Source organism: Epinephelus lanceolatus, chromosome 17 (genome assembly GCF_041903045.1).
Source record: "Epinephelus lanceolatus isolate andai-2023 chromosome 17, ASM4190304v1, whole genome shotgun sequence".
Taxonomy (NCBI): Eukaryota; Metazoa; Chordata; class Actinopteri; order Perciformes; family Serranidae; genus Epinephelus; species Epinephelus lanceolatus.
In genome coordinates, this window is record NC_135750.1 from 31,052,467 (window position 1) to 31,196,645 (window position 144,179).

At 40.8% G+C, this 144,179-nt stretch overlaps 4 protein-coding genes and 1 long non-coding RNA gene across 9 annotated transcripts; 4 read left to right on the plus strand and 1 right to left on the minus strand.

Annotated features, from left to right (window-relative positions):
• Positions 1-23,683: 23,683 nt before the first annotated feature.
• Positions 23,684-31,810, plus strand: cyp1b1 (cytochrome P450, family 1, subfamily B, polypeptide 1). Of its 4 annotated transcripts, none has more exons than XM_078160631.1 (3): positions 23,684-23,859; positions 26,819-27,823; positions 28,651-31,810. In XM_078160631.1, exons 2-3 carry the CDS (start codon positions 26,829-26,831, stop codon positions 29,255-29,257), a joined length of 1,602 nt encoding a protein of 533 aa, XP_078016757.1. In that variant the 5' UTR covers positions 23,684-23,859; positions 26,819-26,828; the 3' UTR covers positions 29,258-31,810. The 4 variants fall into 4 exon arrangements, with proteins under 4 accessions (XP_078016757.1, XP_033469791.2, XP_033469792.1 ...); XM_033613900.2 differs by having other exon boundaries at positions 23,685-23,859; positions 26,816-27,823; XM_033613901.2 differs by lacking the exon at positions 23,684-23,859 and adding an exon at positions 26,265-26,673 and having other exon boundaries at positions 26,816-27,823.
• Positions 31,811-37,092: 5,282 nt separating this feature from the next.
• rmdn2 (regulator of microtubule dynamics 2) lies at positions 37,093-92,399 on the minus strand. 2 transcript variants are annotated; one of them, XM_078176197.1, is made up of 11 exons: positions 92,351-92,399; positions 88,987-89,441; positions 73,940-74,117; positions 73,728-73,830; positions 72,667-72,727; positions 46,579-46,654; positions 45,880-45,957; positions 44,201-44,299; positions 40,170-40,223; positions 39,955-40,035; positions 37,093-39,821 (listed from the first exon to the last, which is right to left on the minus strand). In XM_078176197.1, the coding sequence occupies exons 2-11, from the start codon at positions 89,430-89,432 to the stop codon at positions 39,768-39,770; spliced, it is 1,230 nt and encodes a 409-aa protein (XP_078032323.1). In that variant the 5' UTR covers positions 89,433-89,441; positions 92,351-92,399; the 3' UTR covers positions 37,093-39,767. The 2 variants fall into 2 exon arrangements, with proteins under 2 accessions (XP_078032323.1, XP_033469561.1); XM_033613670.2 differs by lacking the exon at positions 92,351-92,399 and adding an exon at positions 91,055-91,128.
• Positions 65,684-67,267, plus strand: LOC144467487 (uncharacterized). The gene is made up of 4 exons (XR_013493686.1): positions 65,684-65,932; positions 66,011-66,073; positions 66,318-67,028; positions 67,136-67,267. It is a non-coding gene; the product is annotated as an uncharacterized LOC144467487 (long non-coding RNA).
• Positions 67,505-69,050, plus strand: LOC144458416 (uncharacterized). The gene is made up of 4 exons (XM_078160879.1): positions 67,505-67,614; positions 67,853-68,081; positions 68,393-68,545; positions 68,782-69,050. The coding sequence occupies exons 2-4, from the start codon at positions 68,027-68,029 to the stop codon at positions 69,048-69,050; spliced, it is 477 nt and encodes a 158-aa protein (XP_078017005.1). The 5' UTR covers positions 67,505-67,614; positions 67,853-68,026.
• Positions 92,400-119,974: 27,575 nt separating the features above from the next.
• Positions 119,975-126,630, plus strand: cdc42ep3 (CDC42 effector protein (Rho GTPase binding) 3). Its single transcript, XM_033612547.2, has 2 exons — positions 119,975-120,597; positions 124,796-126,630. The coding sequence occupies exon 2, from the start codon at positions 125,029-125,031 to the stop codon at positions 126,106-126,108; it is 1,080 nt and encodes a 359-aa protein (XP_033468438.1). The 5' UTR covers positions 119,975-120,597; positions 124,796-125,028; the 3' UTR covers positions 126,109-126,630.
• Positions 126,631-144,179: the final 17,549 nt, after the last annotated feature.

Consider the following 144,179-nt stretch of genomic DNA (forward strand, 5'->3'; position numbering starts at 1 on the left):
CAGCGACTATATGGCTTATGTCATTACATAATTGGATCAAGTGGATTTTGTTTCCAGGGCAATGAAAGCAAGCATGCTCCAAACTATAATAACCAGTTCCCATAAACACACCACCACAAATACTGCATAGTATACACTGAGCATATACAGTATGAATGACATCAAATGTAGGTCTACAGCGCATAAGGGGAAGACAAATAAACATTTCACTGCAATTTTAAGGATACTCTTACATCTAATGACTCAGTGGAAATAACCAGAGGTCTGGGTGTGCTGGTGAATTACATTCCACACTGAACATCCTGGAGGTCTTTTTACAGGCCTCCCTCTCATGAAGGAGGATCCCAGATGCTGATAAGGACTGGTGACAGACGGCCCCCAGAGAGACTGATAACTGGACCCTTCATTTATCTCACCTGGCTGAGAAAAACAGGACCTCTGACCTGGCCCGCTGAGGCTCAAGGGAAGCTTTGTTGTCAGCAGTGGCCGACAAAAAGGCCTTCTCTGTCCAGCAACAGCTTTGTCTTCTCATCAGTAACCTGTGCTCTGAGGACAGGTACACCTGTGTCTCTGCAGTCTGTCCAATGATGAGGGTAGAGTCTTGATCTGCTGTTACATGGCTGAGGTAGATCAAATGACCAGCCCTACTATGGCTCACTGAGTTTGCACATCACAGTATGGTTATAATAATAAACGAGTACAGCAGCTTGTTCTCACAGCAGAGTGTGCAACAAGTTTTATAAGAAGGCATAAAGAAGCAAGGGAAGATAAAAAAAGAAAATGATAGAAACAAGATAAAAATCAGACATGACAAGGTGGCAAAAAAAACATCCTAACATTAATGGATCAAATAACAATGCATAATGTTAAAGGTGATGACCCCACAGAGCATTATCACAGGACTTTGCACTACTCTTCTTTAATGTCTTTCATCTTCATTGTTTTGGTTTCACAGCCCACAACTTTACTGTTTCCCTCTCATCACTAAAGCTTCCAGCCGCAGCAGACAGCTGTTTTCAGCAAAAGAGCTCTCATAAACCCACTGTTTCATTGGCAGACAGACAAACATTACACCTGCTAGACGTGTCAATAGGCAACTATTAACACATTCGCCACAACCACTTTACGGAGAGCCAAAGTATGAAAGCAGAAGTATGAAAGCCTCCTTTACAGGGACCAAAAATCAAAAATACATATTTTTTGCCAAACAATTACATTTGAAAAACTCAACAGCAATGTCTCTTTCTAAAAATCATCACCCCATTACTTAAGATAATCCACAGACCTTGTTGTGACCAGTTTCATGTAGGAACTGTTTTCTTTCTACCAAACTATATCCACTAACTGAATCATCACTCCGAAGGAAGTGTGCATCTACTGCTAGCTCACCATAACATACAACATTACAACTAACAGCAACATCTAACGTTCCAGCTCGACTGAGGAGGATGCCATTAATGTTTATATCTCACATTGTCATGAGCATGAGCCTCTCGTCCATGAGTAGATGTACGCTTCCTTCTGCACAGTGATATAGCACCACAAGCAGTCCCACCAACCGAATCATCACGCCGAAGGAAGTGTGCATCTACTGCTAGCTCACCACAACATACAACATTACAACTAACAGCAAGATCTAATGTTCCAGCTCGACTAAGGAGGACACCATTAATGTTTATATCTCACATTGTCACGAGCACGAGCCTCTCGTCCATGAGTAGATGTACGCTTCCTTCTGCACAGTGATATAGCACCACAAGCCAAGTGCAACCTAGTTCCATTATATTGCTGAGAAGGCAGACATCTCTATGGCAGATATCTTCAACACTCTGCATAAATAGCACTACAGGTAAGAGGAAAATACATATTTTGATTTTGGGGTGAACTGTCCTTAGAAGTTTAGTGCTGGACATTTTCTTATATGCAGTTTAGTTAAATATCATCATGAAAGAGATGTATAACAACATGAATCAACCTGTGGAATAAACACTGCCCTCCAGCCAACATCCACCTAAGCAATGACTGTAATATCTGAGAATGTCTCCCTGTGTTGTGGTGAATAGTGTTACCTGAGGGTGCATAAAGTAAGTGTTGAAAATGATTTTAGGACTAAGATCATTTTCCATGACTGAGGAATGGTGAGTAAGCTGCTAATGATGTGTTGGGACTTGGGTTTGTGAGGGCTGGTATGGTGTGCTAATGATGACCCACACCATGGTTACATTCCTGGAATGATGTTGGTGACTCAAACTGGCTCGCAGCAGGAACAGTGTGTTTGTAGAAAAGATAATTGTTGGGTCTTATTGCCTAATCCTGCCATGGGATTATCTTTCTCATGACACATATCTCTGTTATACAGTAAATATGTATGTTGTATCAAGCTGAGTCACTGTGGCTTTCTTGCACTATTACACCTGCAGTCTTAGGAATGAAAAGACACACAAACAAAGACATTGCAGGGTAATGCTACCTTATTAATACTCTGTGGATGAATCTTATCCACAACAGGCCAGCGGTGAACTCTTTTTGCAACCCAGTTGTCAGAAAAGATGTTGGCATTGTATATTTCTGCAAACCACAGATACATTACATTTGTGCATTATTTTGTGGTGGATATGATGAAACTTTAAGTTTCTCAACAATGCTGAAGGTGTGGTTAGATTAAGACACAAAAACCTTTTGGTTATCATTAAGAAAAGATCATGTTTTGACTTAAAACACCCACATTTGGTGGCACAAAAGCCTCTGGAAAAGCAGCAATGACTTTTTTAGCGGCTAAAATAACAACTTTATTTCTTCTTTGTTGGTCTCAAACTTTCCCCTCCACCTTCAGATGACAAAATCAGCTCATATACTCACTTTAGAAAAACTGATATAATATGTATAAATATACACAACGGATGCTAAAAAACACCTGGGTTCGGTGGCTCAAATATTGCCGGGAGATGCCATGATATGTCGGTAAGAAACACCCATGTTCGAACAGGCTGCTTCTTCCTTTGATCAAAATGACCTCGGTTGACCTAGGCGGGTTTCTTCTTCTCTTATCTTGAAATTCCTGAGATTAGGTTGATTAGGTCTCCCTCTGTACATCACACCCTTCTTTCTGATAATTTCCAGTCCTTTGCTAATGCCACAGCGTTGATATAGCCATGGATACGGATGCGTACGCACGCAGGCATGCACGTGCGCATGCACGTGCGCGTGCACACACACACACACACACACACACACACACACACACACACACACACTCCCTTTGTGCATTTAAAAGTCAGTTAGAAGGTAGGGTAGAGGATTTTCCCCATCCCCCATAAATCCTAAACCAGGAAGCTGCGAATGGTTTGATAAAAAGAGACAGACAAAATGGCACCACAGTGTTGTTTACTGTACCTGGCCTGACGGTTACTTTCCAACCAAACATCAAAGAGACAAAACCGAGCCAACTGTGCAAACACAATGGCAGTGAATGCATCAGCGATAAAAATAGAAATGGTGGCAATATCACGTACTGTGCAGGTAGACAATCACTTTTTAGGAAATATGTCAACTGGTGCATGAGGGTGGGCGGAATACTCAGACCGTGACACACATTGGGTTTTATTGTATCACCATTACCCTGGAGGTTTCTTCTCCCTCATTCACACCAGGTTCCAGTTGAGGTGCATTGCTTTATTTCCCAGGGTGGGACAGAGATTGCTTTAACACACCTAAATGCTTGTAAAAACATCCATGGTGATGACATTGTTGTATAAAGATAGAGTCACATCCTACTTAGGTGAGCTCTATTTGATTAACAAGATAACTGAGCTTTGCAATGAAATAATTTACATCTACAACACGTACTAATAACTTTATTGTAAATTCTGATGATTAATTTTGCATTTATTAACTTTGACTGAATGTATTCTTTGTTTCTGTGTTGTAATTAGCCTGCGGTGGGGGAAGGGCAGTAGCTGTTGACATCAATTAGCAACGAGTAAACATATGAAAACAAAAGTCTGTCACTAAGATCTGTGGAAAGTGTTAAATTTGGCACGCACATGTCAACACCGAGAAGGACTGGCAAGGCTTACACAACACAATAGGAAGCTGTCAGTGCCACCATCAGCAGTCCGGTAATTACTGCACACTTATTTCAGGTGTACTGTAGGAGGAGGCCGGGCTCGAGTATCGTTGAAAAGGCCTTGATCAAAGAGATTAAACTTAAGTGGCGGCTTTCAATGAAGCAGCACAAATCTTAGCATTTGGAAACAAAATGAGTGTGGATTATGGTTGACAGTGACGTAAACCCAGCGGAGAAATAACAGAAGTCAACAAATGTGTTTCCCATGAAAGCTAGTAACGGCAGATACCATCTCCCAGGGGCATCGTCGTTGGAAGTCAAACTGCCAGACATTGCCAAATTAAGCAAAAGGAGCTACATCAACCAACATATTGGTTGATTCTGCACCTTACAATGGTGGATGGGTGTGTATCTTTCATTGAAAAAAAAGTTTGCAACCTGTCACAGACCTACAATTAACATTTGTATTAGCTGTGTTTGGCTGCTGTTGTGCATGTGTAGTGTGTGATCTTTCCACGTGGTAGAGAGGAAGTTCTTCTGCACTTTATTTACCTCATACTGCAGGGACGTGCACAGACAATTTGAGATGCTCTAACCTTAAAAAAAAGGGCACCCAACACCCAAAACATTATGTTATCCTGTGTTTACACTACAAGGGACACAGCAACAGGCTACAAGTCATCTGCAGTGAAAGCTGGTGACATGAAGCTACAAAGTGACGCCAGATACTTGTCGCTGATGACAGGCTGGCCTCAACTTTTTTTGGTGCTCGGTGAAGCATCAACCTATGACATGTTTTTGTTTCTAGCTGTGGTACTGTGTTATTATAATGTGAGACATTGATCAAAAGATTAGATTTTCTTTTGACCAAATACAAACTTTAGATGATGTTCAGTGGAGGTGCTCTGTAGCAGACACACACAAGCCCATGGTGGCATAACTACGTTAACAAGCGCTGGAGCAAAACTTCAATGGCAACTCTGCGATAATGTAGCTGGTGACGCTGTTGCATTTGGATTGTAGTGTGAATACAGCATTAAAGATGAAACTCATTAACAATACTATGGACAATCCATTTTGGTTCGGTATTAGTATTTCCAACTTTAAAAAAATGCTCCTGAGAAAATAGACATACTTCCCATTAAATCAACGTAGGACATGGGTGCCTGACATATCCATTCATCTGCTGGTAATCTGACTCCAGCTCTGTGAAGTTGAGCTCCCCTTTGCTGCCTCTTTTAGCTCTTTGTCTCTCTGATATCTCTCTTGTATGCATCCTGCTGCCTACATGCTAGCAAGCTAGCTAGCCAGCCTAGATTACTTAATGTGATAGCTTAATATAAGGAAATATTGTGCGATGCTAAGAAAATGTGACAGGCTGCACATTGTTCGGAAGAACATGATGAGGTTTTTATTCATAGGGCATCCCATTGGTTAAACCATGTGTTGTTAATCATGTATTTAAATAATTAAAAAAGACTATATATGTATATATATATATATGTTAATATATATTAAAATATGATCTAACTTAAATAATTATGGGCTACTCGTATTTCTCTTTCACAGCCAAAGAGGACAAATGGGCTGGGGCTCAGACAACTTTAGCAAGTACCTATGCATGTCCCTGTCATATTGTCATCTAGTTTCTTCTAATTGTACTACAAGTATCATTTTGTTCTATCTACATGACACAGATATTCCTCCTCTGTTGCTCTTCTTTTTTTCAGGGTAGTCCATATCCAAGGTCCTCATCCAAATCGAAGGTCTAAGGATAGAGGGTGTTGTATGGACTAAATTAGGGCTGAGCGATACAGAGAAAATCAAATATCATGATATTTTTAACCAAATATATTGATATCAATATAGCAACAATATTGTAGGATTGCCTATTGGTGCTTTTACAGAATTTTACACAATGAGATTTTTGATAAATAATCATCAGTAATGTGGATATAATGACTAAGTGGGTAAAGTCAAATAATAGCACGGCTAGAACAGTCTGTAAGTTCATAAAAGTATATCCCTTTTGTGAAATGCAGCCTTTAAAACCAGTAAAACACCTATCATGTTACAGTATGCAAAATCTAAGACAATATCTAGTCTTAAATCACAACATTGATATAATACTGTATCAATATAATGCCCAGCCCCTGAATACATAACATTAATTTGGCTTTTCACTGACTGTACGCACAATCTTTCCCAAACCTTGACCAGGTGTTTTAGTTGCCGAACCATAGTTAATATGACATAAAGATGATTCCCTAACCTTAACCTTAGATGCCAGGTGCTGATTTTGGATTTGCACAATCTGCAAATACTGATGCTATTGTCTGTTAATAGAGTTGTGTCTTTTGGATTGTGCTGTAAGTTCTTTAAGATAGGCCATCAAACTCGTCTGCACAAATGCAGATTTAAAAAAATTGCTTGTTTTGTTGTCTCCTTCAAAAACTTTTCTACCTTAAGTGTTTCACTTTAATACCTAAAATGTAAATAAAAGAGACAGACTGCTCATTCTGCTTTGTGTTGTAGCTCCCACCACACAGACAGAAGATAGACTGTGTATTTAGCAGCCTGTGTTTCAAGGTGTGATTTTAACTGGTTCAGCCAGCCTCCTCAGACACACAGTGTTTCAGTGCCTAGAGGGCCCTCACAAACAGCTGTTGATAATTTAGTTAAGTTTAAAACTGTTGGATTCAACATTCACACTGAGCACATAGACAAGTAACTAGAGGTGTGTCTAGACTTTTAAGTACTCAGTCAGCAAAAACAATCTTTATAACTGACTCAAAATGATCTGTTGGCTTGTTAAACCTGTGAGAGACACAACAGCCTAAATCTAGACCTAAGTGTTCTGCGAGTCTTCTAAAATAAATCCTGCAACAATCAAATGTACCCCTCAGCAGAGTGTTGTATTACAAACACAGTTTAATTCATTCACTGTACATTCACTTTGATATGCGATGCTGCTTTGACTCAGTGAAACATGTAAGCATTCGTCTCATTTTCTGTTGTATTGTCAACCTCCTCCTGAGTGTGCCAGGAACAGCCCTCCAGCTCTGCCCCACTGAGCTGAGCTCGTCCAGGGCTTTCAGCAAAATCTTGGTATCCACGCAAGCTCCCCATTTATCTGATGCAGCAGACTCTAATAGCTACTTCTGAGAGATTCTTCATTAGATATTGCACTGCGCTGTGAATCCTCCCCTCCCTCACTTGAACTTCTCGTGAGAAGACGGTGCAACAGAGAGTTGTCAGGGCAGAGCCACCACACGTGATGGTTGCGCTGTAACAATAACTCGTCGACAGCTCATCTTACCTCTGAACACCCTCATCTGCTCCTGTCTGCTGAGCAGCCAAGGCCAAGTCCTGCAATTCATAAATCATAGTCTGTGAACGACTGGAAAACAGGCAGCTCATGGTGTTTTCAACATAAATGCATTTTAATGATTGATGTCTGAAAAAACTCAACCCAAAATCTACAACATCTACAGGCATCTGAATGTGTTTGAGGCTGCAGAGAAAACCTCCCAGCAGGCGTGTTAGCGTGCGTTTGCGTGCCTGCAAGAGTCTAAAGGTTACAGAGCATCGCGTGCTTCTGCTGCTACAACCTTGTCCATCCAGTTTGGTGTGTTCCTCTCAGCCTGACACACACACACAGACACACACAGACACACAGACACACAGACACACAGACACACACACACACACACACACACACTTCCATTACCTGGTTACAAACAGGAATGTAAACTACAAAGAATGTCGATGCAAAAAAAAAAAGACACTCAGACACACAGGGCAGAACACAGAGACTTTTATGAATGGAAAAAGTCTTTCTCACATACCATTCATAAATCCAGCTGAATGTACATGCATTGTGTGTGCCTGAGCAAACTGCCTGCTGACAGAACAATAACACCAACTGCAATGTCAGTTACAAAGATTTAATGTTGATCTTTTAGCCACTTACATCTCTAAAGCTAAAACATGCACACGGCTCACGCAGACAATGAGATAAAGTCACAGTAGATATTTTTTCCTCCTGGGAAAGTTGCAACGCTCATGCACTGCAAATGCACTTGCCAGCTGAATAAGTGTCCCGTCCAAGGGAGCCAATCCAAACAGAGAGAGGAAGCATATGTTCCTCCAGCCTGTAAAAGTTATCTAAGGCTGTCAGTGCACATCAAAGCCCCGCTGAGACAGAAGTAATCCAGAGTGACAGGTCAGCCTCTCACCTCTCTGCCAGAGTACCAAAGCCATGACAGCACTTCTTTTTTTTCAATCTTAAGTCAGAGAAACAAAACAGTCCCACACGATCCTGGCAGTGCTTTGTACACCTTGTTAGCGCCTTGGCAACCGTGGCGCCTGGCATTAACACTGGGAGTGGATACATAGTGTGGTATCATGGGAAAGCTGCAGATATCTAAAAAAAGATGGAGTGTGTGTTTGAAGGCCTCAGTGAATGGACCATCAGAGCCGTGAGGGTTAGAGGTCCTTTTGTCAGTCCAGTCTCACCCAGAGGGTGGGACTCAGTCCAACCAAATGGAGACCAACCAACGCTAGGATCCAATTAGAGTTCAGTCTGAGTTATTAGAGCATGTCTGTCTTTGTGCCGCTGACCGTTAGACACACCCAAACAGTGGCTGAGAACGGGCACCTACATACGTTTGACCTCAATTAGACTTGTCAACATTTGTATTGTAGATTCATCTACACAATAATGACCATCAGCCACACACATTTTATTTAAATTAGCCCAAAATTTGAACCTAATTTTTGAGAGGACATTGTACTTTTTGGAGTTTGTTCTGAAACAGTAACAATTACATAAATCAAAATACAATTGGAAAACTATATTTGTACAGTTTATTTTAAAACAACATTTGGTTCAACGTATCCTTACACAATGGTAGTATGTTATCCTACAAAAACTATTGTTTGTATGATATCCAACGAATAAGTGCCCCACGCTAGGTGTGTATGCTTAGCTTTAGGAAAAGAAACATGGTGAGCACATACCTTAAAATGAGTCAAAGTTCACTCAGAGTTCACACACTTTCCAACACTGGTCTCCTGGGTAAAGTCCCAGTCCTTGTTCTGTGACCTATCCATCACCACAACCTGCCTCCTTACTGGACCGCTCCATGCTGCTTCCTTCTTTACTTCCGTCAGCACATTGGTGACGTGATCGCAGCCTTCAAAAAATGTGAATTATGTACAAATTCTGGTGCATTACTTACTTTACTACAGTAAAATGTACAAACAGTGCGTGAGAATAGCCCTCTGTGGGGCAGCAGGAAAAACACAAAATTGATAACCATCGTGCAATTTAGATTTGTTTTTGCTAACACCCACTTAGCTTACTCATTTAGCATTTACACATCCAGCTACTCAAAGCAATGTTAGCATATATCTGGAGTCATGTTTCTGGCCACTGGATGAAAATGTAAGCCCAGGATTCACAGTCTTGTGAAGCATTGTATGACATATATGTAAACTAGCAGTTTAAAGTTTTGTAGTAGCTTACTGGTAATTCAACTATATTTGTATTTGTTTAGTGATTCAAGTAGTTAAATCACTTTATCACATTTTTTTGTGTAGTTATCTACTGAAACTATAAACAAGTTTGAGCCATTAAAGGAATAATTTCATTAATATTTATTTTATTATTGCTACTAATCCTGTTTAGTACAGCTAACACTTCTTGCACTTTCCCATAAATATTAGGGCACTTTATTTTTTGGTTTATGTTACTATATTATTATTACATTCTGATATATTTTTGTATCATGCACATTGTAAATTTGGTCATTTTTATCTTATGTGTTTGGCTTGATTTGTTTGTTTGTTTGTTTGTTAGTCTGTTTTTCAGCAGGATTACATAATAAACTATAGGCTTGATTTTTATGAAACTTGATGGAAGGGTGTAGCATTAGCCAAAGAAAAAGCCATTAAAGTTCAGACAGATTTTTTTTCACTTTCATCAGTGTTACTAAACAGGGGGTATTGGCCTTAGCTCTTCTTTGAGCTACTTTTACTAAGTAGCTTTAGCTAACCAAACTAGATTTACCCCTGCAGCAGGTTTGCAGTGTGAAGTAACTGGTAGCTTGATAAGCTTTTAAAGTAGCTTCTCTAACACCAAACATTAATTTCCGTGTGTTGTTTTTGTTTTCCACCACCTGCATATTCAGGTTATTATTCTCTCTTTTGACATTACATTTAATTGTTTGATCAATTGTTAATAAAATTTAATATTTGAATTTTTGAAATGAAAGTAACCTGATAGTGTAGAAAGACTTCATAAGGCGACCGTTGTTGCAGCGCACCGCTGACAGAATGGTTCACTGCTCGCTTTCCCATGCCCTCAAAATCCTTTGCTGCTTTTCAGAGTGACTGTCCAAGTGTGCCCGCACCCCCGGTGTCACCTTTATTTGCAACATGTTGAAGAGCTGTGACATTCTGACAATGTTGTGGCAACATGATGAGAACGTCATGCTTGAGAGATCTGTCGCCACTGTCTCACAGTCAGTTTGGAGTCTTTTTGTAAGTGTGTGTTTGTGTGTGTGTGTGTGTGTGAGAGAGAGCGTTTCCTCCCAACACAGCAGGGGACCGTCACGCTTTATGGGTTATTTATTTAGTGGGGGTCCTTTTGTCGTATAGGGGCCAAATCACCACAATTCTGTTATCACATTAACTCCTGCGGCAATCTGGGGCCTGGAGACTGAGCTCGACTTTACAAACACAGACGCCTCACTCTGGTTCTGTGAACAAACACACATCACACACCATCTCTAACCTAGGTTAATACTAACAGTTTTTAAACTTGAATGTAAAGATAGTGAGATTGCACTAATAAATATGGATTGAATAATTAAATTTCAGCATGCACTGTCTGTTTAATAATGCCTCCAGCAGATGAATTATTTTTGGTCAAATAAAGCAAATTAAAAACAGAACGTGTACGTGTATGTTTGTTTTTTTCTGCTCAGATGATAAGGTATATTTTGCTGTGTTGCTCTGTCTGTATCCCTCCACCCTTCCTTCTTTCAATACAATCAGATCCACTGGGACTCTATTTTATTTCTGTACTGGGTTTTCAGTCTTTAGGGGGGAAGGGGGATGTGGGTGGAGAGGAAGTAGTTTGTTTCCACTGTAGGTTAAAGCAACATATTACACACTGGTATTTATTTCTCTTCATGTTTTTTTTTTCCCAGTGCAACGGACCACCCATGTCTTTCCGTCACTCTTCTCAATTAGTTATCATTTGTACAATAACTTAGATTTTTTTGATCCACAGTCTATACTGTATAAAGGTTAAGATGTAATTTAAGATGTAATTTAAAACTGAATGATATGTTATGATATTATGGCTTAATTTCTGGTGTTAAAAATTATATTAAAAAAAAGCAACTTAAAAAAAGTCTTTTTGTTTGAGCATGTGAAATTGCTCATTGGTATCTGACTCATCTTTACAAAACAGTGTCTATGTTACCAGTGGGAGTCATTCCTTTCTATCGGCACAGTAATAACATATACCTGCAGGGTGTGTAATTTGCTGTTTGCCTTTTTCCAATGGTATGTTGTTGTTTTCTTAAATTGGTAAATATAAGGACATTCACATATGATGCAAATGATGTGGCCAATATTTATTTATCTATTCACAGAGACTCTGTAATAACTGTATGATGCCCAGATAAGAAGTTCACATATTTAAAATAAAATAAAAAATAAGAAAGTCCTCATGCTGTACAAGGTGGTTAAGGAGGGGCCTGAGTTTAACCTCCCCTTTACCTCTTTTATTGTGTAATAAGGTGATGACGTATAAAGTCAAGTGCAGGGACATATAAGCAGGTAAAAGATTATACAAAGTAAGACAGAGACATACAGTAAAAATGAAGACAGTAAATTATTGAGGAAGAAATCTACTTTATGTAAGGGTTTTTTTTGTAATTACTCTTAATTAAGATTAGTGAAAACATAGACAAAGGCATTGCTATTTCTCAGTTGTGCACATCATGCAATAATAATATAGTGACAAATATAATCATAATCATCTCCAGACTTGAAACATTTTTATTCAGCTCATTATGCTTTTGCACTGGAGTACGATTTGTAAGTCATGATTTCTCTAGTTTCTCTCAGCCCACAGTCCATCCAGTCATTCTGAGCCATTTCTAATAATAATACTGATAATAATAATAATAATAATAATAATAATAGTAATAAAAGAGCAGAGAAAAGAGGAGAAATTAAATCAAAAATGACAAACCGAGTGTTTACCTGGTGCCGGTAAAAGAAAAAAAACCTTAAGTGACCTCATCAGCCTCCATATGACACTATCTGATGGACTGTGAATGCAGCTTCAGCAACAACCACAGGCCCAGAGGAAATACCAATCCTCCTGTGAAACAATAAGCTAAGGACATACAGTTCAGAGCCTGAATAGACTCTCTATGGGACTATAAGGGAGGGATCTCTTCCTCCTGCAAGACTCATTGCCATATAATGTCCTCAATGAACTGCACACAACCTCATTTTGTGTGAGCTGATTTAAGAAACAATCACAGAATCATCTTTGAAAAAATCTGATTGTTCAAGGACCAAAACCAACATCTCTCCATTTTGCATTTGTGTTTTGGATTTTTGGATGTACTTTATCAGCTATTCAAGTGATCCATTGGTTTCTATTCAATTCTATACGATGTGATTATCTCTTAGTGTAAAACTTGCCTGAGCTATCTGAAAGTCTGAAATCAGTTTCTAAATCTTACACTATCTGAACTAGGTAATAATGCTGTTTAATTGCAGAGGATTTTTTAAAGGTCTGCACCGCTTTGTTAATGATACAACTTTGACAAAAATACTGCAGACTTGATATTCACTGACTGATTAGACAACTCACTGTCTCAAGAGTCTACCATTAGAATTGTCTATGGCATACGGAAATCAATGGAAACTACTAGCTGACTGGAGCAGTATTAAAAAATTAAATCTGTAAACTCAAGTTAGAGAATCAGATCAGGATCTGGTTTATTACTAAGTTTTTACATACAAGGAATTTGCTTCAATGTTTTGGTACAGAGACAAAGAATAGAAAAATATATATCAGAAATATTAAAAAACCTAGAATCTGTCGGGGTCCCGTCCTTGTTGATGAGGCCAGCCGCAGATGGGAAAACATTTTTTTGTGGCATGAGTTTTTGGTCCTGATGGGCTGCAGCCTCCTGCCAGAGAGGAGTGTTTCAAACTGTTTGTGTCCAGAGTCGGCATACACACATATAGCATGTATTTGAAATATATCCGTAAGAGTTATTATTTGTAGGTAAGGAGCTTAAATGTAAAATGTACAAATAAGCAAGTAAAGACTAGTGGATCCTATCAGCAGCAACAGTGTCTTTAAATAGACTACAGTAAGTACAGTATTTGTCTATTACCCACTAACCCTATGAATGGTACTTCTCAGGGCCCTTTGCTTAACCTAGTTAAAGTTTAGTGCATGGTTTACTATAATTTTCTTACTGGAAAGGGCTGAATCTTTTACTGTCTGTCTTCATATGTAAGAAGTCTGAAAGTAGAAGGAATGTGACCCAAAGAAAAAGATGGTGAGGAACAAACGTTTATTACAAATAACTAAAAATATTGTGAAAAGTCTGGTACAGTAATTAAACAAGAAAGAAAGACAAAAGTTGCACTGTTTAAATACATTTTTTAATAAGAAAAGGGCAATATTTCTAGTAACAAGTGAAATATAGGGCTGTCAAATGATTATTTTTTCAATATTGCGATTGATTGCATTTTTGATAACATTTAAAATTCCAGTTTTGCATTTCAAAACAGTTTTGATGTCTATATTAACAAAGTAAAGCAACTGTGACTAGAGTGTCTTGATTGGGAATCAAATGAATGCAAAGAAATTTACACTGATTTGGATTTTTAGATTTACTTCCTTCATATCAGTGTTGCACTGCAACAACAGCAGTGGAGGTTGATGAACCTACAATTTGTAATGTGACTACTTACTCTTTCAGATGCAAAAGACTTTAATTGTCCTCTAATCCAAACTCACTACCAGCATTGAGGTGGTTGTTTTCGGGTGCGCTCCCCTTCTCCTATACTCCAGTAGTGCTCCTGGAGGTAGGTTGTTACACATGTTGATAAACTAAATCCATTAATCAAAAATAAAAATTATAAAATATTAAATTTCAGAAATGTGAAACATACCCATATAAAATGTCCACACAAATCTAATAAGAATTGTACATCAAAACATGTAGCCTAGTTTGTGTCCCACCAGAACACCATCTAGTGAGCAATGGAGGTACTTCAACTAGTTGAATAACTATTATTATTTTTTGGTAGTTTACAAAGCTAGTTATACTCATATTAAAATGTACTCAAGACTTTATATAAATAAAACGTCAAATTCAAATGAATATTTTCAGTGACCAGTTACGTTTGAATATCATGGCACCAATCACGACACATCATCAAGTAGAGACAAACATGTTTTGCCCATAACCATATACCGAACGCCATCATGGTGGCTATTCATTCCAGTGGAGTTGCTTGCCTAGTGCATACGCCAAAAAAGTTTTCTAGCTTCTGGGTTTACTTCCGCGGTATGCAGCCCACTAAATATGTGCAGTACTGTTTCTCCCACTGGTCCCGCCTGCAGGTTTCTGCTTTGCTCAAGACTTCACATTGTGATGATGTCACAGATTTTTAAATTTCTTCATCATTTCATTAAATCTGGACCCATACTGGCTCAGTGATGCAGAGCTGAAAGCACAGTGTGTTGCATGTTGTAAAATCCTGTCAAATGAGGCGCTAAAACCACCGAAGCTGAAAGAGAAACACAAAGCACCTGGGATGTGTTGAGAGGCCAAAAAAATATTTCCTATAGAAAAAGGACAACAGAAATTCATCACACAACCCAGTCAGCAGCTACTTTGAAAGCTAGCTATGTGGCTGCTGCTTGTGTAGCTTGTAGCAAGAAACCTTGTATGATCACAAAGGAGCTTATCTCTAGCACTCTGGATATGTGCTGAAAGTTACTGGGGGAGGCAGCTGCATGCAAAATTCAGTCAATACCACTCTCAACAGTGAGACATTTTTCCCAGAAGCAAGCTGAAGTGTCTCACTGAGGGTAAGCAGAATATTTATGCAATTATTACAGCTGAAAGTGACATAAGATATACTTACACAGTTGTTTCTCCTTTCTTTGTCGTGTTTTATGAAGGTGGGACATTTTTTAACTATCAGAGGCAGGTTTTGAGTCTCAGAAGGTTGAGAACTCCTGTGCTGTAATCATTTGTAGTTGACACAGTAAATTCCAAACTGGTCGAAACATCCACCATGCAGGCACATAAGGACAGACATATGGCTATTGTACGTCCTCACTGGTAAAGATACTTATCCCAGTTTTTTTTCCTGTGCTCTTCATTAATTTTGTTTAACTTATCATATCTGTTGCAACAGCAAAACTTTATTTTATTGTATTTTTAACCACAGAATTTGTGCTTATTTGGTAGTAGACAGTAAACTACTTACTTAGCCTGCCTGAACTGTCCATTTTCACCATCTCTGAGCTTATTGTTTTGTCAGTATTTGTTTGCAAAATGGCAAACTGTGTCAGTGTTTATTAAATTTGATTTTTATTTAATTATTGTCAGGTGTTCGTAAAAAATATCTTTTCAAGTGGGCCCTGAACAACTGTTTATATCATTTAGTGAGTAGTGCCGGCTCTAAAAGGTCCTTCAAGAAAAGCAAAAACATACTTCTTTGATCACCTTCATCATCCAAAAAACATGCTCATGCAACATCTCTCCAAGGATGAATACAATCTACTTTATGATGACGGCAAGCAGCTCATTTAATAATTAAAACACAAAGCTTAAACAAATACAATCAAGTAAACAGTACCAAACATAGTCTCTGTCAATGCTGGTCTTACTTCCAACAGATGTTTGTCCAGTGTCCCAGTGTGATCGATGGTTTATTTATTCCCAGGTGTTTCAATAGAACGACATGGACTGTCATAGTTTCCTGTATCTTCATCATAACTCTGTGGAGGTGTGTTAAACCAAAACAATTCACTCTGCCTTTTTTCCCCCTGGTGTTGCTATTCAGGATGTTGTTCCAGTGTTGTTATCCAGGATGTCTGGCAGAAGAACCATCGGAAAGCAAAGTCGGGTAAGTGTCAGCATACAGTCAGAAAAACAGCTGACGGGTATCTCTGAAGAAAGGCGTGGAGCCGATACTGGTGTCCGGAGAAAACAGCTCAGAATACAGAAGAATACCTGTGAGCTGACCCTCTTATTACACTAATGATGATCATCCTATAAAAAAACACTGAGAAGCATCATAAAAAAGGAACCGCAGTCTGTCCAATGTTAACAACCACTCTGCCTGCAACATCCATTTTCTTGAGCACTGGAATCAGATCACCCCTCAGTTGTGGCTGGGCATTTTATACACCCTGTGTTTTCACATGACTGGCAAAATAAGTCACAGTTTAATGCTTCAGAGGACTGATGCTGGATTTGTTTGGGCTTTTCCAGCCATGAAGACACAAACATAAGACAACAGTTTGTAATGTGATGCAAAGACTGAGCTTTTGCATAACAGAGACATCTTTTGTCTTTGTACTGCTTCGTTCAAAGAGACACTACTAAAACTATTGCTTTTTATCCCTGTTAACCTGGCTTGTACAAACAGGGTGGTACAGAGTTTATTCAAAAGTGGGATATTTACTGACTTCATGTTAAAAATCTCTTAAGCTTGTGTGAACCACAGACCTTATCTCAGGCATCTAACCAAAAACCCATTAAAAAAACCCACTGACTCTGAGACCAGGGAACTGGGGGTGCTTAAATGCTAACTCATTTCCAGGTTTTAGGTATCGTTCCTGCACCACTATAATGCAAAGATGCTACTGAGTTGCATTATGGGAAATGTAAGATCCAGTGTTTTGGGAGCTTGACACATATTAGGGACTAAACGTTTAGATATTTCAGCCTGTGCTGCTTTGATTTTGACCATTTAAAAAAAATGTCTCTGGTGAGCCTCCTGATATTAAGGATGTTCAAAACTAAATCACTGAAATAAAACTTTAAAGCATTTTATTTTAGAATCTCTTAATAAGTTGGTGTTTTTGACTGAGAACAAGGCTTTGTTTTTGCTGCATGTTCCAAGACAGACAGTTTGTATAATGTGAGGAGTTCTCCGTCCTGAGATCATGGTGCCCCTGAGCTCTCTGCTGGGCTAATTACTTCATCACATCACGCCTCCCTACTCTCTATTTCTTCAAACTGCTTGGGTTCATATGGTAGATAGGAACTCTGCCTGGGACAAGACGCAGCACCTCGCGTGACTTCCACCTCTGCAGGCCACAGCCCATCGTGCATGACTGTCCGTCATCATTACTTTCTTGTAAAAACACCAAAGACAGGCCCGGGGAGGGGGTCGCTGAGGAGAGGCCTAGCCTCCCTTTGAGCGCTGCTTCACCTTTGACCTCTCACAGGGGGAAAGAGATAAACACAAGGGGGGAGACAACTAAGCTTCAGTGACTTTTAATGACAGACCTGGTTTGGGTTAGAATAGCAGCACTGTCATCATGCAGAGACTAGATAAGATTAGGGCTCATCAGGCAAGGGAAGGAGAAGTGACAGCTTCTGGTGCTCTGTTTTCTGCTGCATTCATCTGTGTGTGTGAGCACAGATGTGTGTGTTTTGCGTGCAAGGTGGAATTTGCGTTTATATATGAACAGTATGCACTAACATCAGATGTGATTTGTGCCTCTGAGGTTACTCGGTTCATAGTTTCCTGCAGGAAACGAACACTTGTAAGCACACCGCTGTTTGGAGCAGCACTCGCTGGATGCCACTTGGGACAAAACTCACAAAGAGAAAAAAAAAAAGAATCTTCACCAAATTTTTAAATGTGAGGTCATGATCAAACTTGTCATCAACATTCATTTTCACATAATCCTCATATCATTCCTGTAACACAGTAATCCGCAAACACAAAACACCTCCGCCTTTATTAAAAGCTATTCACTGGTTATTTTCCATGGGCTTCTTGTCAGTCTCTTCAATTAGGCCAATAAAAACAAAGACTGATGATGATGACAACAGTTACAAGGACGGAAGCGGGCAAGGCTTTTCTCAGTTGGCGTGGATTTGAAAAACGCAGTCATGCGGCTGAACACGTAAGCTTCCCATTCTTTCCAGTGAAGTGCAAACAGTTCAACTGGACTCCACAGACCCCTGAAAAAGTTTCCCTCTAGTAAGACAAAAAAATCTGATGTGCATGCTGTTTCAGAATTCAGGGGGAAAATGCCCTTTTAGTGTGAGAATGGAGGGGAGACGCCTTCACGGGCTGCTGACTACGCTTTGGCAAGGGCCTCCGAAGCACTTGGCCGGACAAAAAAAAGCCCATACAGATAGAGGTACCTCAATGAGCACTCAGTTAATCTGCAAGGTCATTAGGATACTTGAAACACTCATTAGCATCATTCTCATGAACTTAGATGGAGGGCTGGTGGAGGGTTTTTTTTGAGTCGGTAAAGAAAAAAAAAATACAGGATTTGTGGACTTCTGGGAAATATTGGGGTGAGAGTCGGGGGGAGAGTTGTTGTGGGACAGTTTGACATTTGGAGTCACTGGGGTCATTCAGTCGTAATGAGGCGCTCGCGGTCGGACCAAAGTAAAAGGGTTTGCCCCAGCGCTCAACTCTCCCTGATTCATCGCCAAGCCAGATGACAGTTCGGTTTGGTGGTAGTCAGACCAATCACACAGCGGCAGGTCGATTCATCTCTAATGGAAAGTAATTAACAAGACGGAACCATACAGACAGTCCTGATGTGTGTGTCTGTGTGTGTGTGTGTGTGTGTCTTTCTGTATTTCTGCATGTGTGTGTATGCATGTCTATTTGTAGATATATTTTCCTGTCTGTTAAATGCTACGCATGGTGAAACTAGAAAAGCAGTACACAAAAGGACTTTACCCTTGAAGCATAGACCGCTCATAGTGTTCCCTTTGAGTTAAATGCCAAGCAGCAGCATTTGTCAACTCATATATATTTAGGGTACATACAGTACAGGTAGGGTTCTTGAAATGTCTTTGATGGTTAATTTCAACTTTAATTGATCTGTTTTAGGCTTTTTTTGTCTTTTTTGGCTGCTTGGGGGCAGCAGAACAAAGGAGTGCTTGCACTGTTTGCTGTCTAGGATGATGGAATTTCCCTGTTAGCAAAGTATGCTAAGATTTGTTAGTTCAGAGAACCTTTATGTACTTTAAAGCAGCATTATTGACTTTTTCGGCCACTTGGGGGCAGCAGTACAGGGACTGCCTATTGTGCTGATGACCCAAATTTCCGAAGCCCCATTCATTCATAAAATGTCCCACTGGACCAAAAGTCCATTTCTCAGACAGCCCATTATCCTAAGAACAAACACTAAATTCTCTGCAATCCCGTTTCTCTGAAAATGCACATTACCTGCAGTCAGACAACCCAATCACAAGAGAAAATGTTGGCATTGTATGTTTCTGTAAGCCATTATACAGTTGTAGATTACTTTGTGGCAGATACATTGAGATGTCTTCTTAACAATGCTGTGGTGAATGTGTGGTCAGGTTTAAGCACAAAAACCACTTGGTTAAGGTTAGGAAAATATGTTTTTGAATTAAAACATCCACGTTTGGTGGCACAAAAGCCAATGAAAAGACAGAGACAGGTCAGCTAAAAACACACAGGTCAAATGCCGCTGGGAAATGTAGTGAAGGGTTGATAAAAACACCTTGGTGGCTCAAATGCCGCTAGGAAACTGAATCGGCGGTCAGTGTATTATTGGTAAAACGGGCTAAGCAATGGGCAAGTGTTTTTGGGATACCAGGTTGATGGAGAAATAGGCTTTTGGTCCAATGGGATATTCATCTGTTACATGTCAGTCCAGTGCTCACTCTCCTTTTAGCTCTAATTTGGTCTTCACCATCTCTTTAGAATAAACATCAGGCTTAGTAGCAGCTAAATGCTCCACTATGTTCACCATTTACTCACTAACATTATCTGTCTGCTGTTTGGTGCCACACAGGTAGCATAGGGGAGACTGGGGCCAATTGTAACACTTTTTAGTTTTGATTTCATGACTCAAAAACCTCTTGAAGTATTGAGATACATTTTTGTATCTTGTGTCTGTGTTTACTTGTCAACAGTGATCAAACATTTTAATAAGCAATGTTAGAGTCACAATATTGATTAAAACATTAGATGTAGATTACATGTACAGGGGCGACTGTAACAACACATGTAATACCTTCATATAAATACCAAGGACCACAATAAAATTTCAGAATATAGATATAGTTAAAACAATTTAATATCCATCAAAAAATAAATTCCAGTTTAATTCAAACAGTGTAATTAATCATATAATTATACAAATATATAAACATCAGTTTGTCTTTTAGCAGGCAGAGAGGGATCATCACAGTTCACTTGCAAAATGGGTTTCATGGTTCTGTCTTGTTTCTGATTGGTGCGATTTGACATGTTACAATTGCCCAGAGCCTCCCCAGTTTATCAGAGCTTTTTTTGCTTTAAAGAGCTTTAAAGTAGCATGCTGTATAACCAAACAAATGATCTGACAGATGACAGAACACTTTGCAGAGCCAGCTGACAGTGCTCTGTGGGGTTGTCATGACAAGTTACTCCTCTCACATTTTGCATATTTTGAAATAAAATTATTGATAAGTGCTTCTTTAAATTATTTTACAATGGTCTGGCAAAGTCTGGGCCCTGACAGTCGTCTTATTCCTCGAAAAACTCTCCTAGCCTCTGTGCGTGATTAAATTACTGTAGAGGTTAAATCCTTTTCCAAGAGGTGCTGTGTTGTATTTGTGTGTTTATTTTCTTCTCAAGTCTCTAACATATTTAAAGCTGTTGATAAAATACATATTACCTCCATTTGCCTCACCTAAGGCAATGTAATATAAATAATGGATCATAGCTGTTACATAATCAGAAAAGTGTGTGTATAATTATGCACACCCTGTATTCATGTTCTTCTTGCGTGCACTGGAGTGCATAAATGTAAATTTCTATAATCTGAAATCTCCACATATTGAGCTATGAGGCTCGCTTTTAGTGTTTTTTAAAGGGTAAAGTTAAATTAACACTAAATATTGTATTTTTCATTTTTTGTCTTCCACGTGCATGTGGTCAATGAGTTTTATCAGTTATATTTGTCAAATTACAAACCTCTAACACCTCGCCTCTGGCTTATAAATGTGACAATGGTGTTTAAATGCACACACGTTTGAAAGAAGCTCAGGGGCGCGTCAGCATCTGCCTACAAAGCTTAACCAAATCTAGGTGGGTTAGCAGCTCTATTCTGTGCCTAACCCTAACAAGCGCACAGTGGTAGACCTGTGTGTAGTGAAGTTGTCAGCGGCTTTCCATTCAATTGTCACCCCTATGATGAAGCACATGTGCGTGACTGCTCAGCACCTTTAGAATAGCCTTGGGCAGTCCCCTGTGTTCCTCTGTTTTCCCCAGAAGTTCACAGCATTGATTTGGAGAGAAAGATAAGCCCCGTAAGTGCTGTAAAAGGTGCGCAGCTCTGCCGAGGTCCTGTGCATGCTTCCCCTAATTACAGACATAAATCAAAATAATGGCCCGTTTCATTCATCATTCCTGTTTGCACATGACGTAACTTCCTGATATGCCTCACTCTGATTTCCTGTGTATGAAACTATTCTCTGAATGTGAGAAATGTTGTTGGAATCAGACATGATCGCTACCCTGCCAGGCTGGAACTTTACAATGTAACTGTACCTTTAGTGTCTGAGCAAATCATCACCTGTACACACCTTTCTGAGCTCCTCCCTGACCTCCATGCTCACTCACACGCGATGAGCAATTGAGCTGTCAGTCAAGCGGGAAGGGAAACTGGTGTTGAAACTGAACTTGCTCGCAATAAGAAGCTCTGGGGGCCCAAGGCAGAGGCCACTGTGTGGGCTCGTCTTCCCTACAGGTTATTCTGCAGATAAAGTCACCTTACTGCACCTTTGAGGGGATTACTTTCGAGGCTCGGCATCCAAACACAAACAAATGTGGGTTTATGGGCTATATTTAGGAGTCTTACACAGAAACAGAGCTTAGTGGTGATTGAGTCAATGCATGAAGCTGCACTGATATCTATAAACATTTATGTTACAAACAAATAACAAAAAAAAATATGTCTAATTAGATCCTATACAGCTATACGGCTGACAAATAGTGCAACAGATATCTTTAAAAAATGAGACAGATCTCTGGGTGATAAAGGTTATAAACAATAAACAGGGCGTTTCAAACAGAGTGTGGGATGGGCATATGTAACAAAGTTAAACACGAAAATTCTGACAGATTGAGGTAATAGTACACAAAGGTATGTAGGTCATATACATGTGGGTATGTGGGTGAATATAGATGTGTTAAACCTTGATATGTGGAAGCGTATACACAGATATACTCCTGGAAGTGACAGTGGAGGACTGAAAGTTTTCCTGACACAAGTACTGCAGCTTTTAAATACCACTATCTGTATACATGAATATTAAAAATTAAAAGGGTTTAATGTTAAAATATTGAAAAAGTTTTGTACACTTTGTGATTTTATCTTTTCCAAATAAAAATGAAATTAAAAAAGGGAAGACATTTAAAGCATCTCTGACCCACTTCTGCACATACAGTCACCTTTGTTCAGATTTCTGTAGATCACCAGCTCAAAGTACACGATGGCATCTTTCTCTCAAATAAGGCAAGAAAAAAAAAACATTCATATACTTATCTTTGACTGTTATCTCTGTACATTGCACACATTTATTTTATACTTCATACTGTGAACTTTTGCACATTCTTTGAACACTATTTTGCACATTTTTGCACATAAAAAACACTTCTAAAAAATGCACAACTCTTTCATTTATTCATACATACATTGTATAAATGTGTATAGTATTTTTTTTCTTTTTTAAATTTTCCTCTTTTCTATATCTCTTGATTTTTTGAGGGGGATTCTTTTGGTATGTGAAAACCTACTTCACTAAACCGAATTTAGATTCTATACAGACGGGACTGTAATGAAGACTACAGATGGAGGATGTTGTCTATTTTTATGCTGATCTGGGAATTAAAAAGGTTTTGCCCCACTGTAATGCTACGCTCTACATCTTATCTTTCATAAGGTAATAAGAAATACGAAATTAAAGGTTGTGGTGAAATTAATTCACCGGCAGAATGAATTAAAAAAAGAGATTTTCAGCTGTTATGGATTATACTGAGGAGTTAATATAAGTCATCATGAGTTTTCTAACAAAACCAAAGTCAAACCAAAGACTTACTGAGTAACAAAGGTCTCATGACCATGGGATGTTCAGGATCACTAGTCTGACCGACTTACCACACACACACACACACACACACACACACACACACACACACACACAAGAGAGAGAGATAAATATAAACATTTCATACACAATTTTCTGTCAGTAATAGAGTGTCAGTAATTCTAGGTTTATGAAAATGTAAGTATTTTGACACATGAGTGGATCTGAACTCATCCAGCATTTTTTGGGGGGACCTGTTGGGGTTGGTCTAATAACTGGATCCTGCCAGTAAACTGGGAGGCTGGGACCAGTTGTTCATTCACTAGCTTTCCTCCACCCTCAGGAGTTCATTCATTACTGGAATAAAGGAAGATCACAGGTTCTTCAGGCGGAGGACAACTGGAGGGTCCTGACTCAGTAAGTGTCTGCACACTTTACATTCACTTCACCTAAATATATTTACTTTTTTTTTTAATTATTATTATTTTTTTTTTTTTTAGACTTTTCAACAGGGAAGAAATGTATAATCCTGTCATTTAGCTATCATAATAATATGGTTACATTTGTTTCTTAATTTGAATGCAGTATAAAAACTCTTCTACTAGCAATGTGATAACACACTGATTTTACCGTGTATTTCGTAATTACATAACTTTGAAATACTCTAGCCCAAAATATGGCAAAGAAAGGCGACACATAAAGCATAACAGATTAATGATAGAACCCCAAATATTACATTAAGTTAAGGTCATTATATTCGGAGTAAATTATAGGATACTATTTCTGGTACTCAGTGTCTTACCAGAGTGAGGTAATTTTTCATACAATTACATTTTTACTTTTTGAGTTTTCACTTTGACTATTTATTTATTTCTTTTACGAAAACACATAATCGGTGGCATCATATGTGGTGGTATTTGTAAACAAACTAAAAGAGGCTGGAGCTCCGAGGAGAAGCTGAGGGTCAGAGGACATCAGCGGGTTGATCTGAGCCGCTGTCCGCGGTGCTGAAGCTGGATCCCCGAATCACATCCCAACCACCAGACCTGGGCACGGAGGCCAGAGCAGAGGACAGACACCCGCACACTAAAGGAAAAACTCATCCAAACAAACGGGCAGGAAAGCTAGTACACATTCATTCGTGTCCTCTAAAATGATGAAGCAGGTCTGCACCCCGATAAATAGTTAGGAGGAAAGAGACGGGCTCAATCCTTATTATCATCCAACCTTGACCAGGGGCTTCTTTATTATTTTTTATTAGCCTATTATTATTATTATTATTATTATTATTATTATTATTATTATTATTATTATCCATCTGTCTTGATTAAGATTTAGTGGGACATTTCCAAACTGCCTCCTACATTAGCAGTGCCTACAGTATGAAGAATGAACTGAGACGTACAGGCTGCAGTGTTGTGCAGGAGCAGGTCTGATGTTCATGTTCAGCATGCTTGTTAATTAGGGGCATTTAATGAGTGAGAACGCGGGGTTCGCCTCCTCCTGGTGGCTTGATGGGAAAGCGCACCCTCAATTATGATTTCATTAAAGCAGCTTGAGGCTGTGGCAGCAGAGCAAACACAGCCAAGTGCGGAGAGAGTCTTTGTTTTCAGTCCAGATACCACATACCGTGCGGCTCTGAAGGGAAGACTTGTAGAATCTTTTTTTTTTTTTGGTGGAATCTATCTAAATCTCTTCTATCTTCTAAATTGCGCTGTGTATACATCGAAATTGTGTCGTCACACCGACGTCAAAGCTGCAGATATATATTGATGTTTACATTGGTTTTGAGCTGTATAATTTATTTTAAATGGTTTGAACTCCGCTGACTTGTCGGGTGTTACCTTCCCTCGGGCTGCGACGCACGTTGTTACAAGCGCTTTGACTTCAAGCCTCGTTGTTTCAGAAATCTGCATGTTGATATGGTGTACAAATTACATTAACAATGATAAAAATAAATTATTAAAATGTATAATAATAATAATAATAATAATAATAATAATAATAATAAAATAAAAATAATGATGATAATAATAATAATAAACTTAATAAAATACTTAATAAAATAATAAATAATAATTATTGTTATTATGAAATACATGTTTAACATGTGTTAACAATTTTAAATTAAGTTTGTTTGTACTGATACAATTAGGCTATGTAACCACCACCACCACCACCACCACTACCCCCAATAATAATAATAATAATAATAATAATAATAATAATAATTATAATAACTATAATAAAATATTAATAATAAAAATAATAAACGTGAATTTGTCGTTTGTTGGTTTGTTGTTGTTGGGATTTTTTTTTAACAATTTTGAAACAAGTTGGTTTGTACTGATACTAATAGGCGATATCACCAATAACAATTCACTACAATAAATAATGATGATATTAATAATAATAATAATAATAATAATAGCCTACTAATAATGATAATAATAACAATAATTATAGTAATAGTAATACTAATAATAATTTCTAGTGATAAAACATTCTAAATAGTTTAAATGTTTAAAGGCGCTTGCATAGTCCTACTTTATTGCTCTCTTTAAACGATTACCCAATAACCTCAGTTATTGTCACCTAGTTTATCTCCTTTAAACGCTCCAGGTTACAGGTCGGACAATAAAGCACGGTGCCTGTTGAGAAAGTAAACTGAGAGAGGGAGAGAGAGACAGTGAGAGAGAGAGAGAGAGAGAGACAGAGAGAGAGAGAGGTGGGTGGAGGAGGTGGTGATGGTGGGAGGGTGGGGTGACATCCTTTGCAACAAACCTGCCCACTGTAACAAAGCCAGGGCACGCACGCACACACACACACACACACACACACACACACACACACACACACACACACACACACACACACACACAGAGGCTGACGGGCCGTGATGCTGCGCTGTTTGGGGATAAATGACTTCAGCTGGTGCGGTGGGGCTTCAAAGCATGGGCAGGCTGCGGACAGAGAGCAGGGAGCTCCCTCTCACACACACACACACACACACTCTGTGCATGCACAACAGGCTGAACACTTGACTCTTTACATCAGACTGCTTTTCTACAGACTGGAAGACTGAAAAGCTAATAGGTTTAAAGATTTTTTTAAAAAAATTAGTCTTTCCATTCAGTTTGGATGAACACACTTGAAGTGGGATCTCAGAAACAGCATTAAATATTTTGGATAAAGGCTGCTATCTTTTTGATGAACCAAGGACATGGGCAGGTATTTAACCATCTCCTGCTTGTTTTTTTTAAATTCATTTTTTATTTTACATTTAATCTCACAAGCCTACCCACCTTACCACGTGGTTTAAATCTTAAATATTAGGCCTATATGCATTTAAAAATGATATCCTATTTCCCAGCAGGCTCCCCATCATGGATTTTACATTGGAGGGGATTAACCCGGCGACTCCAAGAGCTGTGTTACTGGCATGTGTGACTCTGTTGTTCTCCCTCCACCTGTGGCGCTGGCTCCGGCAGCGGTCGCTCCCCTGCCTGCCCGGTCCGCTCGCCTGGCCGGTCGTCGGGAACGCTCCGCAACTTGGCAACGCCCCGCACCTGTATTTTACGCGCATGGCCAAAAAGTACGGCAACGTCTTCCAGGTAAAACTGGGCTCTCGGACCGTGGTGGTGCTGAATGGTGACTCCATCAAACAGGCGCTGGTCAAGCAGGGCCCCGACTTTGCCGGCAGACCGGACTTCACCTCCTTCCAGTACATCTCCGAAGGCGCGAGCCTCGCGTTTGGCACCATGACGGAGCTGTGGAAGATGCACCGCAGAGTGGCTCAGTCCACTGTCCGGATGTTTTCAACCGGGAACCCGCACACCAAAAAGACATTCGAGCACCACATTATCTGCGAGGTCAGAGAGCTGCTGAAGCTGTTTGTGGAGAAAACCAAGGAGCAGCAATACTTTCAGCCCATGGCATATCTCGTGGTATCCACTGCCAACATAATGAGCGCGGTGTGCTTTGGGAACAGGTACTCCCATGAGGACGAGGAGTTTCGGCAGGTGGTGGGCAGGAATGATCAGTTCACCCAGACAGTGGGAGCAGGGAGCATAGTGGATGTGATGCCTTGGCTTCAGTACTTCCCCAACCCTGTCAAAACCATTTTTGAAAACTTCAAGAGGCTCAACGTGGAGTTTAGCACGTTTGTTCAAGACAAAGTTATCCAACACAGAAAAACAATCCAGTCAAACACCATCAGAGACATGACAGATGCTTTTATAGTGGCGATGGACAAACTAAGAGTTAAATCAGCGCTCTCAGCAGAGAAGGACTATGTGCCTCCCACTATGGTGGACATCTTTGGAGCCAGTCAAGACACTCTGTCAACTGCCCTGCAGTGGATCATCCTCATACTTGTCAAGTAAGAATCTGTATCGTGTAATAATTAATCTGAATGCTCTGACACTATACATTATAATAGCAAACAACACCAGATAATAAATCAGAGTTGCTCCTCATCCTGCCACCAAAGCTGTACAGACTTGACCCAGCCCAGTGGGGGAGCTGAGACACAGGCAGGTACTGGCAGCATGAAACATAAAGAGCTGAAACTACACACCAACACCAGTGAGAGAGATCAGATTTTACACAAGTTCATTTTCTAATCTAGCTTGATTGTTTAATCCCATCAGCGCCTAATGCCTTGATCAGTAGGCTGGTGTAATATAACGCCCTGAGCCACTGTTTGTTTTTCTTTTATTGTAATTGTACCTCTGTAATAGTTATCTATAACAGTGTGTAAAGTGCTCAATAAATGTCTCCATGCATCATTTCTTTGGTTACTAAATGTCAGGTTGAGTTTTTTTAACAGATGGTGGCTCACATGCAAGATTTTGTTTCAACGTGTATGACATGAGAGTTTTGGTTGACCTGTTCCAGTAAATTTTGAGCATCAAACACTAAATTAACAGCATTCTGGTGTATTTTTATGCACCCATTTCTGCCTTTTCTGCTTCAACTTATGCTGTTAATGTCTTTAGTTTCATCAGAGTAAAAACTGCTGCTACTTAAATGTTTTTACTGTGAAAGACAAATGCAGTAAATATTGAGGGGACCTGTCCTGTGGACCTCCATGGAAATCTACACCTATGCTCAGTTACTATATCATTAAATAAAATGAAAACAAACGGGTGTAATCTCCATCATTGAAGCTGTCACCTAAAATGTAGATCTCACCTGTGAACATAGGTATCCTGAGATGCAGATACGTCTCCAGCAGGAGGTGGACAGAGTGGTAGACCGTGGCCGACTGCCTTCTATTGAGGACCAGCTGCAGCTGCCTTACATCATGGCCTTCATCTACGAGGTGATGCGCTACACCAGCTTTGTCCCGCTCACCATCCCCCACTCCACCACCACAGACACCTCCCTCAGTGGCTACCCCATACCAAAGGACACGGTCGTCTTCATCAACCAGTGGTCCATCAACCATGACCCGGTTCTGTGGTCCCACCCGGAGGTCTTTGACCCCCAGCGTTTCCTGGATCAGAACGGAGCGTTGAACAAGGACCTGACGAGCACCGTGCTTATCTTCTCCATGGGCAAGCGGCGGTGCATCGGCGAGGAGCTGTCAAAGCTGCAGCTGTTCCTCTTCATGGCCTTGATCGCACACCAGTGCAACATCACTGTGGACCCATCCAGGCCAGTCAAGCTGGACTTCAACTATGGTTTGACTCTGAAACCGCATGCTTATTCCATAGCAGTGACTCTGCGGGATGATATGAAGCTGCTGGATGCAGCTGCCAGGCAGGCCGTCCCTGAGGAGGTCAAGGAAGAGCCCTCGTTGGACACATAAACAGAGACCTAAATCAAAACAGTAACAATCAAAAAGCAAAATGAAGGCTGAAACACAAAAGACTTATGAACTATAGCTCATGTTTGTGTTCTGAAAACTATATTTATAAGCTGAAATCTCAGGCTAAAATCTAAACACTGATCACTCGCTCATTTTTAAGTATTATAGTGCAGGGAGGGAACAGATGTGGCATTTGTTTCACAGGAGACACGGCGCAGTGCATACATGCCATGTCTGACTTGACCAGCAGTTCACCTGGGATCAATCTGGTCTACTACAACATCAAACACAATCTGACATATCACTTAGCAATTAGCTTCTTTTGATTCATCAAGGTGGAGGACTGCAGTTGGCTGCACATCACTAGAGATCAACCAGACAGGAGTTACAGAAGCCTGAAAAGCTGCTGTAACCCACCCTTGTGATTTTAGTGTGAATGCTGTTGCTGCAAGAACTGGTTAAAAGGTAGAAACCATCAAGCTTACATCGACATCAGTGTTGTCATGTTTTCTATAATATTTTTGTTGTCAGATTTTAAAACAAATATCTCCAGAAATGTCAGCTTTTCAGAAATCCTTTTAATTTGGCTCCAATTTAAATGTTTTTCTTGTAAATAAGGGTTTCAAACTCTTTTTAATGAGATATGAAACGTCTCACAACATACAAAATGTGCGATATTTTGAGGTAAACAATCAAAAGTGGAGATTTTTATGTGACAAAGGTAATGTGCCACCTAAGGTCAGACTTGTGACCAATGCAGTGATTCTGCGTGAACAGGCGAATAAGCTCATGGAGTGCAATGGCCCTTTAGCCTTATGTCTACCAAAATAAAATGTTCAGTACCAATGTACTTATTCATGGACAGTGTAAATGCTTTGTTACTCAATAATAAGGCCTATTAAAGGTGTCAAATACTGTTGAAACGAAAAGTCATCTAATATATTCCACAAGCTACTGTAGATACTGTTTGAAGAGGATAAGGCAAAGGAGGGGAAGGGTACACCAAACAGACCTGCTGCAAGTGCTGCTTGTGTCTGTGAACTGCTGTCCAGTGCAAGTATGAAAAGACTAATATTAGATCAGTGTTATTTAGTCATTTATTTCTCTTGTTTTTGTTACTCACAAAGGTTTTTGGTTGAATGTCGTAGAATGCTGCTCTATGGAAAACCTTTTACCCCCCGTCATTTTAAATTCCACGCTCAAGATGCCAGTAACCAAATCGTTTTTTCTTCATGTTGTTTTATGTGCAGGGATATCCATGCTGTCAAAATGAGGGCTGGGACACTGGGGGACATGATTTTATTTCTTTTTGTACACTCATCTTATTGCTGCCTCAGCGTGAGAGACTAATGCACTTACTGTAAAGTCTTGGATTTCAGCATTTGTTGGCCAACTGATGAAGCATTTTGCAGCTGAGTAACTCTGATTTATTTTTGAAATAGTAAGTAAATTTAGGCAAGTGTTAACAGACCTGGTTAGTTATTTGAATGTCTTAGTAAATCACAACATATCCATTGATGGAGCCCTGTGAAACGCCAAACCTGACGTGCAGCTTTCCAAGACAAACTAAAGTATGATGCTCCAGGATGATCCTCCAGAAGTAAAAGCATAATCTGTGTGAAACTGCACCACTGATGGCACATCTGTTGGTAAGATCAGAAAAGCCTTGTATGAACCATGCTTCCTCAGTAAACCAAATTCTAACATGTTGATGGTGCAGTGTGCAGGATTTTGGGGGGACATCTTCACAGAGATGGAATATTATATAATAAGAAGAACTGTTGCCTTTTCGCTACATTAGAATTAGCCATTATTATCTCTATCTCTAGCTCTAGATAGGGTCACTGGTGTTTTCACGTCAGCCACCTTAGTTAGCAACCCCTCCGTGACAAGCAGCATTGGAGTAACACTGATTTGTAATGTGTAACTGCTTTATTTTGTGTTTTTATGAGTTTAAATCACCAGGTCCATTTCTGTCGGAGAGGAAGAGACATCTGCGAATAATTCAGCTTCCAGTTAAAACTCCCTGAATAATAAACACTGAGGGAATCCTAAACGGGAGAAGTATCCTACACACTGTCCCTTTAACTTCTACATACTGGTTTTGTCAAAGTTAAACATAAGAATTGGAGTGCTGCCACAAGCTCATCATGTCATAAAAAATTGTAAATCATGTATTATGTGCAGTTCTGTGGTGTACAGTGCAGCAGAAGAAAACTCAGTTCAAAATAGCTTTTGTCACCACATGATAAATTAAAACTTCCATTGCTTAAAGTTAACTTGTTCCTGACAGGGCTGAGAAATACCTGAAATCCAAAAATTTACCATGTCTTTACCTCATATGCTTCTTATGTAGAACTATACAAATTGGATGAGCGCAATAAAAGCCATTCATTACTGCTCATTGCAGCAACACAGTACTTTAAGCTTTCAGCTACACTTACCGTAACTGCGGCTGTGGTGTTGCTCTTCTGAGTATTTCTTCAAACGGTTCTCCTGCAAGTTGTTTTAAAAATATTGTACAGCTTCATAATAAACCAACACTTTAACTATTCTTTTGTTGTTCCTTGGTGTACTTTGTTTTTTTTTTTCATTTACAATGGCAAAAAAAGCTTGTGTTCAAAAGATCTACAACCCTGTATGTTACTAAACTGCTTTCATAAGTATGTTGTTGTGGCAACGTGATCACTGCCTGGATTATGTTCAGAGATGATGTTTCTTTCAGGTAACAAAAAACTACATTCATTTAGTATGTAGGCTTTGGAAGGAGATGGCTGGGGTGGATGTTGGGTGTACGACGTGCAGGACCTTGACACCAGAACCTTGGGTTTGCGTCCAGACTCCTGTCTTAGGTTGAGGCAAAAAAGGGGCTTTTGTTAAAGTTAGAGAAAGACTATGAATTCAGTTAAATGTTAACAAAAAACACAATTGGATAGTGTGTTGCAAGATTACCTATCCGAAGCATTCAGTATCAACATTTTTTGTGACTTGCCAGATTCGTTAATCAGCAACATTTCCTCATTTTGTTAATAGAAAATGTATTTTACTCTGCATTACGTTGTCCCTCAAAACATGTTTTCTGTTTCAGATTAGCTGTATATAAACAGAATGTCTGGGAGACAGGTCTGAGATTTGACACCAGCGTGACTCCATACTTAATGCTGATTAACATAACATTTCATACAATCTCACTGTGAACTTGGTCTTGGCATGTTGCCAAGTCAGGTGGGAACAAAAGGGAAGTGTTTGGGAGATCCCTTTCCTTGCACAGCGTTTTATCTCACCCTGCCAGAACATCCTGTACTTTATCAGCGAGAGCCTTGCAGCCAGCCGGCCAGACAACTTTTCGGAGTGCGTGACAAATTCAGATAAAACTACAGTTGATGATTACTGATACGGCTCGCCCCATGCTCCATTTCTCAGTTTTTACAAGTACAAAATTGAATCTGTAGACGAAGTAGCGCCAGTGAAGTCATGCATGGCAACGCTCCAAGCATAATCTTTAGGAATCGGAAGGAAAATGCTAAGTTTGCTTTTGCACCTCTGTGCTGAAATAAGGAGTCAAACTGAGCTGACAGGTCATCAGACACAAATGAGCTACAGAGACGCTGACAGTGTCACGGGTAATATGCCGGAATCTCTGAGATAATGACTTGAGCTATAATAGCAGACAATATCAGCCTTCAGGTGTTATTGCTTTTGTTGTGTTGCCCTCCTTGCATTACAGGAAGCAGCAGAAGGAAGCAAATATTCCTCATATAGAGCACAGCCACACAACTGTGATGCTCTGCAAATTATTGGAAGGAAACACAAAGAAAACACAAAAATCTGAGGTATGTGCTGATTATAAAGATGACAGGAGAAATGCCATGTCTTGCACACTAAAGCAGGTGCCTTGTGTGAGTAGGAAGGGCTGTGGTGGAATAAGCCTGCTGAGAAAGATGAAATGTCACATGAAGTAGTGGTAAGACACATCCTATGTCATTACAGCTTACACCTGTCAAGACTGCATTAACAAGATTAACGTGAATCGCTCTATTTAAGCTTGTATCCAGCATGTACGCAGCACAACAAGCTCCTTCTGCTGTTGACTGTGAGTTGTGTAACTTAGACATAGCTGAGCTTAGATTCTGAATGGAGGGATATAAGGAGATCTGAATGAACGTGAGACTTTGCAGATGTGGCATTCAGAGAGAAGGTCACTGGCTGTTGAGGCCGACTGATAGGAGCTAAAGAATGAAGGAACAATAGCACTGAAACATCAGCGCAGGGTTGCAGTCAACATATCTTAGATAAACCCCGAGCAGGTCAGCTGGAGTCAAGACAGCCCTGCTTACAGGAAGGTGAATTTAGGTAACAAGAGCAGACTGAGTCATGAAGACAGAGATCTGTGTGGTCAATGTATCGACAAGTTAGAGAACTTTCAGCAAAGCAGAGCCTCAGGGTGCCTGAAGGCGTCAGGTACACTGTGTGGCAATTAGTTTACGGTAATTTGATGAATTGCCTTTTTTGTGTAATCTTACATGTATGCACCACTTAAGCACTATACAAACTGAGATGGAGCTAAAGATGACACCTGCATTATTACATAACCTCGAGGCCTCTTCTGTTTGAGGATCTCAGAGTTAAAAGCTCATTTGAAGGTCTTTATCATTTCTGTTTATTACATGATGCATACACCTAGATCAATTTGTGCTTTGTGCTGGTCAGAGGTGGAAATACTTATTTTGCAGGAACATTTAAGCATCCTAATTTACCAAATTAAATATTTTTTCATGTTTCTTGCATTATATAAGACTAGTAACATGTTAAACTGTCAGGCCAACATATTGGTTTTTCCTGTAGGCTGATGTGGAAGTAACAATTGCCCTGGTTCCCTTGTTAAAAAACCAATGAGATTCTTCCAGTGAATTTTGGATCACTGCAGAAGTAAGTTAAACAAATGTTATAATAGTTACTGACATTTTGTTAAGTAAGATAATCTTCACACATTCACCACTTGTATGATTTTTGAAGCCCAAATGCAATTGTCAGAGGTAAAAAAGTTAATGTTAGGCTATAAACAAACTACACTGCAGTCACATGACTTATGGATGGATAGAAACCTGAAACTAGAGAGGTTAATTTTGTCAGTTTTTCACCATCTAGTATTTTGGAATATACGCTTGGAACATTACCAGGACAAAAACAGGACCTGCCAGGGACATGGCATGTTTTGTTAAATATTTAATTGAAAAGACGTGAACGGCTGAACAAGTCATAATTACAATCTGACTGTATATAATGTAGAACTATATTTTAACAGAATAACATTACTTGGATTCACAATGTGTTAAAACTAGATAAACAAGTTCTTTTTAATCAAACAAACTCACTTGACAATCAATATAGGCAACTGAATTGAAGGAAATAGCCTGTTAGCCAGTTAGCAGCCATTAGCTAAGCTAGCACACTGTCATATGGTCTCTCTGAAGTCCACCGCAAAAGGTCAATATTTTCAACGTACTCGTGGCAAATTTTGGGCCGATATTTTAAGGAGGGGAAGAGTTAGATCTTATAGGAATGAATAGACTTCCAGTTGCCTCATCTTCGTGCACATATGTAAGTGGAAACAAAGCGCTACCTTGCCACCACAACACGGCTGTAAAGTCATGTTCGAAGTGATGATGTCCTGTAGTCTCATTTAGCCACTTCTGGGCAACTGCTTTTCTTTAAGACACATAAACGCTTCAAAATAAACGAGCGTGATATTTACTGATGTATTTTATGTCGTAGAACAAAACGTGGAAGTCTCTTGAGCTTGTGTTAACCACAGACCTTATTTCACACATCCATTAAAAAAATTGAACCAGGAATGCTGAAAATGCTGACTCATTACCGGGTTTTAGGACTCATTCTTGGGGCACTCTATAATAAGGCTGCAGCCAAAATTTGGTTAGCTTATCTGAGCATAAGGGCTGGAAACAGCTAGCTTAGCTTGGTTGAAGTTCAAATTTACTGAGTAACACCTCTAAAACTCACTAATTGATAGGCATACATCATATCTTGTTTGTTTAATTAGTCCTACAGTAACTTTAGAGTAAAAATTAATTACAGAATTCCCAGCCCAGCACTAGTCCGAAATACAACACCAACAAATCCACAACATGTAGGTTTTACACTTTTCATGGTTCCTGCACAAATTGAACAAAATATGTTTTAAATAGTGAGCTTTAGAGGTGCTGGTTAACAGATTTATTTATTTTTATTAACATTTGGAAAGAGGCATGCTTGCCGCTTCCCCCCAATTCTAGTCTTTGTGCTATGCTAAGCTAAGCTAACTGGCTGCTGTAGCCTTATATTTAAAAGACAAATATGAGTGGTATGCATCTTCTTGTCTAACCCTTCTTCAGAAAGTGAATAGGGGGATTTTCCAAATGTCTGAAGTGCTAAAAACCAAAAACACATATTCCACGACTGCTTGAGACAAACTGGAATTCAAGTAATACTTCACCCGCAAAATGGCCATTTGTACATCAGTTACTCGTCTTGTTTTACTTTGAATTCATAAAGAAAACTATTTCTCTGGCATTCCTCCATGATGAATGGAGGTTTCAAAATGGGCGAACATTCTCCATGAACTGAGGTCAAGGGGGACCCCGTTTGACAACAGCAAATCTATCAAAACATCCATTTACAAACCCCCACACAACTCGTGCAGTATCATCCAAGACTGAAGACTCATATATCCAGATGTATGCTCAGTACTTCCCAAACACATGCATTCTTGCTAAAACATTGCCATTTCAAACACATCAGCAAACAGTGTCACGCACAACCCAGTGGTGTTTGCTACTTGTAGGCACAAGTGTTTATATTGTAACATTTTAGTGAAAATGCATGTGGATAAATGAATCTTGGATGATACTGCACAAGTTGAGTGAGTTTGTAAATGGATGTTTTGATATAGTTCTGCTGTTGTTAAACATGGTCCCCCATGACTTCAATTCATGAAGAACGTTCACCTTTTTTTGGATTCTATGTTTAACATGGAGGTATGCGAGAAAAACAAAATAATCTTCACAAATTCAAGGTAACACAATGAGTAATTGATATACAAAAGGTCATTTTACAGGTTAAGTATTCTTTTAATATAGACTGAAGTCCGGCAAAACTTCAGGGAAAAAAAACAACAACTTCTATTTGTCTTCATGAGAAAAAAATCCCAAAGCTGTGGCCTCTGAAATCTTATGTAACATGGTTTTTAGGACAACATGTACAGACATCAAGATTAGATGCAATCACAAATAGAGACATACAATATGTGAACAAATACCAAACATTTAAAGTTTCCATCATATGGAAGAAAAAACAGCTGTAAGTGAATTCTGCAGCTGTTTCGGCTGAGGCTTTAAAATGAAGTGCACAGGAGGCTAATAAAATCAGTCAAGGAAAGGTGAAGTTTTCATGACTGTATAAACAAACACCTGTGCTCATTTAGAGTGGTTCTGCTGTGGAAAAAAAGGCTCAGACATGACTAGACTGGTGGCCTGAATCTGATCCAGTAACAAATTCCCAATTGCCCTGGCACAAAATGTACAGTCTGGGGAAAAGGGAAGGGATGCCTTAAAACTCCACAATCACTGATAGTCATGCAGGTGCCTGCTTGTTACCATTTTACTTGTTTTTGGATGAAGATCAATGTATTTTATGACAAAAAAAAATATCAGTACATTTTAATTATAAGTTAGAGATTACGTTGTGAGAGGGTATTCCTCATAAACTGCAATAAAACTAACAAGCACACAAACGAGCTCTTTAACAAGTAAGACAAGTGACAAACTCACACCCCGTAACAGGATTGCACAGATTTAATTACAGACTCCAGTACCATTAATCATTCAGTGCACACTGTTTGTGACAATGAACAGTATTACCTCCATGTAGAGTTTAGGGTTTGAGGAATACTGTACTTTGGCATATAAAGATACATTCATAGTGCTGGTAGAAAAATCTGTAAAGTGACAAATAAAAGCAATTCTTTTCGTAATGTTAACAAATCACTTAACCCTAACAACATAAAACACATTAAAACAAATCAGACTCTAAATCCATAGACTTTCCCAAAACAAATCTCAAGAGCAAACAAAACAAAATTCTTATGATTTCACAATTTCAATATGCATGTCTAAAATGCATCACGCCTAACAAGACTGAATAGAAACATGATCAGGTGAGACATTAGACAGTAATAAAATACAGTAAGACAGTATTACAGGTAGACAGTAATAAAAATTTAGTGGCATTATCTAACCTGGAATGCAATCGTAAAATAAGCACCATCACTTCATGCCAAAGTAATGGGTCTGCATCCTCTGCTATTTTCATTATAGTTTTACTATAGAGCCATTGGTCCAACATTTTTGTTGCAGAGAGAAACATGGATGACAAAAAATTTACATGCACACCAGTAGTTCATCTAAATATGTTCTTTGTTCATCAGTGCACCGATGAGGCCTGACGACCAATGGTGACCAACATGGACTTTACTATTCTTTTTTTTTTCCTCCATTAATTTCAACTTGAGTAAAACCTTACTTGAACCTTAAATAGGATAATTAAGTGTTGTATATGCGCAGAGTAAGAGGAGCCCTCTATAAACATTTTTTCCTTGGCATACCAAGTTGGAGTGGTGGCACTTTGGATGCCTCTCCACTTTCTCTGGCATTGGAAAAGTTAATAAGAAAACAGATGTCTCAATAAAAATGATGTTAGATCACACAGCTTTAAAAACAATATGAGACCAGTAAAATGTAAGGCAGTCAGAGATCCATGTAAATGTTCAAAGAGGAATATGTGGAAAATCAAAGGATTCGTGAGGCCCCCCAGAATGAAAAACCTTCCTTAAAAGTTCCAAAAGCAACTATGAATTAAAAAACAAACAAACAAACAAAAAAAAAAACCACCTATATGTATGCTTCATATAACCGTTTAATATGAGTTACAAACAAGTTTCTGTGATGAGACTTCCCAGCTGGTCACCACCATCATTAGACATTGATATTTGCTTGAATTTAGCTTGGACATTAGCTGACCGAAATTCAATGTCACGACGTCTAAAGCCAAAGGCAATGTGACGTAGAATACGGACGACAGATCACGTTGATATTTTGTTTGTTGTAAGTTGCGTTGTTAAGTAACCAAAATCCAACATCTTTCAAACACCTCATGCTAACATCATCTTGATGTAGAATAACGATACTTAGTCATTAGACATTTAAAATGTTGTCACCCAGACCAAAATTTTATGTCTGTACGTCAGTCCAACGTATTTCTCGTCTGTCTTTCATATTGATGTGCGGTGTTTACAGAGGGAAACATAATTTATGGGCTCTTTGCTCAACCCCTGTGAGGACATCTGGTGTATGGTGCTAAATTATGAAAACCAAATATCCAGGGTTAACTGATAACCCACGACTAAATAAGAGGTTAGGAAACTGACTTTAAAGGATTCACTCTTTGTGAGTAGTCGCACAACAGTTCGACGTAAAATGATAGTGAGGGTTGTTGACAGATGTGTATCAAAGGGGTTCAGGAAACACATTAAAACCTACAGCACCCAGGGCTTTCTCAAAGAGCACCATCTCTGCATGTTGACATTACTGTCACAGGGACAGGAGGTAAGTGATTTATCAATGTCTTCAGTGGACACATGCCAAAGTCAACAACCACACTTCATCAGATCTCATGAAAGACATCCTAAAGAACATATTCATCTATCTGTGTGATAAGTGTACAAAGTCTGCATGTGGATGTAGCTAGTGAGCACTAACACTGGTCTGAGTCAAGAGGGCAGGAGGTCGTCTAGTGGTCACAGCATTCCAAGATCTTTGTTTGGGTGCGCCATTGTCTGATGTGCTTTTGTTATTGCCACTTGAATGTGTGGTGAGAGACACAACAACAACCATTAAAAAAAAAAAACAAAAAAACAAAACAAAACGGGACGGAGCAGGAAGGAACAGCGAGTCCTGTGGGTCACTTTCCAAAAAAGCGACAAGTCATTGTTGTCAAGGAAACTCAGTATCCTTGAGACACACTGGACTGACTTTTGCTATCAGAGCAATCAGACTGTAACTTATGACTAATCAAATTGCTATAAAAATTAAAATGTCCACTTTAGAGACTTTATTACCTAAAAGGGAAAACAAATTGTCTTACCGATTTTGTACAACCAGGCTTGAATAATTTGCTCTCCATAAAAAAAAAAAAAAAAAAAAAAAAAAGCCAAACCAATCAGACTACGAATCTGATTTAAAACTGCATCGGACGGCTCTGACTGTGTTATTGCTCCCATTGATTATATAATGCCACAGCGCACCTCCCTCCACTCACAGAGTGAATTAACATGATGTCCTCTCAATACACACTATATCCACACATACACACACACACACACACACACACACACACACACAGCTCGTAGCACATGGAAAATGTATTTCCAAAAGAATGTGCTATGTGCAAGCTGTTGTCACACTCCGAGCGCTGGGTAGAGTGAGTCCAGCTCCTTCTGTGCCTCTTCATCCTGAGGACAAAAAAACATTATTCAAAATACAATAAAATACAATTCTATTAAACAGTGTATCATCTTGCAGATGGAATAACCCTGCGAGACGGATATAAATACAGTCTTGCAATAGTAGAGTGATGAGGTCTACCTCTTTGGACATGCCATTCATTGAAGAAGCAGCTTCGCACATCTTCCTCGCCTTCTCCCTTTGCCCCAGGTCTTTGTAGCACTGCCAAAGAAAAGAAGCAAAAGCCATCAATGCATTGTTTAGTCTTAGTCATCAGATCTCACAGAACAGTGCACAGTGTGGTCATAAAACAAACAATGGTAATGAGAGTTCAACTTAAAGCTTCTGGTACTGACCTTAGCTAGAAACACATAGTTGAGTTTGGAATATCCTGGCTGGAGCTCCTCAACCTGAATAAAAATAATACATATATACAGTACAGGCCAAAAGTTTGGACACACCTTCTCATTCAATGCGTTTTCTTTATTTTCATGACTATTTACATTGTAGATTCTCACTGAAGGCATCAAAACTATGAATGAACACATGTGGAGTTATGTACTTAACAAAAAAAGGTGAAATAACTGAAAACATGTTTTATATTCTAGTTTCTTCAAAATAGCCACCCTTTGCTCTGATTACTGCTTTGCGCACTCTTGGCATTCTCTCCATGAGCTTCAAGAGGTAGTCACCTGAAATGGTTTCCACTTCACAGGTGTGCCTTATCAGGGTTAATTAGTGGAATTTCTTGCTTTATCAATGGGGTTGGGACCATCAGTTGTGTTGTGCAGAAGTCAGGTTAATACACAGCCGACAGCCCTATTGGACAACTGTTAAAATTCATATTATGGCAAGAACCAATCAGCTAACTAAACAAAAACGAGTGGCCATCATTACTTTAAGAAATGAAGGTCTGTCAGTCCGGAAAATTGCAAAAACTTTAAATGTGTCCCCAAGTGGAGTCGCAAAAACCATCAAGCGCTACAACGAAACTGGCACACATGAGGACCGACCCAGGAAAGGAAGACCAAGAGTCACCTCTGCTTCTGAGGATAAGTTCATCCGAGTCACCAGCCTCAGAAATTGCAAGTTAACAGCAGCTCAGATCAGAGACCAGATGAATGCCACACAGAGTTCTAGCAGCAGACCCATCTCTAGAACAACTGTTAAGAGGAGACTGCGCGAATCAGGCCTTCATGGTCAAATAGCTGCTAGGAAACCACTGCTAAGGAGAGGCAACAAGCAGAAGAGATTTGTTTGGGCCAAGAAACACAAGGAATGGACATTAGACCAGTGGAAATCTGTCCTTTGGTCTGATGAGTCCAAATTTGAGATCTTTGGTTCCAACCGCCGTGTCTTTGTGAGACGCAGAAAAGGTGAACGGATGGATTCCACATGCCTGGTTCCTACTGTGAAGCATGGAGGAGGAGGTGTGATGGTGTGGGGGTGTTTTGCTGGTGACACTGTTGGGGATTTATTCAAAATTGAAGGCACACTGAACCAGCATGGCTACCACAGCATCCTGCAGCGACATGCCATCCCATCCGGTTTGCGTTTAGTTGGACGATCATTTATTTTTCAACAGGACAATGACCCCAAACACACCTCCAGGCTGTGTAAGGGCTATCTGACCAAGAAGGAGAGTGATGGAGTGCTGCGGCAGATGACCTGGCCTCCACAGTCACCGGACCTGAACCCAATCGAGATGGTTTGGGGTGAGCTGGACCGCAGAGTGAAGGCAAAGGGGCCAACAAGTGCTAAACACCTCTGGGAACTCCTTCAAGACTGTTGGAAAACCATTTCAGGTGACTACCTCTTGAAGCTCATCGAAAGAATGCCAAGAGTGTGCAAAGCAGTAATCAGAGCAAAGGGTGGCTATTTTGAAGAAACTAGAATATAAAACATGTTTTCAGTTATTTCATCTTTTTTTGTTAAGTACATAACTCCACATGTATTCATTCATAGTTTTGATGCCTTCAGTGAGAATCTACAATGTAAATAGTCATGAAAATAAAGAAAATGCATTGAATGAGAAGGTGTGTCCAAACTTTTGGCCTGTACTGTATATATTTTAAAAGACAATTAATCTCTGTTCATGATGCATATACCACTATATCACTGGTATACTTTATATAATGTGTTCAAGAAAATTCAGCAGTGAAGCTGTAATGGTACAGTAGTTGCTAGTATTTTAATTTAACATCTTAAGTTAACATTTTAGTGTCTGTTTTGACTGGACTAAACCAGATGAAGATTTCTATAGACTGTATCACAGCCTTTTTTTTACAATAACTTCCAGGAGGAAAACCCCTGCATAACCTACGTGAAATCAAATGTTGCTGAGCAAACGCTGCCCCAATTGATGAGATTTTAGCCACATTAAAAAGACTTACCTAAAAACAACAAATTTCAGTTAAAGTGTACGTTAAATTTAAAATATTTATGCTGCTTTAACTTGCTGTCAGGCAGCCCTTTCCAACAGGGAACCAAAGTTGTTATCTCAAAGTCACCAGACTTCACTGACAAAATCTGTAATTTTACCTCACAGAACATGAGAGTGGCTGGTCTACTGCTGCCTTGATTGGTTAGTGTGTAAGATAAAGCGGAGAAAATATTTAAAATATAGCATACAATTAAACTGATATTGATTTTTTTAGACAAGTCTTTTCAGGTGGCTAAAATACATTTTGCTGCAGCCCCGTCCACAGCAGTTTATTTCTTAGCTTCCATACCAGTAGATTTAGTTTATTTAAGACACTAGCAAAGGAACACAGAACATAAAATAAGCACAGCAGAAAAGTCTGATAGGTCAGACCACTATGTTTAAACAATACAGTTACAGTTTTGGGTGAAAATGACAACAAAAATAAACAAGTTTGCTGATTTGACATATCTGTGCAACTGAAATCAGTTACCAGTTGTCTACCTGAAAGTGACTGTTGTTGCTCGCGCAATGTCACGGTTATTCAGTCTGAAGTCTGGATTTGAATGACCTGAATAACCTCACAGGATGTATTTGTTAAAGCTCAACAGCCACACCAGAGGCTCTCCTCCAGGTCACGGGCAGCATGTTGTAACAGGGACCACTTAAATCAAATTGATGGGTGAAATACACAAGACGTGACGAAGAGGCACGAACAGGAATATTAGCCAGGAGCAAAATTCATTTCATTACTATATAAACATTTGAAATGTGGGTACACAGATTAAGCCTTTCTAAATACGAAGCGGTTGGTCTTTGAAAAAACTGGGCACAAGAGTGACCTGGAGGCAAGTTGCAAGTGAACGCTAGATAAACAAGATGCTGAACACTGCGTGTTTCATTAATCAGGGCAGCTCAGGGGAGAGCATGCAATCAATTAAACTCTATGGGAACAAAAAAAAAACAAAAAACAATTCATACGAAATGAGACTATCAGTCCCGTTTTTGATTACTTTTATTCCCAGTTAATCTTGTTAATACACCAGCCACGCAGGCTAAGTGAAGGCATTCCTTAAAGGTTAAAGTATGCTTCCATTAAAGTGGGTATTGGATTGTTAAACTGCATCTCAAACCCCCTGCCAACATCTGAACTGCGCACCTACGTCCTACAATTTTTGTAACTTTCCGAAATCAAAGTCACGCCCACTTGTGCGTGGGGTGTGTGGAGGTGAGACAATAGGGAGGATTGTAATTTCTTCTTCCTTCCTTCTTCTTTACGCACTCTATTCATCACGTTGTGTGTTTAAGACAGCAACACTGTAATTACCTTTAAGTGTGCACTGTTATCCCCATTTGTACGACTGACTGAATTTCACACTTCTCTGTGATGGCTTTACACCTTGTTTTTTATGTGGGGTGAAACAGTTGTGTGCACACTATAAAAACTAGTTCATTTTTAGCATGCTCAAACCTTAAAGGGGATCTATTACGCTCATTTTCAGGATCATACTGCTATTTTTGGTTCCTACTAGATCAAGTTTACATGCTTTAGTGTTCAAAAAATACTGTCTGTGCTGGAACACCTGTATTGCAGTCTGTATTTCAGTATTCCAGCTTCTAAACCAAAATCTTTACAACTGTTCCAGCAGGACTTTAATCCGAAATCTGGGAGAAATTCACAACATCGGCAACTGTGATTACTTGTTTCCCCGACGTTAGCATGTAGCCACATTTAGCAGTGTAGGCTACATAATGTAAACACTTGCAGTTGCGTGCCTGGCGACCATATGAAGAAAAATGTTACAAGCTTACGACAGCTTATCTAAAGTAGAAAAAACATTTGCTCACAGGGATTACTTAATATGAACACTAAATATCTAACATGTCAGAAAATAAGGAAAAGCATAATATGTATTTTTTAAGAAGTTGAATGTATGCAAAGACGAGAATGACTGCAAAATGTACCCTTAGAAAATTCTTCAGTGCATCTTCAACTGTGGCACTTGGAGGCTCTCCAAACAATGTTGCAGCAACTTTCCTCTCAATCCACGACAACTGAGCCACCTGCAAAATGATCAAACAGCTCAAGTTAAAAGACAATTCTGCAAATTAGTTAAAGAATAACTTAACACCAGGCTAAAAAGCAGCATATCACTGTCCTCTGGTTAAAAGTTACTAGCCTCTTTCACATGCTGGGTGAGGCAGGGTGTGGTTAGAAGTGCGATTTGTTGCACCTGTAACCACACCCAACAGGGCTGTCACAATGATCCTGGAGTACACCTGTACATCACTAAAGCAACATGACAAGGTTAAGATTAGTCTTTAAAACATCATTAACAAGCTATTGTTAATAGTTATCAACTTCGTTTTACCCTGATACGATTCCTAAAATCTAAAAAAGGGTCACTGTTCCCTCAGGTTTCCAAAAACATAATCAACGTTTCAGTGAAATGAAGGGGAAATTTCACAATGAATATTAGTGAACATCTACGCTTAACTTTTCAACGGTTAATTTTAATTTTTGCTTTGGTATACTGCTGCTCTATATTGAGATATTTAAGTAATGTGGAAGTTTTTCATTTTTGTCTGGTAAACGTAATTACATCTGTAAAATTTGGTGCTTCAACAGTAAGTGGAAACAAAGGTAATGAATTTTGTGTGTGTGTTTGTTTCCATAAATTTCCTAGCCAGTTTGGTTGCATATAATTTTCTTTAACTCTTCCAAACCAGAAAAACACACCCGACTGTGACTTCTCCAGTTATTTCCATGACCACAGGTACCCTGTACACTGATACTTTTCTACTGACACTTTTCGCAGAAGATGATAATGGCCAGGAGAAGCCTGGGTCAAACATGTGATGTTCCTGCCGCGCACCATTCATCAGAGCGACGTCTAATTGCAGGTGTAGCGTTGCTTTGGCGTCATCACAGGACCGTTCAAACAGAACCGCTGGCTCAATACAAACAGTAGATCATTGTTGAACATGTACACACCGCAGTCAGCCCGTAAAACTCAGTCCCTGAAAATATCAGGTGTTACTGCTCTGCTAAATTTGCACAGGCCCTCACTCCCTCTCTGGTACCAACAGTGTAGGTGAGTATTATATAATTTAATCAGAGCAATCTCTGTAATAGCTTCCTTCTTGTCAGGCAGTTAGTTTGACAACTGGCACCAAGTTACGTGACAAATGGCTCATGAAACAACTGGAACACTCCACAGCAAACAGCTGCAAACCTTTATATATAAATGACAATAATTTATCATCCCAAATCATTTCCAAAATACATGTGGTAAAATGATTAACAGACAAGACATAATCATTATAGAAACAACTGCCTGCACTGAAAGAACATGAGCCGAATAGAAACAGGATGAAAATATCTCCCTGGCACAATCTGATTTGAAGCTAACAATGGCTGGTGTTAACCTTCCGTAGCGCTTTCTGTGAACATCATAGAGGGAAAAATAAACCTCTGGGAAGCCTAAACAGTGGGAATGAATGAGGGGAAACTATGGGTGGGTTAACAAAGGGAGGAGAGGGGGCACAGAGACATGTCCGCCTCCATAAATTTACTGTTTGTGTATGTGAGGACAGATAGGAGAGATATATGTGCTGCGCAGTGTGTCAGGAGGCTCACATACAGCGTAGCACCAGCGGCCCAGCAGGTAGTAGGACATGGGGTCTTGTGGCTTCAGCTCAATGGCCTTATCCAGATGATCCTGGGAGGGGAGGCAGGCAGGCAGGCAGACAGGCAGACATACAGACAGACAGACAGACAGACAGACAGACAGAGTGAAGATTTTCACTGTTGATTCATGACATGGCTGCTATTTCCACTGCCTTCTGTTCTGGCCTGATCTGTCCTGCTTCACCAACCCACAAGTATTTCACAAACACCTCTCACACACGCGATCTAGCAGAGCGACCACACACTCCTGGCTGTCACACACCCTCCCTTGCTCTTTTCCACAGGCTTTTTTCCCCCATATCTTCCTTCTCCAATGCTCTATGGCTCTATCTTTCACCTGTCAAGAGTTTTGCAGGTACACAGTGTTTGGAGGAAGCCGCTGACAGAAGATAAAACACTACGTGCTGTTGTTCCACACTCCATCTTATGTAACCAAATGGCTGTAGGAGTGGCTTACTGGCTTAAGTGATATGAGTAGCCATTCCCCCTTTACCCTGAGTACATGGTAAAAGCAATGTTCAATATATATATGAAATTGTATACACATAATAGCCAAAGTATTTCATTAAGTCGTCACAATTTGTTTCAGAAGGTGCACAGTCCCAGACACAACATATCACCAGAGAACTGTCTATTTAAGAGATCAACTCACCTTAAAGATGTATCCGTTCTTTATCTTGTTCTGTACTGTGTCATATTCTGCCATAATCCCACACATGATGGCATACCTGTGGAGAGATGGTATTATGCAGATAAACTGTGTATCAGGTGTCTACAGGTAATCCTGCTTGGCTCATTGTGTCTTTGCAGAGGAAAAAAAAAAACAGCAACAGATTTATTGAAAAAAGAACATAGGTTTGAACTGACTTGCACAGATTTCTTTTGTCCCCTGAACCCCCCAAAATTTCCTGCTGCAAGAAGGCAATGACCACCTCAACTGGCAGTAAACACTATCCTTGTTTTAAGGGCACAGCTGACAACATTCTCCAAGAAAAGATTAAACAAGTAAAAGTACAGAAAAAAAGGAAGATATTTAAAATGAAGTGTGTAATAACGTGTGTGACAGTTTAAAGGCGTCAGTATGCTTCAACCAAAGTATTTGCTGGATGGTTGAACAGTGTCTGAAATCCCCTGAACCCACACCTGTCTGACGTAAGAATCAGGGGTCTGCATCCAGCAATTTTTGTAACTTTCCAAAACCGACAATGCGCAAGCACGCCCACTTCATGCAGTAATTGGCCAGGTGTGCAGAGGTGAGTAAGTAGGCATTTGCTCTCAACAAAACAATAGTTGCTCAACAATACCTTTGAGTATGGATTTTTCAAAAGTGTATGCCATTATCCTCACACAAGTGTGGTGGTCCTTAGTGTTACAGGAATACTTCACTGACAAAAAGACCATTTGTATCAGTTACTCATCCCATGTTACTTTACATTTGTGAAGAAAACTTTGCTTTACCTGCATGCCTACAGAGTCTTAAAACCTTCTTGATGAATTAGAGGCTCTGCATTTGATGATGCAAAACTATTTGCTTACAACCTCTCAGACAACTCGTGCAGTATAATCATAGTCTCATTTATTCAGTCGAATGCTCAGTACTTCCCAATCTAATGCGTTTTTGTATTTAAAACACTTCTGCATAAACAATCTCAGGCATGGATGAGGAGCACGCCTGGGCATGTGTGTGCGTTTGAACACTGCTCAACGGAATGCACAAGCTTAGTTCAAGCCAACGCATTCTCACTCTCAGCTCGTCAAATGCAGACGCTTCGTCACGTCATATTTTGACGTGAGAGTCAGTCGCCCCTCACGTCAAAATATGATGCACTAGGTACCCCTCCTGTGTCAATTTTACATGTTCAGGGACAGCGATTCCATTTACACTTGTTGTATGCATCATCTGTTTTCAAAACAAACTTCTGTTTTCACAGTTTATGCTCATTAAATGCATACAGTGTTTTTCAAAATGAGCTTGTAATGTAGGCAAATAATGTTTTTAGGTTTACTTCCTTTGGTTCAGCCAACCAAAAAGGTTTAGGTTTAGCAAAACACATCATGGTTTGGCTTAAAAGAAGTACGTTTGGTACTAATGTAATATAACATCACCATCAAATATGTCACATAGGTCACGTGACATATGACTCTAGCACAGTATACTAGCACACTACAGTGTTCTTAAAAGAACTTGATTCACTTTTGGTTTCACACAGGTCACAAACAGCAGCTACCGGGCCACTTGATCTTTTTACTATGGCAGCTGCCCAGAATGTCAAGAAATGCCACGACCCAGGGCATCTCATACCGCAGCTATTTTATAAATAGTATGCTAGGGTTTTGTGAAAATGCCTGTATTTGGGAATTACCAAGCATATACAGTACAGGCCAAAAGTTTGGACACACCTTCTCATTCAACGCGTTTTCTTTATTTTCATGATTTATTTACATTGTAGATTCTCACTGAAGGCATCAAAACTATGAATGAACACATGTGGAGTTATGTACTTAACAAAAAAAGGTGAAATAACTGAAAACATGTTTTATATTCTAGTTTCTTCAAAATAGCCACCCTTTGCTCTGATTACTGCTTTGCACACTCTTGGCATTCTCTCCATGAGCTTCAAGAGGTAGTCACCTGAAATGGTTTCCACTTCACAGGTGTGCCTTATCAGGGTTAATTAGTGGAATTTCTTGCTTTATCAATGGGGTTGGGACCATCAGTTGTGTTGTGCAGAAGTCAGGTTAATACACAGCCGACAGCCCTATTGGACAACTGTTAAAATTCATATTATGGCAAGAACCAATCAGCTAACCAAAAAAAAACGAGTGGCCATCATTACTTTAAGAAATGAAGGTCAGTCAGTCCGGAAAATTGCAAAAACTTTAAATGTGTCCCCAAGTGGAGTCGCAAAAACCATCAAGCGCTACAACGAAACTGGCACACATGAGGACCGACCCAGGAAAGGAAGACCAAGAGTCACCTCTGCTTCTGAGGATAAGTTCATCCGAGTCACCAGCCTCAGAAATCGCAAGTTAACAGCAGCTCAGATCAGAGACCAGATGAATGCCACACAGAGTTCTAGCAGCAGACCCATCTCTAGAACAACTGTTAAGAGGAGACTGCGCGAATCAGGCCTTCATGGTCAAATAGCTGCTAGGAAACCACTGCTAAGGAGAGGCAACAAGCAGAAGAGATTTGTTTGGGCCAAGAAACACAAGGAATGGACATTAGACCAGTGGAAATCTGTGCTTTGGTCTGATGAGTCCAAATTTGAGATCTTTGGTTCCAACCCCCGTGTCTTTGTGAGACGCAGAAAAGGTGAACAGATGGATTCCACATGCCTGGTTCCCACTGTGAAGCATGGAGGAGGAGGTGTGATGGTGTGGGGGTGTTTTGCTGGTGACACTGTTGGGGATTTATTCAAAATTGAAGGCACACTGAACCAGCATGGCTACCACAGCATCCTGCAGCGACATGCCATCCCATCCGGTTTGCGTTTAGTTGGACGATCATTTATTTTTCAACAGGACAATGACCCCAAACACACCTCCAGGCTGTGTAAGGGCTATTTGACCAAGAAGGAGAGTGATGGAGTGCTGCGGCAGATGACCTGGCCTCCACAGTCACCGGACCTGAACCCAATCGAGATGGTTTGGGGTGAGCTGGACCGCAGAGTAAAGGCAAAGGGGCCAACAAGTGCTAAACACCTCTGGGAACTCCTTCAAGACTGTTGGAAAACCATTTCAGGTGACTACCTCTTGAAGCTCATGGAGAGAATGCCAAGAGTGTGCAAAGCAGTAATCAGAGCAAAGGGTGGCTATTTTGAAGAAACTAGAATATAAAACATGTTTTCAGTTATTTCACCTTTTTTTGTTAAGTACATAACTCCACATGTGTTCATTCATAGTTTTGATGCCTTCAGTGAGAATCTACAATGTAAATAGTCATGAAAATAAAGAAAACGCATTGAACGAGAAGGTGTGTCCAAACTTTTGGCCTGTACTGTAGCTGGATAAATGAGTTTGGATACTGCACCAGTGTGAGAGTTTGTAAACAGATGATTTTATATAGTTTTGCTGTTGTTTAACACTGTCACCTGTTACTTCAATTCATCGAGAATGTTCGCCATTTTTGGATTCTTTGTTCACTGTTGAGACAGATGAGCAAAACAAAGTTTTCTTCAAAAATTCAAGGTAAGACGGGGTGAGTAATTGTTATACAAATGGTCATTTTGTCAGTGAAGTATTCCCTTAAGACAGCAGGGGCATAAGTGTCTTACACAAGGACACCTTGACACCATCACTTAATCCATCCACCCAGTTGGTTGAGCAATTTAAATCTCTGACCTTGCTTGGCAAGATCCCCTCTGTCCTCACTTGCCTCATCGTTATGATGCAGGCAGACTTTGCTATCTTGCAGAAGAAAGAAGCAAAAGACAGAAATGATTTTCACTGCACAATCAAGTCAAATAACCTTTTTTCTCTCTGTTGATATTGTACCTGTGCGTCTATTGAAACGTAAGCCCCAACTGGAAGAATCCATCATTTTGAGCCTTTTGGACAACTTACAATTAATATGAACTCAAAGAATTATAATGACAGCAAACTGCACAGTCCTGACTGACTACAGTACGGACGTCAAGAAGTGAAGTTTTGCGTAGGTGGGAGGATTGGAGAGAATTTCGGCAGCACCTTTCAGTTACACCACCTTTTTTTTCTGGGTCACTAACAATGAGAAACCAAAAGGACTGAAAAACCACCAACACTCAGCCTTCTTAAGTAAGACTCCTCATTAGGCATCATCAGCAGAGATAAGCTGCTTCACCTTACTCCTTCAACCACTAATTAATACACTGACTTGGACCAGTGGGCAGGTGGAGAGGAAACAAAGAGCGATTTCAGCTTCCAGATCTGTAAGTCAGCATGACGCTGTGGGTTTGGAGAGAAGAGGAGAGAGCTGATCAAAGTCTTTTCACCGCAAGGCTGTTTTAATCCTGCTGGTACTCTGTCAAACACCACAGAGCGACGTAAATACCTTTTTATATGAAGGATCAGCGTGTACAAAGGTCATCTGACAGTGTTGTCTGACATGGTGGTGCTGATGGTAGATAGAATCTGCAACTGCATGCATTTGTGCACTGAGGTGTCTGGTATGTGTGAATGGATTTTTTAACAGGGCATGATTTAGCAGTGGGCTACTGTTCTCTGTAGTTACTCTCACTCTTTCTGTCTCTGGATCGTGATCATGCACAGCATGCTGACGCCAGATGTAGTTTGCTGTGGCAGGATGCAAATTGTGCTACACGATTAGCAGGTAATTACTAAATTAACTTAATGTAGGCTCAGTGATCTTCCTAACTGGCAAGTGAGAAACTAAGCGATTTGACTTCAATTGACAATATTTCAACCACTGCCTAATCAAAATGTACAAGAAGAAAAAAGATAAATATTATAGGTTGCTGTAATTGTGTGAAATGTCATGCAAACATTAACTGTTGTGCTTAACATCATTACTCCTACTTACTGTGGGCGGTGCGGAAAATGAACAGTAATAGGACAAGTACTAACCACATCACTCCTAAGTGCCCAGAATTTCTTTGCAAAGAAAACACAGGCTGATGAATTGTGTGTTAACTGTAACCAAAAAGATCTGTTTATTTTCTTAAGGTAGCGCAGGGTGTGGCCACGCTGCCACTGGTTGGCGCTCGATGAGTGAGGCGCTCCACAACATCACAGGAGCAGAGATGCTATCTGTCTGCAGTTGTGCTGCTGAGCTTCCAATGAAAACACACCGCTGGATGTAAAGGCTTTGAGCAAATCCATCACCGGTGACTCAATATCTGCTGTGAGCAAACGGAGCCAGGACATGGCTGGTTTGTGCCTGGCCACAGTAGTTTAATTCAATTTTGAGCTCCTGTCATACAAGCAGTAAAACTCTGTCAGAGTATCTGGCGATTTCACGTTCCAACTACGTGATACAAATTAAACAAAGTGAAAAAATAAAAGCAACAGTGGCTATAAAAATTTTCATGAAAAGAGTGAACAGTTCTCATTTGGAGCTGTGGTACTGGATGAGCATTTGACAAAAATACACTAGCAACAGCTAAGGGATCATATGCTTAATTGAACACATTTTAGCCATGTAGCAGCTAACAACTATTGGATGGACTGAAATGAAGTTTGGTATAGATATTCAAGTCTTCCTCCGGATGAATTGTAAAAACTCTCACTTTCCATCTAGTGCCATCATCAGGTCAAACTTATCTTGTCCAATACAGCCACACCATAGGCTGAATCCAAATTTCTGGACTTTGTGGGCACGTTCCTGGGAAGTCTGGGAATGCTTAGGGCTGTCCGAATCTACAATTCATCCAGTCCACAAGGGGCCTGAAAAGGACTTTCTGCAGACTTCCAGAGAGTCCACTTAGGGTGCAGACTTCAGCAGACTTCAATGATTTGATTCCCCACAATTTATTGCAATAAATTCTTGACGTTGTAGTTTTTTTCCCAATAGCCGACTAAAAAAACAAAACTTGTGTGTATGTAAAACAGTTACTGTAGCCTATTACAACAAAACTTGAATCATGTAGGCCAGAAATAATATTCAACAACATCATGATACAGAAATATGTAGAAATATAGGCCATAAAGGGAATCAAATGCATTGTATTATAGTACAATACAGTTTAATGCCAAATATATAGGCTAGAAAAGTGGACAAATAACAACAAAAGAAGTCCTTCTGATGTAACTAACAGGCCTACCCAATTCATTGCCCAGTCCTTATTCACAAACATCTCTGTACTTGAATGTCTGCAGTCTATAAGTTATATAGTTTTTTTTGTTCACTTACAAAACAAACCTATACATGGGATTCATATCTCTTTATCTGCAGACAGATGAGCACACAGAATATGACAGCAATCATCGCTCGAACGTTTCTATGGCCATGAGTAAAGCAGTCTTGAGAGCTGTCTGCAGTCTCTACCCTTGTAGACTTTACATGATGACGCTTAATTCATCACAGTATGTACGACTGATGTCCACAAGGACTTGGTTCGCAATTCCAGAGGGTGGACATTTGGATGCAGCCATAGACTGTGTAATGAAGATGGACGACATGACCACTCCCCAAAAGTGAAGCCAAAACATCTCGATCACCCCCTGGTGGCTGGCTGCTGTACATCTCATAGAGCCCGTCCCCTCCTTGTGAGTGTACGGACAGGGTCCAAAGTAAAAAAAAGTACACATTGAGTAGATTTTTCCCAAAGATGGTTTCTGTCATTTAAGCTGCTTCTTATCACACTGATGTTTGTTCAAGTGTTCAGTTTTCTGATAAGTTTGGTTATTTGATGGTACAAAAAGGGGGACATGATGCCCTGATTGACAGTTATGTGTACCAAATGGTATTCTCATGATTGGTGTTGCTCCCGATTGGTCAGCTGTGTGTATGGGCGGGAACTTGACACTGTGGAGATCGTCCACATATTGGCATTTTCAATGTGAGCAAGTTAGCATCCTGACATCAGCCTACATTGTGCAGCCTCACAGAGTTGCTAGCACGGCTCTAAACTCTTAGTCTTGTTCATACTTGCAGTCATGAAACACTATGTGTCATACAGTTAGACTTAAAATGACTTGTCAATCAACAGAAAATGAATCAACAACAATTTCATAACTGATTAATCATTTTCAAAATGTAAGGTTAAAATGCCAAAAAATAGCTGTTAACATGTTGCTTTTTCCTTTTCCATATCACTGTGAATTATCTTTTAGGTTTGTGCAGATGTCACTCACAGATGTGAACTGTGACACTAATGATTAACCGTGCAGATCCATCTGCAAATTAATTGTGTTTACAAATAATTGCCATTTACAGCCTTATGCAATATGCAGTTTTAATGATATGTACATGAACAAAATTAATTACAGCATAGTGACACTGATTAATAAACAAGAAGCAGTCCTAGCATCTCTTGACTCCTTGAAAACCCCTGCAATGCTCTGTGAGACAAAGTCAATAATACACTAATGAGTTCAGCTATGGCAATCTTCCTTCAGGAGTTATGCTAACCAGCTAGTGTTTATTCTCTCTCTACCAGCATACTGTAAATATGCTTTGATGATTAAATGCAATAAATCTTGCATCTTGCTAGCGCTGAAATGAGGAGAGCGACCAGCGCAGCATACCAGAGGGGTTTAGTAATCAACACTGAGACTAAGCATTGCCCAGGTGAGGGGTGGGGAGGGACTGCGTAACATCCAGGCTACTGCAAGACATATTTATACTTCCCTCTGATTGGCGAGCTCTGACATTATTCAGCATGCAGCCATTTTGGCAGTGTTTACTGAGAAGTATGTGTACCCAGGAGTGCCAGTAGCAGAGCTGCTTATGATTGGTCTAGCATATAATAGTGTTGGCTCATCTCGTCACCTGGACTTTCCCCCCCGTGGAGTTCAACTGATAATGTCCAAGTTCATCCTCAGCCTGTGCTTCTGTCTTCTATATGTGAAATTTTCAAACTTTTCAAAAACATCTTAAAATCAAAGAGCAGAGTCTCTTTACGATGCAGGAGGTGGAGGTTGGAGTGTGTATTGTTTTTGGTCTTACGCAACATATCTATTGTCATTGTGTAAACTGCACCAGGCCTTCAGTGGAGGGGCGGAGAGAAGTAAGGGGACTGAGCGTATAAGGAGACGGGATGCGAAGGTGTAGAGAGGTGTGTTGAGCCTAAGGGGCCAATCTGCTGTTGTTTATACTTTCCTTTCTTCACTGAGTTGAAATACTATCTCTCCCCGACTGTCTAAGGCAAGAAAAGGGAAATATCAAGCGGCGGAGGAAAGGTGGGCGGTGGCAAAACATAACAGGCAGGGGGAAGATGAGAGGAGGACAGAACACTTAATTGCGCAAGGTTAGTGTGCGTTTTTACCGCGGCTCAGTGAAATCCCCCACTCTACTGGGCAAAAACAAAAGGGCCTAAGTGTCAGCTGCTTGGCGGAAACAGCAGATTGATTTCAGCCTTCAAATCCAAACATAGAGACCTCATTCAAGACAGGGAGGGCCAGGCAGGACTCCAGGCTAAAACTTGTACAGAAACAGGAGCAGGAACTCGAGGAATTCAAGGACAACTTGTGTGAAACAATGTGTGAAGTGCGCTGATACACTTAGCCCATGACAGAATGAGCTGATAGTGTTTTCTCTGTATGTGAGGTGAGATTTGTGGCTGTGTGTCAAGTGTTCCCACAGCGATGGACCAAAGTACAGTGAGGTCTGATTTTATGTACACAGGGTTTCCACGGCTACTGGGAACAGAGCACAATGCTGCCACGGTGACACTAACGATGGCTGCAGCAAACAGAGGCACGTGTTTGAAATTAAAGTTTTCTTTGTAGAGGTCAAAGTGACCCCATCCTCCCCCCTCCTCCTCTGGCTGGCACTGCCACAGGCTCCCTGCTTAATCCGCGGGCCTTTGTACCATCAGAGAGGCCCTTTAGCCAGGGATTTACATGGGCCGAATTCACACGGTGGGATCATTGAAAACGCACCTATAAACAAAGCCGGCGATACAAGAATGCAATCACATCTCACAGCCGTCAGCCTGCTGAGATTATACAAATAGGCTTCACACTTACTGTCACGAAAGCACCCCGTGTAACCCAACGCAGGCATACTGTATGCCCACTCGCACACATTCAACACATCTTATGCTGTATCCCCCTTGTGGTCCACACATCAGCTGTTTAATAAAGTGATTTACTAGAAAGCTCTATGGCAGTCACAACAGCTACACATTACTGGAGTGCTTTTGAAGAATGAAACCTGAGAGGAGAGAGGTGGAGGTGTGTACTGTGACATGCACAGAGACTTCTTTAAAAAATTAGGAGGTGACAGCGCGGAGAGCTGTGTAGACGCTGATAGTATCCGTCTCAATGGTGCTCTTTGACCGCCTTTGTACACATCCAACTTCAAAAGAGTCTTCATCCACCTCTCCTGGGAAAAGTACAGAGATTTGGTGCATGACAGAGTGGGAAAGTATGCGTAATCTCTTGTGAAGTGATGACTGTTATATGGACATCACATTCATTCATCACTTCAGCTCTTCAAACGCCCGATGTACAGGCTCAGAAAGGATGCTGCATGTTTTTGACTGTGTGAGGTTCCCAAATGTCTTGTACTTGTAGCTGCACATCAATGGTTTTTCATAGGTAAAAGCTTTGGGTTATTTAGTGTAATCCCTGATTCTATGCTAACAGTCTGAGAGTCTTTCACTGTGGGCATTGACTTGGTGCTACAGAAATAAAAACCTCACAGAATGAGTTTTGCCGTTTCTCAACTTGTAGTTAATTATAAACTTTTGTGAGTGTGGACATGACACTGGAGTTTTGAGACAGATATTAATGCCAATATCGGTAGTTAGGAGAGTTAAAAAAATCAATTTATACATCAATAGATATTTTTTATGTATTTTTTTACATTAACACTCCAGTAAACACAGTACACAGTCTGCAGTCACACCAGGTATTATGGTGTTTCAAATACTGTTGACCCCTGACACTGATTATATCCGCCTCCTTACTGACTTAATCTTTCCCAAGATTGTTATGTACTAATCTGGACAAAATGTAATAAGAGGCAAACACTTACAGGATCATTCTGCCGCACCTGCAATGTGGTGTGAAGATGATCGTATTGTCAATACTGTGGGTTATGACCAAACACCTGCAAAACTAACGGCATTATCACCAGCCTCAGCTGTACTTTGTGTTTATTGCAAACTAGAAACTGTGTTACTTGTAATGGACACCAATTGTGATATACAGTACATTACAATCTGTGATGTGCGATCAGTTATTGGCTGTTATTGGTGGTCGACGGTAGAGCTGCAACTAAACCAACTTTTAAAATAATTGCAGATTAATTTAATAATTGTTTAATCAGTTTGAGTAATTTAGTTTATAGTAATTTTATTTAATAAAATAAGTTAAGATTCTCTTAAATGTGTTTTTTACTGGTTGCTTCACACCTTTATGATAGTAAACTTAATACTGACAATAAACTGGGATGGCTGTGGCTCAGAGGTTCGCCAATCGGAAGATCAGCGTTTCGATCCCCGGCTTCTCCAGTCTGCATGCTGAAGTATCCTAGAGCAAGGTACTGAACCCCAAATTGTTCCTGATGATGCTTCCATCGGTGTGTGAGTGGGTTAAAAATTGTATGGTAGCCTCGGTCACCAGTGTATGAATGTGTGTGTGAATGGGTGAATGTGACTCGTAGTGTAAAAAGCGCTTTGAGTGTTTGGATGACTAGAAAGGCGCTATACAAATGCAGGTCCATTTACCATTTACCAATATCTTTGGGCTGTGGACAAGACAAGACATTTAAGGATGTCATCTTGGGCTTTGGGAACCACTGATTGAGATTTTTCACCATTTTGAGACATTTCATGGACCAAACAACTAATCAATTGGACAAAAATAATCAACAGATTAAATAATAAAAACAACTGTTAGTTGCAGCCCTTGTTTACACAATATGGAAAGGCTGTGTGTAATGGTATTAGTTGAGTCTCAATGCATTGGTCTTGAAGCCGGGTCCTTGAAAGGACCAGAAGGCCAGGCTGTACCTGCTCCTCCTCCCTAAACAAGACGGCCTACTTCAGCTAATTTTACCAAAGCACAATATTTTTGGGGATTCTGATGAGTACAAAGTATACACTGCTTATGTGCCTAAAAACTGTGTCAAAGAGAGGCTGCAATTTGCTGCCCTGTTAGGAGAAGCCACTGAAGGGAGGACAAGCTGTGTTTGCGGCTCTCAGACATATTTGGTCTAAATTCAAACATATTTTGGGGGATCCAGGCCCTTAGGTGCTACACAGCTAAAGTGCTTGTACCTTTCACAGAGACATAGTGTACTAACATCTGTGACTTGCCCTACGAGCTACAGATACAACAGAGCAGGTTTGTTGAGACTGTCCTTCTCACCCTACCTGTTAAGCTGTCACTCACAGATCTCTGAGTTACTATGCATGAAGTCACTTTGGTTTACTGGCTACAATTTCTGAATATACTGTACCTCCAAAAAGAAAATATTCCAGCAAATTTCCACAAATTAAACACAGATAAAATAATTTTAAAACTCATTTGGTGGGAATTGTTATTGTGTGGTTTGCTCAAAACTTGCAGGTCATAAACTGTAGGCACTAATTGTAGATGTTTAAAATTGGTTTAACACAGCAGAGTTTGTGTGTCATCAAACTTTAAACAGTTTCAGTATAAATTTTGGTGAGCATCCAACCATACCTGCCTTGCCAGGATTTTAACCAGCTTTGTGGGAGTGCGCCAAGAAGGCTAAGAATGACTCAGCAGTCCTTGTATTGGTTATCTTAACATAAAGTGAGCTCTAACACTGAGGTCGTAAACAACTTCAGTAAATTGTGTAAGATGAACATATTACAACAATAACTGTGTTAGTTACAGTGGTTTCGACAACAGTTCCCCTCATACAGGAACAGATGAGAACAGTACGGCCATCTTTCTAATCAGGCTGGTGGGTCAAGAAGATGGCCTTCTCTTTAACTTAGAGTACACCACATGCTGTATTTCTATTACTACTGTTAAAGTGTTGCTGATAAATTTACTCCATATATCCATTTGGCATTATAATTATGACGTACTAAGTTATGTTGTGTCAAATATTTGCTGAGAAACTATTTATTTCATGAGTGTTCTTTTCTATTTGTGCATGTATTTTACAGATTTAAATCATTCTTGTTAAACAAACTCTCGTCCATCGGGCTTGATAGCATCTCTCAACTGGTTCTCCATCTATCTCACCGGGAGAACGCAAGCAGTTTCTGCAGATGGAGCTAGATCCAACTCTCTCGTATTGCACAAGGGTGTTCCACAAGGGTCTATTCTTGGCCCTCTTCTATTTTCTCTCTATGTCAATAATATTGTTCCCCCCTCCCCAACCTGCAATGTCCATTATTATTCAGATGATACTATCATATACAGCACTGCCTCCACTCTTAAATCAACTGTTGATAACTTATAATCTGCATTCAACCATTTCCAATTGTCTCCTATAGCACATAAACTTGTATTGAACTCTGGCAAAACCAAATGTATGTTGTTCACAAGGTCCAACGAAAGTAACTCTTGTTTTAGCATACATTACATAGCACACATTACATGGTCAACTTATTGAAACTGTCAACACTTACAAATACTTGGGCATTTGGCTGGACTCCAAGCTTTCCTTTCGTAATCACGTGGATCTCCTTATCAAGAAACTCAGGTCTAGAATTGTTTTTTTTTATATAGAAATAAGTCTTGTTTGTCATCACATAGTAAGAAGATTATTGCACATGCCTCTGTAATGTCTGTCCTTGATTTCAGTGATGTAATATATATGCATGCTTCAGCCTCAACTCTGAAACCCCTAGATGCTATCTTTCATAGTGTCCTACGCTTTATCACCGGGGACCCATATTCAACACATCACTGCACTTTATATAGCAAGGTGGGCTGGCCATCTCTCACCGCCCGCAGAGAACAGCACTGTTTACTATTCATCTATAAAGCACTACTTGGAATGCTCCCTCTGTATTTAACTTCACTTTTAAATTTCCGTTCTACAGGTCTCCATACCCGCTCTCAGTCCCATATCAGACTCCACATCCCTTACACAAATACAGAATTAGGAAAAACTGCCTTCTCCTTCTATGCCCCATACCGATGGAACAAATTACAGGACTCATTGAAAGTCGATAGATTCATCTCACTTGAGGCTTTCAAAACTCTACTTCACACCACAGTACTGGGTGCTCAGACTTGTCCTTGCTTCATTTAGTCTGTTTACTATTATGTCTTAATTTTTTATTACCTTGTCTTCATACCGGTGTATTTACTGTACTGTATTGCTGTTTTTTTTTTTTTGTAATTTCTGTGTTTTGAGCTCTGTTTGCTACAGGGCGTCCTTGGAAAAGAGAGCCCACTCTCAATGGACCTACCCTGTTAAAATAAAAGTTCAATAAATAAAAAAAAGCTGTTACAAAAATGTAGTAAAAAATCATTTTAGATCTTTCATATTACAAATTTAAAAAAAACAGCATTCATCTGACCCCATTCCAACACTTTAATAAAACTAAATTAGGGTGGATGGCAATGGAAAGGTTCAAAAAGCCATCCATTCACTTGGGCTATGTAAATAAGTCTCTATAAGTAGTTTCAGTGGCAGAGCAGGAACTGACTGGCAGCGCGTCTAAATAACATCTGCCAAATTGTGACAAGCTGGGCAGCATTCAGGAAATCAGGTGACAAGTTTTCTCACGGCATCGGTACACTAAGTAAACAGTTACCTCAGACATAAACTTTCTTGCAACACTGCCTGGCACCGTCCCCAGTCCCTGCCTCCTCCCTTCTCAAAGTGCGGCTTTACCTACTTTGTCCTGTCCATTCAATTTAGACAGCGTTTCTGCTCGGTTTAAGAATCTTACAAATTCCATTAGTGGATATAGGATTAAGCATTAAGCTTTTTTAAAGCTGTTGCTCTTAATTAACTAAACAAACACGGCCTTCTATTTCACTTGACGTCTCGAGTGCTGCGGTATGTGCATGAGCTAATGCTAATTATTCCCTAACGAACAGAGCAAACAGGGCTGCTGGCTCGGGCAGGCAGTTTGGGTCTGTTTTCCATGAGAGTACTTCACACGTGTGTATATAAAAAGTAACCACATGATCTCAATTACACATGACAGGGAATCTAATTAATGGTAACAAATACGTACACTGGGGAAACTATTAGTATTATATAAACAAGCAAACATAGTTCACCATTTACTGTATGGACTTTATATATGCTCAATGCTCCATGCTGAACTTAAATTGAACAAAGCTAAATAAAAAGGACTTTGTATCATTTTGTTGTAGCTGCATTCGAAGTTTGCAGTTGTTTTCAAACTCCAGCCATTGCAAGATGATCTCAGAGCTGCATCTGGTGCAATCTTCATCTCTCTATCCCAGCCATTGGATTCCGTGTATGATCGGCAGTCAAGTTTTGACATGAGCAGTGTTTCAGATGAGGAATGCACCACTGGGGCCTGCACAAATACAAATGGGATTCATGCCATCAGGCCCACTCTGCACAACTAATTAAAAGCAAGGGGATTTTCCTTGAGTCACGGAGCAACCGGTATACAAGGTTCTTCTGATTTCCTTTGTCTGAGAATCACTTACAGCGGCAAAAATTCCCTTAACTTAATGTTATCCTCCAGACCACTCAGAGAGAGAATTATAAGCCATTTAGAAATATCCACTAGCATCAGACAGATGCAACAAGACTGCCTTTTAAGTTATTTTTTCCAACTGTTTTTTCTTTTTTGAAAGTCAGAAAATAGACCACTGCAACAAGAATAAAGTACATAACATGCAGACAAATGTTATGATCTGGACCCAAATCTACAATACCTTTGCAAACATGTATCACCAGCATAACTCCAAGCACTAAATATGCACAGCTGTAAATACGCACAGCTCGTGCTGTGTAGCAACCGTCAACCTACAGGAACAGCAACAGACCATGTATCACATTATTCCAGTGTAACTGTCAGTCCATCTGAGCAAAGTTAAAGTGATAGTTCAGGTTTTTGGACATGAAGTTGTGTGAAACGCTGACCATCTGTAGCTCTGATGTGACGGTGTCACTACTGTTAACGAGCCTCCTGCTCTGGGAAATGGCCCGTAGCTTACCGGAGAAAAAGTAGTTCTGAAGATATAAGGGGGACACGTAACCAAAAGGTTTTAAGCTACAAAAAAGTATGCATGTGTTTTGTTAGACTATTTCAATAATTTTAAAACATCCCCGCATTATGTCAGACTTTGCTATCAATTGGGACTATTTTCTGGCCTGTATCACTCCGCCATGCAGGCCCGCAAGACAGCACGCGAACAGAAATCAGTTAGACAGTTCATCACCACGCCGTGCAGGTGCGCAGGATAGCAACGGCTAACGAAAACTTTATCGGCTGTTTCCAACAGAGAACCAGTAGGCTATTATTAGTGAGGAAAACGATGTACTAGCCCTATATATACCTACTACTACAGCGCAAACACCGGCTCAGGCTCACGACACACCCTCGTCAGCTGCTGTAGGTAAACAGAGGAATACCAAAATGGTGCGAACTTGTGATTTCCCCAGCTGTGGGAATAAAAACATCGCCGGCTCCCAATTCCATCGGTTTCCTGTTACAGATGTAACCCGTAGGCAACTTTGGCTAATTCACCACCAGAACAAAGCAGAGATTGGTCATAATCACATATGAATTCACATTTCTATGTGATTGATTACTCATGTCATGGATTTAGCAGTTAGCCTAATATAATAAACTAAATGCTGACGGTAAAATGGGGCCGAGTATAATGTACTCTCCACAACACAACAGGCTATTAGTTCAATCAAGCATTTTGTTTTACAGACAATCAGTTACAGACATCGTTATATAGACTGGTATTAGGTAATATATGTCTCTTTGGGCATAGCAGTGCGGAAATTGCATTTTCTCTGTCTGTCGGGATCTGTGAGCAGCTGAAGTGAGCCTGACATACGCGCAGTTGCTTCACCCTCGCTGGCTTGGTAGTGAGGTTCATCCCAATTGACACAAGCCAAAGTTGCCTATGGTTTACATCTGTAACAGGAAACCGATGGAATTGGGAGCCGGCGATGTTTTTATTCCCACAGCTGGGGAAATCACAAGTTCGCACCATTTTGGTATTCCTCTGTTTACCTACAGCAGCTGACGAGGGTGTGTCGTGAGCCTGAGCCGGTGTTTGTGCTGTAGTAGTAGGTATATACAGTGCCCTCCAAAAGTATTGGAACAGTGAGGCCAATTCCTTTATTTTTGTTGTAGACTGAAAATATTTGGGTTTGACATCAAAAGATGAATATGGGACAAGAGATCAACATTTCAGCTTTCATTTCCAGGTATTTACATCTGGATCTGATACACAACTTAGAAGACAGCACCTTTTGTTTGAACCCACCCATTTTTCATGAGAGCAAAAGTATTGGAACATGTGACTGATAGGTGTGTTTTGTTGCCCAGGTGTCTCCCAATTACATTGATTATTCAAACAATAAATAGCACTGGATGTCTGAGCTCAGTTTCAGATTGGGTACGATAGGTTTTGCCTGTGCAGACTGCATTTAGAGGTGGAACCAACATGAAAACCAGAGAGCTGTCTATGGGTGAAAAAGAAGCAATTGTGAATCTGAGAGAAGATGGACAATCAATCAGAGCCATTGCACAAACATTGCCCATAGCCAGTATAACCATTTGGAATGTCCTGAAGAAGAAAGAAACCACTGGTGTACTAAGCAATAGACGTCGAACAGATAGACCAAGGAAAACATCAGCAGTTGATGACAGAAACATTGTGAGAGCTGTAAAGAAAGACCCTAAAACAACTGTTAGTGACATCAGCAACAACCTCCAGAGGGCAGGAGTGAAGGTATCACAATCTACTGTTCGCAGAAGACTTCATGAACAAAAGTACAGAGGCTACACCAGATGATGCAAACCACTCATTAGCAAGAAGAATAGGAAGGCCAGGCTGGAATTTGCCAAAAGGTACAGAGATGAGCCTCAAAAATTCTGGGAAAAAGTTTTATGGACTGATGAGACAAAGATTAACTTTTTCCAAAGTGATGGAAAGGCGAAAGTTTGGACAAAGAAAGGATCTGCTCATGATCCCAAACATACAAGCTCATCTGTGAAACACGGTGGAGGGAATGTCATGGCTTGGGCTTGCATGGCTTCTTCTGGGACGGGCTCTTTCATCTTCATTGATGATGTAACACATGATGGCAGCAGCAAAATGAACTCAGAAGTCTACAGAAACATTTTGTCTGCTAATTTAAAGAAAGATGCAACCAAACTGATTGGGAGATTCTTAAACATGCAGCAAGATAACGACCCAAAACACACTGCCAAAACAACAAAGGAGTTCATCAGGGGCAAGAAGTGGAAGGTTTTAGACTGGCCAAGTCAGTCTCCAGACTTAAACCCAATAGAGCATGCATTTTACCTGCTGAAGAGGAGACTGAAGGGAGTAACCCCCCAAAACAAACAACAGCTGAAAGAGACTGCGGTGAAAGCCTGGAAAAGCATCACAAAAGAAGAATGCAAAAGTTTGGTGATGTCAATGGGTCACAGGCTTGATGCAGTTATTGAAAGCAAAGGATTTGCAACTAAATATTAAAGGGATACGCCAACATTTTTTTTGTTTGCGTGTCTTGCCTCACTCCCGAGTCCATGACAAGCAGGTAGATACCATTCTTTCGGCTATACGTGCAGTAAAAAGGGAGAGCCGGGCAGAGCTCGCCCACCGCTAATTAGCTTAGCTCAAATGCTTGGAGTCAATGGGTATTGTTAGCCTGCCTCTGCCTGCAGTCATCAGATAAACTCTTCAGTAACTCTAAACGGTCCTGTGTGCTTGTTGTGACTCGTTTTTACCGCGTTATGTTACGTTATCTATTTTTAGACTAAGATTAGCACTTTATGTAAGTTTTGAAAGAAGTACATAGGAAACTAAACCGCAGTTCTGCGCACGCGCGCCAGTAAACAGCTGAGGAAGAAAGCAGAAGAAGAAGAAGAAGAAGGGCGGTAATGCACCTGAGAAGTTGTTTGCCAACCGCCATAAAAAGAAAGAAGAAGAAGAAGAAGAGGAGAAGAACTCATGCAGTAGATCGGTGAAGGAGTTTGTAGGACACTGTGACACTTTTTTTGGAAGAGAGAGACTTATAAATCCCAATTTTACAAAATGCCTCGTACGTGTGCTGTACGGGGTTGCGACAATAAGCAGAAGATAGCGTCACATCTTACTTTTCACTCAATTCCAACTAGAAATCCGGAGCGGATGAAACAATGGATAGGTGCTCTGAACATGGATCCCAACACCCCACAAGAAGCAGTCAAGAGGATGCTAGTTTGCTCAGAGCATTTTTCACGGGACGACTACTACGAAAAACTGGAATTCAGAACCCAAACAATGAGACTTTTCTTGAAGGACACGGCCATCCCATCACTCGGTGTCACACAGACAGTAAACGAGGCAAGTACTTGTGTTTTGTTTTCACGTTGTAACGCTTAGCACGGCATATTATCTTGCGCCAGACAAGATAAATAGGACGGCCATTTTACTGTATTCGCCTCGTAACTCCGGGGGTCACGTCTTGTTTCCCCTTATTGAGTAACGTTACAACTATGTTGGCAGGGAAAACCAGTCTGAGAATACAACTGCGCTATTTTTATCTGTAAAATCAAACCAAGTTATGGTAGCTCTGAAGTGCATGTAGTAAGCTACATGACAGTCATAACATACATAACGCTACAAAAACAACAATACCAAAAAAACGATGTATGTTTACATTGTTTGGCCCAACAGCCTCAAGGCTAGCCCAAGTAATTTTTTCCAAGGTTACAGTATGCAATGGTTCAGAATATGTATCTATATATTTTTGTTTATTACATATGTTCATCTTTTATGAAACCTGGACAGTGTACAGTAATTGGATTATGGTACATGAATTATGCCTAATACCATTTTTTTTCCTACTGAATTTCAATACTTTTACCAACTAAGATGTTATTCTTTTCATTTGTCATTGAATGTGTAGGGTATTGGATGATCTGTAATGAATTGCATTCAAATGTATTGCCTTCATGTTTGTATTGTGAGTAATATGAAAAGTAATCCTTTTTTGTTGAATAGTGTTATCTTACCTATTTCAGGACGCGGTGAGAGATGTCCCGCTAGATCCGACAGAATTGGTGGCTGATTTCAGCAATTGTGCCAGTGGTGTACCACAGTCAACCCCCCACAAAAGCCATGCTGCTGAGGGCCCCTTACTCACTCTTCAGCTGACTAGTCCTGAGCAGACAGGTCCACGCACAAAGCCCTCAAGATCTGGGAAATATTTTGCCCTGGCACCAAGTTGGAGGGAACAATCGGTATGCTAATTACTCTGTTGTCATGTCTACTTTGTGATAAATGCAACAATTTCTGAAATCCATCTCTTTGTTGTACAGGGCATTGCATCGTCATCCACAATGACTGCTTCAGGCAGGGCACGAACAAGCCTACTATTTCATGTAAGTATATGCTACAAGCCTAGGAGCCATGACAATAAAAACAAATTTATCAATTTATTGCATCATATTTATATTTCATGCTTTTATTTAGCAATTATCCAGAGCACCAAAAATTCAGTAATTGAATAGGCAGATATTTGTATATTCTCCTTTCTGAGAAATGCAGTGAGAAACAGTCAGTGCTGAAAAAGTATACAAGTGAGTAGAGAGACTAAATATTGTCATGTTGATTTGCCAACCACAGGAAACTAGTGAAAAGGAAACAGATGAAATGGATATTACTCCACAGTCATCTGCCTTGGACATCAGTATGACTTCAGAGCCTGGTGATGACCCTGCTGATTCCAGTTTTGTCCCCTTTACAAGCCCCTCCACCTCAGAAAAGGGATCTAGCTCGGAAAGCGCATCCAGCGTTCCACAAAAAACAAGAACATGGATGGAAAAGAAGTGGATAGTGAATGAGTCCAGACTTATGGAACTATTTCAAAGATGCAGTATTTGTGGAGCTGAAATGTGTGACAACAGCCTAGCATCATCTGGCAGCAGACTCAAAGTGAGATGGCAATGCAACAACAGTCACACTGGAGAATGGGAGTCATGTCCAAATGTCCGTGGGATGGCTGAAAACAATCTGCTTACAGCAGCAGCAACGCTGTTCACTGGTGCAACTTACACTGACATTGCTGATTGGGCAGCGGTTTTGAGGCTTCAACTGCCCAAGAAAACCACATATTATAACATACAGTCTAGCTACCTGATTCCTGTCATTGAGGAAGCATACAAGATGCAGGAGAATGCCATCTTTGCATGGCTCATCTGCCAGACTCTGGATGGTGAGGCGGTGCATGTGTGTGGAGATGGAAGAAGTGATAGCCCGGGCCATTCAAGCAAATACACAACCTACTCCTTCATGGATGACTCCACAAATGAAATCATACTCTTTGAATTGATTCAGGTAAGAAAAACACAATAATAGACAAAAATATAACAGTTATTGTGCTACGAAGTCTCTTTTAAAAATGTAATCACCAGTAACTCGTAAACCTTTCTTGTTCCCCCAAGGTGACCTAAGCAAAAAGTTCTGTTGGTATGGAGCCATTAGGTTTCAGGAAAGGACTGGAAAGGCTCTTGGATGAAGGGATCCATGTAAAGGCTGTAACCACTGACAGACATCCGTCCATCAGGAAAACTTTGAGAGAGACTTTTCCAGACATAGACCACCGGTTTGATCCTTGGCATATAACAAAAGATTGGTCTACTTATAACAATATTGTATGTGCCCATATAGCACAATACCTGTCACTTAGTATAATGCTGTGCTGTGTTTTCACTGAGAACAGCCATAGAAAATAATTTGTCTGTGTGTGCCATTTCTGAATTGTAATGTCCGTTTCTAATCCTTTTCCCCTTTTATTTTAGGAATAAAAAAGAAATTGGTCCAAGCCTCTAAACGCAAGTACTGCAAAGACATTGGTCCTTGGATAAAGAGCATAACCAATCACTTGTGGTGGTGCTGCAGCACATCGAAAGGAGATGGAGAGGTAAACGCAATCACACCTCGTTGCAGACAGCCCTACAGCATTTAACTTTTCCTTGCGGACCTAGACCATACAGTACCTCATTTTCAGTACTTCATTCCTAAAATGATGAAACATTATTACTGATTTGCTGACATGTCTATGGCATACAATGTTTCTAATTTTATTCAGTGGATAGTTAATATGGAATGTTACATCAATGCTACAATGATTTCTTCTTGTGGGGGAATGTTATTGTCAGGAGTTGATTCGACGATGGAAGTCACTCCTTCATCATATCCGTGGAGTCCATTGCTGGGAGGAAAATGTAGAAGAGCACAAATGCTACCACCCCGATTTGTCAGCAGATGAGCAAAGGAAGAAGAGATGGTTGTTGGAAGACTCAGCTGCCTTCAAAGCCTTATATGAGGTGGTGATGAACAGACGTCTCCTTCAAGATTTGGAGCAAATGACGCTGTTCAAGCACACGGGTATGTATATATGTGTTGGAAGATAGTGAAAAGGCCCATTAAAATGCAATAAGATGTAACTGTGTGTTCAGGAAATCTTTCTGTGAAAATGATTTACAGTAAATGGGGTGGTTATGTAGCACCACAGACAAGAGGAGCATTGGTATGCATACTATTCTACGTTTTTAGTTATTATACATAAGACATAAATACATTATTCCACAATGACAATCTTCAACAGGTCATGCACACACACTGTGATAAATATTGCATAAAGTATGTGGTTTATAGTTTGTAGTTTGTGATGTCAATTATGTTTTTTGTGTTTTCAGGAAACCTTGAGGTTTTCCATAATGCCCTCCTGAAATACTGTCCAAAGCGCCTGCATTTTGACTATCCTTCGATGCAGGCACGCACAAGGTTGGCTGTCATGGATCACAATGAGAACCACAACACAAAGCGTGAACAGGCTTTGACTGCAACAGGTAAATACTAAGAATATAAGTAGTGGCAAGTTTACACAAAATACCTAAAAAAGATCATTTTAGTTTTTGAGAATTTTCATTGCACGAGTTGTCTACTGTAATCACTGTAAACTAGAGCTATATAGGACTTATTTCATTCTGCTCAAGGCAGTAAATAAAATGTTATGGAACAGCATCTGTCAAGAAGTCATTGAACGTTTTGAAACATCTCAATTCATGCTTGTATATCATTTCAGGCCTCCAAAGACACAACCTTGTCTTTCAGAAGCAGTCCAAGCAGTGGGTTTCCCGGCCAGTTTACAAGGAGACAACTCAAAGATTCAGAGATGACCTGATGGAGCAAGTACTGCACAGACGGCTGGATCCCTCAGTCATATTCAGAGACTCCACATCAAAAGTGAACGTCCCCCGTCTAGCTGCCAACATCGCTCCATTTCCTAAACCCAACAAGGAGGATGTCATAAAAGCACACAAATCTAGGTACACAGGCTCATCAGAGGAATAATATTCAAGTTGCATGTTGCCCCCACCCCCCCCCCCCCTTTTTAAAAACCTGTACCATCTTCCGTTGTAAACAACAGGGCTAACCACGGTGACACCCAAGTGCCTTCCACACTATCCCAAAAGCAGTCATAAGTGTGCCTTATGATTTTGGTGTGATACATTGTAAAATAGGATGCTACAGTGTGATATTTTTTTTTATTTGGGACAATGTAATATAGTGTAATATAGTGTGATGTAGTGTGACATAATGTTATAGTTTTATAGTGTGACATACAGTAATATAGTGATATAGTGCTACTTTTTCTGTCCCAAACCAGTCTGTCGACTGAACAAATAACTTGATTACAAAAGACTGCAGGTTCATCCATACCTGTCCATTTACCGCAAAGTATTCATTCTTACCTCATACATGTACATATTGTAAATTAAATAACACAGTTTATCATTTTGTGAGTTGTCATTTTACTTTTGAAAATTTGATCATGTTATTTACAAGTTGTACATTGAAATGTTTGATAAAAATAGCTTACAGATGTTATTACACAGCAATCTCAAACCCTGCCCTCTTCCTGATCCTCCCATCACAACTGTTGATGTCCTCAAACAAACAAGGAAAACAGTTATGGTGGAAGGATTGAGAGAAGAGGGCAGTGTTGGAGATAGATGAACTTGTCACACAACAAAAGAGAAACTATTTTGAAATTATTTAGCTGTCAGAAGGTTGAGTATTGAACTAATATATGGTGTGTATTCTATTTACAATTTCAGGAGTCACCTGTCTGTTCACAGATTGTTACTACACTGCATGTAATAATAACAACATAATGCTGTATTGAAACTTTTATTAGGGTAAAAAGAGAGTATTATAGGAAGGTAGTGAACACAATTATTAGCCAGCAGATATGTCACAAGGATATGAATAGTGAATGTATCAACCAATTGTGTGATCAAGACAAGTCTTTATATAGTGTTTTGATAACTGGAATGGCTTGTAAGCTTTTGGGTCTACAACATATCCATAGCATCCTGTGCCTCTTGGAATCCTTGGTATGTTCCCGTTGGTGAGGGATATCTTCTACGAATAGCACTGACAACACACGATGGCAAAGGTTTACAATTGCCTTTCCCCAACGTTTCTCCCTTCAGGGCCCACTCCAAAGCAATGCGGTAGGACACCAACCTGTATTGTCTGAGAAACAAGAATTTTTTTAATCAATAACCACAAATACGAAAACGACTGTAACTTTTTTCTCTATACATGTAGAGACTAACTGTTTATACAGCTTGCTATATACAACAATATGTGCCCCATGCATCTTTATTATAGTTATAATGATTATATTATAATTTATAATAAGATTATAATAGTCACTTACTCTACGGACAACTGTCCGTTAGGTCCAGACGGCCTGGGGCGTTTTTTCCAGTTTATTCTGGGTAGATGGAAAAAAGTTTCAACAACTGCGGGATTTACTAAAGCTGGAAAAGCATCATTCGTTGTGACACAATCTCTTTGTGTATTGTCCTCTTCGCCAGATATATCAAGCCTCCCCATCGATGGCAGCACCAACTCCCACTCAGTACAGCAGAAGCACTCGTTTTCTGTCGGCATAGGTTGACAAGCCCCACATCTACACCACCAGTCCATGCCGATTCTGACTCTCTCCTCGGCCCCAGGCTGTTCGACTGTCTCAGCTTCTCTTCGTGCACGCTCAGCTTCCAAAACATGTAGTTCCTCCTCTGTATATTCTGGTTCAAATAGGTAAGGTTGTGGATCTTCGTCAGTCCCAAAAAAATCATCTTCGTCCTCTCTTACAAAGTCGGCCATAATCCGTAGTTGCAATCTTCTTCTTCTCCTAAACAGAGGCTTTGTTCTGTTTACCTACTTCCAAGCACGTCCGCGGTGGTTTGCGCATACGCAAAAACTGCGGTTTAGTTTCCTATGTACTTCTTTCAAAACTTATATAAAGTGTTAATCTTAGTCTAAAAATAGATAACGTAACATAACGCGGTAAAAACGAGTCACAACAAGCACACAGTACCATTTAGAGTTGCTGAAGAGTTTATCTGATGACTGCAGGCAGAGGCAGGCTAACAATACCCATTGACTCCAAGCATTTGAGCTAAGCTAATTAGCGGTGGGCGAGCTCTGCCCGGCTCTCCCTTTTTACTGCACATATAGCCGAAAGAATGGTATCTACCTGCTTGTCATGGACTCGGGAGTGAGGCAAGAGATGCAAACAAAAAAAATGTTGGCGTATCCCTTTAAGTCTCATTCACTTTAATCTATTTTAAGTTTATATGTTCCAATACTTTTGCTCACCTAAAAATTTTGTGTTCCATTACAAATGATGCTATCTTCTAAGTTGTGTATCAGATCCAGATGTAAATACCTGGAAATAAAAGCTGAAATGTTGATCTCTTGTCTCATATTCATCTTTTGATGTCAAACCCAAATGTTTTCAGTCTACAACAAAAGTAAACGAATTGGACTCACTGTTCCAATACTTTTGGAGGGCACTGTATAGGGCTAGTACATCTTTTTCCTCACCAATAATAGCCTACTGGTTCTCTGTTGGAAACAGCCGATAAAGTTTTCGTTAGCCGTTGCTATCCTGCGCACCTGCATGGCGTGGTGATGAACTGTCTAATTGATTTCTGTTTGCGTGCTATCTTGCGGGCCTGCACGGCGGAGTGATACTGGCCAGAAAATAGTCCCAATTGATAGCAAGGTCTGATGTAATGCGGGAATGTCTTAAAATTATTGAAACAGTCTAACAAAACACATGCATACTTTTTTGTAGCTTAAAACCTTTTGGTTACGTGTCCCCCTTATACCTTCAGAACTGCTTTTTCTCCGGTAAGCTACGGGCCATTTCTCAGAGCAGGAGGCTTGTTGACAGTAGTGACACCGTCACATCAGAGCTACAGATGGTCAGCGTTTCACACAACTTCATGTCCAAAAACCTGAACTATCACTTTAACCTAGGACGTGTTTACATTCCTCAAACTGGATGTGATGCTATCAGGTGGATGAGGGGGTGATCTGCAGGAAGGAAATATTTGGGGGTAAGCTACCATTATCATGCATGTCTGCAAAACATGCAGCTGAATGCTCTGCTGCAAACCACTATTTCATTCTGTCAGTTTGACAAAATACTCAATATTCTCTTTCTACATATTCAAGTCTTTTTTTTTTGCTTTGGTCCAAAGAGTAAACTAACATAATTCACAGGCAAGTCACTCCCCTGTGGTTTTTCTGGGATGCTCCTCTGGGTTCATTCAAGTTACATTTGCTAAACTGCCCAAAGAAATGCCTGAGTAAACATCCACTCAAACACAGAGGAACAGCTGCTCCAGGCTGACACGTCACTCAAAAACACAGCACCCCCCCGACACCTCTCATCTGAGGAAAGTACCTGTGTTTATGCTTTCCTTCCGTCTCATAGCATTTACTGAAACAGTTAAACTGGATTAGAATTCAACCATAGCTGATTCACATGATGGGGCTCAATGACAGCTAGGCACATGCCATCGAACTGTATCTTCCAAATGTCTTTGATTGATTTGCTTTTGAAATGATGACATGTGGAAGGAAGGAACTAAATCAAACCTACCACTGATGACTTTCAGCACATGTGGGGTTCAGGCTCACTGCCTCCTCACCAACTTTCTTCCCTAAGAGGAAAGAAAGGACAGACAGTAGATAGTGATGCTCCACTGGAACGTACAAGGACGTTCTCACACAGCAAAAGAAGAGAGGGTGGATTAGTAGAGTCAAGGGGTGTGTTGACTGAGAAAACAAAACAGGATATGCATAAATCAAGAAACATCACCGGGCACCAGATTAAAGCAATAAAAACAAAAGTGATATGTAACACAATCCAAGAAGAGAGCTCAGTTTTAAATCCTTCATCACTCAACGGTAAGTGTCTCATTCCAGTGGCTCTATTAATATCTCAGTGAATGTTAAATATGACGCTCTGTTGCTTTGAATCTATGTCTCTAATGTCAAATGCTTTGACACAGGTGTCTTTGCAGGAAGCACCTGGCCAGCTCTGATTAGAGGCACATTGATGAGGAAGGATTACAGAGAAACAGGTCAATCCAGTCTGAACTTCAGTAGAATCAGCCTCTGTTTGAGATTTGGAAAAAAAGCATTATGGTCTACGCTACAGAGTCTTAGAGTGTAACACAAGACAAGAACGGAAAGTCCTTGTACCCTGCTTCTCAAGAGCCTGTGGGAGATCAGTGAGAAAAATGTTTGTCATCACGAAGATGACATTATTGAGAGCATGTGGAATAAACATTCGGTATAGCTATTTCACACTGATAGGTCAGGCTGTGATAGATTACCAAATAACTTTCCCTGTATGTCACATCATGTAAGATGGCTTTAAAAAACACCTTGGTCACAATCTGTGTTAGACTACATTAAGTGTTCTGAGCCGTGGACTTGTCTTTCGTCCAATATAGAGCACTATTCATGTCTTTCTAACAACTGCACAGTGTAAAGAGGCTTTTGAAGGCCCAGTCTTCAATTGATGCACAGTGCTCTTTCCACCACAACAGTCACACATTTTGCTTTGTTACAAGGCCAGCATAACAGATGTGGTTACAACACCTCACACTCAGAGGGGGATGCATGACAAATGAGCTACAAGGTTTAGTAATGTACCTGTTTCTGCATGGGTCTTCTTCTCCTCCAGAGTGGAACTGATGTCGTGAACATCACAGTAAGCTCGAGTTAGCCGCCAAAGAAATGTTGAGTTCTGTCCAAACTACAGAGACACATCACCATATTAAGACACACTGCTCTGTACTAAGATACATGATTATTAACATCTATACATTGAGTGTTTGAAGGAGTCAACAATCAATTCAACAAACCTCCTCTCTCTGCTCCAAAAGGAGGTTGAGACATTCCCTTTTGTCAGATTCAGTGCCCTGGCGCAACCCGTCGATCCTCTCGAGGAGGACACATAGCTTATCTGCAGGTTGTTCTTCATCGCTTTGTTCTGCATCACTTAAATCGTCTTCCTCAGAGTCTGTCAGTGCAGTCATATACCTGAAAGCACAAACAAACACAGAGCACAATGTGTTGGTAAAAGGAAACAGTGTACCGTCAGTTTGCTGTCAGCGTGTGCAATTAAACTTTACTGATGTGGATTAGAAAGGTGAGCTAAATTACCTAGGTGGTTCCAACCACCAGGCCAGACTGTCTCCATCCTGCCATCAGCGAGATGTGCAACTTGGCCTCAGGAAGCATCAATAAACAGTCTGAATGCTGCCAGTTTCCCTGAATCACAAGACCATGGCCTGTGTCCCAGTAACTCAATCTAAAACCATCTTCAACTTGTGAGGTGGAATGAAAACACCTCAGCTGAGAAGTTTTTTCAGATCATTCAAAATCCTGTCTTAACGAGCATTTTTACAAGCCGTTTTCTGCCAGGTACTGATTATAAAGGATCAATCTTCACTGCCTGTTTACACACAAATGGCATCGGGTTTGTTTACATAAGTAGGTCACTTAATTGTTTATAAATACTAGCTGTTCAGAAACTCTTGACGTAGATACCCAAAGGCTTTTTTCACGAACACAGGGAGACTTGTTTGTCGGGGTGAGGCACGCAACACACGCATTAGATGTTTTATAGTGCCCTTTCAACTACTATAAGTATGTACAAACACCTTGAGCTAACACTTCAGAAGGAGCAGTAAAAAAAAATGCTATATTAATAGTATAGGTAAAAATGAAAGACACAGACAAGGGTGAAAATATGAAAAGCCTCTATTAAGTGTTGGCAGCGGCTACATGTGCGTCATTGGTGGTTAAGGAATATTTTGGGCTGCGAGCCATGGTTCTGGAGGGATGTGTCAGAGCGGGCCACAGACAGAAACATCGTGGACCCAACAGGTGCCTCGTGCCGGAGGCTGCTTCCTGACTCCACCCCAAAACACACACCTTCAACCCTGAGTGCTGTGATTACAGGAGTAATGTGAGGGCATTTGAGCTGAAGAGTTTTTCTTCAGTCAAGAAAGGAACTGTCAGGAATAATGCACCGTGGCCGACAAAGTCAACAACACAAATGAAGCTGCAATGGTGCACTGAGAACACAATGTTATGTTGTCTGTTACCACTAAATGCATTCTGATTATAGATGAGATTAAATCCTCTGCAACATTCAGTTTTTTTTATATAAACAATGAATCACATGACTACGTGTATGTGACAGCTTTCATGCATAGTAATAACCTGGGAATCCAGATGCCCCGCCCCTAGCAAATTCGAATTTGCACTGCACGGGAATCTGGCCCCAACGAGCAGAGCCCGCTGAATCACCAATCGGACCAATCAGATCAGTCTATCTGACGGATGCGGGCACTGGGCAGGCTTAACATGATGAAGACAGCACTGCGCTGTAGGAGTCGAAAAGTAAACTGCCAAGATGGCAGCTGCCGAAGGACCGCGTCCATTTAATTTAGCTTTGGAAGAAATGCTAAGCCAACTACACTACACAACTTATAAGCCTTAGTTTCCAGGAAGGACGTTTTGCTGTTTCGCCAACGGGATACGGCAAAAGCAAAATATATCAGTTAGCCCCACTGTTCGGCAAACAAATGGGGCTAGTGCAATAAATATGTCACCTTGTTTTTACTCAAATCTTTCTAGATTTGAGTCTGTATTTCCAGGCTAGCATATGAACCCACAGAAAATTAAAACCCGCCACTGCACTTCCCCTCTAGCCTGACACTGCCAGACCAAATTGCAAATGCGAATTAGTCTGGAACCTCTCAGTCCGTTGTCAGTTTCCAAGGGGCATTGTCAACGGCCATAGATCAAAACTCCTCTGGATGCACTTGAACAGACCAATAGACGGTATGAAAATAATGCCTCAAGTCTGACATTTTGGCCATCACCATCCTGAATTTTTGGAGCCAGAAGTGATCATATTTGGATGAGAGGGTGGGGCTTCAGGGGAGCGAGGGGTGGATCTGACTCAAACAGGTGAGTTATATAAAAATGCACCCCTCATACTGCTGTCATGAACTGAAAAATTAGCTATGGGGGCTAAAGCTTTTTTGTAACAGACTGTAAACATATTTGTTTTTGCTATAAAATTGGTCATTTGGGTATTTATGGGGATTTACTTTAGCATCCAGTGGCCATTTGAGGAACTGCAGTTTTTGGCACTTCTGTGTTGGCTTCATTTTTCAGACCGGAGGTTGCCACATGCATAGACCTACAACTAATCAGAGCAATGGAATATGTGATGTGATATGTGATGTAGCGCTGAGGGATGGACATATTAAAACAGACTACAGCATGAAGAGATGAGCTGTGATACTGTAGCATCAATATGCAAACTCTTGCCTATTTTACAATCAGAAATGGATCTTAAACACAAAGTTCCACATCACATCAGCTGCACCATCTTGGTTGTTTTTGAAAGTTTCTGAGCAGCACTCCTCTTTGCTAAGCTAGGTTTACGCTTGCTATAGTGTTTTTAGGTATGCAAGCCAAAATGTTTTGCATAAAGCAGTTGTGACCGGCTGGAAATCTGGCTGAATTGGAGGGGAACCAGACCCATCTGCCAGAGCAAATACAACATGAGCTTGCAGATTCATCTAGTCCCCAGGCTATGTCCCCTTAAAATCTACGGAACGATTCACCTTATTTGAGCTCATTATTTTGGCTTTATGTCTCACAACTTTACTGTTTTGATCACTCACATCATTTAACAGCAGTAGGCAGCTGTTCTCAGCAAAACAGACTTAAAAACCCACTGTACCCTATCTACTCAACACCCAACCAGGGAGACAAATTTAGTGACTAGCTGATGAACACAGTGGAGCATTCAGCAACTGAACAGCGAGATATTTGCCCTCCAGAGGTAGTGGAGATCAAAACTGAGCTAAAAGGAGAGTAACTATCATGCTGCTCCATGTCTTCTGGCTGTGTAAATGAGCAAGTGCAAACTAACAAGTTCACCATATCAATGTAAAAAGTAAAGTTTCATTCTGTTCTGTTATTTAAATGATAATTAATCTGCTTTAAAGCTGAAATAATAATACATTTATAGAAGTATTGGATCAAATTCTTTGTTTTCTCTGCTCCAAGACATTAATTAACGCAGGTTTAAAGTGAGCCTAACTTTTAGTAATAATTACAAGATAATGGTAAATGCTAAAACATAGTTTAACAACAGCATGAGTAGATATGAGTCATAATGCTGGGGAGCTGACTCAGTAATGTCAGTTGCACCTATCCAAAGTTTGTGAAAATTGGCAAACATAAGCCACCACTGGTCAGATGGAGTAAGGCTCCAAAACCCCTCACTATTAAACTGAGCGTTTTATTGCTTATGAATTCAACTTTTTATTTGTAAGAGAAAGATTGTGTTATCTTCTTTAAAAAGTGACATATTTTCCCTTTTATAAAACAGATGCAAAAACAGAGTATAAAGTGAGAACTCTGTGACCCATGACTGTACTTTAGTTACATCCAGTAGCTTAGTAGGGAATGGAGAATCACTGTTACCGTACTGTAAACTAGACTTTACAGTATCTTTATTTTAATCTCTCTCTGTGTTCACATCGTCATTTTGAAATAGTGTGCCAAAGCCGTTCCACAATCCCTCTCTCTGCACTAACCCCTGAGTAAACCTTAAAACCTGCAGGCAAGGCTCAAACCTTTTATTGGCCAATACAACCCATCTTAAAAAAATCTGAATGTGTGTGCTTTTGTGTTTACTCTGACTGTTGTAGTGTTCCTTTGTTGTCTGACCGCACCATAGAGCAATGCCTTGCAACAAACAGGCCTGGCTTTTAACTGCAGCAAGACGGTCACATTATATGACTTGTGTCATTCATTCATACTCTAATTCATTCATCCTTTGGTCCTTTTATTCATTCAACAGTCCGTTTTCCCTCCCTCGCTGCAGTTATTTACTCAGTGGAGCTGGAGAGACAGGCAGCAGAGTACTGAGTGATCAGCGCATTCCTGTCACGCCATTCCACGGCTCATGAATCACTTGAGTTGAAAGAAAAAGAAGCTAAGGATCTATTTGTATTACTGTGTGTTTATGTAATGTACAGTACAGGCCAAAAGTTTGGACACACCTTCTCATTCAATGCGTTTTCTTTATTTTCATGACTATTTACATTGTAGATTCTCACTGAAGGCATCAAAACTATGAATGAACACATGTGGAGTTATGTACTTAACAAAAAAAGGTGAAATAACTGAAAACATGTTTTATATTCTAGTTTCTTCAAAATAGCCACCCTTTGCTCTGATTACTGCTTTGCACACTCTTGGCATTCTCTCCATGAGCTTCAAGAGGTAGTCACCTGAAATGGTTTTCCAACAGTCTTGAAGGAGTTCCCAGAGGTGTTTAGCACTTGTTGGCCCCTTTGCCTTCACTCTGCGGTCCAGCTCACCCCAAACCATCTCGATTGGGTTCAGGTCCGGTGACTGTGGAGGCCAGGTCATCTGCCGCAGCACTCCATCACTCTCCTTCTTGGTCAAATAGCCCTTACACAGCCTGGAGGTGTGTTTGGGGTCATTGTCCTGTTGAAAAATAAATGATCGTCCAACTAAACGCAAACCGGATGGGATGGCATGTCGCTGCAGGATGCTGTGGTAGCCATGCTGGTTCAGTGTGCCTTCAATTTTGAATAAATCCCCAACAGTGTCACCAGCAAAACACCCCCACACCATCACACCTCCTCCTCCATGCTTCACAGTGGGAACCAGGCATGTGGAATCCATCCGTTCACCTTTTCTGCGTCTCACAAAGACACGGCGGTTGGAACCAAAGATCTCAAATTTGGACTCATCAGACCAAAGCACAGATTTCCACTGGTCTAATGTCCATTCCTTGTGTTTCTTGGCCCAAACAAATCTCTTCTGCTTGTTGCCTCTCCTTAGCAGTGGTTTCCTAGCAGCTATTTGACCATGAAGGCCTGATTCGCGCAGTCTCCTCTTAACAGTTGTTCTAGAGATGGGTCTGCTGCTAGAACTCTGTGTGGCATTCATCTGGTCTCTGATCTGAGCTGCTGTTAACTTGCCATTTCTGAGGCTGGTGACTCGGATGAACTTATCCTCAGAAGCAGAGGTGACTCTTGGTCTTCCTTTCCTGGGTCGGTCCTCATGTGTGCCAGTTTCGTTGTAGCGCTTGATGGTTTTTGCGACTCCACTTGGGGACACATTTAAAGTTTTTGCAATTTTCCGGACTGACTGACCTTCATTTCTTAAAGTAATGATGGCCACTCGTTTTTCTTTAGTTAGCTGATTGGTTCTTGCCATAATATGAATTTTAACAGTTGTCCAATAGGGCTGTCGGCTGTGTATTAACCTGACTTCTGCACAACACAACTGATGGTCCCAACCCCATTGATAAAGCAAGAAATTCCACTAATTAACCCTGATAAGGCACACCTGTGAAGTGGAAACCATTTCAGGTGACTACCTCTTGAAGCTCATCGAGAGAATGCCAAGAGTGTGCAAAGCAGTAATCAGAGCAAAGGGTGGCTATTTTGAAGAAACTAGAATATAAAACATGTTTTCAGTTATTTCACCTTTTTTTGTTAAGTACATAACTCCACGTGTTCATTCATAGTTTTGATGCCTTCAGTGAGAATCTACAATGTAAATAGTCATGAAAATAAAGAAAACGCATTGAATGAGAAGGTGTGTCCAAACTTTTGGCCTGTACTGTACATATGTTTGTGCAGGAGCCATTATGGTCCTTGCAATATTACAAGCAATGCACAGCTCTGAAAGAACAAGTCTAAATATTGTCATTAGCATTTCAACACTGACTAAGTACATTATATACCAGCAGGCCCTCACACAGAACAAGATATTTTGTTCTATAGGGAAATTCATTTTGTCAGGGCAGAAAAAATGTGGAAAAGAACAAAACAAAACAAAAAACAGAAAAATCATTTATAATTTAGCAACTTTTGGTTTGTGATGCACATGGAGAGGACAGCACAGAAAATGACAAACAGCAGTTGAAGCACATAAAACAGAAAGAGACAGGGCAATGACTTTGTGGGCTAAAACTCATAGTCCAGATTTGGTGGAAGAGGTTCACATTCGTCATGGTCATTGACACCTCTGGCCCATTCAGACATTAAAGCAAACTATGCAGCATTCTCCCAGGAAGTAATGTATAGACTCAGAATAGTAATGTCTCTAAATCATCACTTATGGCCTACTAGAAGTGTAGCAGCGTATTTATCTAAAGAGACTCCGCCCTCTGTCTGTATTCATTTTGCTGTGTTCTGGACATTTCTAGGTCTGCAGCCCCCAACCTATAAGTGCACAGGTGAGGTCAGGACTTTATAGAAAAGGTAGTGATCAGACTGAAAGCAGCCCGTATCCAAGAGACGCTACAAAAATTGAGGGCACAGCATCGAAAAACAAGAGTGAATCTGGAGTTGGACAGGAAGGTGCCTGCGGTTAGCTTAGTTAGCTTACTTCAGCATTGTCTTTCCCATTATAACAAATGTAACATTCCTACAATAGTATCTTGCAGTGTACATACAAACAAGTAACTATCAATTCCTGCATATACCTTTCACTTTATAGTATTGAAATTAGTGGTCCATAAATTTATTAGTTAATCGACAGTTGGACCCTTTTGATAATCAATGAATCATCAGCAAATACAGATACCACACATTTACCAATTAAAGTTCCACAAATGTGAAATGTGCTTGTTATTCTGTTTTATATCACTACGGGTGATTTCACTCGGTCCTTTTCATACCTCTAACTGGACTCAGCAGTGACACAGCATTTTTTGCGCAAATGTGAACACTCTAAGACAACTCAGACCTCTCGATTCACTTCAAGTCCATGGTACGGTTCACTTAATCTGTGACTTTTGAGTGCAAAGCTCTCCAGGTTCGCTTTGCTCTTTGCCATTGTATTTAGCCCTCTTGATCACATGCTATTGCACTGAGACACTTGAAAAAAACAGACGAAACTATTACGGCTTGTAACACTTGCAAGGACACAGGATGAGGAGTAGTTTGGTCCATGAAAGATACTGCACTTCTTCAAATGTGGAATGTAGAATGCATCAAACTGCAACAGTCTACAGTACACGGAAACGCTATGGTTTCCTCCAATTCTAAGTTGAAAAGCGAGGGGCTTCATAACCACACTGCAGTACCACATCAAAGTAAAGACAAAACTATGTTAATATCTTATATATAGGCTATAGTGTGAACAGAAAGAGGACTAAGGCCCCATCAGAGCTGCAGTTGACCAGAAACAGAACTGAGTTTGGTTTGTTTAAGAAGGACTACATGTGAAAACACCCTAAATACCACACAAAATAAATTAATATAATAGATGCAGCATTTACCTCTATGGGCACATATTTTAAATAAGGCATTCAAGACATATAGCTCTTCTTACATACTAGAGGTATTTTTACACCGAAACCCCTGAATAATAAGAACAAACTCATTATACCAAGTCAATATTAGTGAATCTGTTACTTGTATAAACACAGCCCACATTTTTTTTAATCTTCCACTTTGTATTCAATGGCAAGAAACAGTATAATGCGTCTACTCATGCTGTGTCCAGCCTTGTAACACTCTGGGTACTTTGTACATTTAAAGACCTTCATTTTCAACAGGTAGTGTTCTCACTAGAGGAGCTCAGCCACTCATTAAACAGACCCCAAGGGGCATTGAAGGGATCTCTCAATAGAGCTTAGCAATGGTAGTCTCCGCGGTTACACAGTTCAAAACAAACCCAAGTTACCATCCCAACACCACCGGGCCTTGGAACACGCAGCCCAGCTTATTCACTCTGTGTAGCTGTGGTGACAGGACCTATGCCTTCTCTACAACAGTGGCTGACTGACTGGAGAAGGTCCAGTTATTTATTCCCATACCCCCCAAAGGCTGGGCAGGGACTCACTCCTTAGATGTTAACTCCTAATTTCCAATTGATCAGCCGCCCAACCACCCAGCTGACAACATGACTGGGTTTCTATGTATGCCCTCCTCTGTTGTGGTAATTCACACAGAAAAAATGTGGGCAAAAAATAACCTGTCATTCATTTGTAACTTGACACATGATGAGACTACAAGTCAATAATTCCCACTGCATGTTCATGCCACCACACTAGTTTTAATTCTACTGGGTGACCATAAATAGAACTTCTGTTAGGATGTTGTAACACTTTGTTTCTAAAATAGCAAGAGGAAGTAACAAAGGGTTTGTACACAACTGTATTGACATGACATTTGGCTTGTAATTTTGCCAAAGTTTACTCCTGTAATAACGACAATAATAGATGTGTAAGGATAGCAAAGGGTCCAAGGACGCTCAGGAGTTAATATTATCTATGCAGCTGCCTTTGTGAGCAGTGAGAATGAACCAAAACAGTGAAGTTATGGACTAGAAAACGAAAACAATGAGCTGATAGTAGGGCTGGGTATCCTTTAAAAAATTATGATACCAACAGATTACTTCATTTAATACCTATAATCTGAATGGAGTGGTGTGTAGTATAGCGATATGTCCAAATGTTTTGGTGCCATCTGGGCATACTGAACTGCCAACTCCGTCAAACACACCGTGCACTACTTAACCACACCACAGACCATATGGTTTGTTACTGGTGTGCGAGTGGAGCTCCGCGCCAAGGACAGTTGAGAGAGTTCACTCACCTGCACATACAGGGCTAACTGTTAGCATAACAAGACCAACATTATCTAACAGTTAGGTTTAACAACAGAGTCAAGCTGTTTTGGTGTTGGTGTGAGTTTGTTGAGACTGTTTAACGGCTCAGTGTTGGATGGTAGCTGCTGCTGCTGTGTTAGTTCCTGCTAACTGGACAGATGGTGAACTGAACGGTAGCATGGAGGACAGAGGCTACGGACACGGCAGCAACAGAAAGTTTTCTGGCGGGGAGTCCAGTATCAGACCCCCGACGCAAAAGGGATTGAATGCAGGTACTGTTTGACTGGAGACATTTTCTTTTTTTTGGTCAATATCTTAAAAGTACTGAGTACCAATACCCAGCCCTAGCTGATACATGCTAAAATGCTCTACAGACCTGAAAGAAACTGCAGAGTAAGATAAAAATTCTTTGTGGGTTATCCAGAAAGAGTGGCTCATTTCACAAAGAGATAGTCATGTGATCCATTGTTAACACAAATATTGATTATAGCTGCTTTAATGTTTCACAGACAATCGGGGGAAACAATTCAGGGAGCAAGATCAACATTTCATTTATCCCAAATTTACATGAAGGTGCCTTTTACAGTCAAGGTTGTCGGATCGTAGAAAAGCAAACATGAATGAGAGATGTGGGTGGTCAGAGTTAAACTTGACAGATTTAGGTCAGCGGCCGGCCAGGGTGAGTGGGGACACATCAGACAGCTGAATGTGTCTGCTTTGCTCTCCGTGCATGGTATACATTGTATGCAATCCAATAAATGTGTTTGTTTGGCTAAAAGCCTTTTCTTGAAGCATAAATCTGAGGATATAGATGTGAATGTCTCGGATACGGACAGCTGCGGAGCAGCACGTACCATGACATCATAGGGATGTCAGACTAGAGCTTTTAATCACAAAGCAGACAATGAGCTCCCTTTTCTCTTTCTACACATTTCTGTGTGTGTTGATCAGGCTTGCCCGTCACTAAACAAAACTCCTGCTTGAATCTGCTTAAATCAACAACTCTCCAATATCATAAATGCATTTTTTTTGGAAAAGGAAAAAAGAAGTGGTAATGTCCTTGAGCTACAGCGACGTGATGTGAATAAACTCAGTGGGAACTGTTCAAGGAATTACAAGTTCCTACAAGACACTTTTAAATGAGGCCTCTGACAGCTTGGCACACAGACAGGGTGATTGATGGGTCTCCTTACCTGCAGAGAGGTAGCTCTGAGGAAGCTGTTGTGACACATGAGGAGTGAACAGAATAAACAGCTGGAACTTTCAACCTTTCAGTGGCTGGGTCCGCATGTTCCCTTGTTTTGATCGACACTACTGCACACTGCTCTGTAATTTTGACGTTATGTCACACTAACTGTTCTGAGCATTTCTGCAGAAGTAATATCCTAACACAGACTAAGGTTGGAGCAACACTGTCTTATCAGACAATTTGGCAACACTGGTCACACTTGAAATATCTCTGCAAACACACAGGACATAGTTGGTTTTAAAAATATATATATATACATACATCTTTTTAAATTATTTAACTTCAGTCATGCAACTAGAAAAACATTTCAGCACAAATGTTAGAAAACCATTAAGATTACAAAAGTAATCAGCTCCAGGGGTTATAAACACAAGCCTTTCCCTATTCCTGATGTGCGTCTATCATGCTCTGCAGCAGAGTTTGCTGTAGGCCCTGTTCATACTTGTACAATGCCCCCTGTTGGAAATGTGCTGCCTCAGTTATTTACAGTTATGTAAGCTCAGTTAACTTTACAGTTGCAGATATATTTTTCTCTAATTTATTATATCAGTAGCTGATTGTTGCTGCAGCTGACAGTTTTCAATGCCGCAAAATGTTAAACTGAGATGTTTGCAAATTCACATTTTGCAGCGAACAATAAATGCACTAATCTTGGTAATCTCAAATGTATTCTTAAGGCTTTAGATTTCAACAAACACGCAATAACTATTACCCAACTCTTAGCATCACGGCTCTTGTTGGGATATTGTGTGGAGCTATTGTGTTCCAAACACTTCCAAGCCAGCCGAACAGACATGAAGAGCCCTTTAAATGGATGTGAGGATTAGGGGTGTAACTGGCTCCTCTGGGGGAACGCTACACATTCCCTAAGGGGCTGAAATTTCTTCACTGCACCATTCCCAATACCCCCACACCCTTTGCTCATACAAAAAAAGCGGCAGGAAAGGCTCTTTAATTATGGGAGGTGTGTGCGTGATGTGATTTCTTTTTAAGCATAATAACCCGGGCTGTAATTAAAAGCATTTGAAGCGCCCGACGACTGTCACTCAAAACCTGTGAACCACATCTGCTAGAGGGCAGTCTTACACTTCCAGCTGCTCCTCTAGCCAATGAGGAAAGCAATGGTAACTTAAGTAGAGGTAGGCTGGCCTGAAATGTTTATTCATCATGAAAGAAGACTCATATGATATGGTGTTATTACCTGTCTATGAGCTGTCTTACTTCCAATGCCAACAAAAGTACATGACCTGCAATACTTTAAGCATACTATCAGTACTTCTCATGCCACTTCACTTTACCAAGTAAATAGTACTGAAAAAGGTATATTTTTTAAATGATAGTTTACGGATATATGTGCCTGGTTGCATGTGAATTATCTCAAGTATCTTAAATATTAAACAACAGACATTAGCTTCTTTTCTGGCAACCAAGGGAAAAAATCACTTGACCCAACCTTTGCCTGGTATGTGATTCTTAGAGGACACAGACAGTAAAAGACAACACTGATTAATTACCCAGGGTGCAGTGGATGTTAAGTTGGCCTACTTTGTGTTGTTGTAGTTGTAAAAAATTTGCTCCAAGGCAATTGATTCATCATCACGAGGACAGTAACAGAGGTGGGGAGGAGCCGCACAGCTCTGATCTAAGGCTCACTGCACACCTAAAAACAGTGTGGTTAGGATGTAAAAGCAGCTGCATTGAGTGTTATTTCTTCTTGGCACTTCACATACTCTACTTCCTACACAGAGCATGCAAAGGTCAACCCAGGCTAAGTAAATGTCCATCAAGTCCTTGCAAAGACCTGTTTGTGCTACAATATCCAAACGCAGCATTCTCTGATCTGATACAATTCCTGAATCGCATGTTTGAAATATCATTCACGTCCAAGAAAAACCTAAGTCTGCATGACTGCAGAAAACATTAAAGCCTTGGCATAATCATCATCATTTACTGTTGATATTTGTTTTTATGAGATTCAAAATGATAGTCCATTCAAAAGAAACACATCTGTTGTTTATGTTACCTAAGGCTGGCACAAGTTCAAGGCATTTGGCTGAGAATGGAGGTAGATGACTGAGCATGTGGTGCTTGATTAGTCTGCTGTTCTCTGCAGCACCTGAGGCGCATGTACGTAGTGTCAGAAGAACTAAAATTGAGCACATAAAATGAACAGAGTTAAATTGGTAAAGGAGGACCACAAGATTTTTGACTCACACACTGATCAACGGATGAGATTGTTAAAGTAGAAATTAACCTGAAATCAATTTACAGTTTGCCACTTGTTGAGATATTTATGTTTCTTATCTGTCTTATTTACATTAAGAAATGACAACAGCCTGAAGTCAGTTTCTGGCCGAAAATGATATAAATGAGAAACTTTGCGTCTAATGTACAGGCCAATATCAGTATCAAAAATACATTAATTCTTTGTGATCGGATGAAGGTAACAAAGATACAAACCAGAGACAAATATTTACAGCTATTTTAAAACCCTTTACACCAAAATATGTAATACTGTACCAACTCATGAGCAGCAGCTAAGTATTGTAAACATTGGAGTAAGTGGGACAAACTATGTAATGATGATACCGATTCTAAATTATTAGAAGCATCTGCACAATGACAATGATGTATGTGATTAGACTGCTTCATTAGTCATCACACTTTGATCAAACATCTCAATCACCCTCAGCTTTATCACCTTATTTACCCCTGATCACAGTTGGGTATAAACTAATCATTAGTTAAAGAAACTGCTTTTACATTTATAAAAACACCATATTGATTTAAATTCTCCTTGTTAAAAGGTTTGGTATGTAACTTTTTATTATTCGCACTCATCTTTTTTCATTGCCAATAGGTGAACAGAGTGTAACATAACTAAAAACTGAGACCTTCCTCAACTTTCTGAGCTGCCTGCAGCAGCCTGAGGACTGATTTCTTTCAAAAGGACTCGGGGGAAATTTTCTGGGAAAATCCAAAGGATGTGATGTTTGAGAGCACACTCAAGTGCCTTGTCTCTCTTCAGCTCCCCTAAGGCTCCAATAGTGTGAGACATTAGCTTAAGTTACCTTAGAGAAATGGAGTCAGTTAATGTCAATATCAAATGAATGGCATCCACCACAACACAAATTCTAGACATGCTGCGTTTCGGACATGTTTTACAGTAGTGGCCTGGAGATGGACCTTCAGTTACAGCTGTGGCAATTTGGATTCAGTCAGCACTGGCTGTCCTGTCCAGTCCGTCTCCAGAGCTACTGTCCACTTAGCTCCCGGCAAAGTAGTGGCCTAGCAGCGGGGAGTGCAGCAGAAGGACTGTGGGGTGTCCTAGCTAATTCATGTTTCATTTGCGGTCTGACACACAGATAAGTCATCAAATTCAGTGCCCCATATCATAAATTCAGCGCTCCAAGTACTGGAAAATTCCTAGAGGAAACAATGACGTATGAATTGTGATCCTGTGGTTTTAGCAGGCTAATGTTAGCTATTGTAAGTTTGCTTGCTGATGCAGATGACTTGCTAACTAGCAAACATAGCAAAATACTGTCTTGAGTGGATAACACCAGCTAATGTTACAGTCATTTGTTCACAGCGCCAAGGCTGGTTTGCAAATTACTTTATCGGCTAACATTACAAATCAACCAACACCAGGTTCATGCAGTGTAGCTAAGTTACAGCAAGACGGCTAACCTTGGCTTGCTTGCTAACATTACTGCTATGGTGGCTGGCTAGCTTGCCAAAATACTTCATCAACTAACATGATCCATCATACTTATGTATTTTGACAACAGGATGCTGATTGCAGGTCACTTAACTGGCGACAGTGTCATTAAAACCAAGGATTTTCTGAAAGTTACATATAGAAACTACAACTTGAAAATGAGATAAGGGATTTTGTATCAAAGATGCTTGGTGTATATAGTAAAATATATGTGTAAAGCAGCAGAAGATATGAAATCTTAATTAAATATGTAGCTGGCATATTAAAATAACAGGAGCCTATTGACATTGGCACAATTTATTTTCACAAGATATTTTCTCCAAATATTGGAGGTTGTGATTCAGAACTATGAAGCCGATAACCTTAAATTATTGATGCAAGGTGAAGGAGAGTTTCACTAGGAGAAAACAACTCCAGAAATTGCGGTGATGTGATCAGCCAGATCGATTTTTACTGGAGAAGACATCATTCTGCTAGTGTTGTATAAACTATAAAAACATCAGTCCACTTGTGATTGCTCAGCGCTGTTACAGAGTAGAGGTCCATACCAGTGGGCCCAAAAAATTTGTCACATTTGCACATTCTAATTTTCATTTGCACATGTGAGAGAAGTGCTCGGGCTGTAGAGCCCTGTTAGGTCTTACTACCACCATTCAGGTGCAATTCATGTTCACCTCAGACACAGAAAGACTTATGCAGATGCATTGTGGATTCCTTAAAAGGAGTAGAGGGTACATGAGGAATTGGGACAAACATGTATATTCATGTGGAACAGTGTGTGATTAATGAACAAACTGATGGCAAGTCTGATGAACTGTACTATGAGGACAGAGTGTTCTGGCAAATTAATGAACGGCATGGGAGAAATGATCCAAAGTACTGGCTGTGATCAAAGGTCCAAGTCTGCCATGTGAAATTAATACCTGTTTTATAAGTTAGCCAGGGACAGTGTGAGTGCGTGTGTGCAGTTTAAAAATTGGTGACATTTTGTGTTAAACTTCGTGTAAGTGTCTAAATCCTGCAAACTTGAATACAACAAATGTCAGTATGTCAGTATCAGTATGACTTTTGTGCCTTGCACGTTACCATGTTAGAATCTGTTGTAACAAAAGTGAGTTTGGATAATAGGATAATTTTGAAGAATCTGCTGCGAGCACAGTGAGGTAATTCCTATGTGAGGACATGTTTTTGAGATGTGTATAATTACTGATTATATAACGGGATCTCCCAGCTTCTAAAGTACTCACCCTCCCTCACTCTCGGCTTCCTCTGAGCTCCGACCGCCAGCTCTGGCCCCGGCGATGGTGCCTGCAGCCCTTTTCCTTCGTGTTGGTGTGGTCCTGTGGAGAGGGCTGGCTCGACGCCCCTCATCCCGTCCCCTCAGCTCTTCCCTGACTTGATCCTGCAGCGTCGGCAGAGCACTCTTCAATGACTTCATCTCCTCCTTTAGCTCAGACACGCACTGGATCAGGGCCTCAAGGCGCTCCAGCACCTCAGCCTGACCCGTAGGCAAACCTGGACCATCCACCACCATGATGCCAGGCCCCTGTTCATTAGTGCGGTTGAGGTAGAACCCTGGCCATGAGCTTCTTCGCCTTGACCTAAAGCCTTGATAACACACCACAGCCAAACTGATGCCAGCCACTCCAGCCAGAGCTCCCAGAACCAGCACCTTACTGTCTGCCTGGGCCATCCTGCAGGCCTGCAGAGGACAGACAAAAATAACAAGTTTTAAGCTACTGACTTCACCAATATTTTGCAGACACTGCATAACAAAAACATGAAAAATGAAAATTGTGGAAATATTTTTTTTAAAGTGACTTTATATCATAGCTTAGACTGTAGATTACTTTGGCAATTTATCAAAAAAAAAATTTAGTCTATAAAATGTAAGAAAATTGTTAAAATTCCTGTCGCAATTTTCAAAAGCCCAAGATGATAGCTTCAAATTGCTTGAATTTTCTGACTAAAATTACAAAACCCAAAGATATACAGTATCAATTTACAATGAAACGAAACACTGAAAAGCAGCAAATCCTCACATTTACTAAGCCACAGCATGCAAATGTTTGGCATTTTGGCTTAAAAAAAGTCAGAAACTATTAATTTATTTCTACAATTGTTGTCTATTGATCTGTCAAGTGTCTTGTCAGTTAAAAATGCCATTTTAATTTCTTCAATACATAAAAATCTACTAGTTTGAGATTATTTTTAACCATCTCACTTTATTCAACTTCGTATCAACTAATCTTTGAAATTGATATTAGGTCTGCAAGTTAGCCAGAGTGTGGGAGTATGTTCAGTTTAATAATTAATATTTTATGTTAGGTATTATAGTACTGTGACTAATAAATGGCCATAACAAGTGCAAGTGATGACACTCATGAAATATGAACACAGAGAGAGTTACAAAAAGTAACTCATAGTAAGCTGACACCTAGATGGATATTACTGTTAGACAAACACAATAGCAAAATTAATATCTCACTGGCTGACAGGATCAGTGTTTGCTGGTGGGTAGCTTAGAGTTGCAGACTACACTGTTATTAAACAGTTATAACTTGAATAAAATACTGATTGCAATGTTTCAGGTCACTAAGTCTGAAGCAAAATGACACAGTAATGTGAAGCTTCTCTAAAAAGCATACTTTTGCTTTCTATTTCTGGACATCATTCTCCCCGTGTGTGTCCTCGAAATCCCTCCTGTAATTTCAACACCAAGTGAGTGACAGCTTTTTTCACGGTTATCCAGTGACCATGCCCTTTAACCAACTCAACAATTTACCTCTGTCCTGCTTCAGGTGAGGAGCCCCTGCTGCTTTAGCAAACGTTATGGTGAGCTAACGGAAAGCTAATGTAATAAACGACTGACGAGAAAGCGATAACCTCAATGAAAACGAACAGACAACAACAACAACAACGTTAAGAATGTCTGACCACCTAGCAAAGATAATTGGATCAACACACTAATCACACAGCGTGTTAGCCATAAGACACAGTAACAGCAGCTCTCTAACGTTTAAGCCTGAACACATTAAAATGCAGCGTCTGACGGAGTCTCCAGCATGTGTCACCCTTATTAACTTCATACCGTCATTATTAATGTTAATTACATTGATTACCTGCCAATGACAAAGTCTTGCTGCTAGCTAAAAGTCGCCAAACGTTGAGCTAACAGTCAAACACAGTTACTAACCAAGGTTAAACGGTTAAAAGGCGTTCAAATGCGCACCTTAAGTAAAACAGCGTCACAACAACACGTTACAAAAGCATGTTCTTTCTAAATTACAGCCAAATTGACAATAGAGCTCTTACTGCACAGGTAAGGAAGGGAGGCACTTCTGTTGACTTGACAGCTCGATGGTGTAACCGTCAAAACATCCCGTGTGCGCTCAGGAACAACCATAAAGCGTTCCGGGCTTCACTTCCGTCAACCTCACTGCTAAAAAGACTTACGACTTATTTGTGTGGTTGACGCAAAAAAAATCCTCATCAAATAATCATTTTTTTTTATTTAAGCTGATCTTACTAGGAACTCCAACCTTTTAAATTCGTGTTATTAATCAATCAATCAATCAATCAATTAATCAATCAATCAATCACATTTATTTATAAAGCCCAATATATCACAAATAACAATTTGCCTCAGAGGGCTTTACAGCATACAACATCCCTCTGATGTTGCCGCCTCCCTGAAACCGAACTGATACATATCAAGTGAAAAGAGATCCAAATTTCCATTAGGTGTAGATCGTTGACAGATTTCTGATCTATCCATTGTTACCTCTTGCTTTTTAAGTACTGCTGGTTAGACCAGCAAGGTGATGATGTCTAGAAAAAAAAGAAATGAATAAACATTCAAGTCCTTGTTCTAACAATTTGGTACCTCTCATTAGTACTCCAGTCTATATACTATGTTTCAGAACATTTCATGAATTATATTGCACAAGGAACTACTAATCCATCTTGATGTGTGAGGGCCTCCTGTATGGGTTGACCTTTTTAGTTATTTTTAGCACTGATTGTGCACTCACAGTACAACTTTTGTTTGCATCTTCCACAGGACATATCCATTTACTTACTGTACCCTGACCTACATATACTGACAGCATATACTGTATAGTCCTATCCTTTACATGAACTACAGAAAAATCCTCTTTTAATACCTTGATAAAACTACAACATCAATTTTTTCCCTTTTCAATACATGTTATAATAAGCTTTGAGTGTGTATTTTTGTTTTAATGATAGAATGTAGCTGTAGTGGTACATTTCAACCTATTTGGATGGTTTGCTTTAGAACTGTATTCCTTGAAAAGAGCTGTCTTTCATCAACCTTATCTCTGCGACAAGTGAGTGAATAATCAGTGAGCAGCAGCAGTGCAAGGAGTGTTACATAGCACTTGCTATATGAACAGGTAATAATAACAGCATTTAAAGGGACTCATTAATCATCAACAGTTAATTTATGAGTTTAATTTAAAGTAGAAAGTTTTCAGTCTCATTTGCCCCTATCAATAAGTCATGATCTTACATATTATAAAACTATAAATCAAATTTATGCTGCTCTAAATTATTATTGTGTAATAAGAAGCTCAAACAAAGACCTACCTCGATGATTCACTCCTCTCACAAGTGAGTCCCTGCAGTGATCTTGGGCAGAATGTGCACCAGGATTTAAAAAAGTTACTGAACACTCGTATTATCACATTAACCTTGGACCAGGTCAGTGAACATAGAGCTGTCCTTATAGGGTTTGAGTCAAGTGTTACAAATGTTATTTCCTTTGTTTAACTACTGATAGACTTCATGTTTTCCATATAAAATCCATAGGTAAAACCCCACTTCAGATACAACAGCACACTTTTTTGTCTATTTGTGATTTTTTTTTTTTTGACATCTTGTACTTATGTTTCACATTTTTGTTAGATGCTTGTGTTTTTCTTTTTTCATTTTATCTTTGTCAAATGCACAAACAGATGAATTTACGATTAACGGTTTGGAAAACTTTACATCTGAAAAACTCCCAAAACAAAACAAACAATGACCTCGATGACCTTAAGCATTATTTCATTAAGTTATTTAAGTGGGATCACTGTGTTTATTTGACTTGGCAGAAGTACTGGAACTCTCTAAGTGGTTATTGTTTTCAGCCTATAGAGAGGTAGAAAGCTGTACTTGCTTAGAAACAGAGGTAACAGGGAGTTCCCTTGCATAATGTGATGTAAGGATTGCTACGTGCAGTTTCTTCCCTGCTCTCTGAACACAGTATTGTTCCATAGCCCACAGCCTGCATTCTGCCTGCACAGGGAACAAAAAGCCCACCTGAAACCTGAAGGCATGGCGGCACAAAAAAAAAAAAAAAGCTTGCCCAGCGGTTCTGGGTTGGCCCCGCAGACGTAGATATGCTGATAAGACAGGCGCATCCAGCCATGGCCTTGCTCCCATCGGGTCAAAGCCAGAAGATAAGCAGATATTGTCAACACTGTCGTTTTATCCACCCACCACACATCTGCCCAAACTCTCATACCACAGGGGGAGAAACAAAAGCACCCTCAGATTTGCTTTTGTGCACAGAAATAAGCCCTTTACAATTGTCAAATAATACATGGGAGAAGAATCAGGGTGAAATAAGGCATCACTATCAGGACTCTACTGACAGACCACAGAGTGTGAAGACTAATTGTTTGCTGTCAGTATTCTGCTCATGTGCATGAGGCATCTGCCTCAGTTGGAAGAAAACAAACTTCTGTAACAGGTGCGTGCCGTGTTTACAGATACTTTTAAGATTCATTCAGCCATAAAGATGTGGCAAGTGTTGTGTAACAGAAAGGCACAATACCACTCAGCTATAGCGTCTATGAGGAGTTGGGGAAGTCCAACTCATAGGCCTACACTTGCTTTACTGATGTCTATCTCAGCTGCAAGCACTCACTATTCTTGTCCTTAGGCCTACCGAGAGACTCTGCTAGCTACTGTACAAGGGTGTGTTACCAAGGAGATGAAAACTGTAACAAAAATCAACATAAAATTATGAATAGCCCTTGACAGGAACAGTTAAGACTGAAAGGTCTTAACTGGTGAGACTGTTGCATTTGAGCTCTGCCTTTAAGCAATTTCCATTTGAAAGTGATTTGTGCATTCACCTTGGAAATGTCAACTATCTGGCACTGCACTGATGGTTCATTGCCTTGTCCCTTTGTCTGATGATTGAGAATGGCTTGTTTGAAGGTACAGGTCTGGCTTTAGATGAATACTCAATCCATGGATGTATTAGAAGACTTGGATACAACATTTGAGGGGGGGGCCCCCATTTATTTATATGAAAGTTGCTCGGTGGCATATGTAGCCAAAAAAGTTCTGTTTCCATGATATGAAATTATCTAGATCTTTTGTATTATAGGGCCCACAGAGCAAGCACACTAGAGACTAAAGGCAGCTGAGCATGGCTGAGTGGCTAACTTCCACTGGCTGAAAGGCTAACTTCAGGTTTTGCATTCCGCTAACTTACCCATGCAGCTCTTCTACACTTTTGAAATCTCATCGAACCGAATGGATCAAATCGCGGGGCTTGTGTTGCTCAAATAAATTGATCCACTGATTTACACATGTTGCTTTCCCTATGTAAGTCTGTGGGGAAAAAAGTAGTTTTGGGCCTAATGGCATCTCGTGACGGAACTGGACAGTGTAGTTCCACTTTTGACCACTATGTAAAATTGCTTGCAAGTCCTGGCTCAATCTTCTGAGGGTATACCAGAAAGGAGAAAGTTTAGGGAAACTTTGGTTCTATGCACCGTCAGTTTAGGTCCACTGAAAGTGCTTGTTTTGCCACAGACAGGCTCATATTGTAATAATGACTGTCTGACAACATTACAGAAATGACCCTGCAGAGAAATAAAACATTTCCTTTCCCATCACTGGTCTGTTTGTTATTGTGACCAAGTCTCACTCAAGGAGAAGCCTGGTTCTGAAAACTTGCAAAAGGTGACTTGTTGCAGGAAAAAATGGTGGGAGTGTTTGTTGTGTTGCAGTACAGTTAAGTGTTGCTTGGTTATCTTGAAGATTTTCAGTGTCATGGTTGAATATTTAGTTGATTTCAACAATATGGAAAAGTCAGTGAGATTTCAGAGCAAGATTTCTCCTTGAGCAAGACTTGGCTATACACAATAACAAACAGATTGGATCAGCAAAAGGTAAAGAAAAATGTCTAATTTCTCTTTGGAGTGTTTTCCATAATGTTGTCAAACACTTGAAATAACAATATGAGCCTGTCAGTGACAAAAACAAGCACTTTAACTGGATGTAAATTGACAGCGCAGGGAATGCAGGGAATACACTGCAGCCTATTTCACTGCTACAGCTGCAACAGTCTCACTCAATACTGGACCAGTTTAAAAAAAATGTGTCTCCATAAGTCATTTAGACACAAAAACATGGTGAAATATAGTACAGGTTTAAAAAAATTAAAAGTTTCCTTTTAAATTGATCTACTGAACTAAAATACAGGAAATGCTGGCTCACAGAAAACCTCCTCACCTCGAAACCAGTTTCACCGAAAGTCTGGGTCTGTTGCCGGAATGGCAATTAATACCCTGAAACTCATTTACTGGCAGGTTAACTTGATCTTAACTCCTGATCCAAGGCTACTGTTTCAGGCTTCACCTTCCAACCATAAAGCTCAACCAGTGTTACCAATGTCTGACCCAACTGAAACCAGTCAGTGTGCACAGTGGTGTAGTGGTAATTGATGAGGTGGGTGTACTACTAGGTAGATAGGTAGGTTACTGATGAGGAAGTGGGCATACTCTCCTATATATTACAATGGCTTTTTAGCTGATAGGTGGGTATACTGTAACTGGATAGAAAAAGAAGTGGGTATACCCCGTATACCTGAGTATACCCTCCACTACACCACTGAGTGTGCAGTATTCCAGACAGAGGAACCTCTGTTGCGAGTAGTTCTCATCATAAAATTTGTTCATGGACATGGTTCTACCAGATGACCAGTGCTCACTTGACGTGAATTAAACCTGGTAAAAACCAGTGCAGTATACAGTATATCTGTTTTTCATTAAAAAAGATGCAGCATATTATTCCAAATGTTTATCTGTATTGTTTCAACCAGATGTGAAGATTTGCTTTATGGATTTAGTAGCCTTCCAGCACATGGGTCCTGGTATTGCATACATCTACATTCACATTTGTTCTGCCTGTGCACCTCTGCAGCAGCTCAAGTAACAGAGGTGGTGTGTTACCATTGTGTTATCTTGAGACAAGCAGTCAGATTGCCACTGTTTGCTGTCAGCTTTCCATTTCAGAATACTGTCTGCAAAGAAAAAGAGGCTGAACAAGAACTGGGTCATGAGAATACAGCTTTCTTACATGTAGACAATGTGCTGTCTTTCTCTGTAAAACACACACACACACACACACACACACACACACACACACACACACACACACACCTCACCTACCTTATTAAAATCCAGTTTCCCCTGTCTGACAGTCACTGCACCCTGCTGTAGCAGACAAAAAGAAAGATAGGCTACTGAATATCCTGAAACAAGAATGGTCACAAAACCTACACAATCATTCCTACATTCATAACATGCTAATGTTGGAAGCTCAGACTTTAAACACTTTTTCTTTAAGCTGGAACATATTTGTGTCTGTATGCATAGATGATGTAATGTTAGATTACCTAAGGACATGGTCCTACAGTGTTATCTGTTTATTGTTCCGTTGCCAAGGTCATGACTGACATCAAGTCACTGGAAAGTTCAAGTGGCTGTGGGACACTGAGTTAGAACAATATTGTGATGTTTTTTCTTGTCTTTTTTGCCAAGAAAAAAAAAAAAAACTTGCTGAATCAGTACCATAAATTGTTAAGTGTCCTTAGCTGGTTACACCACTTACAGTAGCGCTCACTTGGGCACCACACCCATGTGTCCAACTCATTATGTTTGACAGGTTGTTGTTTTAAAGCCTCCATTGATTAAATTTTACATCACTTACATCTGGAAACCCCAGTGACAGAATGTAACGAAGTACATTCACTCAGTTGGAGCTCAGCCCTACTTGTACTTAAATTGAGTTGCCTATTTCCATTTTACACAGACTGTATGAAAATAATGGATGTAGTCATCATGACGTCACCAGGTATGTGGACTCCCCTTTTAAAGCCTTGAGTCTGACATTTTGGCCGTAACTATCTTGGATTTTTTTGAGCTAGAAGTGACCATATTTGAGTGAGAGTCTGGAGCCATGGAGGAGTGAGGGATAGATCACGCTCATAGACTGTGATGAAGCCTCTTAGACAACCTGTCACTCAAAGCATCCACGCCCTTAATTATATGTAACAATTAAATAGCATTTAAACCGCTAATATATGAATAAAAGCATACCTTCCGTTTAGTGGTCATGAACAAGAAAATTAGCTCTAGAAATCATTTCTGCTGTAAAGTTGGCCATTTTAAGATGGGGGTTTATGGGGATTGATCCACTTTTAGAGTCAGCCTCAAGTGGCCATTCGAAGAACTGCAGTTTCTGGCAACTCAGCATTGGCTTCATTTTTCAGGCCTCAAGGCAAATTTGCATTTCCTAGGATTGCAAAGGCACAACCTGCCCTACTCTCCCTCTGATTGGCTGGTATTCACTGCCTTTATTGTTCAGGTTGGTTTGGTTAAGCAAGAGAAGTGAGATTGGTTCGGGTCAGGGTAAGCCAATCAGAGGCAGAGTAGGGCGATTTATGCCGTCACTGTCCTAGGAAATTTTACGCCTATGAGCTTACTGCTTGCCATTCTGTGCTACTTTAGACTTCTACTCCACTACATCTCAGAAAGAATATCCTACTTTTTTATCCACTATATTTATTAAACACATATTGCTACTTTCTACATTTAAAACATATGATGTGCTTACATGATGTGATGGAGTGCTATATCACAAATCTAACATATAAAGTATCTAAATATAAACTACAACATGAAAAACTCTTCATGTATTTGTTAGTGATAAAAACAGAATGACACAATATTCTAAAATAATATAACCATTTGAAAGGAGCGGTTCTGCATAAAGAGTGTGTTTTTACTTTTGATACTTAAGTATATTTTGCTGATAATACTTCTGTACTTTTATTTAAGTAACATTTTGAATTCAGGACTTTTACTTGTGAAATAGTATTTTTATTAATATTTTTACTTTTACTAAAGTAAAGGATCTTTGTACTGTACAGTTACGTGTGCACAGCCTATGTGCACTTTATATGTGCAAGTGCATAATCCATCTTCTTTTTTTCACATTTGAATTGTTAACATTTATTTTGCTGTAAGTAACTGACATTGACCTTCGACATTACAGTAATTTTGTAAATAATAAAATAATGATTACAATTTTCCGCATTTCCTTTGTAATTCATGCCTGTTTGAAGTGAAATGGAGATACTGCATAGTGTGCATATAAATGTGAATGAGAAACTTAGTTTGTGGTGTACAGACTGCCTCACAATGCTACACTGAACATTTAGGCAGGTGGTAGAGGGCCTGTTATTTTTGTGAAAGTGATGGACATTTTTGTAAAATTAATACTAAGGTTCATGTAAACTGCAACCAAAAGTGACTAAAAGAGTGACTAAGGTTATGACACAATGTCATTGCTCAACATCTGATGAATGCTGGGAAAATCTAAGGCAGGCAGATTGCATCAGAGACCTCTCTGTGACTTTTGACTTTGTGGTCTAATGATTTCTTCCTTCCTTTCTGTCCTCCTCTGCAGTGACTCCGGGACACAATCAGTCATGCCATCAGACATTGTGCATTCCTCCCAGAGCAGATACACATCACTTACACAACAAATGTGGATGATTTTCTTGAGAGATACCTGCGTCTCACAATAAAAATGAAAGTTGTTTTTTCTTCTCCTTCCTCTTCAAAAAATGGGAATAGCGGGCAAGACCACATGGTTCACTGATAAAACATTAAAAAATAACACATAACAACACATTCCAGGCCTTGAACTTTGATCAGCTCTCTCTGTCCTCTCCCTTTATCGAGTAAACACACAAGCTTATTACACTTATCTCTTCTAAGAGGTGTAGAAACATCACCCAAAATATTTAGTTTGACAAATTAAATGCTGGCAGTGTAAATTTCCCTGAAATGATAATCCTAATTAAAGTGAATAAATGTGACCTTAATGAGCTCTTTCATTAAATTTCTCAGCATTAATATAAGTCACTGGTTGAGGGTATGAGGAAAAAGCCACACTTGCAAAGCAGATTTAGACCAGCAGGTGGTGCCCAAAGAATTAGTATTGCGATCCTCCTGAAGGATGAAGTGATAGTGAGGAGCACAGGTGAGACCTCTAAAAGGAATCAGGACACAAGACAAACAGAGATGTTGCTCTTTGTCATCTCCAGTGAGTTCTGTGCTGTGTGAGCTTTTCACTGGCCTGCGCTGACTGAGACACAACAGCTCTAAGTGGTTTGGGGTGGAATAAGCCCGAGATCAAGATAATCTGCTCTGAAACACAGTCTGTGCTCCAGACACATTACCTGCATCTGTGTATGTGAAGGTGAGGAAAGTCTGAGTCACGTCTATCTGGATAGTTACATTATGTCTGCTCTCCTCAGGTAGACCAGATCATGATAATTAGACATTACCAAATGCCAAACAAGACTTCACGTGTGTCCAAAACATCAGTGCTCAGCCTATCTATTTCGAAACAAGTAAAAGTGTTACCTGTATATTTAACTGACATAAAAACTTAAAATATATTACCACAAATTCAAGGATGGAAACTTAGAGTTTTAACATTTTAAATAAAACTGTCTCAGGTGTTAATAAAACAAATAGGTGTCTACAGCCATGCTCTATGAGGCTGTAACAATAGTGCATAAAGATAGAGGACATGTCTCCACTTTCTCCCACTGTACAGAAATGAAGCCAAAATATTGCAGATACAGGCACTGCCATCTTGCACAGGTGATGTCATTTGGAGCCAGAGTCTACACAGTAGTGATCAGGGGTAAAGCCATGGTACCAAGGTGTGGCTAAACCCCTGCCTGACTCAGTGCCATGGTCTGACTCAATTGCAAGCACACTGATTATCAAATTCAGCTGTCAATCATGACATCACACCCCATTATGAATATGTTCTATTCTGTAGTTGTGTTTTTTATAGAATAGTGTCAGAGGACTGCCCTCATGTCCAAATGACATGACCTAGACTGTAAACAAAAATGGACTATGTGTTGACTTACCAAAAATGAAGCCAAAACATCTAGATCGCCTCCTGGTGGCTGGCTGCAGTATAATTATAATGCCTGCCCCCATGTTAATGGATGGGCCAAACTAATAATAAATTAAGCTACATGTCAAATTTTTCTCATTGATGGTTTCTGTAATTTTAGGTGTTTGTTTTTTATCATGGCGCTGTATGTTCAAGTGTTTGTTTTTCTGATCAGTTTTTTAAATCGTTATTTGAAATTTTAAAAATAAGTTTAATTGTCATAATTGACAGCTGTGTGGACAGGTTGGACAGGTGTTTGGGCGGGGACTCAACACCACAGAGATCGCTACTATGCAGACTCCGGCTCCTAATGAGGTCACCAATGCAAGACAGCAGTGGTTGTTACTGGTATATTTTGGCTTTGATTTTGTACAGTGGGGGTAAGTCAAGACGCGTCATCCATCTTTTATACAGTCTATGTTATGCACAGTGGTGCTTTCAACTAAATGCTAATGACACCATACTAACATGCTCCGAATGACAGAACATGCTGATGTTTAGCAGGCATAATGTCCCTCTTGTTTACCATCTTAGTTTAGTATGTTACATTAGCTAATAAGCACACAAAATACAGCCAAGGCAGGAATGTCCTTATTTTTGGAAGCGCTGAATTTTTTCAGTGTTTTTTAAATCAGAACATTATAATAGTGCTAGAGGAAAAAGTCAGAGGATTACTAAAGGCATCAGGATTCATTGTCTGTGAGCTATAAATGTCTGTGCAAAGTTTCACAGCAATCTATATAATATTTGTTGAGATATTTCAGTCTGAAACAAAATGGTGGACCGACACACCAACAGTGGCGTCCAGAGAACCACGTGTGGCTGATAGAAGTCTTTGTCTAGGTACTCTCAGAAACTGTTGCTGTTACACCTTGTGACCAGGATGTATAAAATAAAACACAGCGAGACAGTAAGTAATTCAGCGTCTGACTCTGTAGCCTCAGGAGACGCCGTTGTAGAACATCCATCGGCTTCAAAGAGCAACTGAACTTTATGGCTGTTTCTTCATATTCTTTTGATCAATGTTTAATGATTTCTCAAAGGAGGAACGGTACGTGCAGGGCAAATAAAAGTGAATTCACAAGTAAAGAGAGAAATACCACAAAGAATATGTATGGCCATCCCTTTCCGTGCCATAAGATGTCACAGAATTGATCGCTATTACCGCTGTCTATCATCAGTCAGGTGTAAAATATCTTCTCCATCCTGATGGGAAACGCAGTACTGTTGTTCATCATCCTTACGTACCAAAGTTTGTTTTGGAGTTCCGCAAGGTTCTGTGCTCGGACCAATCCTATTTACTCTATATATGCTTCCTTTAGGTAACATCATTAGAAATCACTCTATAAATTTCCATTGTTATGCGGATGATACACAGTTGTATTTATCGATGAAGCCAGAAGAAAGTAATCAATTAACTAAACTCCATAACTGCCTTAAAGACATAAAAAATTGGATGAGCACCAATTTCCTGATGTTAAATTCAGACAAAACTGAAGTTATTGTTCTTGGCCCCAAACAACTCAGAGACTCTTTATCTGATGACATAGTTTCTCTAGATGGCATTGCTCTGGCCTCTAGCACTACCGTAAGAAACCTCGGAGTAATATTTGATCAAGATTTGTCTTTTAATTCTCATTTAAAGCAAACCTCACGGACTGCATTTTTTCATCTGCGTAATATTGCGAAAATTAGGCCTATCCTGACCCGAAAAGATGCAGAAAAATTGGTCCACGCTTTTGTTACCTCAAGGCTGGATTACTGTAACTCTCTATTATCAGGTAGCTCTAGTAAGTCCTTAAAAACTCTCCAGCTAATTCAGAATGCAGCAGCACGTGTACTAACAGGAACTAAGAAACGAGATCATATTTCTCCTGTTTTAGCTTCTCTGCACTGGCTCCCTGTAAAATCCAGAATTGAATTTAAAATCCTACTGTTAACTTATAAACCTCTAAATGGTCAAGCTCCGTCATATCTTAGAGAGCTCATAGTGCCATATTATCCCACCAGAACACTGCGCTCTGAGAACGCAGGGTTACTCGTGGTCCCTAAAGTCTCCAAAAGCAGATCAGGAGCCAGAGCCTTCAGCTATCAGGCTCCTCTCCTGTGGAATCATCTTCCTGTTACGGTCCGGGAGGCAGACACCGTCTCCACATTTAAGACTAGACTTAAGACTTTCCTCTTTGATAAAGCTTATAGTTAGGGCTGGCTCAGGCTTGCCCTACTAGCCCCTAGTTAGGCTGACTTAGGCCTAGTCTGCCGGAGGACCCCCTATAATACACCGGGCTCCCTCTCTCTCCCTCTCTCTCTCTCTCTCTCTCTCTCTCTCATCCTATTACTGCATCTTGCTAACTCGGCCATTCTGGATGTCACTAAATCGGCTTCTTCTCCGGAGCCTTTGTGCTCCACTGTCTCTCAGATTAACTCATACCGCAGCGGTGCCTGGACAGCGTGACGTGTGTGGTTGTGCTGCTGCCGTGGTCCTGCCAGATGCCTCCTGCTGCTGCTGCCATCATTAGTCATTAGTCATACTTCTACTGTTATTATACACATATGACTATTGTCACACAAGTATACTGTCAGATATTAATACATACTTTCAACATATTGTACCACAGTAGCCAGAACTATAACTATAATATTATTACTTTCATCAATGTTGTTGTAAGCTACTGTCATTACCTGCATCTCTCTCTCTCTCTCTCTCTCTCTCTCTCTCTCTCTCTCTCTCTGTCTCATTGTGTCATATGGATTACTGTTAATTTATTATGCTGATCTGTTCTGTACGACATCTATTGCACGTCTGTCCGTCCTGGAAGAGGGATCCCTCCTCAGTTGCTCTTCCTGAGGTTTCTACCGTTTTTTTTCCCCGTTAAAGGGGTTTTTTTGGGGAGTTTTTCCTTATCCGCTGTGAGGGTCTTAAGGACAGAGGGATGTCGTATGCTGTTAAGCCCTGTGAGGCAAATTGTGATTTGTGATATTGGGCTTTATAAATAAAATTGAATTGAATTGAATTGAATTGTTGTTCTGATGGTGATTTATTGTTGAATTGGCTGTGAGCGGGGCTGATTAGCCTCTTCAGAGCAGACAAATGTGAAGTTATTATCACGAGGCAAGCTGCAGAGGGGCTGTGTCACCAAGTTACAGACAGTTCAGTGGGAGGCTGAGAAGATGGTTTATTAGGCATGACACAATGAACAGCATCCAGCACAGGCTTGTATTGTCTGAGGCCAGTGAGGCCTTACAGGGAACTGAGGAAATAAAAAGTTAAAAGAACACATGAGGGTGTTTTGTAGAGGATTACATTCTGGTTCGGGATTGGCAATATAAAAACAGCACACACTGATGTCCAGCGATTGTGTGATGCCTAGTGACAAAGGATATTAATGAAATGAGAGATGAGAGGAAAGGCGGTGCTAAGGCCACAAAGAGTTACAAAAGCCCAACCGCAGCCCCACCAACAAATTATTGGAAGTCTGACACACAAAATGCAGTCTGATCTCCTTTATTTGGCTGCTGTGTCTCCCATTCCTCTGTTGATTCTTTTCATTGGAATCATAGGCTGGGAAAATTCATGTTGCACACCAGATGTTTCTATAAAAATGTATTGTTTCATCATCAAATGACCTGGTCAAGAGGGAACCAAAATCTAGTGAAAATGAGAAAGTGGAGGCAGATGGAGAGAGAGACTCAGAGATTTTAGGTGCAATTCACTTTTAGCTTTGCTGTAAGCGATATTAGTCAGAGGCAGGACTGGAAAAGCTCTCCCCACAACAATTCCACAACCAGCATAAAGGGCTTCATTCAGAGCTGGCTTGGAATATTTGTCACTGTGTTGCATATTTGTAGAGATGTGAGCTGTGTAGTTTCTCTGTCACGTGATGCCCACTGCTAAAGAGACACTTGCATTTTTGACACTTGCACATTGCCCCCTCAAGGTTGCCCCTTGAGTGTCATCTTGGAACATGGTGCCCAGTTCTCATGATACATCCATGGTCACTCTTAATCCACTTATGATACCTTATTAAAAATAATATTTGATTTACTTTTTGTTGATGAAAAAGTGACCACACCACATACCAGCATACCAGTTATTGGCGTGAATGTTCAATATTTTTATTGCGACGGAATTTAAATACAAATCTTACATAACTGGTGCTTCCTTAAAGGATCATTCTGGATTATTACAATGTGGGTTTTATTGGCAAAGGTTCCTTTAAGTTATAATAATAATGTTGTTCACCAAGTTAATAGGAATGTGGTGAAAAAGAAATCCAAGAGTGGAAACAACATGAGTATAAGGTGATCATACAAGTTTTAAACAGACTTTGACCTACCATAGGCTACTTATGTTCACTTTAGAATGTATCTCTAAGTGCAACAAGATCTCATCTCCACTAGTCATATTTTGCCACTTGGGCTGAAGCCTCCAGTGTTACTACAGTGTTGTCAAAGGCAGATTTTTGCAGTGTATCTTGACGCAGAAGGGGTCAGCAGTTAGGTTACGGTTGGCTATGGTTTGGAAAAGATTGTAGATTAATGAATGGGTCCAATATATACCGGACTTTGACCCAGAAGAACATTTCGAGACCAGGCAGCTAAATGAAGTGGGTTAGACACTTTGGTTATTGATTTGATTTCAACCTGTCTGTTCATCTGACTGCTTGTTTAATGCCCCACTGGACTTTGTTGTAGCAGTGTCACCCTCATCTCATAATCTCAACACTTTGGTGAGTATAATGTTATCGCTGATAGCAAAAGCTTCAAGAATGAGACCGAAGCTATAATCAGCCAGATTTATCCTTTAAACATGAGTGCTAGTGATGCTATGGCCAATGCACTGTAAACTGCAGCGGGATGTCTTTGTTTTGGTAATGCCGCAGCCCCATAAATCCACTCACAAACCATATGATGGCAAGAGATAATAAAAAACAGAACCAACAGTCAACAATGCATCTCCTCCCCTCCTCGCCTGAAGCTTCAATTTCTCATGTTTTTCTCTCTCAGGCTTTATTTGTGTGGTTGCTGAGTGAAAGCCACCACAGTGGCAGAGAGGCCCAGAATAGCCGAGGGTGGGGAAGGCCAGCGGACTTGCATGTGGGCTGCTGAGCTGTGCGCTCTGTAGTGCCTCTAAACCATCCACTGGCCTGTGGAATGGAGGCTGCTTCCTCATGCATGCCAGTGGTCGGAGCACGGCCTACACACCCTCAACTATTTCTGTCCTCCTCTCCTACTCTTTTTCATTTTCTCTCCCTCTTTCTCTCCATCTTTCTCACTCTTTTTCCCATACAGCTGTCCTTCAGAGTTCTAAAATATTTAGAAATGCAGAGGAAACATAGAGGAGGATGAAATGTAGATGGGAAATTGAGTGTGAGAGGGAAAATAGCTGGCTTCACTTCACCCTCTCCACTAAGTTCCACCTGATCATACTCCACCAAAAAATTAAATATATATTTTATTCTTCTCCTCTGTTCCCACTATTCTTATGCTATAATTTATTATGACATAAATAACTTTTTGGTAAACATATTTGACTTATTCAGTCCACATACAGTTTTGAAGCATGCACATCTTATTTTTGGCTGGTTTGCTGTAATATAATATTAGTGACACAAGAATATTTATGTATTTTTTCCCTTGTCGTAAACTGCACTGTTGGAAGGAAATGTTTAACTGTAAAAGGAATAAATAACATATGCAATGAGTTAAATGCATGATGCTATTTCTGGATTTCAAAAAAAAATGTGAGCAGTACGGGAAAAAGGATAAACACACCCAGTGGAGTTGTTAATCACAGCATCAGTCATCAGAGTGAAATGAAATGCACTTTTAACGATAACACCGACATTCCTGGGGCATTACTGTTGCTGATCACACAATTATGTGGAGCTCATTGAGTTTAATTCAATGACTAATGAATGTTCAGCTACCTCCAGGCAGGGCAGTGTAATCTGAGAGAAATGTGAAACATTCCTTTTGTTTGGTATTTGAATGTGTCGGCAAACTGCACCGCTGGGAAATATAAATTCACAACAATGTAATAACGGGCTGTTGGGGAATTCTTTGGCCGTACAGAGAGCGGTATTGTTTTAGGGAGGCCTTAAGTTAACATTTGTTACTCTCCAGCTTTCTTTGCTGACTTAAATGTGTAGTATACAGCAACACAAAGGACCATATGAGTGAAATATTGCCTGTTTGTCCAGAAGCATTCCAGGCACCTGGTGAAGCACAACACACAGACACTCACTGTAAAAGAATGCGTCCGCTGAACACAACTGCTGCTGTATCTCCCACTCAAATAGCCTTACTCCCTCTATGTCCCTCTTTCTCTCTCACACTCACACTAACTGTACTTTAGTGGCCTGGAAACACGCCAATTTGGCCTATTGTATTTCCATTCTGTGAATTACATACATGACATACTTTTTATGGTTGAGTGACCTAAATTGCCCACACTGTCAAAGCCGACACATTTCAGCTTAGATGTAAAGAAATCCCCTCGCCATCCATCCCCCATAATGCACCCTACTCTTGTCTTCACATCTCGGCTCAGACACTTCTGTCTGTATCAGCGGCTGACGGCTCTGACTGACGGTTAGCCTTGGCTCCAGAGAGTAAGAGATAAGCAGGCCCAGATGGGGCAGGTCGAATGTGTCTGCCCGCATGATTTAGCCCCGAGTCTGGGACAGTGGAGGGGACTGGCGCAAAGCTTATGCCCCCCACCCATGTCAAATACATACCACATGCGAGAGGTGTAGATCACTGTTTGATCTTCCCTGTGGGGGAATCAGGATATCTAGATGGTGTGCTGCTGGCATGTCTCTCTGTCCTGACCCTCTGTATGACCCAGCGACCATGGGCAGTGAGTGAGGTTGGGATAGTTTACTGGGCAGTAAATTGTGATGGATAAAATATATGGCTGCCCATTATGCCACAGAGGAAAGCAAATGGGTTGATCTTGGACGTCAGTCTCGCCATTTTAGAGTTGTGCGCTCCTTCCTATGACCCTGCTGACTGGTGAGGTTAAAAGGATCCATTGTGCAACAAAAAAATAGAGTAGGTTGAAAAATGGCTGACGATGAATGATGGCTTAGTAATAGTAGCAGATGTTATCATGTAAGAATAAGTGTTTCGGTCCAACCTGGATGAATGGAGGTCTTGCAATAATCATCCATTATTTTGCAATAAACTATGGATAACAAGTCAGTGTCAATGTTGCTCAAGAGACAGATGATTTAATCCTTGACAATCTCTTTGAAACATAAGAGATAATTTTTAAGTGCCAACGTATTTCACACACTACATCCTTTAAACTTCGATCTTCCTAAATTATTACTGCACATGATGAAGTAAAAATATTACAGATGCCTTAGAGATATGCTGCATTTGAGCTGAAGACATAATTTCAATCCAATCTTAATAGCTCTGTAATAGATCAGAAACATTTACTCCTGTATCTTTCATCTTAAGTGTTGGTTACAGAGTTATTGCTTTACAGCAGTAACAATCAACTTAAAGCCATGGGCCAAATAGGGTGCCAGGTGGCTCACCAACCATTTTTTAAAAATGAGGAAAATTAATTGTTTCACACTGTTTGTACTTAACTGTAAATAAGGTGTCACAGTGAATTAGAAAGCAAAACAGAGCTTGTTTATCCAAAAAAAGAAAAGAAAAAGAAAGTGCCATAGAAGGACCCCCTACAGACATCCAGGCTAGGTCCCGAATGTTCATAAATCCTAGAAATGTCCTTGTACACACTGTCAGGTGTATAGGTTTGGGTTTGTAGGGACGCTGACTGGATTTGCCTCTTGCAAACAGCAAACATCAAAGGCCCCTGGCCTTTTGCGATTTTGCCAAATTGACCTCCAGGCAAAACATGTTGAGTATCTCTGCCTTACAGTAAACTACCATTGTTTTAGCCTGTGAGTTACTGACAGGTGGGAGAGGAAAAAAATAGCTTATGAAAACAGAAGAACAACTTGTCGCCAAAGAGAAGGTCAAACAGAAGGGAATTAGTGCCAAAGTTTAGATGATACATTGATAAACGTTTTAATTCAGATTCTACAGCCATGCTAGCGGCTCTGTCAGGCTGTGCTAACGTCAGAATGCTAACAGCCTCACTATGACAATGCTAATAGCCTTATGTTTGTTTAGCAGGTATAGGCCGATGTTGACCATTTTAGTTTAGCGTGTTAGCATGCAAACATTTGCTAATTAGCATTAAGTAGCTACAGCTAAGCTTGTGGGAATTGCAGTAATTGCTGAGGTATTTGTTTTTTGAATATGTGACCCGATGATGGCATTAGATGAAAGGTTAACGTACAGACATTCGCATCCATAGAGCCCATTGGTAGCATGGCTAAAGGGGAAATTGTCAGATATTAAAGTCTAGATTGTTTTGAATTAAAAAAAAAAAAAAGAAGAACAGATTAAATTATAGTTGGCAGCTTTTCACTACAATGTAGCCTACTTTGTAACTGATAGCAGCCTAAACTTAATTGCTTTGGTAAACAGTAGGAAGAATAATGATTGACGAAAAGTGCATACGACAATGCTGCTAAATTACAGCAACATTAGAAATTTTATTTCATTGCTACCCACCTATACAAAGGTATTCTTTAGGATCTGAGGGCTCAGTACCTCCTAGGACTTTCATCATGTAAACCTGTAATCCAGATTATTGAATGCTTACAGGCAACATCAGATAATAACCACAGTTGAATGGTTCTGAAACTACTAATTTGTTAACTGGAAAGATCTTTGAAAGATGCATTTGTCAGTTAATTATCAGCGTCCTCTTTGATGGTCTCTGTGTTGATGCCACACACGGTTTGTGTCCAGGCTATCGAATGCCCTTCCTTTCACATGATCAGCTCTTTTGTGGCCTCTCTGTGCCTCTGCCTTTTGCACACGCTCAGTTTCACCGCACACGCTCAGTGTCTCAGTACTTCTGTACACGCTTGCTGGCTCTGAATACAATAAAGCCTGAGGTATCCCTGGTATTTGTCGAGCCCCCGCAGCAGCTCCCTCTGCCTCTGACACATACTAGAGTTTCTGAGGAACAGGCCGTTATTACAGGCCTCCGCACAACCTCTTCTGAGCTAATTTCTATGTTTGAGTTGAAAAAATGTAGAGTGTGATACTGTGTGTGGCATTTATTGACGTAACATAGAGCGAAGGGTCATTTTGTGAAATTGAACAGAGACTGAGAGGAATTCAGGGTCAATGGACTTCATTTAGCAAGACAGAGCAACTGAGAAGGTGTCAAGTTAAAATACCTGTAGTGTACTTCCCTCCTGTCGGCAGGTTTGGACAGGTCCCCACTGTCTCACCACTGTCAGCTTTTAAACAACAGTGTCAGTTTTACTTAACAGTCACAGCAGATAGTAGTTGGGAAGTTACATAATGCAACTTTGCTTTAGGGAAAAACAATTTAACAGTGTTCTTTAAAACTTATTATTATTTCAGGAACCAGGCCACCAGCCAACAGACTAATTTACCTACTATACTTTAAATGCATACAGTTTGATTTTTTCTGAATTTTGCCCTTTTTCAGTCCATTTCACAGCTTCTTTTAGCATCTCAGGTGCACTGTGAAGACGTTCATGAATGGTGAGATCAGTAGCAGCTCTGCTCAAAGGTTGTAAAATTATGTAATAAGCTATGAGAGGCTGAGGCTGAGGTTCAGCATGACACAGAGCCAAAAACCCTCTTATTGTAAACCACGGGCTCTTGTGGTTTATTCCTTTTATAAAATGGTTACTACATATACCTAGCAATGTTTCATGAAATAAACACACATCAACAAAAAAAATGCAATAGTTTATTGACAACAAATAATCATTCTTCTGCCAAGCAATGTAGTTTCAAGTGACATTTTGTTACATCTGCTGCTTGAGTGTGTGTGTGTGTGTGTGGGTGTGGTGAGCAGAGTGGTTACAGGTGTGCCAGAGACTGAGCAGAGCACCACCAGCCGCATCTCATTCTGCAATCAACTGCCTACTTGTACTCAGCCCTGCCACATCCACGCTGCCAGATCGTAGCCACTGTTAAGTCAGTATACAGCTCGACTCTAGCCTCTAGTTGAATCCTTGACTTAAGACTTTGTCTGTAATCCTGTTTTCCTGTGTTTCCAGTATCCAACCAGCCTGCTCTGCTCTCCGGTCCGCTCTGCTCCACCTGCCCTCACCTCGGACGCTCCAGCCTACTCCCCACTCAGCCTGCCCCCTCCTCAGACGCTCTGGACCCAGACCCCCTCACCCAGAGAGCTCAAATAAACCTTTTGGACTCAAACTGTTTCACTGTCTGTTCGCACTTGGGTCCTTACTGCCGCCCTGTAACACATTTAGCAGAATGGTTGCCATGTTCACCCTCATGAGCTCTAGTATATCTAACATTAGGAGAAATGGAAAAACCACATGTGGTTCTATTTTAATCAGCAACTGATTAAAAGTTAATCAGCAACTTTTATCCACGACTACTTACTGGGTAACCATGCTACACTGTAACAAATGATATTGCTAGCAACTTACAACATACAGTAGCCTGAGAAAAGTGAGGCTACAAATAGAAACAAACTAGCTTAAGTGATGTCATCAACTTAGCATGGATGGTTGATGTAGTTTTTCTGCTTTGGATGGAGATAAAGGCTGGTGGATTGGGCAGCAGTAACACAGGTATTTCTCCAATGAAGTGAGAGGACACAGAGGGTTCCCTGGCTGCTCAAACATAAATTTCCCATAGGCTCTCTTTTTTTCCTTTGTGGCGTACTTATTTTTTATCTTTTATGCATTCATTGAATGACAGCGCTGCGAACGTCTTGCCGTTCTTGTCATGGTGGATTATAAATGATATGGGCCGTATTTGACAGTTTCCTTCTTTAGCTTTGTGTCCCATATGACAATAGGTGAATAATTGGCACAGCGGTACTGAAACTGTATTGTGTTCACACAGCTGCGTTAAGACAGATAGCTTGTGCTGTCTGGCTCTGTCTCACCAACCTCCTTTTGCACACAATAGGATGGGTCAAACAAACATGGACTTTCAACCAGGAGACTGCTGTTTGTATCCTGTATGAAACCAAAAAATCAACATAGTTACATGGATTTATGGACTTTACATAACTACTCAAAGTACTTTACGTAGGCACTTTATGTCATGATGCAAAGTATATGCAAGTTAACATCACTAATGTCACATATGTAGTTATTTTAACCGGAACCATGGCCTTTTCCTAAACGTAACCAAATACTGTTCTCTAAATCCAACCAAACTGTGACTATTTTACAATGAAATGGCCATCATTAGTAATAGACTTTGCATTAGCATTATTTTCACATTGTCAGCACGTAATTTTAACATGTTTTGCTCTCCTCTGCGTGATGCGTTGCTAGGAAGTTGTGTGTCCTTTGAGACTGTGTTGACACTACAGTACCTGTAGGCTTTAAAGTGAATGTGGGAACATGCAGTAGGGATCCATGAGTCTATCTGTCTCTGGTGAAGAAGTAAAAATTTTACCATTTCCCAAAAATCTACATGACAAACATTGTCAACTATCACAAGACTTTATCCAATATCTTCTGGAAGAAAAAGAAAAGCAAAAGACAGATTAATTGGGTCCATTTAGGAGAATAAGGAGTTGAGTTGCAATCATTGTTAAAAAGAATGAAACTCTCAAATTAAAAGTGGTGATATAAAAAGTACAGCAGATGGTGTCTGGGTATCTTTAAAAGTCCTGGCTCAAATCTTCTCGTGCCTCTCTGTCTTTCCGTGCTCAGTGTTGTTTTGGAACCAAACATATGCTTCACTGTGGGATGCGTGCCATACACAGGGCTGCCACTAAAATGAGCAATAATGCCCGAGAAATCCTCAAGAATGCGTTTCTTATTTCAAATTACACAATTAAGCAATTTTATAAGAAGTATGAATGTAATCAGCTTAATCAAAGTGTTTCTAAGTCGGCAGCTGGAAATCTCCCTCACTTCTAATGAGCTGAGCCTTTGGAGATAATCTCACCAGATGTTACAAAGCACACTGCTGTTGCTTGAAATAAAACCACACATACTTCCATCAAAAGCTGATGAAAAGTAGCCAACACACATTCATTCTGATAATGTACAGTGCTGCAAAACATTCCCTGAGATCACAAATACTCATTATTATTATTGGCATGATCAGCTCAGTTAAATGAAATCAAAGGCATAACTTTCTGCTAGTGATTTGAGGCTATTCTCCTGATTTTTCCAGTCGCAGCAAAGTGCAATTTCTTTCTTTTTTTTTTAAAGGGCACAACTTAATTAAAAGTGTCAGCTACAAACATAAACTGTTTTTCTTTTTTCTTGGAATGTTATTTACTGACTAAACAGATAAGACTTTCATAAACCAAATTGGAGCGACACATGGGCTCCCAGAGGACATCCAAGTAGGCATGGAGAAAAACAGGAAGCAATCATTTGATCAGATTGGAGGTAACCGGACAGCGGTTTCAGTTCAGAGGTCATTCCCCTCCCAAAGTTGTCATGCAGCAACCATGTAATATACTCCAGGTTCAAAAATAGAACTGAGCATCTATTTACTCAGTATCTCACTTGTATCTCACAAGGAATGCTGAATATTTTTCCCATGTGACCCATAAGCACTGCGGCAGAAAACTTAAATGTCTGGGTTGTTGCTATATAATTGCATCCAAACATCAGTTTATTCACATTATTTCTTCACATGAAAAATAATTATATAGCCACTGCTGTGCACATTCTCCAAATTCCAACACAGTGGCGCATGTTTTTAGAGCATTTCTAATGAGGACCAGACTCTGCCCTGCTGAAGAATAAATCAATTATCTGCCAAGGACACTGTATGGAGAGAACATAGTGTCCTTTAAGTTATCGAAAGATCTCCACTAGCGTGAGACATCCATGAGCGGCATTGGCGCTAATATCCTCCCCCCAGCCAGTGATGTGAACACAGCTCAGGTTCAAGCCTCCAGCTGGCCTTAGTTTGACTCTAGCTGGTATCCTGCTCTGCTCACCCCTCATGATATGGGCGAGGGCAGCCTGCCAATTCTCATGGACATAATAGCACTTTTGGTTGTGGATGGAGCAGGATGTAAGCTGGTGGAAATGGATGACCACAAGCTGATTGCAAGAGGGTGGCCTGTGGCACAGCTACTGGAATTCCAGTGGGAAGACTCACTCCTTACCAAGTGATGTATCACTTGCTCGCTTTCCAAGGATGTGAGCCAGACATGGACACACTAGCGTGGATGTGGCCAGATAGTCTAATTGTAGAAGAGAGTTAGTCTCTTCAAGGCTAAGGAAAATCCCCCTTGGATACTCTTACACTATCATCAATCTGGGATGTTTAATGCATTCCAGGAGTTGTTTTGTGATGAAGTGTTACACTAAGCTACATTTATTTGTGCATTTTTCCACAAAGTTTGTCCTGTTTTCCATTTCCACTAGAACATGCCTCAATTTGCTGCAATCAGTTGTGGTTTATACATGGATGTCACATCGGTGTAGAGAGGCATAACAGTAATGATAGCAAGCGATAATAGTTATGAGTGAGTACTGGCAAGTTTTCCCCATTAACAAAATTAAAGAGCTGTGCCCTTAACTCCAAATGCAGCATGACTGCAGCTGCACTGCATTCTGGTACTTTGAGGCCATCAGTATTTGCATCCTGTTTGCAGTGATTTATTCCAGTTCGAATGTTTTGCGGTATGGATTTTTTGGTTACTTAACAGTGAAACAAGCTGTGAAGACAACACTGACCTTTTAAACATGTTATGACAAATGTGTTAGCAAACAATTGCACAAAGAGCAACATTAACATCAATTTGGAGTCATGTTTCTGTCTACCTTAGGGATTTAAGTCCAATATTTACTCTGTTTTCAGCTCTGCTTTGTTCTCCATCAACTCCTGTGGAAGATCCACTTACAAGCTAGGTGCTTTCTTGGAGTATCTGATAGTGTTGGGCAGCTAATGTATAGAGGTTTATCAGAGCTTGTTGGCCTGCTGCATTTGGACAGCATATCGTCAAACAACGGTTTGTATGATATCTAACGAATTAGCACCCCACAAATGGAGTCGTAATGTTACCTAGGCTACTTATCGTAAAGTTGCGTAGGTTAGGTTGAGTAAATTTATGTATGTCAGGGTTAAGGGAAAAATAAATACGATGACACTGTACCTTAAAATAACTCACTGTGCACTTGATTCCACATGGTCCTGAACACGGTGCCAAACAAAGGTTCCTTGAGAGAAAGTCCTGTGTTTCTTTGACCCATTCACCAACCTGCCTCCTTACATGGACTTTTTATACTACTTCCTTTTTTACTCACATTAGCACACTGGTCACAGATTACTGGCTCGTGACTATGTGCATTATATATGAATTGTGGTTAATTATTTTTCGAGTGTAAGTAGAACCAAAACGAGCTGAGAAACACTATAAAAATTGAGATGGACTGCAAAGTCCGATGATAAGTCTCTGTTTGTCACAATGACTGAGCCCTTTCACATTACACATAGTCAAATGACTCATTGTTAATACAAAAATGTTGATTATTGCAGCTTTAAGTTAGTAAAAATGTTTTCAAGAGACAAGTCCCTACTCACTGATTTCAAAGGAACTGAAACCAAAACTTACACAGATTGATTTTCAACAAAAAAGTTCTTCCTGAAAATACATCTGCAGCATCTGAGTGTAACAACAAGTCGTCTACATTTGGCCATTTACTGGCAAAATGCAGCTTTTTTGTTACCATTGTTGTGTTCCAGGGTGAATGTTTCTTTTAAAGGTTTAAATCTCGCTTAGAGGTTAATGTAATATATTGTTGTTGTTTTTTTTTAAAGGTTGCACACCAAAAGAGTCATGGCACTTTCAATTAATAAGAATTGTCACATTGCTTACTGTGCAGAGTAACTGCATTGTAAGTTGCATTGCTAATACATAACAGTATATTAAGCCATGACCTCTTGCTGTCCTTGCCCTTGAACTCCACCTCATGCTAAGTTTGTTCAGTTGCTAAAATAGGCACAGAAGCTGAGGTGCTACCTCTGGTGTGTGTGGTCTGCAGTAATTCAGTATGGTGTATCGCCCGCACACACACACAAAAAACATTTTGGGATACAGCCACAGAGCAAGACGGTGTTTAGACTACCCACAATCCCCTCCTCCCCTCCGCTCGGCTGCACATCTCCTGCACTCAGAACGTTGGCCAGTGCCCTCAGGATCAGGTCCCTCCCTGTGTGCTGCCTGTAGGGCTGAGTACATTGTGAAATGTTTTCTGTCAGGATGAAAATGAATGTGTGCACAAGGACCTACAGTGAATTAGTGCAACCATGAGAAAAACCCTTGATAAGAATGTAAATGGAGCTGTCAACATGTGGCGTCAAGTCTCCAACAATGTACACTGAATATGTGTGCTGAACATTGCGTTCATTCAGATGTTGCTAAAAGCTGTGAAAAATTGTGAGAAATACCATTCAAACTCCCTCCAGAGTCACAGGGAGGAACACTGTTGTTATAGCTACATATATCTTTATTATTTTAGAGTTCTTCACTTTGGAATCAGTTACACTGACCTCCTCAGATTTAATCATGAAAATGAGAATTCACAAGATGACATTACTCTGTGTCCACACTTGGCCCTGACAACGGCATCTTTCTTCATAGCTGCAATTATTAATGCAGCCACATTTTTTTTTTTCTACATGATAAATGGATTCCAGCAAATAAAGTCTGGGCAAACATCCAGCACACTATCACCACTTTCAAACTGAAAAGCCAGCAGTAGAAGCAGCAATCTTTTTAAAAGACAATCTACAGTAGTGTTTTGTGTTACCGTTCATATTCCTCACCTCACTCACTCTGCCTCCTTCAGACAGCAAGTGATAATGATGTAGCTTACTCCATAATGGGTGTGAACATATTCATCGCAGAAGCTGTAGGAGGAAGGGTGGAGTCGGCTGATGTGTCAGCTGAGTGAGGTGTTAACTTGAGATTAAAACTAAATCTGCAAAACAGAAGAAAGCCATCGTCCTCACTTACTGTGATGCTTGTTATATACCTCATGAGTTACAACAGAAAGTGGTGAATGTGTTAAGAGCTGAGTATGCCTCTTTAAATCCTGTTTTTTCTCAGTTGATTTACTTTGGTGGACAAGGGCAGGCTTGTTTACCTGACCTGAGATCAGTACATGGTGTGTCAGTTGGAGAAAAGTAACCTCAGTGGAACAGTTTAGACAGGACACCTCAGACGGTACAGCAACCTCGCTTAGAAAGCTCTCCTTGTGTAAATGGCAAAGACACGTGCCAAAGCAGACTGAGGCAAATTACTCTTCAACTGGAATAAGAAATGAGTCTAATTTCTCCAATAACACAACCCCAAAACACAACTTGTGATGGAAAAACAAAAATAAGGTTACAAGCATATTCCTGGCAAACATGCTGTGTTCAACAGAAACATCATACAGTGTGAGTTTAAGCTGCTGTCTCAAGTTTGGTGGAAAAATATCTGAGAACAGCCAAAACACTGTGTAACTGGACTCGGGAAGGAAACTGAATAAAGAAAAACAACAACAACAAAACGTTGGGGCCAATAATATAACAGAGTGGGTGTGAAGTGTTTTTTTCTAATAAGGGAAGATTATAAAAGCTTAAGTCATTTGTAACTTGTGGCTGTATAACATTATTTATTAAGACTTTATAGATCAGTAATAATCCATTAACAATGATGATCTTTGGTTTTCCAGGCTGAAAAAGTCTGTTTGGTCACTGATTTACTAATATTTACAAGTGCAGACCTCATGGCTTATCAAGGTCAGGGTGTATGAGGTACTAGTAAGGTACATACAGTAGATGTCAGTCGGCAAATCCCCGGTTTGGAGGAGCAGACTGGAGTCCAACTAAGCTAAATAACGTATTTTAACCACCTAAAAAAGTCCCACCAAAGAAATCAATAACAGTTTGCGCATGCTATATTTAGAATATTTTTGTGACTTGACCTCACTACCAGACAGCGATTTCCAACAGGGAACCAAAGTCATTATATCGTTCTCTTTAAGGCCAGACTCCATTAAGAAAAACAGTGATTTAACATTGCTGAACACAGGAGCTGCTGATCTACTGCCTTGTTTGTGTTAATGTGTAACTTTGGAGTTTAAAAGGATTAGTTCAGATTTACTTGAGTGACAAAATAACACTAACTAACTAACTAACTAACTAACTAACTGAATGAGGCAGTGGTAGACCAGCAACTCTCATGTTCAGAGAGCCAAAATTACTGTTTTTCTAAATGGAGTCTGGTGGCTTCGACAAGAAAATAGGTGGGGAACTGAAGTTGTTAATGGCTTCAGCTGTCTGCAGCAAGATACACTGGTGACAATACTCTATAAATAGCATAAACTTAAACTGTCACTGATTGTTTTAGATGGCTAAAATACATTTGTTGCTGACCCCTTCTCACCCAGTACATTGTTTAGCTTCCATGTCAATACTCCTGCCACCTCTCTAAACTCAGGGTGTGCCGACAGACATGTATGTAACACACTGACTATTAATTAGTACCCCATACAACCCCACATCAAAAAATCTGTACTATCCCTTTAATGACTTACATGTAATATGTAATGTGCATGTAATACAGACTTGATTAGAGTCACATTTACAATATAGAAAAACAAAGTATGCTGTTACACTATGTGTGTGTTATAATTACACAATAATTATAATAGTCTACCGTACAGGGGCCTTCCACTACAATGGTCCATTAAGTCTGGAGCTGTAAATGGTGAAAAGTTGCATCAATGGATTTCAGTCCAGACAAAAATATTTTTACAGTTTGGCACCCCAGATTTTTCCATGATTAATAATTTAAGTGATCTACAAAGCAAACCATTCACTAATTTTCCGACTATAACTATATATATTTTTTTCATGAAGATTAATATGATGGTCCTTAACATTGTATTGTGTGTCTTTTTGTTTAACACTGCTCTGCACACCTCATGTGTGCAAATGTGGTTATTACAGTTTTGCTTGTTTGTGGTTTGTCACTTGATATTACTTTGCATGGCTCCATATACTGACCAGCAGATGTTATTATTATTTTATTGCTAATTTTGTTGCTGTTGTCATTTTTGCACCTTACTGTCCAGTGCTTGTATTTATGGAATGGTTCTTTGATAGGCCTTTTGAGTAGAGCATTTTTTGGTATAACAATAAAACATCACAAGTGCAAATAATAATAATAATGATAACATTATTAGTAGAGCACTTTTCAAGCCAAAGCACAAAGTGCTTACCAATCATATTAATCATAGCTGATTTCCATCTAGCTGCTTCAGTTTCAGGTTCCCAGCACTGGGGATGGTAGCTCACTGCTGTAATGACTTACTGGGACACTTGGATGAAACACAGCCCTCATTAGTGTTATTAATGATACCTGTGCTTTTCTGACTATGACAAGCCAGAATGTCTGCTGTGAAAAAGGGCTTTTGGTTTTAGAACATCTTGTTTAAGGACTTCAGTTGAAAATGAGCCAGCTGGCACATTTGCAGATATATTGAGAAATGTGCATCATCCTTGTAAAAAGCAAATTAAATGATTTATTCACCATTATAAAGTGATAATCTACAACTTATTCCCTTTACACCTTATTAGGACAATATCACTGACTGCATTTCCCGTTTCTCCGCTACTGAGCAGTTCATCTTTTTTTGGGGGGGAACTTACATAAAGTTTCCTTTTCAAGCAGTCGCTCTGGAGTTTCCAAGGTTTGATGGTCTTCCTAAATGAGAAGACAGTGTTGTGTGTTCTACTTACAGATCATGTGCAGGCCACATGGACGCCCCGATGACATCACCCCCGAGGCGACTCCACAACACCATGCTAAAAGGGCTTCATTCACAACTGCTGTTTAACTGGTGCTAAATAACGCCTGTGTAAGTTAAATAGAGGGTGTCTGAGCAACACAAGCCGTCCACAAACACACACATTCATTTCAGCACAAGACTTTGAAAAGCATTATATATGAGTAGTTATTACAGTGGTGCATCCATCACATGTAATATAACAGTACGGAGAGAGCGGATTAAGGGGAATGAGCTACCCGGGTCAGATTCACCAGGAAGGTGAGGTGAGAATTTGTGGTGTTTGCAGAGGGATGTGCTGCTGCATATGCTGGACAAGGCAGGATTATTGTTAAGGTACTGCAACGGCTTGTGAGGACATGCATTCACCCCCATTTCTTAACCGCAGACACACACACACACACACACACACACACACACATTGATTGAGATACAAGCACCCCTCCCCCCACATTTATCTCCTTTGCCCTTTTGTAATGCACTGTACAAGCAGAACACCTCTCCTCTGCTTACCCCTGCTTCTTTGGGGGGGAAACTACACAGCAAAGTGTGACATCACCTCTGAGCTGTACCAGTTACCAAGGTGATGGGATTTTTTTTCCTATACAAGAATATCACCAAAAAAACATGGGGTGCACAGGCAAGGTTTGCCATGTCCTTGACTTGAGGGCATTAGGTTAAAACCTTTACACGCCGGCTCTGTCTTTACATTTAAAACCATTCTAGAGAAACAAGATTCCCACTGAAGAAGTCTATTTTTGCTGCAGCACTACCCATGTGCTGTCCATTGTAACTGTCCCTGCATGTGCTGCAGTGCTGCAGTATTCTGCAGCAATTAGTCCGTTCGCACAGTGTCGCCTCAGCCTACTGCAGCTCTGAAAAATACGCAAAATGAATAGAATTGGACAGAATATGAAGTGACTAAGCAGAGTAATGGTTTGAGGAAACAATGCACGGTTAAGGGTGTGCAGGATAGATAAGGATAGAGACAGGGAGAGTCCAGTCAAGTGTCTGCCGGCTGCATTTACAGAACAGCTCTTATCAGATGTGGGCAGTCGCAAAGTCAGACAGGATGAGGCAGAATAGCAGAGGAGGAAAAGAGTGAACACATACTCAGTGTGCATATCATGAGGGACTGTTTTAGAGAGGAGAGACAGCCAGACATCCCACGAGGCATGTGCCTTTCTCCGCGAGACCGAAGCTTGTGATCACTCATCACCGCAGCTCCACCAAGGCACAGGAAGCAAGGAGGATCCTCAAACACCACAGAGCTGCTTAAAAAAATCTGAGCTCTGGGTAGAAGAGAGGACAGACATGCACAGGTGCTGCTAGGGAGAGAGAAGAGAGTGAGAACGCTGAGAGACAAAGCGAGAAAGAGAGGGAGAGAGTAAGAGAGAGAGAGGAAGAAGGGGGGAGTGAGGGGAGGTGTAGGAGGAGACTTGAATTGCTTCAGAAGGGAATAGGAGCCGGAGAGCAATTCCAAAACAGCTGTCCGGCAGACGTCCCAGTCGACAGAAGTGCAGCCCCGAGGCAGAGACAGGAGGCAGGGCAGTGTCAACAAGCCACAGGAGCAGAACAGCAGCCACTGAACACACACATACAGACACACACATCAACCTGAGGCTGTAGCATTCAGGAGAACACCAGCGATACCTGGGAAGGATCAAGATCTCACCCACTGGATTATCTGAGGTGAGTGAGAGCCAGAGCATGCTCCATTTCACACTCTGCTGGTACGGTGATCTGAATTAGTGGATGGGATGATGTTGCTTCAGTGTACCTGTATCTATGTATGTGTCATAGTTTTTAGTGAGTGTCTGGGATATTGCTGAGTGACAGTAAAACGTGCAAAAGCATGCATGGTAAATTAGGCTTGTACAGGAACGTTTGTCCGGCAGACAGTCTCATATATGTAACACAAAAGCTGAACTGTTAGAAGCAACATGATATCCTGCCTGCCTTCCAAGAGACATTTTTAGTCCAGCTACACGCTTAAGGCATGTTCCTCTGAAAAGCAGAGCTGGTTTTGCCCTTATCTCTCGAGGGAAACAGAATTGGAGGAGTTTTTTTATACTGGGAGGAAAGGACTTTTCTTTTTTGCCAGTATATGTTGACATTCCCTTCATGCTTCATACGCTTTGATTCGGCTTCCTGCTCATCTCTGCCAAGGATAACTCTGGCATGTGCTGGCCATGCTCGCGGGTGGCACAAGGGGAGCGAGAAAGAAAGACAGAACAAATACTCCACCCTGCCATTCGCCCTAGTCCCGGCACCGCCACCAGGCCCCCGAAAGTAAGGCCTTTGCCTATAATTGAGGTTTTTTTATGTAACAAACAGCTCAGTCTATTCTGTAAGGCTACCATTACCCTCTGTGGTATGTGCATTTGCTTTTTATAACAGCCCCAAAGAGAGGGTCTTTCTGCTATTCAAAGGCGTGACAGATGTCAAGGCCACGGTTATGTGTTAGAGGAGTATTTGAAGACATCAAACTTCCATGAAGTTTCTTTGTAGACACAGTGGGAGGAACAGAAGTTTGTCTCCCACATGCTGATGATGTTACACTGACCACAACTACTACACAAGTGCAGGATAGCATGCTATTTTTCAGCAGCACTGATGTGACATGTCAGCACAGTAATCCCATCACGGGAGGAATATTTAGAGAAGGCACGGTGTCTATTTTAAAGAATGGGGAAGTCATATACAGGTCATATTTTGAACAGCTGCTCTCCTGAGCCTCTCTCTCTGCACGTCCATCATCACTGGCTTTGGACAAGTTTGTTGAGCTGTAAAGCATCATCAAACTGAAGCATTTATTTAGGCTACAGTAGAGTTGCTCCGCCTCTAAGAATACACTGACCCAGTAATGTCACACGTGACTCTTAGGTGTCCAGAAATACCCAGACAAATCACGAGCCATTAGTTTAATTACCAGATACCAACCCCACATTTATCTGCCCTTACACTATCCGCCCCCCTCCCCCAAGGCAAAGCTTCATTTTTAAAGAGGCTGGAGTGGCTTCAGATCACTTCATGCCCAGACAGATAGCTGTTGCTGACCCAATGACACAGTCGCTTTATCTTGCAGCGCCCATTATGACTAGATGAGCTGCTCAGGCAAGCAATTTTGAAAAGGAAGGTGCCATCAGATCCTCACTTCCCCAGAGGTGTAAATGAAACCCTCGACCGCATTCTGCGGCGGCGCCAGGCTCGAGCCAGCCAACGCGTGCCATGCTACTTCTTTTTGGCCCAGTTCCAGAAAGAGGGTGCAAATCTGGCCTTGGCTTTGAAATATACCAGAATACACCTGCTCAACTATCAACATCCTGCTGAGACACATATGGATTCACTGGGTCAGCAGACTGTAAGGGTCTATCCTGGGATAGCCTGAGCTGTTGTAATTGATTAATATCCTCCTGGGCCAAAACAAGCATAACAACTAACATTGCTATGACTCTCTCAGGATTTTCTACATACATTCAAATCAATACTAACTGACCCACGCTCTCATTAAATTAACCCTCACACTGGATATGCAGCAGATTCCTAAAAGACCAACATGAGGATATTGTTTTCCTCATACTTTGCTCTTGGCCTCTGGAATTCCAGTCATGTTTGCCACATATGCCAAACTGGGCCACCAGCAGGATGGCTGACGTGAAGGTCAGACCTCCAGGCTTTCATCATACCAGCTGACTTCTCACGGGCCACAAGTGTTGACCTTGGGTAGGATGCACAGCAGATGTCCTCCTGTGAGAGTTGCAAGAGTTGGATTCTGCTGGAGGATTTCCTATAAGTTCTGTCTATACTATTGATTTCAGCCAACATTATCATCTGTGATAATGCATGGGCTGTGAGTTTTCTCAAGGGTCCACACAGACTGGGCAGATGTTTTAATTTCATCAAGGCTGACCAATAATCAATAGGTATGTTTGATAGGGAGTGTTCAGCCAGCAGTGCAGCTTCTATTCTTGGGAATTTCAGCGCTAAAGTTAATACAGATATAGATATGTGCACTCTGAGCCCACAGGAAACAGCTTTTGGCTTGATGGTGCATTTGTTTCACTTCCTATCCAAGCCCAATATTCCCACTGCAGTGAGCATCAGCTGTCAAGGTCAGAAAGGACTGAGGAGCAGCAGCGAAAGGAGAGAGAGACTACAAAAAGGAAAAAACAAGTGGGAGGAAAAGGAATGGGAGGAAAAAAAGAGAGAAAAGCTTGAGCTAAATAGGTGAGGGATTTTGCTGTGCCCCCCTCCCTCCCTTCATCAAACACTGCAGCACTCCTCTTCGTCCCCCTCCTTCCCCTTCCCTTTCTCTCCCTCACTGTTAGCAAACAAACACGGTCTCCTTCGCACACATGGCGTGCATTCAAAACCGCTATCTCTCACAAGCGCAGTCAGGCACCTCGCGCAAACACTCACACTCACGCCAGCACTCGAATACACAAGGACCCTCGGAGAGAGCGGTGTTGCCATTCAACACACTCACACATGTTTTGCATCCCTCTGTGTTTGTCATGGCTATATATAGCCCCATGGTGCTTGTTGGGTGACAGGTTTATTTGTGTTGTAATGGCATCCCCTGAAGTGAGAAGATTTCACCTTGTACTTCACATCCTATACAGTTTGTTGAAGTGGTGACTCTCACACTGTAACGCAGACTCTGCACTTCATCAAACAGGTTGGAAACACAAGAATCCATGTTGAAAGTGGATGTCAGTGAAATGGTTTCCAGCCTGCTATTTGGATTCAAATACGCGGCAAGTGTCTGTCTCTCTGGCTCCACACTAATGTGCCTGCTGAATAAACATAGCCTACTTAAAGTGTCTCTGATAAGGCTGATGCAGTGTGTCTCTATGGAGTCGGTTGCAGCAGGAATGTGGATGTTTTCTCTGTGAAACGTTTTTTTTTTTTTTGGGGTGGACTTGACCGCCCAGGCACTTTGTGCGGCGGTGCACTCTGTTAGACGGTCACTGCTGACAGACCTCTCATAAGTAAATATGTCTATAAATGGGCAAGCTCTCTCCTCACTGGTGCTCTCTCCCACCCCCCCATCACACACACACACACTGTCAACTCCCTTCCTCCATGGAGTGTTTTTCCCCTTTCTCCTTGGTTGCTATGTCATTTCAAACAGTCAAACTGATTCTCTCCTCTTTTTACCGAGTTGATGCCACACTAAGCCGGCTGCCAACGTGGGGTTGGATTTGTAATGAAAAAGCTCTGAGAAGGCAGCATGCAATCAGGCACCTTTTATCAAATCCAATACCCCCTTAATAATGTTTACCCATCCTGATGTATTGTGCAACCGAGCTGGTATCTCAGCCCTTATTAAACTCTCTGCCCATCAAAGCCAAATCAATTCACAATCTGCATCACCTTCTTTCTTAAGATCCACTTGCTCTGTAATCCCTCTCTCTATCTTTTTCACACAATCCCCCGAAACCCCTTAAACCCCTTCCCTCCCCTCCTCTCCCCCTCGTGTCCATCTCTGTCTATCTCTGTGCGTGTCTGAGCAGTAGCTCGGTCCTAAAACAGACTGCCCTTCTCTGATCCTCCTAAAGTCCCGCTTTGCTTCTCCTCTCCCAATCTGCGGTCCAGCTGTTCCACATTAGCACATCCAGAGCTGTGGAGGCCAACAGAGGCTCATGTGTGGAAATGTGAATAGAGCAGCAAAAAGCCTCATCCTCCTTTGCTCTAGCCTCTCAGCTTGCCAGATGCAAGATGAGGATAAGATTTTTTTTTCTTGCACTTTGTTTGTGGGACTTGTATTGCTGACCAGATTTCTGTTTCTGGAAGGCAGGACAGGAACCTTCAGGAAATGTGTCAGTGTTGAGCTCATGTTTTAAAAAGAAATGCTGACATATTCTCTATTTGTCTCTGGTTTCAGGAAAGCGGCAATTTGACCTTTCTGTACGGGCAGACATCACCAGTCCTGCTTGGAATCCCATTTCTTGATCGATGCCGCAATTGCAGAAAATATTTTTGGAGTCCTGTCTGACCGGTGTGTTACTGAGAATGTAACTGGAGCTCCTCCAGGGGGGAACTACAGGGTCCAGAACTCGTAGAGCATTTCCGACTTTTCTATCCTGCATATCTGAGATCTCTCCCGCAGTTACAGCCATGCCTGCAAAAGCACCCATATACCTGAAACCCACCAATAGTAAGAAGGGAAAGAAATGTCGCCTCAGAGATATTTTGTCCCCAGACATGATCAGTCCACCGCTTGGTGACTTTCGTCACACCATCCACATTGGCAAGGGCGGAGAGAGAGACGCCTTCGGAGACATGTCTTTCCTCCAGGGGAAGTATGAACTCCTACCTGGAAAAGCAGACGTCCACCCTCAGTATGGCATCCAAAGTGAGTTCCTGAGAGCTAACAGCACTGGCGATGCTTCCTTTGCAGAGACCCCTTCTCCGGTGCTCAAGAATGCCATCTCCCTCCCAACAATTGGTGGCTGCCAGGCACTTACCCTTCCCCTGATCTCTTCCTCTGTGTTCCCCATGCCCCCGGAGCCATTGGAGGACATCATGGGGTCTACAGCTCTTATGAAACCTGACAGCACAGAGGAGGTAGAGATCCTGCAGATGGATGCTCTGTTGCGCTCCATGGACGTCTTCAGCAGCGAACCCCCGTCTCCCTCCACAGATATCCAGTCGAAGCCTGATGTCCTCCTTGACCTGCTGGAAAACAAAGATAAGTCCACCTCAAATGCAGTTGACAAAGCTAACAAAATAAACAAGAGCGAACCCAGATTTGACAAGCCATCATCCTATTATATCAACAGTCACAGCGACAGCACCTTCAAAGCTAACGGAAGCCTGGACAGTAACGTGAGCAGCGACAGTTTTGACAGTTTTAGCGGTAAAGGGGACTTCCAGAACAAGATGTGCAATGGCAGCAGGAGTCTCAACGGCAACAGCAACTGCAATGGTTATGGACACTTTAACAATGATGTTACCCTGGGCTTCAAGCAGGAGCTCTCAAAGTGCAATGGAGAGTGGGTGGACAGGGACAGTGGGGTGGAGGAGGGCCGCATCTGTGATTTTGAGTTTGAGTTTACCAAGGAGAAGAGCACGTCGCACGATTCCCTCGCCCAGATCACGGGGTCATTCCTCTCCCTTGAACTTGATCTGGGCCCGTCCATCTTGGACGATGTGCTCAACATAATGGATAAACCCGCAGTGAAGAGCAGGCCTTGAGCTGCGCTGAGGCCCCAAGAGGAGAAAGGGAATTATTAAACTATAGCCATGAGGAGACAAAGACTAAGTAAGCAATCAAAATGGTGTCTGGATATATCATTGAGATGAAAATGAGCTACAATAGACCGAGCTGCTTATGTTTTTATTGTCAAAACATTTAACTATTCTAGCTTCTATGGAGTGTTGAATTCTTCTTCTTTTGATTTGTTTGCCATGCCAGCCGCATGTTTAAGATGCATGTACTATTGAGTTACAGCTGAAACACAGCCATCGTGCCTTTGATTTTACATTTCTGTAAAAATGCTACATGATAGATTTGTGTTCTTATGTTGACTCCCACCGTTTGTACACAATAACTTTGAGGTCTTTTGCTTTTTTACACAGTCTTGAACATATTGCGTTGTGTGTGTTTAACAAAGCATTATTTCGTTTGCCACAAAATTCATAATTTGCCACACTTCAGACAGAACACTATGCATATTTGTGTTTTTAAAACTGTAACACAAATAAATTCATTTTCTCCTATTCCGGCTAATTTTTGCAGATTATGTGTGCATAAACAAGAAATGAGAGTTAAAGCTTGGGTAGGCAGAAACGTGAAGAAAAAAAACAACAACAATGAAAATGTACCATCCTCCTGCAGCTTTCCTTTCTTCCCTCTCTGTCCTAAGCCCCTCCCACCAGACAACCACGGCCAATGTGCATGCTTCATACAGTAACCCAATGTTTCACATACACTGACTTATTTAATCTTGTTTCATGAAAGGTTTGCACACAGTGCATTAACTCACCTCCTTCATGCCCTGCTCTCTCTTTTCCTGTTTATCAGACTGCAAATTAGACAAGAATTAGCATGCTAATGTTAGCTACCCCACCTTCACTTTGCATCATACCCTGCTGCTGTGGATTGTTATCCCAGGAGGAGAGCCTGCATCAGCTTGGGAGACAGACATCTGGCCAGAGGCTGTAGTGACTCAAATTCGGCCAGCGCAAACTCCCTAATGCTGGGTGTGACAGCAGGCTGATGGGTTGTGGCAGTGCTGGATCTAACCTGTTAACTGATAGGGAGTTTGTGCTGGGTGGATCAGGGTTGCTGCAGGCGCTACCTGGGGGTCCATCTCCAGAGCTGCTGCCCACTCTCCTCTCAGTGAGATGGAGGACACACTGATTTGAGGCTCTAATGTTAGCTAACATTTGCTATAAACAAGGTCTTAAGGCCGCAGTCGTGAGCTTTTAACTCTGCTTAGCAGAAAGCTAAAGTACTATCAACATTTTCTCTCTGTCTCTGAAAACGCTTGGCTGTCAGACTCTCTTTAGACTGTTTTTTTAATAACTTACCTTCCTTCTTTGTGCTGCTTTACAGTGTAGGCGGTTGTTGCCAATGCTACAATAGCAACTTTCTCTGCAGTATTCCACCACTGAATCAGGCTATCACCAAAGGGACGTGCGCACACATCTGCATGTATAGACAACATGAACACCCTCTCTCTGAAATGATCTGTGATCTGCCTGCCGTCATGGCCTAGATTTTCTAAAGCCTGAAAACAGAGCCAAGTGGAGGTGCAGAAGTCTAGTTTTCTCACAGTCAACTTAAATTACAATATGCTCAAAGTTTATTAATGTCTTTGCCCAATGACTCTAAATTCAACTGCATACCCCAGCTTGAATTAGAAGAAAAAAAAAATAAAACAAGATAACTCAAGAGAGAGAGAGAGATAACACAAAAGGGAAAAGACAAACAAGAAAGATACCAGGGAAAGAAAGAGCTACAGATTGACAGAAATAAGGACAGAATGGATTTATTTTCTCGCCTCTGACATTCCTTACATTCTGCATCCCTGCCCTGCAGTGGGAGCACCGGTGGGCCTTCATCTGCCCAACCAGGCGCCTGCTCCATTTGTTTGCGTGTGGACGGGACAGGCAGAGGAGGGGTCTTTGAAATTCCCTGCATTCCAGCCACAGAGCACAAGTGTCCAGGACCAGACATAAATCAGCTGTTTCAAGTGAGAAGGGAAGGCTTCGCCTTTGGAGCCATGCTATTGCCAGTCGGAATGTATGGCAAGATGAGATTGTAAAACATGTGCTTACAACCCGAAGGCAAACTTTGTTCAGTGCTGAACGATAGATGAGTCTCTCCTTCTGTCTAGTTACAATAAGGAAATGTTGTCCCACCAGTGTTAAAGCAGCAGCCTGAAAGAGCAGAACAGCCTTGTGAACTCAACCACCCCTCATCAGTGGCCTCGTCCCCCTGATCCTCTGTCCCAATAGGGCCCTTCAGTGTAGACACTTGAAGGGTAAGTCAAAACAAGACTATAAGGCGGCTTATGGCAGGCTTCCCCCATGCACCCACGTGCCACCGCGTCATGCTTGTTTGGAGAAAACATCACCACCTCCGTCCTCACACATATGTATATACTTGTCCTAGCAAGCTAATTTCATATGCAAATAATTATCTGGGTTCAGTTACACTTCTGTCATTTAGCAAGCCAATGTGGCGAACCTCCTCGAATCCCTCAAAGGCCTCAGAATATCTGTAAACAACCACCACAGGCCCAGCCGTGGCATCTGAAGCCGTCGTGAAACCAGATGTTAGAGGAGACATGAAGAAAAGCCCTGTCATGGCAGATGCTCCTCCAGCCATTGGAAAATCCCAGCATTAGTGCTAAAGAGTTTGCATATGCTGAGCTTGAAACATACAGCCTCTGAGTATAAGTAATGAAAACCTTGGCTGTCAGGGTAATTACTATGCTTATACCTGCAATGGTACATCATTGACTTGATGACAGCCTTCATTGTGACAGGCATAGACCCCAAGCAAACTCCCTTTAGTTTACGAAAGAGCTTGTGACCACAGCACTGTAGCATGTTGTGTAACATGTAAGAAGTATTTCTGTAGAGATGCCAAAGTTTGTGGACCCAAAACACCAGGAAATACCAGTGTTTTATGAAATCCAACACAAATACTCGACATATGTTACACCCTGAAAACTGCCTCCATGTTCTCCAACTGTGAGCTCAGTGCTCTACATGAAATACAGAGTAAAGATTTTGGCCCCTTATTTTATAGAGGTTTCTAAGTCACTGCATCCCTGTTTGAATTGTGCACCGCAGACATCGTGTTGGCTACCAGCAGACACAGAGCGTCTTGTCTTGTTTCTGGCTTTAGTTTTCTAAGGAGGTCTGAGGGCAGAAGACAACTAGAGACACTAGAGACAGAAGGTAGGAATAGTCATACTGTGGACTGTTCTGCATTACCACAGAGCCAAGGTGGAAGTCTGACCTGAAGAGACCTTGACTCCAACTGCCTCTGATATTCCATGTTAACTCCACAAAGATGCTGCACAGCAACACAATCAGGCAACTCATTGTGACACCCACAGACTCACAAGCAGAACAATATCCCACTTGTTTTACTGGCCAGTCACATCTTAGCTTAGCTTTGTGTTTTTCAGTTTGATCTAATCTCTCTTAAGATAAAATAACTAAAAAAAAGTATGTTCCTGTCTTTTTAAACCTTTGCTGTAATGTTTTTGGTGCAGCCAAACTGGTGTTACTGAAAACAACCAAATTGGTGACGTTAGCTGAGAGATGGAGGTGACACGGGTGTTGCCACTACCTGCTGCCTTGTAATTTCCAAACCAGTTGCTTTCTTGACAAAAACAAAAAAGGCCTAATTGCTGAATTCTGTCTCTTTGACTTTGATGCCGTGGTTTGGGAGGATGGTGAAAAACATGAGGAGAAAAAAGAACATACACAACACTTTAAAGGTGCAGTGTAGAGGATTTAGGGGGATATATTGACAGAAATGGAATATAATTCAATAAGTATGCTTTCTTTAATGTATAATCACCTGAATATAAGAATCATTGTGTTTTTGTTATCTTAGAATAAGCCATTTATATCTACTTAGGGGGCAGGTCCTTGTCCAGTCCGACATGTTGCACTGCCATGTTTCTACGGTAGCCCAGAAATTTTTAACAGTATTGGAAAAACAATGTGAAACTCCTTGTTTTTAACATTTAAATCACAAAGTTAATTTGTTTTGGAGACGAAGAGACCTCTGCAGATAATTCAGCTCCGGGTACAAAACCTCCTGAAGGTCTGAATCTTATGTTATTAGGGATAAAAGGTAAGTACACATTAGCAGGTGCTGGGCTAGTGGTCTATCTGCAATGAGCCAAACAGCATTGGAGAAACACTGATTTGTAACATAAAACTGCCATATTCAGTGTTTTATTGGTTTCAATCACCTGGTACATTTGTTTTGGAGAGGAGAGACCTATTTGGATATTTTGGCTCCCATTGAAAGCCTCCTGAACAACACACTGAAGGAATCCTAACTGGGAGTTCTAGCTACAATCCTCACTGCTAAATGCCACTAAATCCTACCCACTGTTCCTCTAAGCATGTTAGCATGTTCAGGTTTATGCTTACAAGGATACCTTGTGAGGCAAATTCACATTAAATACAAACTATCAAGACAAAAAGGCACACAAAGGCTATTTCCTTAAAACATTTGCTTACATTACAAGGTAAATTATTCAAAAACATTATGAATGTTCCTCCAGCAGATCGGTGATCCAGGGGATCTGACTCCTCAGTTTCCTGAACTAAGGTGAAGCTGTCAGTTCACAGATGAAAAAGCTTTGGCCCAGAGGCCACCGGTGCCAAAGAAAGCACAGCTCAGACCCAGCAAAATTTTCCACCCAACCTCCACAACAGTGCTGCATAATGTGCACACTGTCTCTCACATCGAGGTGTCGGAGAAGGAGCCCCTCATAGCCGGGCTTGAGCTGTGTCAGGCGGATGAGAGGGGAAACTTTAATAAGATGTTTCCCCATGTGCAGCAGGATAAAGCTCCTCTTGTCTTCACGTACTGTAACTGTCGTACAGCACAAAACGAGCCCAAACACAGATACAGTACTTTCCATCAAGCCAACAGACCGAGTAGGAGAAAATATCTGAGGTATGAGCGCAGCTCTTCTTAGGAATATTATTGTTAAATATTTCTTTTGCTTGCTGGAGAGATATCATTCATCATTGAAACAAACTGTACGTGCTCCAAAATTGAATGCCATGACTGATAATCGAGGGCCTCAGTAGTAGAAAGTTTCTTGGAACATTTACTTTGGGATGCTGAGCATGAAGCGGGGAATCAAGTGTACTGCAGATTTGCTGATTTAGCAGCGCAGGGCTGCAGCTTTCTTTCAAAAGACAACAACAGGAGAGAGCAGAGAGAACTTATTCCCAGGGGTGAAGAAAAAGAGCCTGAGCAGGGGTTGATGCAGTGCAGATACGAGCGAGCTCGCATGTAGTATGGTCTGGCAGGCGATGGATACATTAGATTCGCTGCACTGTTGACTGTTGTTTGGCTGACAGTTACCATAGCAAGTTGAGTTTGTATCTTTAGCACGTGAGGGCTGAGCTGAAAGGGGGGCAGACAGAGGAAGAGTTAAAGAGAGCAGTGTCACCTCAGAGGCACCAGAATACCTCTGTGACAAAACCCAGGCCCAGTTAATTGTGGTGCCACACTACGTAGAGCAAAACAAGAGCTACTGTATGCTTAATCCTACGCTTCATTAATCTTTAATGTGCATCATAATTTTGGGAGTTATTTGCACTTGGCAGTAGTCAACACAATACCTGGTCTCATGTGAAGAATACTATTGAAAAGTGTCAAATACATGTAACTACAGTTACAGCTATTAACTGTAATTTTAAAGTTATTTACCACATTAAATGCTGATTATCTGTGGTAGACATTTACATTAAGCATCAGAGACCAGTAAGGTTTTATGCTCGGTAAATCATTTGTCAGGCTGCCGAAACAGTTTTAAAGGGCCAGTGTGTAAAATGAAAACAGTGACATCAGTGGTCAAATTCTAGATTGCAGGGCTCACTCGCTCACCCCTCCCGTCTGATAAATGACGGTGGCCTCGTAGGGACAAAAAGCCTTGCGCAGGCACAAGTTTTTAAGGAGTAGGTCTATCTAGCGACGAGGTGAATATTTATTTAGAAATCTAAACCATGTTACGATATTGTAATGAATCACTCATGAGCAGGAGACCAGAGGAGCGTTCTGGAAAAATGCCCGTTTATTTGAGCACTCCAGAAACTCTGGTAACACTCCAGGGGGTAAAACACTCTGTCCCAAACTTTGACTCTTCTAGCGTAACAGACACACTTCATACACACATACTCACTTACAGTACCCAGCGGGGCAGCCCTCCCCTCTCTGCTCCACCAATCTCCAGCCTGCACACTGACTGTCAGCGTAGCCTGTAAACAAAACTCAGCTGTTTATTTAGCCTAGCAATATCTCCGGACTATAGTAGCTGCAATGGATGACTTTGAATGCGATTTTGAAGAGTTTCTTGTAGCGGACACAGACCCAGAGCCATACCTGTTTGAGCCAGAGCATACAGATGAGGAACTCCATGTGTTTGATGCTGAGTGGGCGAGACGAGAGGCTGAATCCTCCGCTCCCATTTTGCTGCACAGAATGGTACTCGGTGCTACCATCGTTGGGGAGATGTATCATCAGGAGGAAAAGCGCCGCAGAGAGTGCATCACAAGGAGTGAAGTTGCATCTTCTTTTCCTCGCAGATGACGGTTTGGGTTCATTCTCTCCTGTTGCGTGGTAAGTTCGGTCCATTCGCAAACTTTATAACTAAAAATACTTTTCACTACTCTCTATTGACGAACTACTAACACTCTCTGCTGTTTCTTCCTCCTTCTTCCTTCCTTCCTTCCGCTGTCTTTGTTGGTTTATTTATACACGCAAAACGCGTTCTCTGGCTGGCTGGATTGTCCGCTCGGGCTGCCGTACATACATGGTGGCGCAAGATGGCGACTTCTCTAAAGCAAGGCCCTTGCTATATATATATATATAAAAGCATAATTATAAGGCTACGAAAACCAAACAAATTTTATTTTATAGCGATTATAAACTTATAAACATATTAATGGGTAGAATATTCAGATTCAGATTTGACAATAAACCATGCCAAATATTACACACTGGCCCTTTAATATTGTATAAAACTTAAAGTTCACATTTAAAGTAAGACTCTTTAACTTTTGAAAGAAGAAATAACACAACCTTCCTGTTACAAATGAAACTTTGAATTTATAAACAATAAAACACCCCGGCTCAATTTTTTACAAAGTTTTGCTGCCACAGACTTACCAATATGACCAACTTGCGGTGACAAACGTTAGCTGGCTTCCAGGCCCCCAGGAATGCTACTCAGCCTTACTGCCAATTTTTTCCAGTGGTCAGTCACGGTATTACACCAAAAAAAATCCCCTGCGGCCCCAAAAGTATTTTCTTCCACCGGCCACCATTAGGCTATAGAAGAGATGTCTGTAAAACTGTTGACAGGATACCTGAAAAGCAAACAAGCTCAATAATGACTCTTTCCATTGTGCATTTTTGATCCATGGACACTTTATATTTTTAAAACTTTTCTCGAACCTAGAAAAGTGATTTAAAAATTAGTGACATCATCACTATGTTAAGTCAATAAGCTTAGTGGGAACTCGCGGATGGGACCAGTGGGAGAAACACTACTGTGCATATTCAGAGGGCTGCGTAATACAGAGGTAAACCCGGAAGCTAGAACCTTTTTTTGGCATATGCACCTGGCAAGCAACGCAATGAATAGGCTCCATCTTGGGATCTGGGATCCACGTATTATTATTCATCTATGCTAACTTTGCTAGTCATTTTGTTAGCTAATTTGTTGTCAAACTGAAAGATTTATCAACCCTGTGTTCTAGAAATGCTAAGATTTCACCCCCAGGTGGTGCCCTATGTGGTCATAGAAAAGATCCGCCACTGCTCATCGTGTTAATAGAAAACATAAATCACGCAGCATCACAAACGTATTTGCTATTTCAAATAGAGTCTGGTATTATATATATATAGCAAAGTAACATGAGTAACTTAATGACAGTTCTCTGCCTGTGTTATTGTAATATGTGGCGTTGACAACTATGCATAGTTTCTCTTTAAATCTAGTCATTGTTTTCACCTTTATTTAGCACTAATTAGGCGTTTAAGAGTTTTTGTCAAACATATGTGTTAAACTGCTTAATTAAAGAAACATGATACAAAAACCATGTGAGCTCTTCTTAAAAAATGAACTGGAAGTAAAAAAGGACAAAAAAATCTAAATGAAACTCAGGATTTTAACAATAATCTTATATCATAATTGTGATTTATTATGTTGAGTCATGTAAATACAGCCTATTATCAGGTGCAACAGTGCAGAGCATTTTTCCCAGATAAACACTAGATAATGTAAATTACTGTATTAGCTTCAGCCTGCAGTCAGTGACATTCACTGTCCTCCTGTCAGCTTTATGATAAATACTGCAAGGGTGCTCTGAGACATGGGGCTTAGCACAAACTCGCCATTTTGCTCGCCATTTTAATCAGCTTAATTTACAACAACCCCCACACTGCAAACAATTCATGAATTATTCATATTTATTCACATTTATTCCAGCATGGGAAGAATGGGACTGTGACTGAGCCCAGTAGGATGGGACAGTAATGTATGCTCTCTGTATGTGAACTCTCCTTTTAAGGCTGCACAAGGGAAAATAAATGAAACCAAAGGCAGTGATCATGTGAGTCTTTCTAAGATCGTCCTTGTCTATATTTTGTCTGTTTTTAAATGGCATGCCCCCAGCAGGGCAGCAACTGCCTATCAGGGTCCCCTGCTCTGGCCAGTAACCTATATTCACCCATAGGAGGTATTTATATATTTGCTCTTTGCTGCATTTCCTCCTCTGAGAATTCCTTTAATACCATGCAGAGGGAAGGGTGTGGGAGGGGAATGGGCTTAGGGGATATCTCCCCTTATAGATGTGGGTGACATCACTTACCATCTTTTCCACTAGCAGGTCAACAACATCTCTGTCACCCTAATGAGATGGCTGGACTCAGTCGCCTTCTGGGATCAGATAATGAGGCCAGGTCACTGAGTTGGCCTGGGAGTTATTTATTTGGGCGTTTATTGGTGGACAGATGCCACTCCTAAGAATAGTCTCGAGATTGTTAAATCAGTTTAATTCATTTAAATGTAAAAGTGTTGCACATGTGTTGGGATTTTACTTTTTTTTTTTTAAATAAATTTGTAATATATGTTATAGGTAAGGTACAGTCTGTTTATAAGCCTTGTCCTTAAATGATCCATGAACTATTGGCTATGGTTTATATCATCTTCCTTGTTAGGGTTGTTCACTTTATTTTCAAGAGTTAGATGAAAATATCACAACCACTAAATATGACTCCCATATATGTGTATTAATGTTGAATTCACACCATGTTGACAGAATGGAAAAAAACAGGAAAACCTCCCCATTATTCCACATGATTACCCACACTGCTAGCCATGAAGTCACAACAAGAAAAAGCATAAATCAGCTCCTATTGTGATGTTAGATATTTGGAGCAGTTAACCTTAACTACCTCGACTCATCAGGTACTAACATAAAGGCCTCTAGTTTCGCAGACCGGGTGAGGCGGAGGCACAGTGCACCTGCGCTTCTCCAACTGGGTGTGGCCAGGTGGATTTTGTAAGTTTGGCACACCGTGCGCCTGGCGCAGCTACTCCTCTTTCCCACCTCCATCCCTCCTACCTGCACAAGTTGGAAAGAGGGAGGAGAGAAGGCGTGGAGTGGGTTTTACACACATCTCACCAATCAAATGAGCCCCTCTCCTCACCCTCAAATGCGCTGCACAAAGGCGTAATGAGAGTTTACTCAATTCGCCATGGCAGAAGAGAGCAGCAGCGTCAGACAGCCAAACTTCTCCCAGGAGGACACTGATGTTTTGGTCTGGGAGGTCCAAGCTCGCAGTGTCCGAATATACGGAACTGCGAGCAGACCTCCATGGGCTGATGATGCAAAGGTAGCCTGGGAGGAGGTCACCACAATTGTAAATCAATGTTGCGTTTCTCTCGTGCGCGCGCGCTCTCTCTTTCTCTCTCGCAGTCTCACTCTGTTTCTTTTCTTTTGACTTTTCTAAGATGACAGATGCTGAATATATACTCCCTATCTGATGCTGTGGCTGTTTGTGGTTGGCTGAGAGCAGCTGTGTTAATCAAATCAGGTTGGGTTTCCATTACGCGTGCCAAACGTGCCAAACGGTGCCAATCCCCTTTGATCTGACATCAGATGTGACGGGACAGTCGATATAGAGATACATTTATGTGCTGATTGCAGATAGTTGCATTGAATAGTGTTTTTTTGGGTATTTATTGCATCGTTAATGTGCCTGATATTCTGGAAACCTGCCTGTGAGGTTTTGGTGACGTGTGCGCACTGTCCGCCAGTCAGCCAAACTTCCCCTATACCGGCTGTGCTCCGCCTGAACTGACAGTAGACGTGGTTTCAGCTGGCGGGCTTTTAGCACACCTTCAGCGAAGCCTTTTGGCACGAAACTGTCACTGCGCCAAGCTGGATCTCTCGACACCTCCCCCTGCTGCGCCGCCACACCCATCTCAGCGCACCTCGGTCTGCCAAACTACCAAACTGAGCGAGCCTCGGGTTGCGCTGCTCGAAACTAGCTCTGCGCGGGGTTCGCCACCCTGCGCCACCTGCGCTGCGCCAGGAAACTAGAGCCCATAGTCATCACAGCACAGTAGGGCAGGACCATAGATTTAGACCCCAAGTTGGTGCCTATTTATTCCAATGAAGTTGCTCACCTGGCGCATACACCAAAAAAGTTTTCTAGCATCCAGGTTTACTTCCGCATTGTGCGGCCCTCTGAATATGCACAATCGTGTTTCTCCAACTGGCCCTGCCCACAACTTCTGCAAATTGTCTGCAAGGCTGAGCAGCGCTTCCGAAGGCCTGGTTGGGACTTGCCAAGTGGGAGTGGCAGTGGGAGCCATTATAACGTGGAAAAAAATGGCAATTTGCAGTTTTAGGAGAATTCACCTGCTGTAAAAAAATTCTTAAAGGGATAATTCAGATTTGCAGTGCTGCGCCCCACACTGTATTACACTGCAGGTCAGCTGTTTGAGTCAGGTGTTCAGCGGTTTATGGAAGAGATAACAAATACAAGAAAATTAGTGATGAGTGATTATGACAGTGACGATGCCGTTCAAAGTAGAGACAAAAGGAAATCTTTGTAAACCAGAGTGTAGAGAAGAAGAAATTTTGCAGAGGGAGGCTGAAAGAGAGAGAAGGGAAACTTCTGTAGAAACTGGAGACCCAGAAAGAGCAGAAGCTAGCTGTGTATACTTCGCTGGTTGTTTCATTTATTTCTTGGTATTTAGCGTTATTTTACTTGATGGCTGCATAAAGCAGTGCTCTTTAGCAAGTGTCCCTCTGGCTTATTTAGAGGTGGTTTTGAATAATCCTCTTGAGAGAAATGTTCACTGCAGACGCAGAGCTGTCTCAGTTTTGTAGGTGGAGTGTTGATGTCTATGAAAGCACAAGCAGGAACCATCTTTGAAATCTTTAGAAAATTGAAGCTTCATTTCAGATCACACAACGGCACTTTCTGACGCAAACAGCTGACCTGCAGTGTAATACAGCGCATGGCACAGTTGGGCGCTTTTGCGTAGGTATATGGAAGTTATACACGTGACAATGTGGTGCCAAAGGCTAAGGGCTGTCTGACGGCGAGGTAAAGAGATGAAATATTCTCAATATAGTAGTACATTGCTTAGCTTTTGTGATGGTATTCCTGTCTGCTACTCCAAACAGGGAGAGGGCTAATGGCCATCGACTGTAGGTAATACACCAACTATGGATATGTTTGGTTGGTAAACTTTTCAAGTGCTGGTGAGCAGATTTTTTTTTTAACTTTAGACAGAGCCAGGCTAGTTGTTTCCTTCTGTCTCCAGTCTTTATGCTAAGCTATGGTAGCCAGCTGCATGCTAAAGCTTCATATCTGGCGTATACACATGAGAGTGGTATCAATCTTCTCATCTAACTCTCGGAAAGAAAGAGAATATGCGTATCATCCAAAATGTTGAATTATTGCTTTAAAAGCCACATTTTTTCAGCCGCTCCACAGACAATGAACAGGACACTGGCTGTGTTGATTCATGGGTTGTTACACCCTGATGAGCATTATTTAGTACTTTTAGCTCTCAGAAGGCCTTTGTAAAGCTTTCAACTCTCACAAAGCAAATCTTCCCACATTGCTAGAAAATTACCTTGGCTCTAGAAAGTTAGACTTCTGTTTATTTTCAGTGGAGTTGCCTCTGGTCTCTTGATAACATGCTAAATTCCAGACAGTCTTATATCTACAAGAGGGATGACTCAATATTGAACCGTCCAAGACCATCCAGCGTTGCCGGCTATTTGCTCATATTTTATTATCAAGTGTATTTGTTAAAGATATAGTGTGAGTTCTACCTGCATGGAATTACACAGCTATAGAAAATAGAGTGAAAGTACCGAGTGTTCAGGTCAGAGGACTACATTCCTGCCTCCAGCCTTCAGGATTCTGCCTTTTAAGGTAAGACCCCTCTCTGTTTCTCCTTATCCCCTTGCAGGCTTGATCCCTCTGGGCTCACTGGGTGCCCCAGAGTCTCCTTTTTATAAGTTGTCACCAGCCAGTCATGCGATCACATCTGCAGGAAATTTCCGAGCAGGTTCCTCTCCTACGACCGTAAAAAGAAACAGCAGCTGGCGACCATTCATTTTACGCTTTGTTTGGAGGAGCTTTTACACTTCAGGTTTGCACAGTTGAATTACGGCCTGGCAGTAAAGTGGAACAACACACAGCACAGAGAGGGAGAGCAAAACACAAGATCTCCAAAACTTCCAATTTTAGAAAAAAAGGAGGGAGGGTTATGAATGAGTGTTGATGATAGTCTCATAGTGCTGTGACCTCTGTCCTTCTCTCAAGAGCTGCATTGTGCTTCCACCTGAAACACACTGAGCTATGTCTGCGAAATTCATCTCATTTCCATTTGACACCGTGGGGAGTAAAGCAATATAACAGCTTATACTTCAGCCTCTTTCACTGGATTGTCAATCATGTGTGAGGACTGAGGAGCCCTGGCTCTCTTCATAACCTGCATCAGTATTAAGAATGTCTTGGACAGAGTCCCAGTATGCATCAGGGTCAATGCTGAATGACTACCAAGATGTTAAACAGCACAATAGGAGCCAATGTTAGGACTTGGACATCACCAAAGATGACTCAATAATTCAAAGGAGAATGTCACATTGTCTTCAGATATTTCCCTGTAAAAATATACCTTTAAATCTCTTCACCATAGGCCTGTGACTCAAGTGATCAGTGTTTCACTGAGCTGACAGAAGAAGAACAGTAAATCGAGTGAGCCCTCCACAGGCAGGTTGTGCCATAACACTGAGTTACTCACTATGTGGAATATTATTTGATCATTTCCCCAGTTACCTCAGGTTTCCTTTGCTGATGGCATGACTTCTTCCACATTGTTGCCCAACAACCTCATTAATCCCGAACATCAACTCTTACATAACTGACCTTTTCCAAGGATCACAGGTCACAGGGTCGTCGTCTTGCAGGAGGGGAAAATACCAGCAGTTAAGTCTCCTAGATGTAAAGTTCATTTTTTGCCTGTCATTGAGCTTGATGGCATCTTGTGAGGAATATCCAAAACCAAAGACAAATCACTGAGGTCAAAGTTGATGTCCTCTGAGTGCACTTGGCCTCTGGGAGCTGCTCTTCTGTCCAGTTCTTGAAATATGTCAAAATATGTCAGCCTGATGGATTATTGATGGTTAATCAGATAAGGGGCCCACACAGAAGTAGGGATAAATACTGCTAATACCAGACGCTACTGCTCCTACTGCTGGTAGTAATGTGTCAGTGATCACAAAGTTGGACACATGCAGATACAAAAAAGTTGTTTTCGGTTTACAGAGGAACTGGTTGTGTTTCCATCCAAGTAAAGTGCAAATTTTAACAAATCAAATGTTTCTGGGGAAGTGTATCTCCCCGCCCCAAAAAACCTGTTAGTGAGACTGAGATCTGGATCACACACAATGCTATTTCTCAATCATATTTAGGGCGCATTCACACAAGGATAGCCCAGGGGGACTCGGTTCGATTGGGCGGGGAATGCCGAGAAATTTCACACCTTCATTTGGTTCCGTTCACTTTCACACTGCACTTTTTAAAGCGGCCCAAACCGCCTCGACAACGTCACACAGCTACAACAGCTGCTCGTTTGGGGGCGGTATTGCCCGAAACGACCACGGACAAGGAAGAAAAAAAGCAAGACGAAGAAGAAAACCCGGCTCATCAATTGGCCAGGACCAAAAACGGAGCTCCATCCTCTTCATCCACCACCAAAACCATCTGTGTCATTATTTCATGTTTAGAGCAATGGCTTTAAGAGCATGATAGTCCACTCAAGGTGGGTGGGAAGGAAGGTGGATGGGTCCAACAAGTGCAGGACGTTGACCCAGGAGAGCAGTTTGTGCATCCTGTGTGACACTAAAAGTCAACTTTGATTTTTTTGTCGTGTCAGTAAGTTAGTTGTTAGCCACTTGAGTTGATACATGTGACTAACATAAACCACAATTTTTTTTTTTTAACCATAACAAAGTAGTTTTGTTGCCTAAACCTAACCACCAACGCTTCTTAGTCACATGAGTTGGCTGCAAACTGCCAGCATGTGACTTCTGCATCAAGATCTGCCAATCCCAAGCTCCAAGATACAACACAAAAGGCGGCCCTTGATGTCATTAAAATAACACACTTCTGCCCAAGTGTCAAAATATAAGTAGAAATGAGAGTATGTTGTGAAAGATGTGACATTTTACAGGCCCTGAAAAACTTTTTTTAATCAGTTACTTACTATGAGCAGTGTGTTTTTTTCAGTGCTCTTCTGACTGGTTTGAAGTGGGTATGGCTCTTTTAGAGACATGAAACATGATGTCACATAACCGACCTGGCGACCCCACTGTTGTGAGGTTATTATTTTATATTGTCAGTTTTTATAGTTTATATAAATAAAACCCGATAATGTTCTTTACTTGTTGCCTCTTAAGTCATTAGTGAAAGCTTGAACAATTTTAGAAATAGAACTAAAAATGTAAAAACCTTGCTGATGCTGAGTGGCTTCAAATAATACTGATGGTGGAGCATAAAAGCATTTCTAATGTGTGGAAAATACCCTTTCCCTGCACTGCAAATGAGTAGATTCATTAAGACAGATAAATAGCAGCATTACTTTGAAATACTGTCACCCAGGCTGTTAAATTGAAATAGTAATTACTATTTAAATGTTAAAATGGGTCCATTGGGAAGGACAATAAAATCACCCATGAGCCATTTTTTTGTTCCTTTTCTATAACATTTACTTGGTTTTATTATTTTATTCAAGCCCAGTTTCACCCTTCCTTTTCCTTTTGGTCTCATTGGACTGCTGGATATGCACTTGTGGAGAAAAGAACTCAGGAATTTAAAGTGAATATTATCACCCTTCATCTTCAAGAATTTACCAGCAGCAGTCTGAAAAACAAAATATTAAGACTGATTCTTAAACATCTCTCAAAGCTTCACAGTGGCCTCAATGGTATCCGAATCAGAAAATGGTGAGCAGCACCCTCTACTGTTTTAACAGTTAGTGTCTGTCTGCTGCTCCGAATCTCGAGCCCATGATCATTAGAAGACAGCCACATTCAGCCAGAGCTTTAACAATCACAGCTTTAACTTTATTAAGAGGATTTTTCCATCGGTGGCACAAAGCCGATCTCCAGACCACCCGTGTTTGTCTCAGCACTTGACAAGAACATTCCCTGCTTATGAATGTCAAACACAATCGCGGCTGTGTCCTCATCTGTCCTGGGACCAAGATCCCCTTAGTGTAGAGATTTGTTTTCTCTGGATACTGTGGGATCTATTTTACATGCAGGTCATAACCTGTCGCTGGACTGTCAAACTATTGTGACAGCTTGATCGAGGTGTTTCGGCGATCAAAGCACATAGATGACAAAACAGATCAACATTTTTGTGCTTCAACCCCTCAAATCAGAGGACCTTAAGATGATCACAGCACCTTCAGGGTCGTCCGACTTCTATCCTTCATAGCAGGGTCAGGTCACGGGGTCAACACAAGAGCTAAACACAGGCTGAGTTGTTGGGTGGTTAAGTGGCCGATGAAACAGGAAGATAAAACTGCATCACATGGTGTAAAGACTATCACATGAGGATGATATAATAATAATGGTTAGATTACTCAGGAAAGTCATGTGTGCAATACCTCTGCAAGTGTGTCACTTTACAGCAACCAAATGTTCAATCAAGGGTTACTCCAAAGCTCTTTTACAAAAGTTATGTTTTACTAATGAGATTATCTGCGTTTGCACTTCCCTCCAAGGGCAGGGAGAGGAAGAATGAAAATGACTCAACTATTTTGTGGTCTGGCCTGATCCCAAGTCCTTTGCATGCAACCTGCTAATTCGTCCGGCTGGCTAACGACCCGCTTGCGTGCCAGTCGATCATTAGCGCCCCGTCAGAATTGGTCACCAAACATGTCACATGCCCCCCGGTCACTCTATTCAGGGCCGACAGCTGGGGGCGTGCATGAGCTCAGATGCTAGGAAAAAAAATCATAAATTAGCAGTGAGAAGGATATTAAATCAGGAATAATGTTTAAATGGTCGACTGTGGTCGACTGTGATTTCTGAATTACTGTAGGTTGTACAAATTGAAGCATTTAAGAAAAATAAATTCTGAAAATATAATAAAAATATAAATATAAATCCAAGAAGCTTGTGATCGATTGAGTATAAATATGTCATTTCCATTTCCTAATGCAGGGAAGCTGTATTATCCCACTAATTTCAGTAATTATCAATCATAAATGAGGGGAGACCAGTTTGTTTGGCGAACTGTTCACTCTCTGCTGTACTTCTCTGGCATAATTCATGTTAGAATACTGTAATTAACAGCAAATTAAAGGTTAAGGTCTCTGCAAAGGAAACATGTTTTAATGTCTATCTAACAAATGTTTTCTAAAATTATGTGATTTGTGATTAACCCCATGTTGTGCATTTGAGCCAACCAGCCCCATCACAGGGTTGGTTGGTACAATGTTAAAATTCTACAGTTACAAAAGCAATCGATAGAAATGATAATAAGTAATATAATGATATTGTTTTCAAAATACAGTTACAGTTTCCACTCTCAATTTTACAACTTGGCACATGTGCCAACCAACCCTGTACACATTTGACCGTACTTTGTGATGAAATAATGTGCGCCAGCTACAATCACTCATTACAGACATTCAAAGCTTACAGCAAAATGTAGTTAATTCTCATGTCTATTAACCCTTTGAAACCTGGAGTGACATCACTTTTCTTGTGGTGCTTTCAGATGCCTTTTGCAAGTATTTAAACCTTTAAACCCTGAGAAAACTTCTTGCAATTTTGTGCAATTTCTTTCAAAAACATGGGTAAAAAGGCAATGATCAACTTGGGTTTTTTTTTTAAATGGGAAAAAAATGGGAAAAAACTGTGTTTATAATAAACACAATTATCACTAAACACTGCAACATTCAGTACCTACAGCAGAATTTCCTTATATATAGGTTTAAAGATGGTTCCTCAAGAGACTTCTCAGTTTCTCCGGTGCAATTACCCCCAGAATCAACTCCAATTTAAGCTTCTTGTCATCAATCATAATGTTCCACAAGGGAAAAAAATGTAATGGTAGCAAGGAAAGTACCACAACTCCACACTGTGCCATATAGCTTAAAGGCAGATGTAGATGTATAAAGACAACAGAAGAAGAAGGAGGGTTGTGGTTTGATGATTGCTGCTGTATGTGTCTCTACTGCCTCTCTGACGCACTGACTGGGTGTCAATCATGAGCTTTCTGGGAGTCCCTCCAAGCTAAACACAATGTATAACGCTTATTTCTCATGATCATGAAGAGAGGAAAGAAAAGAGCAGATTCCTGTTTTGGTCTATCGAGTGACTTTGAAATCTAATTATTACTATTTTTAAAAACACAAACATATTTTTCATGTTTGGTACTTGTCGTGCGTGAAACAGAAACTTAATTGTGGTCAGAAATCATATTACTTTGTAGTGCT

Coding starts and splice junctions, on each gene's coding strand:
- cyp1b1 (XM_033613901.2), top strand. Junction 27,824..28,650: donor ATCATCCTCATACTTGTCAA/GTAAGAATCTGT, acceptor CTGTGAACATAG/GTATCCTGAGATGCAGATAC.
- LOC144458416 (XM_078160879.1), top strand. CDS start 68,027: ATGAACAGACGTCTCCTTCAAGATTTGGAGCAAATGACGCTGTTCAAG. Junction 68,082..68,392: donor GACGCTGTTCAAGCACACGG/GTATGTATATAT, acceptor TTGTGTTTTCAG/GAAACCTTGAGGTTTTCCAT. Junction 68,546..68,781: donor ACAGGCTTTGACTGCAACAG/GTAAATACTAAG, acceptor ATATCATTTCAG/GCCTCCAAAGACACAACCTT.
- rmdn2 (XM_078176197.1), bottom strand. CDS start 89,432: ATGGCCCAGGCAGACAGTAAGGTGCTGGTTCTGGGAGCTCTGGCTGGA. Junction 72,728..73,727: donor GAAGACCCATGCAGAAACAG/GTACATTACTAA, acceptor CTTTCCTCTTAG/GGAAGAAAGTTGGTGAGGAG. Junction 45,958..46,578: donor AGAACGGATACATCTTTAAG/GTGAGTTGATCT, acceptor CTCCCCTCCCAG/GATCATCTGGATAAGGCCAT.
- cdc42ep3 (XM_033612547.2), top strand. CDS start 125,029: ATGCCTGCAAAAGCACCCATATACCTGAAACCCACCAATAGTAAGAAG.